This window comes from Arachis ipaensis, chromosome B4, assembly GCF_059453495.1.
Source record: "Arachis ipaensis isolate K30076 ecotype BB chromosome B4, ASM5945349v1, whole genome shotgun sequence".
NCBI classification, from domain to species: Eukaryota; Viridiplantae; Streptophyta; class Magnoliopsida; order Fabales; family Fabaceae; genus Arachis; species Arachis ipaensis.
Window position 1 is genome coordinate 139773047 of NC_142439.1, and position 117063 is coordinate 139890109.

Below are 117063 nucleotides of genomic sequence, written 5' to 3' on the forward strand. Positions count from 1 at the left end.
TTCGGCAACAACACCTCCAAGATACCATGGACCACGACCATTCCACAATGCATGTCAAGGCAATAGTTATGGTGGACCCTTTCGTGACAAACCACCTCCACCAAATTACTATGGTCAAGAACCATTCCGAGGTGCGTACAAAGATGATAGATATGGTGGACTCCCTTGTAGTTACCAACAAGTCCCATGATATGCCTATGAACCACCCCCACAACATACCTTTGAACCACCAAACTCACAAGCCCCTTTACACCATTCACCTCCATATGACCCTATATCCACCCCAACCTCCACTGGATGACAACACCCTTGGTGTTATTCACCAAGGGCAAACAAAGCTTCATACCAATACACTTGCCTCTATCACTAGTCTCACCTCTACTCTTCAAGAACTTATATCCCGCATTGACCAACCCTCTACCTCCAATATTCAACCCTCAAGATCTAGTGCACTTCCTTTTCAACCACATAATAATCTCTCCATCCCATCACCACCCTCCATGAAAGAGCACCCACATCCATCAATCCAAGAGCAAGATGATCCCAATTATGCTATTGATATGAATCATCTTCACAAATCCATACTTCATAAGAAGCTAGAGGAGGACCAAAATATGGAGATAGGAGAGACCCTTGAAGATGAAGAAACAATTGAAAGGAATTGTCATGGAAAGGAAATCATCAAGGATGAGTACGATTTTATACTAAAACAACTGGACAAAGCAGTAATTATTGAAGAGAAAGAAGTGGTTGAAGATTTAGGAGATGCAGAACCTCCATGGGAAAGTCCAGTCATAGAACCTCCTTCCAAGATGTTTGAATTTGATGCCAAAAAGGGTGTACAACCTCCAAGGCATATCATGGTTGAAGACTTTGAAGGGGATGATCAAGAGATGGATTCAATCATTGATGAATTCTTATCTACAGTTGAATCATCTCCCATTGGACTTGACATGGAGATTAAAGAAGAAGAAGTACAACCTCCCAAGCCCTTGGTGAACAATGAAGAAGAGATCAAATTGGAAGAAAGCTACCAAGAGGAAGAGGTTGAAATTGAAGAAGCTTGCAAGGAGGTGGAAGTTGTCAAGGAAGAACTCAAGGGAATGGAGCTGGAAATCACCTTGCCAATGCTGTTGGAGACCTCTCCCCCAAAGCCATCACCATCCATTCCTTCATTCAATTGGGTAAATCTTTCATCTCTAAGCTTAATAAGCTCACTTTAATATGCTTTACTTGAGACAGATGGTCAGCTTAGAGCTCTTTGTGGCTTTAAGAGTAAGAGGGAGATGGCTAGTGGTTGGCAACACAATCCTAGGTTCATTGTGGTAGGAAGCTCACGGCTGAATTATCATGGTTGGAAGAATACTAAATTGAATGGGTCTAGGAAGTTGTTTGGCCAATTTAGTGAGAATTCAGATTGCTTTCCACCTGGTTGGAACAATAATGATCAATAAGAAGACGGGTGTAAAAGCAAAGTTTGGGACCCCGGAATTCATTCTGGCAATCAACACTCTTGGGGCCTTGTCACTTGCTTCAACTTGCTTGAAGACTTTCTACACCTAGTTTGGGATCCCGGAGGATATTGGAATTACAAACATTGGTGGGGATTCCTGGATCAGTACAAGCACAAACCACCATGACAAGGAGCTCATCAAATGTCCAACTTAAGGACTATAACTAAAAGTGCTAGGTGGGAGACAACCCACCATGGTATATTCGTTCCTTTTTATTCTTAATCTTATTTTATTTTATTTTTACTAGTGTTCATTCATAATTTCTGCATATTCACCTGCATTCTGTATTTGCATATGCATATTGCATTAAAAAAAAAAAACACACACACACACACACGCGCACGCGACGCGTAAGCGTCGCTGACGCGTCCGCGTCACAAGTGCGTTGGGAAGAAAAAAAAATTGAACAGAAAGTCACGCGAGAGCGTGGCTGGAGGCGTGCCTTAGACACAAACATGCCCACGCGTCTGCGTCAACCACGCGAACGCGTGCCCCTAAAAATCAACGTAAAAGAGGTGTATGGCAGCAAGTTATGATGGAGTGGGGCTGGAATGATGTTAGAAGCAAGCCCTATCACGTGAATGCGTCACCCACGCGTGTGCGTCATTTTCAAAATATGACCATTCACGCGATCGCGTGAATGACGCCCCCGCGTCACCCTAAATTTTGGCAATATGCGTTTGAAACAGAGAGTTGCGCGAACGCGAGGCTGCCCTCGCGCCACTAGCACAAATCAAGTCACGCGTCCACGTGACCGACGCGACCGCGTCACTTGAAAATATCGCAACTCACGCGAACGCATGACCCACGCGTCCGCGTCGCATGCGACGCACAGCTTATCCAGATCAGCGCCAGATATCTTATCTTTTCTTTCCCAATCCTAATTCTTTCTTCTCCCTTCTTTCTTCTTTATTCCTTCTTACTTTTTTAACTTTCTTCTTTCCTTTTTTTTCTTTCATTATTGCATTAATTTATGTTTCCTTCTACTTTATTTTTCTTTGAGTTTCATTATCCATGGTTTCTTTTTATCTTCTTACTCTTGTATTCTCATATTGGTGTTGGAATTTTATTTGGATATTACCTTACTATACTAAAGCTTGTGGATATTATGAGAAGTGATTTGAAAATTGATATTTTAATTTGGCTCTCATATACATTTGGATTATATTATTTTTATTCCTACTTTAACTTGCTCACCAAGTGTTTGTGAAAAAGCCTATGGCATCTTGAACTCTATTTTGTTTTATTCTTTTACTTGAATGCCTCTTCTTCACAATACTTGTGCTCCACATGTATTTGAGACTATTATTCACAATTGTCATAATTACATATGCTCTTTTAATTGGCACATTTATTACTCGATGCTTGAATTATGCTTCTCATGCCTTTGCTTGCATGCTTTTAAACCTCTTGCATCTAGTTGCTCTAATATGCCTTCATTGACTTCAATTGATGTCCTAGTTGCATGTAGTCGCGACCATGTATTTAAGACATTATCCTTTACCTTGGCATCGATTATCACTTGAACCTTCCTCCTCCCGGTTCTAGCTATTTGAATTACATGTCCCTTTCCTTTCCCCCTCTTTCAGGATGGCCACCAAGAAGGGTAAAGAGAAAGCCTCTACAAAGACACCGGCCAAGAGCAGAACAAAAAGAGCACCAGCTGACAAACCACAACCCCCGCCCACCTACACAGCTTTACATGCATCGAAGACGGTGCAATCTTTAAGTGTGGGGAGGTCGATACCGATCTCCATCGGTTAGTTATTTTCTTCTCAACACCAATATATTACTTTATTTGTTAGTTCATTATTGCATTTGCATGTTTAACTGCATGTTTGTTTGATTTTATACATATTCTACTTGATTGAAAAATAATAAGTTTCTTTTTAAGACCATATTTTTGAAAATTTTCACTAATTTAAATCAAAATTTTTGTGTTAAACTTGTTTGAAGATTGTAAATTGGAACGTGAATTATAGCTAAGAACACACAAACCTGTGAGAATTGAGCCTAATTACATGGTTACATTATTTAACCATAATATTTTATTCTTGTGTGTTTTCTTCCCTATGATTGCAATCTTTACTTTGTTCCATTCTATATGTCCAATATTTAGTGTATTTACATGCTTGCATATGATTGAGGCCATTATTTGATTATTAGCTCACTTATTCCAAATAGCCTACCTTTCAATTACCTTTGTTAGCCACTTTGAGCCTATTAATCCCCATTTGTTCTATATTTTACCACATCACTAGCCTTAAGCGAAAAAATAATTAATTATCCCAATTGAATCTTTGGTTAGCTTAAGTTAGAGATTGTGTATCAATTAAGTATGGGAAACTGTGGAAACTTGGGTTGATGAAATGGTGCTGTGTTACTTTGATAAAATATTCAGAATTTGGGTACCTACTCATGTGAGACCAAAAAAAAAATTTTCATGTGCATTGATAAGTTATGTTTATTTTTCTATTTAAAAAAAAGAGAGAAAATAAAAAAAATAATAAAAAATTCAAAAATATTCAATAAATAAGTAAATAAATAAGGGGATAAAATTACCCCAAATGCAAAGTTAAGTTAATGAAAAGATCAATGCATATGTGATAAAATTAAAGAAAAGTTGATACATGAGTATGATATGAAAAAAATGGAAAATTTTGGTAGCTAGGCATGATTTTAGAAGTACATAGAGTGTGTGTATAGGTGAAGAGCTTAGGTTAATTAAAGATTCATATTATAGCTCACTTGGCCATACATATATCCTCACCCTTACCTTAGCCCCATTACAACCCTGAAAAGACCTCATGATGTTTGCATTGGTACATTAAATATTTGTTGATTGGTTAGATGAAGAACAAAGTTTAGAAAGCATGATTAGAGAAGAGTGGAGTAATTAACCCTAGACACTTGAGAGAATTAGAGTGACATACACTACCAGTGAGGGTTCAATGCTTGATTTTATGTTCCCTGCTTTCATGAGCTATCTTCTTACAAGTTTACTTGTCTTTTATTATATGATTAGAATTATTGGAATTTGATTTATGTCTATCTTAAAGAACTTATTTACTTTTAACCAAGTAGACAAACTCATATAGTTGCATTCATACATAGGTTGTATTGCATTGCATGAGTCTTACCTTTCCCTACTCATTCACTTTATAGCTTCTCTTGAGCTTAGCATGAGGACATGCTAATGTTTAAGTGTGGGGAGGTTTATAAACCACTATTTCATGGTTTATCTTGTACTCAATTGAGTGGTTTTTATCAACTACTCTTTACCCACTTATTCATACTAATTGCATGTTTTACATTTTCTTTCCTGATTTTGTGCTATGATTGAAAACATATTTCCTAGGCCTTAAAATTACTAACTTTAATCCTCTGTTATTACCATTCGATGCCGTGATATGTGTGTTAAGTGATTTCAGAGATTACAAGGCAGGAATGGCTCAGAGGATAGAAAGGAAGCATGCAACAGTGGAAGGAATACAAGAAACTGAAGGAACTGCTAAGCTGTCCAGCCTGACCTCTTCGCACTCAAACGGTCATAACTTGAGCTACAGAGGTCCAAATGACGCAGTTCCAGTTGCGTTGGAAAGTAACATCCGGGGCTTCGAAATGATATATAATTTGCTATAGTGAACGTACAGCTAGATGACGCGAACGCGTGCTCCACGCGGATGCATCGCAGTGACGAAAAACCAGCGTGGCAGATTTCGCAATCAGCGGTTTCTGGGCTGTTTTTGACCCAGTTTTCGGCCCAAAAAATACAGCTTAGAGGCTATAAAGTGGGATAATCCATCCATTCATCAAGCAACAATTCATACAACAAATAATTCATAATTTTAGGATTAGATGTAGTTTTTAGAGAGAGAGGCTCTCTCCTCTCTCTTAGGGTTTAGGATTAGGATTTCTCTTAGTTTATGGTTATTTCTTCAATCACAGGTTCAATGCTCCTTTTATTTATTTTCCCAATTTAATTTATGAATTTCCATGTTAGATTTGATTTCTTTTATTAATGCAATTTGAGGTATTTCAAATCTATGATTTTTACTTAGCTTTTTATATTCTTGGCTTTAATTGATGAATTGATTAATTGGAGACACTTGAGTTATCAAACTCCTTGTGATTGATAATTGTTATCTTTGCTAATTGATTTGGATCTCTCTAAAGCTAGTCTTTCCATAGGAATTGACTAGGACCAGAGGAATCAAATTGATTCATCCACTTAACTTACCTTCATAGTTAGAGGTTAACAAGGTGGGAGCAAAATCTAATTCTCATCACAATTGATAAGGATAACTAGGATAGGACGTCCAGTTTTCATACCTTGCCAAGAGATTTTCTAATTATTAATTTATTAATTTTCTCGTCATTTAAAGTTACTTGTCCCTTATCTCAAAAACCCAAAAATATATTTTTCCATAACCAATAATAAATCATACCTCCCTACAATTCCTTGAGAAGACGACCCGATGTTTCAATACTTCGGTTATTAATTTTATTGGGTTTGCTTTAGTGACAAACAAAACTTTTGTACGAAAGGATTCTCTGTTGGTTTAGAAACTATACTTACAACGTGATTATATTTGTGAATTTCTTTACTAGCAGAAATCCGATCGCCATCGTCCAAAGACCAACATTCTTCATTATGTGTACATAAATTCTGGCCCGACAATTTAACCCAGCTGAAGGATTTGTCTTCAAAGTTGGAGATATCTTTGATTTCCACCTCCCCTCTCTAGAGCATACAATTAGTTGATTCTTAATCTTGTCTCCGTCCCGAGTCATGTTCCTGATTTTGGTAGAAAAACCGGCAAGTTTGGAATAATGTTTGTAGAACTTTGCAGCTTCTTCTAGTGTCTTGAAAATCATTCCCACCTTTGGGACAAATTTTTCATCCACAACACAGCTGGTCTGCACGGTGAACCGAAATCTTAATTACGGTGAAACAATTATATGGTGCTAAGGGATGAAAACAGAACATATTGGTCTAATTTTTGTTAGACTCCTTTCTGCGTACCGAACCGAAAACATGAACGTGATGAACCACTTCTTTAGTACTTACCGAACCGAAAAGTGACTCAAATTTACTCAGAGTTACTCACAGTTACTGAGACTCACAATTACTCACAGTTACATATTATCAATTGAATTGAATTCAATTCAGATGTAGATCACCTCAGTCCATTCATTTCACTTCAAATAAAGTTAGCAATTTCATTCGATTAAATTCAATACAGAATTCAATAATCCAAACCTCATTAAATTGATGCGTTTCAGAAGAATCATCCAAATTGCAGTTATTCAAGTGATTTGAAGTTGATTCATTCATTGTTTCAATTCAAAAGTGCAGATCGAAGAAGAAAACAAAGAAGATGAACGACGAAGCTAATTGCGTTGAATCAATCCAGAAGAAGAAGAAGAAAGAGGTTTATGTTGTATGAGAAGGTTTACATTGAGAAACGTTGATAAAGCAAAATAAGGATTCGTTATATAGGTTATAAGTGGCGCGTGTAAAACAAACAGGGGTGTGAGGGCGTGGAGTGAAAGTTACATGGATACCATGCATCCATGTAACTTTTACATGGATGTAGAGTTTTTTCGAACTAAATTTTGAATCAGTCTAAATTAATTTTTTTTTATAAAAAATTATTACAATAATTTTATTATAGAAAAAGACTAAAATACTCCTATTATATATATAAGAACCCTAAATCCTAATCCTATAATAACAGAAAAAAGAAAAGGTTAGAATTTAAGATTTTTAAAATAATAATAATAATAATAATATTTTAATTATTTTTTATAATAAAAATATTATAATTATTTTTTATTAAAAATATTAATTTAAATCGGTTCAAAGTATAATTTACTAATTTCTTAAATAAATCAATTTATCTAATTTATTTTTAATAAAAATAACACAATTTAATTAATTATATATATTAAATTTTATCTTTATATCTTTATGAGTGACTCCCGTGAAAATTAGGTACGACCACCGAACAATTTGTTTCCTGTAGTTTTCCTTTTTAATATTAGTGAACTCTTGAACTCTGTTACTTTATGTATACATTAAATTTTTTTTTTTTATCTTACTATATGAGTTTTTCCTTTAACAAATTAAAACTGACCCTTTTTAAAATAAACTTAAAACAACCCAAAAGTACTAAAGTAGTAGCTATATAAGGACAGGAGACCCCATATGCTATATATAAGTATACTTGCCAAGTAATTTCCAAAGACTACTTGTGAAAACATGGGCAACTTCAGGTTTATAGTTTCAACATTTCTTCTTTTCGTTCTCTTGCCGGAAGCTGTTCATGGCAGCAAAAAGGCAAGCTGTTTCTTTTATTGCTTAATGCTTAGTAATTTCGAAGAATTCTCATACTTGGAAATTGTGGCCTTGATTTTTTTGCTCGCTGTTTTCCTGAACTTCCCCACATTGCTTTCTAATTTTCTTTGGTCCTGGCTTTATTACTGGATCGCATTTCACAATTGATGATCTTCTCTCGCTCTCTGTTTTACAGTGCTACATTGTATACTTGGGAGCACATACTCATGGTCCAAGCCCCACTTCAGTAGACTTTGAAGCTGCCACATATTCTCATTACGATTTGCTATCTTCAGTTCTCGAAAGGTATAAATAATTTTAGTTTTCAAGTGAATGATATAGTCCTCCTAAAAAAATTATAAAATAAATTACTAAAATAGTACCCAAAAATTTATATTACTAACAAAAGTAACTCTAAAAAATATGAACAAGAAATATGAGCAATACTTACATACAGAACAAATATATACATAGCATACAAAAAGTGTTGGCATCATATTATTGGTGATAAAAGTATATTTTATAAAAAAAAAAAAAGGTGATGAAACGCATAAATTATCATTCATTCTTGCTCTCTCTATATCACTGCACAGTTTCATTGTGTATGAAAGTAGACACCATTAAATATATATGAATAGTGTTATATGGCTGCTAGTAAATATTATTATTAGTTAATACGATAATAATTTAAGGTTTTATATATAAGAAATATATATTTTGTACTTATATTTATTAGAATTTATACACATGTATATGATTAAATACAATTTACATCTATATTTTTTCAAAATTTATACATATGAATTGATAAAATTTATTTATTAAAAATAATTTAATATTTATACTAGTTAAATGATGACAAAAAAATACTAAAAATTGTTACTTCTTAAGAATTTCTCAATATATATTTTTAAAATGATTTTAAAGATGAGATTTGATGCCATTTTTTTGTATAAATTATTAGAAAAATAAGATTTTTTTATTCTTAAAATTTGATAATTTTTTGTTAAATAATATTATTTTTAAAATTATTATAAATGACCACATTTTTTATAAAAAAATTTTAAACATTAAATTTTGTTCTGATTTTTTGTGTACACTTTTTTAATAATTAATTAACACAAATCCAAATAAAATACATAAATTATTTGTTAAATATGTTGCCACTTATAAAAAAATATAGTATTTATTGATTTTTTTTATTAAATTTTTTGGTCCATATAGGTTTTATGTAATTTAAATTGATCCTCATTTAATTGTCTTAATGTTTTAAAATAGGTGGAAACTCAGGTAAAGTCGACTTCAAGTTGCTGTTAGATAATTTGACTGATTTAACTAAATTTTCATCTAACAACTCTCATATATCAACTTCATATGAAGTCGTCTTCACCTAAGTTTTTATCTTCAAAATAACCTCTTTAGTTACTCTCTTATGCATAAATATCGTTGAATTATAATTCCCATCCCACGAACTTTCTTTTCCCATTTCCTTTACTTCATTCTTTTATTTTTTTTGAATTACATAAATTTCAAAATAAAAAAATCTGTTAATAAACTATAAATAAAAAGGAATATTTAAAACACTAACTGGGCGAAAGCTAGTGCACTCCAGACAAAGTAGGGAGTGTAGCATTCTTTAAAAGTTAACCTACTATCAAAAGTGATCAGGTAAATTAAATTTATTTATTATTGTTATTTTTTTTTGTCATGGACTGAACAAACAAACCGACACTAACAAAAAAAACGAATTCGCTCGTTTAACACAAGACTATCTTTACACCAGAAAAGTACTCAGAAAAAATTGATCGAATTCTTCCACTATTGTTCTGCCTAGGCATAGATTTTGACGCTCTTGAACTCACCCCATTTCACTTCTACCATAAATTGACCTTCAAAGCCCAAAGAATTGTTGCCATAGAAAAGAAAGACGCTGGCTAACTCTAAATGTAAAACTGATTCTGTAGAAGAACCTGGTTTCCATGAAGGCGCCATGATTCTCAGATGACGATGCAGTCAGTTACAACAAGTATATTATTTTTTATTTCAAATTATTCTCAACGTGTACGTAATAGAATGAAAAATTAAAATACAATTATATTTAAACAATTATTTGTATTATTTTTTTATTAATTTATTCAAAAAATAATTAAATTTTGAAGCTAATTGGTATAAAATATTACGGATATAAAACTAAAAAAAAATTTATTTGTATAAGAATGAGTCTAATAAATAATTATTCTATTTAATATATAATTAAGAGTATTTCTTTCTTTGTCAACGAGTTATAGTTCAAATGACATAGTCTCTATATTCACCTAAGAGTTGGTAAAAAAAAAGAATACTTCTTTTTTTTATTAACTTTTTTAAACATTAATTATTTATTTTACATACAATATAGAAATAAATGAATATAATATTTATTGAGTAGACGCAATTACGTAAAAAAATTTTATTGTCATAGTATTTGAACCAAAGAAAAGAAAGTATTATTTTAAGAAAAATTAATAATATATTTTTAATAATATTCTTAATACAAAATAATAAATTTTAAATATTTTTTTAAATAATATATATTAACTAAAATGATATAATTATCCCAAATAATATATTATAAATATAGTAAAATGACATATTTCAATAAAAAAATTGTTAATAAAAATTATATGAATTTTTGTTTCACACAAAATAAAATTATTATATGTTTGTTTGCTTTTTACGTTGTATATATCTTTTTTCAATTAAATTAATATAATACAAAATTTTTTATCATTTTATTCATATTTAATGTTTTAATTTTGTTTCTCACAAAAAAAATTATATATATATATATATATATATATATATATATATATATATATAACACAAAATTTTTTATCATTATGTTTATATTTAATATTATAATTTTATTTCACACAAAACAAAATTTAGTTAAATTTTAATATTATATACATAATATATATTTAATATTATTTTTTAAGATTCTAATATATCTTTTTTTTTTAGATTTAGTACATGAATTTTTAACTTATTTTTTATGTATTATTTATTTTAATTATAAAGTCCAATAATTTTTTTTTGTACAGACATATTGTTTTTAATATTTCTATACTATTTTTTTATTTTGAACTTCAGTCCAATATCTGAGACTTACAAAAAAAATCTAAAACTTGTAAAAAAATGTTTAACCTGAATAACAGGTAACCTTCTTAAATCCAAACCATTCAAATAAAATATAATAAATAAAGAGTTCAGATTTAATGAATTCACAAGGTGTGCAGCACTCCATACTTAGCAAGGAGCGTTTAAGGATGAGCCCACTAACTGAGATATTTCTGAATTTTGTATTTAGAATAAATATATGAACTATAATAAGTAACTTTTTGATACATGTACTACAAAAGAAAAATAATGATTTAAGTAAAGTACTTTTGAAGAGTGATAACTATTATTCGAAAAGAAATATTTTTTTATAATATTTGAATTGAACACTTATTCTTACTGAGTTCACATAACGAAATTGATTTAATTTGTCACAGCCATGAGAAAGCCAAAGAAGCCATGGTATACTCGTATAATAAACACATCAATGGCTTTGCCGCGATGCTTGAGAAGGAAGAAGCAGCACATATTGCAAGTGAGAATGATTTCGTCGTTATCCTCATAATATCTGCTAATATAATATCATAGTGTTTTTTTTATTCTTTTTTTTTCGCTAACCCTGCTATGCAATAATTATTTAACCGATAATACAATGTCAAACTAAAATTAGGGTTTGAACATATAAAGAACACATGCTAAGGATATTATTAATAGAAATTTTTAAATTTTTTATTTGAATAAATACACAATAAATATATTAAAAATTAAACGTTGCATTTTTTTAATGATATTAATTTGTGTTTTTTTGACACATATTATCTAAATCTTTAAAATTATAAGTTAACCCAATGTTTCCCGGGCACAGAAAACCCGAGTGTGGTGTCTGTGTTCTTGAGCAAAGAGCACAAATTGCATACGACCCGGTCGTGGGAATTTCTGGGACTAAACAGAAATGGAGGGAACTCAGCATGGCAAAAGGGAAGATTCGGTGAAAATACAATCATTGCTAACATTGACACAGGTAAGTGTGCACAAGTGTAACTAACTAACTAACACACAACATATCCAAATTGTTTCACTGTGATTTCGCCTTGAACAGGAGTTTGGCCGGAATCGAGGAGTTTCAGTGACAAGGGATATGGCCCCGTTCCACCAAAATGGCGTGGAGAAAATGTGTGTGAGATAAGCAAAGTTGGCGGTTCCCGAAAAAATGTTTGCAACAGGAAGCTAATTGGAGCAAGATTCTTTGCCGATGGTTTTGAGGCGTATAACGGCAAGCTTAACTCAAAGCTACGTACAGCACGTGACTTTGTAGGGCACGGTACCCACACACTATCAATTGCAGGTGGGAATTTTGTTTCAGGGGCACATGTATTTGCGGTTGGGAATGGAACTGCAAAGGGTGGATCTCCAAGAGCCAGAGTTGCAGCATACAAAGTGTGTTGGTCTCTAACTGATTCGGCCGATTGCTATGGTGCGGACGTTTTGGCGGCAATAGACCAAGCCATAAGTGATGGTGTTGATATCATCTCCCTCTCTCTTGCTGGCGGCCAGCATGTAGTCCACCCTGACGATATATTCTCCGATGTGGTATCCATAGGGGCCTTCCATGCCACCGCTAGCAACATACTATTAGTTGCCTCAGCAGGAAATGATGGACCCGCACATGGAACTGTTGTCAATGTGGCTCCATGGGTCTTTACAGTTGCTGCTAGCACCATTGATAGGGACTTTAGCAGTACCGTTACTTTCTCTGACAACCGACAAGTCACGGTATATATATTCTACGCATCTAAATTAAAAAATATTTTTTAAAAGCTTATATATGTTTTCCCAATTCTTTCTAGGGAGCCAGTCTTTTCATAGACTTGCCGCCAAACCAGGCCTTCCGTCTGTTACTCTCTACTGATGGTAAAGTTGCCAATGCGTCCGTTAGAGATGCGTAAGTACAAGCTATATCTTAAGGTTTATTTGTTGGAAAAGTCTAGGGTTCAGCAACTTTATTAAATTTTGGTCAACATGTAATTAACAAAAGAAAAGTGAAGTGAGTAATCTCACACTATTAAAATCATCATAGATAACTATTTGATGGCTACAATCACAAAAGTTGTTAACCCCTAGTACTTCTCTTGTTTGTTAATTATTGGTCCGATATATGTCTGCATGCGTGTTGTTTCTTGTGCAGCCAATTTTGTAGACGAGGAACACTTGATCCAGCAAAAGTGAGGGGCAAAATAGTAGAATGCTATAGAGAAAATAGCATAAAATCAGTGTCTGAGGGTGAGGAAGCTCTAAGAGCTGGTGCAAAGGGAATCATCGTGCGCAACCAAAAGAACCAGGGGAATACAGTTCTTGCTGAGCCCCAGGTTTTCTCAGGTGTGAACACCGAAAGTGGAGAAGTAGGTGGAAGTCCAGATTCAAGACATGTCATAACTGCCACGTAAATTATTCACCCTAGTTCCGTCCCTTTATTATCATTATTATCCGCAATATTAGAGTGATAATAATTTAATATTATTTTATTCAATTTAATATTTATTGTATGCAAAATTATTCAGTGATAATAAAAAATATCAAATAAAATAATTTTGAATTATTTATTTAAATTAACTAATTAAGTAATAATTTCCCGTAGCCACAAGCAAGTACGCTAACTATACTTTTTCTATTTTTATTCCAGGGGTCCCGTAACGCCTACTACCAGCACAATAAGACTGTCTCCGGCTAAAACAGTCTATGGAAGAAAGCCAGCTCCAGTTATGGCTGCGTTCTCCTCAAGAGGGCCCAATGAAATTCAGCCATCCATACTTAAGGTTTACTACAAGTAATAATACTTAGTTTTTTTTTTTAATCTAAAATAATGCATATATTGATACTGGTTTTGGTTTTAGCCTGATGTGAGTGCACCTGGAGTGAGCATACTGGCTGCCTATTCTCTATTTGCAAGTGTATCTAACTTATTGACAGACAATCGTCGGGGATTTCCATTCAATGTAATGCAAGGAACTTCTATGTCTTGCCCCCATGTTGCTGGTATTGCTGGACTTCTCAAAACTCGTCATCCAAATTGGAGTCCTGCAGCTATTAAATCAGCAATTATGACTACTGGTAACGTATATCTCCTTAATTATCACCTTAAATAATTTTTTAATTTGACTACAGTATCACGCCTTACATGATCACCATTAGTGGTAAGTACACAGTAAAATTATGCTTGATAGTGTGTTTTCCTAAGGTTTTATACTTGTATTTAGATTTTAGAGCTTAGACAGTATAAGACAGAAATATAACAGACAGAGAAATATAAAATGAGTAAATTAACAAAATGGTACTAAAAAATTTACGTTGCTGATAAAAAAAAAATATATAGGAAGACAACAAGAATATTAAACGATGTGAACAATGAATATATCGGATGTTTAATTTACTAGGTGTGCAAATGATTATCGTAATGTTAAGATTCAGGAGATAATTTGGGGTAAATTATTTTTTTACTTTACTAGGTCAATTCTAGAGTCCATTATTATTCACATTGTTTATAAAAGTTATTGTCTACCTAGCAAAATCGAAAAACAAAAAGATTCTAACAACAAAATAAGTCCCGAAAAGATTTAAAAACGCGACAAAAAATTAAATATTAAATATATATTTTAAAAAATAATTTTAGAGATCAGATTTTGATACAAATTTTTGTAATTATTATTTATTATTAGAAAAATGTGATAATTTTATGTCACGTGATTTTTTGTTAAACTTTTTTTATTGTGAATAACTATATTTTTAGAAAAATAAAAATAAATATCTAGATATCAACTTTTGTTCTAATTTTTGTGTGCACCTTCTAAATATTTATTCAAATGTTACCACAAAAATTTAGATAAAATGGATAAGTTGTTTGCTAAATATAAAAGTTTTTTTTTTGTCACTTATAAAAAATATAATAATTATTAGTTATTTTTGTCTCATTTTCAAATCATTCAAGGTTGTTTTGTCGATAATATCTTTTATGAATTTTTTGTTAGTGACTGTATTTTTCGAGTACCAAATTAATAGTTAACCCAAATAAAATTATTATTTCTAATATTATAATATTTATGAATTAAAATGATATTAGTAAAATTTTAGTCCTTTTTTTAAATTATTTAATTTGTTACTTTTACTCCTTTTTAGGTGAAAATCTCCTTTTTGGTATTACTTAGTCTATATCCTAACCTCCTTTTAAGCTATGAAACTGAAAGTTCATTATCTTGAAAAAGAAAAAGTAGCTCCAAGCTATTTTTTGAAAGTGGTAGATTATTATTACCCACAACACCATTTTTTCATCAACTTGCCAACTTTTTAAAATGTCAAAAAATAATATACTATAAATAAAACAAGTATAATAGCCTATGTCCTGTAAAAATAGGGTGACAATAGAGAGGGTAGGGGAGAATTTTTGCTCTATCCGACTCCATTCTGCCGTACAACAATCTGCATAAAATTCGTCTCACTTCTACCTGCGAATAGTAAAATGTTGAACCCTAACTCACCCCGCCCCTATAATTATTAAACTCCAATAAATAAAATTAAATTTCAAATTTTATATAACCATCATCACATACATAATATAAATTAAAATAAAAATTTAAATATGATACAATATTATTAATAATTTATTAATTATTTTATATATATTATACATATTATATATTAACATTATATATTATATATATATCGGGGCGGGTAGAGACGGGTATTACCTAAATCCGATCCCCTCCTTCCAAAAATTCGTCCCGCTAAAAATCTGATCCGGTGCGAGATGGGTGATTACCTGCTCCAAACGAGTAGGGATGGGATAGATACCCACAAGTTTGGATAGTGTTGCGATCCCTATGTAAAAGTCATTTTAACAGTTGGTTAAACACTTAAACCAATATATATTGTATTCCACTTTTATTAACAATATTGTCTCATGGCATTATTAATATATGCATTACATAGAACATACAATAATATAAAATATATAAGTTAATAAAACAGGAGGGATAGCGCACGGTGGGGGAACAAAGGGCAGGGTAGGTATAGTGCTTCAACCAGATTGGAGAAGGACCCGAGAGTTTGGAATCGTGAGGAGTACGTGTGCCTGGAACGGGATTCGTTGAGTGTGTTTGTGGACAGATTACCATGTGACATTTCGAAACGGGAGTTATTTGATAAGTTTTCTTGGACGGGGAGGATAAACGATATCTATCTTTCTAGGAAGATGAGGAATGGAGTTGTTTACCTGTTCGCGTTCATAAGGTACACCACAAAGGGGGGAGCTCTGAAAGCGATTGCGGAGATGAATCACTTGCGAATAAGGGGATCGGAGATCTTTGTAGGGGAAGCCAAATATAGGAGAGACGAGTCAAAGGGGCGGGGAGCTACTGTTGAGGGGATGGCTGGGAGTCGGATTCAGCCCAAGCAGCAGGGAGTCAATGTTGGCAAAGAGATGCGTGCAGGGGAACTAGTGTCATCTGAGCACAGGAGTCATGGGGTTGGTCGGATGCCTTTAGTCATTTCAGCCCCTACACCTGCAGCGGAGCCACTTTTGGTGGAGAAGAGGGGATTGGAGATATCTGCATCACAGGATAACTTAGAATGGCTGAATCGGAGTGTCGTTGGGAGTGCAACGAGAGCATTCAATGTTCGATCCTTAAGCGAATCCGTCCGGAAGGTTTGGCCGCAAGTTGTCAAAATCTGCGATATGGGGAGATATAAGGCTCTGTTGATCTTCGATAGTGTCCAGAGTGCAGAGGAGGTGCTGAAAAGCTCTGTCGATGGGATCCCGCAGATTTTTCATCAAGTCTGCCGTTGGAAGGAACGGGAACGCTGTGACAAGAGAAGGGTGTGGCTTACGTGTTATGGAGTTCCGCTGCATGTTTAGACGGTAGAGACTTTCTGTGCAATTGGGGGCCAGTGGGGAGAAGTTATTGAGGTAGATGCGGCAACACGCTCAGCCACATCGTTCTGGGCTGGACGTGTGTTAGTTGATACGTGGAGGTTAGAGACTATATCTGACAGCCTCCGGTTAACTGTTGGGTCGGGTGGCTTCGACGTTCATGTAACGGAGTTGGGTGCGGATGCGTGGGAACCGTCGGGAGACTTGGCACAGGATGCTGTGGCCCAACATCAAGCGAATAAAATTGATCGGCCGGACTGTCGACGCACTTCTAGCACGGTGGCGGGACGGGACACGACAGCCGAATTGATGGCCATGCCGTGTAGGATGGAGGAGATCCAGGAGGGTAGAGCGGTAATTCAGCCTGAGATCTTGAATGAATGGGGAAATAATTTTTTGAATTTGAAAGTTGCAACAGAAAGGAGTGCGGATTTTTCTCCTAGAATGGTAATGGCTAATCCTGGTGCAGTAACGGTAGTACATGACCAGATGCAGATTGGGAATGGAAAAACAAGCACGGTGCAGGGAGGGATGATGGCACATGGGTCGGGCAGGGAGTGTTATTGGGATGGGGCCCAAATGGAGTCATCCAAAAAAAGGTAACTAACTGGGAACAAAACACACAAGGCCCAAATGTTGAGGTCAATGAGGGATTAGAAGTGGGCCTAAGTACTGGGCCTCAGATGGAAATGCATGAAGGCAATGGGAAGGGGGCCTTGCGGGCGGGTCGGGTTGGTGAAAACACGCCCGTGGAACGCTGCTGTGTGGAGAGCAGTAGGGTTGATGGCACTAACGGCGCTACCAGGGTGGGACGCAGAAGGCCGACTTGCGACCTTCGGGCCTCAGCGCCTACGACGGCCAAGGGGGGTTTGAGTGACGGGCCGATGGTGGTGACGAATGGTGACGCAGTGGTGGGTTTGGCGGAAGGGGAACCGGTGCCGGGCAGGACTCGGTCTGATGGCGGTGGGGCTAGGATGGACTCGCGGGGTCTGGCAACGGATCCTTTGGCCAGGACGAGTAGAAGGGTGGGGCTCGGGGCCGCCCAGCCTGGAAGTCAAGCAACGTGATCGGAGGTGGACTCAGGGGAGACCGAAGCGGGAAACTTGTTGGTAAAGGACGGTGGCTTGGTGGTGGTGCTATCTCAGGGAGAAACGGCGTCGGGGGTGGCTGCTGGTGGCGCGGGTACAGGCGGCCGGGGGGCCGGGGCTTGCGGTCAGATGGTGGGGGACGGGCTCCGCCTGGGAAACCCACGGGTGGAAATAATTTTGCATGGGGGTGAGCCAGGGAACCCAAACCGGGGGGAGAGGCTTGTGGGAAGGCTGATGCCACAGGGGACTCCAAGGGGGCAGTAGATCCAGCATCGGGGACTGCAGGGAATCACTGGGTGGAATTGACGAATGAAATTTCTGTGGCTGGGAATGAAGCCATACAAGACATGTCTGATAATAATAGAAGGGAAGCTGAAATGATGGAAAACCGGGAAGCTTGGAAGCTTGCTGTGGAATCTGGAGCCGAGCAGTATGATGAGGAAGATGACATCATGGCAATACTCCAGGCTCAGAACGAGGCACTGGCGGAGAAGAAAAGGTTGGCTAAGCAGAAGGAGAAAACACGGCGGAGTAGACCGAAAACTCAGAAAAAGGTGTGTGGAAATGTTTCAAAATGATTTTTAGTTCCTGGAATATTAGGGGGTTGGCGGGAGTGGGTAAATTAAGCATGATAAAGAATTTTCGTAGGAAATTTAAGGTAAATATGTTAGGATTGATAGAGACAAAACAAGAAGTTGTGACAACCTTTGATGTAGTGCAATTGTGGGGTGCTGATGCTGTCAAATGGGAGTATATTGGGTCGACTGGTGCTTCTGGAGGGCTATTATTGATGTGGGATGAGACAGTATTTCAGTTGAATAATTGCTATAAGGGGAGTCGGTGGTTGTGTGTGGAGGGTGTGTTGCTTCGGAATAACTTTCCTTGTGCTTTCTGTCTGGTTTATGGCCCACATGAGAGGGGGGCAAAGCTTGCTACATGGGAAGAATTGAGTTTCCTATTTGGAATGTGTCAGGTTCCGTTTTGCTATCTGGGGGATTTCAATGAGATAACCCAGGTAGAGGATAGGAAGGGCGCTGATTCTTTGACGGTGACTGCCGCGGAGTTTACATCATGGATACATGATATGGAGTTAGTGGACTTGGCAATCACTGACCGGTTGTTCACTTGGTTCAGAGGGCAGTCCTGCAGTCGTATTGATAGGGTTCTGGTGAGTTTGGAGTGGCTAGATATGTTTCCGGAAACTAGGCTGCGGGGTGGACCAAGAGGGTTATCTGACCATTGTCCGTTGATCTTGGAGGTCTATCAGTTGAGAGGGGGGCCAAGGCCGTTTCGAAGTTTAGATTCTTGGTTCACGCATGCTGGATTTCTAAAGATGGTAAAAGAAGAGTGGAGAGCTCTAGGCGACCGGCAGTTCATGGAAAAATTGAAGGCTTTGACAAGTCCATTGAGCAGTTGGCATAAAAAGAACTTTGGGGATGTGGATAAAAGGATTACACAGATTGAGGATGAAATTAAAAAAGTGGATGATATGACAAGCTCTGGAGTGGATGATGGGACTGTTGAAGCTAGGAGAAAGGCGCTTGTGAGCTGTTGTAAAAAATGGTACATACGTCAGGAATTACACTGGAAGCAGATGTCAAGGTCTCGCCATGCAAAGGAGATGGATAAAAACACACGCTACTTCCACACCCTGGCCTCTTCGCGAAGGAGATCCAATCGGATTGATGCTTTAATGGTTAATGGGAGATTGGTTAGGAATCAAGCAAGGATAAAAATTGCTATACGAGATTTCTACAAGGACTTGTACCATCAGGAGCCGTCACCGAATATTGGGTTTAGGGATGGGCTAGTAACGCGGATTATTGAGGAAGAGGCAAGAGAGCTAGAGCTGATGCCAACACCTGCAGAAATAAAGGAGGCAGTTTGGGATTGTGAGTCAACAAAGGCTCCGGGCAGCGATGGATATAATATGAACTTTATAAAGAAGTGCTGGCAAGAATTAGGTGGCGAATTCACTGGAGCGGTGTCAGGTTTCTTCCAGTCCGGTAAACTGCCTAGTGAGTCGAATGTCACTTGGGTGGCGCTGGCACCAAAGTTTACTGGTGCGAGAGAAATAAAGGATCTAAGGCCAATTAGTATGGTGGGGTGTGTCTATAAGGTAATTTCTAAGGTGCTGGTTCAGAGAATGAGGAGGGTAATGCCGGATCTTGTGGGTGAGACTCAAAGCGCGTTCGTGAAGGGCAGGAAAATACATGATGGAGCTTTGATTGCCTGTGAGACTGTGCACTGGTTGAAATCAAGGAAAAGGAGCTCCGCAATAATCAAGCTAGATTTCCAGAAGGCTTATGATAGAGTCAAGTGGGCCTTTGTGGATATTGTGTTACAGAAGATGGGGTTTGGTCAGAGATGGAGGGGCTGGGTCAGGGAATGTGTTTGCTCTGCCTCTATGTCGGTTCTTATCAATGGATCACCGTCGAAGCCATTTAAAATGGAGAGGGGGTTGAGACAAGGAGATCCGCTATCACCCTTCCTGTTTGTTCTAGTCGTGGATGTCCTACATAGGATGATTGGCGAGGCAGTAAGGAACGGACGCATCTCTCCGTTGTTGGTTGGGAAGGATCGTATTGAGTTGTCTCACTTACAGTTTGCAGATGATACTATTCTATTCTGCCCACCTGAAGAGGCGACCATTAGGAATTATCAGCGACTGCTACGATGTTTTGAACTGATGTCTGGCCTGAGCATAAATTTTGAGAAGTCCAACATTATCCCTGTCAACTGTGATAGGCTGTGGGTCAGCAGGATGTGTCGGTTATTGGGATGTATGGAGGCGTCTCTACCGATAAGATATCTGGGCATTCCCTTGGGTGAAAATCCGAAAAGATTGAAGACGTGGAAACCAGTAATTGACAAGGTTGAGGGGAAGCTGAGTTTGTGGAAAGCGAAGACTCTGAACAAGGCAGGCAAGTTGGTCCTAATTAAGTCGGTGCTTAGTAGCCTCCCTATTTACTACCTCAGCTTATACAAGATGCCAAAGGCAGTGGCTGAGAAGCTGATTTCATTACAACGACAGTTCTTGTGGAGTTCAGATGGGGGGAGGCAAGGGTTACCCCTTGTAAAATGGGAAGTTATTATGGCTCCAAAGAAAGCAGGTGGACTGGGAGTTGGGGATGCAGTTATTCGAAATTCTGCGTTGCTATTCAAGTGGTGGTGGAGGTTCTCAAGAGAAGATTGCCCACTTTGGAAGAAGGTGGTTTGCTCATGTACCAATATGGATCCTGCGGTAATGCTGCGTGACCAGCCTGTGCCCATCCGAGGAGGTCCTTGGAAGGATATCTGTCAGCTTCAGGTCTGTGAGCCGAGACTGCGAGAAAAGATGATAAGTGGTTTGTCCAGGGTGCTCGGGAATGGCAGAACAATCCGCTTTTGGGAGGACAGCTGGTTGCCTAACGGGACGTTGAAAGATAAGTTTCCTAGACTTTTCTCGGTTTCAGCCCTTACCGGCGCCTATGTAGGAGATTGTGGGTTTTGGGATGGCTTGGACTGGATTTGGAGCTTTCAGTGGAGAAAAGAGTTGTTTCAGTGGGAGTTGGATCTGGTAGGACAACTTCATGAGACATTACAGTCAGCTAAGCCTACAAATGAAAGAGAGGATACGGTGATTTGGAAATTTGATAACACAGGTGTTTATTCAACGAACTCTTTTACACAGATGATGCAAGCGGAAGCCCTTCCGGCTGAAGTTACAAGTTATAGTTTCACGCGGGCCATTTGGAAAGGGTTTGTCCCTCCAAGGATCGAGCTCTTGTCTTGGTTTGTGCTGATTGGAAGGGTGAATACTAAGGACCGGTTGTGTAGACTACGTGTTATTGATCAGCATGATACGCTGTGTGTGTTGTGCTCTAAGTCTGAGGAAACTGGGTTCCATTTGTTTCTTGGTTGTGATATCACCTGGCAGGTGTGGTGTGCTTGGCTGCATGCGTTTGGTAGGAGTTGGTGCCCTCCCGGTAATCTTAAGGAACACTTCGAAAGCTGGATAAACATGGCAATATGGAAGGTGGAGAGAAAGAGGTGGTTCCTTGGGTTCTTTGCTGTTATCTGGACAATCTGGTTAGAAAGGAATAGCAGGCTGTTTCGAAATCACAGTTCAAGTATGCGGGAAATTATAAACAAGTCATTTGCGGCTGCAGAGGAATGGATTGGCAGTGAACCCTTTGGTTGTTGACACAATGTCGAAGTTAATAAGGCGTTGTGTGTAATTTATGTTTTCATGAACCATGTGGCATTGTACCTGCTCCACTCTATTGTGTTGAGCTCCCTTTAATTCAAAAAAAAAAACAGGTGTAGTTAATACCATGAAAATACTTGGGCAAGTTCAATTCAATAAACAATTCTGTTTTCTCCTCGATATCCTTCATCATACAAACTCTATTACTAACCTTGTATATATGTGTTTTGAAAAATACATACAATGGCAAAACTGAAATCATAAATTGCATCGGGTGACAATTAAATGAGATAATTTCTTTATCTATCGGCATATATAGTAGATAATATAGATAAAAACATAAAAGTATTTGATGCTTTTACATATACAAAGATTTATTAACCAACTTAAGTATGCGTGTGTTTTTCAGCAACCACACGGGACAACACTAACAGGCCGATTCGAGATGCATCTGATGAGAAGCTAGCAACACCCTTTGCTTATGGTTCTGGACATGTTCAACCCAATCTTGCAATAGAGCCAGGACTTGTTTACGATCTACACCTCAATGATTATCTGAACTTCTTATGTGCATCTGGATACGATCAACAACTCATTTCAGCACTAAATTTCGACAGAACATTCACTTGTAAAGGAACTCACAGCATAAATGATTTGAACTACCCTTCAATCACGTTGCCAAATTTAAGGTTGAGTCCAATAACAGTTACTCGTACACTCACCAACGTAGGTCCCCCGGGCACATATAATGCAACTGCCAAACTGGATGGATGCGAAATTACTGTTGTGCCCAATTCCCTCACTTTCATTAAATTAAATGAACAGAAGACATTCCAAGTTACTCTACAGGCATCGAGTGTAATTCATCAATATAACTATCAGTTCGGAGAATTGCTATGGACAGATGGAAAACACACAGTTAGGAGTCCTATTGTAGTCCAACGCCGCAACTGAAGTTAAATATATATCTTCTTTTCAAATAGCTAGCTAGCTAGCATGTGTTGTGTGCTATACTGCTATGTAATAATTTAGTACTGTATGTACCTCATGTATCTGCTGTGCAGCCTTCTTGTACTGTTATCTCTGAGTTTTCAGTCTAAAAGCTCAAATTGATTGTTAGTATATGAGAATTACTCTTTAAAAGTCTGTTGAACTTAGTTAACAAAAAAAATTTAAATGTGTTTTATTATTTAATAGAAAAAGAATATTAAAATTTTTTATAATAATAAAATTTTTAATTAATTAAAAATTATTAAAAACAAAAAATAATTATTTTTTTTTTCATTCTCTTTTTTCTTCTGGTGTTTTATAACATTTTTTTTTTGTTATTATTTTTTAAAGATGGATGGTGATCAAATAAAAAATTATGAGAAAATGGGAAAATAAAAAAATAGGGAAGAGAAATTTGGAAAAATACATTCACTGAAATTTGTTAAGTTATCCGAAAAAAAAAATAGTTAATCTGCTAATGGCTAATGGCTAATGTTTGTTCCTTTCAGAGTAGGGTGAATTGTGAAGCGCATGAGAATAATGATTCGGTGAATATGCTACTATTATCCATTAGACAGACAATTATATTTTAAGAGTGTTGTTAAAATTAATTTTTTTTATTATTTGAAATTATTTTTTTATTATTTTAAAATTAAAAATATTAATAAATAATAAAAAATTAATTTTAATTTTAATAGTATTACCAAAATTACACAATCACTCTAACCATTAAAAAGATAATAATAGTTATTATATATGTGCCTTGTTAAAATATGATATATTGGTGGAAAAACAAGAAATTGACTATTACCTTAACTAAAATTGTTATTTATACACTAAAATTAGTAATTAATATATTTTATATAAATACATGTGTGATTTAATTTATTTTCAATATGTATTTATATTTTATTATATATTTTATACTGTAACTAATTTTGGTGACAAATTTTAGTGTATACGTAGCCTAATTCTACCTTAATTAAAATGACAAGTTATATATATATATATATGCCACGGATTTCTTACTCCTAATTTCATATAGGAGTATGATTCACCATCAGTAAAATATTTACAAAATAAACTCCGTTTCTTTATTTTTGAAAGAATTAATATTTAAACATTTGCCCTCTGCGTTTTTTTGTTTTACACATTCTTCCTGTTTCTTTTAATCTGAGGAGGAGAGTCCAAAGCTCTGCTAGGGCTTTTGCCCTTCTGCATCCCATCAACGTCGCTCGTTCCTTGGTCCTCCCCTCCGCGGTAGCTCGCTCTCTGATCCTCTCTCTGCGTCGTGGTCGTTCTCTAATCCTCTCCATTCGCGGGATTGCTCGTTCTCCCCTGTATCGTGTTTGTTCTCTGATTGTCGACGTCGCAACAAGCTGCCGCCGCCGCCGCTACACTCGGGTCCACCACTTCATTATTTTCTGTCGCCTGCCTCTCTGTTCCTCTTCTTCACCAGCGACTATGATCTCTATCCTTCTCCCTCCACCTTTTCCTCTGCGACCTATTAAGGTTCCATTTTGTTTTTATTTTTATTGTACTTTATTTTCTTTTCTATCAAAAAATTTTATGTGAATTTGAATGTTCTTCGTTTGCCAGAGTATTGAATGTTATTTTGATTTCAAAAGAATTTGATAATAAACCAATAAAAAGTTTCAAATGGATTAGGAGTCTTTGATTATACTTGAATGATTGAATTTGATTGTTGTGAATTGGTTGGTAGTAACTCTTTTGATTTCGAATTGAATAAGGCTCCTACTTTTTTGTGGAAGTAGGACAATGATTTTGAAGAACTAAAATACAATACATGGTGTCTTGTATGATGGGGACATTTGGGTTAGTATGAGTTAACCAAACATTTTCCCTTATCAATTAGTTTCACTTTCTATACTCAAATATTTCAGGCTTCAAAGTTCATGTTCTCTTTTCTTATTCTATAGTTATGTTGCACTGGAGTATGCATGCATTGGAATGCTGACTAAGAAGAGTGATGTTTATAGCTTTGGGATACTTATTATGGAAATAATTACCGGCAGAAGTCCTGTTGATTATAGTAAATCCCAAGGAGAGGTTAGAGGCTATAACCAATAATAGTATACAGTTTTGGTTTTAATCTTCTTACACTGTTCTATGCTGATTAGTTTCTCTCTTTTTCTGTTTTTCTAACTAGAATTTGGTATATTTGCAGGTTAATTTAATTGAGTGGTTGAAAGTTATGGTTGGCAATAGAAAATCAGAGGAACTCATTGATCCGAAACTTCCTGAAAAGCCGTCTTCAAAGGCTCTTAAGCTTTGCTCTGTTGGTTGCTCTTAAATGTGTTGATCCAGATGCCACAAAGAAACCTAAAATCGGACACATAATCCACATGCTTGAGACCGACGAGATCCTATTCGGTGATGTATGTTCTTTCCCTTTCTTGAACTCTGTATTATACATAACTGAAGAGCAAAAGCAAGATGATTCAGCATTGCTATAATCTGATTCTCATTTATCACTATTTTATCATTCTTTCTTGTAGGAACGGAGGACTGGAGGAGAATCGTTGCGATCCGTGGCAATTATCATCATGAGCAAAAAGACTCTAGCAGGGATAGAAAGCGAATAGGTGGAAAGATCAATGATCGAAGTGAAGATAATAATAGCAGTAAAAATCTTGTCCATCCCACTAGGTTGAGATGATAGTTGTTAAATAGTAAATGTAGCTATGTATTTATTATTTTTTGTTTTAGTAGTTTGCCTATATTAATTTCTACCTCAATTTGGACAACATGCAATGAGTGTATTTTTGCTGCATAATTTTCCCTCCCACCACAATTTGGGATTCATTGTATACTCATTCATTATTACTAAAAATCAAAATTTTGATATTGTCCTTCTGATTTATAAGACAAAAGTAGCTCAAGTGTTTTATAAAAAGTAATAATATTTTCAGGTTGCTCAAACTGTAGTATCAAACTACCGTTGTCTCATTCTGGTCCCATCATAACTTATGGCCCCATCATAAATTAAGTGCTTGTCATTTTGTGAGTGTAGTTGTTATGAGCACTAAACCTCCCAATGTGAGAGATAAAAAAAATCTATGGCAAGGTAAAAATTTTTACTATTTTCCAAATCAAAGCTACAAACAAATCTCAAAAGTCAAAACTTACAAGCACTACTAAGCATATATACAGAATTCTTGTACAAGAACATAAACGCATAAAGTAATTGGTGAAATCAATGATACAATAGACAGCCGTTGCTTATGAACTTTTTGGCTAGAGAGCTCGAATTGCAATCACACCTCAAAGTTGAAGGACTATGAGTGAAGAACTCCAGGTAAACCAGAAAAGAATTTAACCATCCGATCATTCATTCGTTCAGGTTAATACACTAATTGTGATGTAGAGGGACTCTACAAAAAGTGTTTGCTTGGACCTCACATAAAGAAAAATGATCATAACCTGCTTGATAAATACACAATGATGTATTCCTTTTTAGCTTCAAAAGCAGAACCGAAAGGGACAAATTTAGCTTGAGAAAAGATTGACACAAAATAATAATACCACAATGCAAAATTTTACAAAAGTACTTACATGCTTACCAAGTTGCAACTGCTACAGACTGCCTAATGCACATTTTAATGGTTGAATCCAGAAAGAAAGTAGATCCTCAACTATAGCAATTATCTATTTTTTGATGCTCCTGGAAAATCTATTTGAGTTGGTATTTATATGAAATGATATGAGATAGAGCAGCTTCAAAGGGGAAAAAACTAAAAATCTATTTATAAGTGATTTGCAAGTTTTGAAAAGGATGATAACTTTCTAAGGGGGAAAAAACTAAAAATATAACTAAACTTATACATCTTCAATCAGAGGCTTCAAAACTCAAGAAAGGGAGCAAATTGAGTTTATAGAACTTCTAAGATCATTCCTACTACCGAGTACCAATGCATATCCTATGGTGCATGGAATATAAGTGATAGTTCGAAGAGTTACTTACAGAATGTTGAATATGGATAATCATGATAGTAAGTACACTTCCTTCCTTCATCTTCTCTATAAGGAGGTGAAAGAATGTCTAGCACAGCACAAGGTGTTATTGCTGTGAAACAGTGCAGATTTCCACCATGCTTTGGATATAAAATTGATGTCTCGCATGGTGCAGTCATGACCTTGTCAACAGCTAGCTTAGCCAGTCTAACTACAACAAAGATAAATTACAACAAAATCATTTTAAAACATGGATGCAGAACAGCAAGTTTTATAAGCCTTGAAATATAATATCATATTGAGGATTATTAAGAGTACATGTTAGAAAGATGTATCATTACTCAGTGCTTTTTATATTTACATGCTCTCATACAAAAGTGTGGGACAAGACGAAAATGTGTTACAGCGACAAATTAGCAAAAAAAAAATTTATTGTTCATAAGATTGAGAGTGCAATTCAACTTTGACATGTTGATTTTACGTTTATTGTATTTTTGCTTTTATGGAAGAATTGTTGATTTTTTTTTAATTGATCTGAATATATTTTATACTAAAGGCTTCTTTTTACTGAGTATATCAAAAAAGAAATTGGAATAAGTATGAATATGGTAGTGTTCTATTACATATAAGTGGCAATTATCTGCCTTTGATTTTGCTACTAATCGAAATTCTTTGTTCCTTTAATTGATTATATCACACAGTAGCAATAAGAAAAAGAGAGGTCAACAGCAGTTGGACCTGATAAAAGTGGCAGAGGGCTCCATCAATTTAGTATGAAAGGTTTTTTATTTGTCCTCTTTGATTGATTTGTTCTTTAACAAATTGATTCCAATTAACAATAACCTAGCAATTAAATCAAAATATTTCTGAAGTTTAAACTAACAAGTTTTACAAAATACATCATGAGGTAAACTCAATCAAATCTCTTTCCTTAGTCATCTTTATTTTATTTTATTTTACCCAGTAAATCAGCATAATTGGAAACATTATTGACTTCCTAATGATACAATCTCTGAAATTTACTCCTAATCCAATGAGTTCCCTCATGCAAGACGCCATGTCTTGTATTTTAGTTTTTTCCAATCATTACCCTACTTTCACAATAGAAGTTAAACTTCAAACAACAAAAAAGTAGGAACCTTATTCAATTAGAAATCAAAAGAGTTACTACCAACCAAATCACAACAATCAAATTCAATCATTCAAGCATAATCAAGGACTCCTAATCCATTTTGAAACTTTTCACTAGTTTATTGTCAAATTCTTTTGAAATCAAAACATCATTCAATATTCTGGCAAACGAAGAACATTCAAATTCACATAAAATTTTCATAGAAAAGAAAATAAAGTACAATAAAAATAAAAACAAAATGGAACCTTAAAGGAGTAGGTCGCAGAGGCAGAGGTGGAGGGAGAAGGACAGAGATCAGAGTCGCTGGTGAAGAAGAGGAACAGAGAGGCGACAGAAAATAATAAAGTGGTGGACTCGAGTGTAGCAGCGGCGGCGGCGGCGCAGCGGCAACGTGTTGCGGCGTCGACGATCAGAGAACAAGCACTATATAGGGGAGAACGAGCAATTCCGTGGATGGAGAGGATCAGAGAACGACCACGGCGCAGGGAGAGGATCAGAAAGCGAGCTACCGTGGAAGGGGAGGAATAAGGAGCGAGCAACGTTGATGGGAAGAAGAGAGAAAGGCAAAAGCCCTAGCAGGACTCTCTAGTCTTTGAAATTCAGATTAAAGAAATTGGAGAAATGTGTAAAACAAAAAAAAAGTAGAGGGCAAATATTTAATTATTAATTCTTTCAAAAATAAAAGAAATAGGGTTTGTTTTGTAAATATTTTAGTGGTGGTGAATCATACTCCTATACAAAATTAGGAGTAAGAAATCTGTGGCCATATATATATATCACCAATACAACATCCATTTACATAAATTAACATTGAAAAGAACTCTACCAATGTATCCAAAGATTGAAGGTAGCACATACAGCAGGGGCATTATGCTCATGTACCTGTGTGTACATCTTGTTGCTGCTGCTTCAAGTGAGAACAGTGAAGCAAGTGCACTCTTAAAGTGGAAGGCCAGCCTTGAGAACACCAGTGTGTTGTCGTCGTGGGCAGGTACGAATCCATGCAAATGGCACGGCATTGCATGCGACAGAGCCAATTCCGTTACGGCAATAAATCTTGAAAATCATAATCTGAAAGGTACACTCCACACTCTCAGCTTCTCATCATTCCCCAACCTCCTCACCTTTAATATCTACAACAACTTCTTCTATGGAACCATACCACCACACATTGGTAACATATCCAAACTCAATACTTTGAACTTGTCTTTGAACGCTTTTGAGGGTACCATCCCTAAGGAGATGTGGACATTGACGAGTTTACACGGGCTTGATCTTTCCCTGTGTATTTATCTTAGTGGAGCGATACCCAGTTCCATAGCAAATTTGACCAACCTATCATACCTAGATGTAGCCCAGAACAATCTTTCTGGCCACATTCCTCCTGAGATTGGAAATTTGAACAGCCTCAAGTATCTTGATCTAGCAGGTAATAAGCTTAGTGGTTCCATTCCCCACGAAATTGGAATGTTGACAAAGCTTGAGGTACTTGTTTTATCAACAAACTTTCTCTTTGGAACTATCCCTTCTACCATTGGTAACCTTAGCAATCTGATTCACTTTTTTGTTTCAAATAACTCCCTCTCTGGCCCAATCCCATCCCTCATATGGAACATGTCTAACTTGTCCTGGCTATACCTTGATGGCAATCGACTATCTGGATCAATCCCTCCTTCCTTAGAAAACTTGGCCAATTTGGAACGCTTTGTACTTCATGGAAACAATCTTTCTGGGTCCATTCCTTCCACTGTTGGAAACATGACTAAGCTCATCTACTTGTTCATGCGCGTCAATAATTTTTCTGGATCAATTCCTGTCTCCATAGGTAATTTGATCAACTTGAAAAGACTTAGTCTCCAAGAAAACAATTTCTTCGGATTTATTCCCAACACAATTGGAAACTTAAAGAAGCTCTCGCTGCTTGAATTGTCTTTCAACAATCTTAAAGGTAGCATTCCGCCACCCATAAGAAACATGACCAACCTCATGATCTTTTTAGTATCTGAAAATAATTTAACTGGAAATTTGCCTCCCCAAATCTGCTCAGGGGGATCACTAGAGTCATTTTGTGCTGATAATAATCACTTTACCGGTCCAGTACCAAGAAGCTTGAAGAATTGCTCTAGTATTCAAAGAATCAGGCTACAAGGTAACCAATTGGAAGGAGATATAGCACAAGATTTTGGCATATATCCAAATTTGGGATTTATTGATATAAGTGACAATAAATTTCATGGCCAAATTTCTCCTAACTGGGGGAGGTGCCCTAATCTTGATACCTTGATCATATCCAACAATAATATTTCCGGTAGTATACCCCCACAAATTGCAGAGGCAACTAAACTGGGTGTGCTTCAACTTTCTTCAAACCAATTGACTGGAAGGATACCAAAAGAACTAGGGAATTTGAAGAGCCTGCTTCATCTCAAGATAGGCAACAATCAACTTGTAGGAAACATTCCAAAACAAGTTGTAGGGTTGCCTAATTTGTTGGAATTGAACTTGAGCAACAACAGACTAGATGGAAGCATCCCCTCTGAGTTTGATCCAATTCAACCTCTTTATTCTCTTGATCTTAGCGGGAATTTGTTGAATGGAACAATACCGTCGGTGCTTGGACAGCTGAAGCAGTTGCAATTGTTGAACCTCTCACACAATAATCTCTCTGGCACAATTCCAAACACTTTTAGTAGCAGTATGTCAAGCTTGATTTATGTCAACATATCATATAACCAGTTAGAAGGGCCACTTCCAGACAACAACCGAGCCTTTCAGAGTGCTACAATTGAATCATTGAAAAATAACAAAGGCTTATGTGGTAATGTCACTGGCTTGATGCCATGCCCAAGCAGCAGTCCTAGGCACAAAAGTCACAAGGTCATGTTATTGGTATTTCTTGTTATATTTGGAGTACTAGTGCTTTCTGTGGTGGCTGTTTCATTGTACTTTCTTTGTAAAAGTGCTAGAAACAAAGACAACTCAGCTAAAGAAGTGCAACAAGTAGAAGAACACTTTTCCATATGGAGCCATGACGGAAAAATGGCATTTGAAACTATCATTGATGCCACCAATAATTTTGATGACAAATATCTCATTGGAATTGGAGGGCAAGGATCCGTTTACAGGGCTGAGTTGCCTTCAGGTATGGTTGTTGCTGTGAAGAAGCTTCATAAGGAATCAGATGCAGGGAACAAGTCCAATTTGAAAGCATTTGAGAATGAAATCGAAGCACTGACAGAATTGAGGCACCGCAACATCATAAAGCTATACGGATATTGCCAGCATTCACGCTTCTCATTTTTGGTTTATGAGTTCTTGGATGGTGGCAGTTTGGATCAAGCACTTGGCAGTGAAAACCAAGCAACTGCATTTGATTGGGAGAGGAGGGTGAATGTGGTTAAAGGAGTTGCAAACGCTTTGTCATATATGCATCATGATTGCAAACCCCCCATAGTTCACCGTGACATATCAAGCAAGAACATTCTGTTGGACTCAGATCATGAAGCTCATGTCTCTGACTTTGGAACTGCTAAGTTTTTGAACCCAGATTCAAATTGGACAACACTTGCAGTCACCTATGGCTATGGAGCTCCAGGTAAGTCCATTACTTTTACCTTTTATTTTTACATGGAAATTATTATCACAGTTTATTAATTATTACAATACATGTGTATCATTTGAATTATTGAATGTAGAACTAGCTCAGACTATGGAAGTGACAGAGAAATGTGATGTATACAGCTTTGGAGTGCTTTGTTTGGAAATTCTTATGGGAAAGCATCCAGCGGACCTAATAAGTTCATTGTTGTCACCATCAACAGCGAGAATAACATACAATTTGTTATTGGTTGATGTCATAGATCAGAGACCTCCCCTTCCTGAAATATCAATTGTTGGGGAAATAACGTGGATCACAAAGTGGGCACTTGAATGCTTGAGCCAAAGTCCACAATCTCGACCAAGCATGCATCAAGTTTCTAAAGAGCTTATGATGGGAAAACCACGTTTCCCGGGTGACCAATTTGCTATGATCAGAATTGGACAACTCAATGAAGAATGGGAGACTCCACTTATGTGATTCATCATTTATGATCAAATCTAACGGTTCATATATACATCTTATGTGTAATCCACCCATATCTGAAGTTTATTTGCTTTGTCAGTGTGTGTAATGTGTATATATGTGAGTTGAAGTCACTTTCTTTCGTTATGTTTTGATCTGGACCATCTACCCCAGTATGGAGATGGCTCATGGATCAGTGGTTTGTACCTCCTCTAGGAGATAAGCTTGTTGAGTCAGAACGCAAGAATAAAAATAGAGCAATGTCAATGTTAAGTTTATTTTTAATAGCAGCAGAATGAACTCAAATATTAATTTGTGCACATCATACATGCTCAAAACGTGTATGCTTATTAAAGACAGACCCTCTACTAAGTACGTATTTAAGATCTTTTAAATTTTAAAATAATGGTTCAATGGAACAACACCTTAGGAATCAGGATGTCGGCCATTAGTTGTGTCATGCTATGATATATGATGATTGTGTATTTGTGTGTGTATAGATATATTCAAGTTATTTAGAGTTTGTGAATTTGTATTCGCTCTTCTGATATACAATTAAAGTCGTCATTTTTGAATGCCAATGTGAAAGATGAAAATTTAGGTAGGTGAAAAACTACGAAGACAACAAGAAATTAAGCCGTGTGTGTATACAATAATACAATAGAATACTTATTTAATTTATTACGTTGTATATTTTGAAGGACAGAAATAGGAGTGATACTAAAATACAAAAGTTAGATGATTAATAATTTTTTTTTGTATTTAAGTCAATACTAACTAACTTTTTATTTGCCAATGAATTATAGCTCAAATGGCATAGTCTTTCCATACTCAATTAAGAGGTTGCGGGTCCAAATCCACTGCGCCACCCCACCCGGAGCTATTGGTCATTACCGATAGCTACATTTGAACACCCTAAATTCTAAATTTTAAATTATAAATTGATTTTATTTATTTCACTTTTAAATATTTCTTTTACTTAAATTTTTTATATTTTTATTTATTTTAGATTTAGATTTTTTTTTCATTCTAATTATTGCTTGACTTTAAAATTAAATGGCTGATGAACTAATGTTAATTTTTTAGACTTTTCCTTTTATTTTTCTATAAAATGTGTTTATCCTTTATATGTTTCTAAACAAAACATTTTTAAATTATTTGATATAATTATGTTATATGTACATAAAAAATCAGTTATCAAATTAAATATTAATATAAAATATGTTAAAATATAAAATATAAATTAAAAATAAATTAAATAATATATATATTTCTACACAAATATATAATAATTAATTCAGTAATTAATGTTTAGTATATACATAGCTGTTTTTTTTTTTTTTTAGTATACACAATATAAAACAAATATAGTAAGTAAACATTATTGGTCATTACCGATAGCTACATTTGAGCACCCTAAATTCTAAATTTTAAATTATAAATTGATTTTATTTATTTCACTTTTAAATATTTCTTTTACTTAAATTTTTTATATTTTTATTTATTTTAGATTTAGATTTTTTTTTCATTCTAATTATTGCTTGACTTTAAAATTAAATGGCTGATGAACTAATGTTAATTTTTTAGACTTTTCCTTTTATTTTTCTATAAAATGTGTTTATCCTTTATATGTTTCTAAACAAAACATTTTTAAATTATTTGATATAATTATGTTATATGTACATAAAAAATCAGTTATCAAATTAAATATTAATATAAAATATGTTAAAATATAAAATATAAATTAAAAATAAATTAAATAATATATATATTTCTACACAAATATATAATAATTAATTCAGTAATTAATGTTTAGTATATACATAGCTGTTTTTTTTTTTTTAGTATACACAATATAAAACAAATATAGTAAGTAAACATTATTTTTTGTCCAACTAAATTCACTCTTTCTGTACTCTTTCTGCTAGGGTTTAGGTATGAGTGACGGAGTGAGCGGGGGGTTCACGAAGAGGGTGACATATAGTGAGGTAACCGGTAATGTCGGCGGTAGAACTAAGGGGGAGAGCGTCGGGGGGTTTGTATCTGGTGAGAAGGAGGAGGGTACTAGGGTTTCTAAGGAAAAACATGGCTTTCAAAAGGTTTCCTTTCGCGACATGGTGACTGGACAGAAGTCTCTGTCTCCTATGCTTTGGAATGAGGCTTTAGATGGAGAGAGGCTAGCCAAGGTGATCAAAGGAAACCACGGGGATTCGCATCCTCCTCGGGTCATCTTCTCAGAAGAAGGGCTGGCAGCGTTATCTGTACCATATAAGGAAGCGATCGTCGTCAAAGTCTTGGGCAAGCATATGAGTTACACAGCGATGGTGCATAAGTTGAGTATGGTGTGGAGATTGAAGGGTGGGTTTCAAGTTCTGGATGTAGGAAATGGTTATTTTCTGGTGAAGTTTGATGCTTTCGAAGATCGGGAGAGGGTATTACTTGGTGGTCCTTGGATGATATCTGGGTTCTATCTTGCTGTAAAGCCATGGTCACCTGAGTTCTATTCAGAGGAGGAGGTTTTTGGATCCACCATGGTATGGGTATGCTTTTACGGCTTAGGGATTCGTTACTACCATGAGAAGGCTATGTTAAGGATTGCCGCTGCGGTGGGAAAGCCAGTGAAAGTCGATGTAGCAACTAAGATGGCAGCAAGAGGGAAGTATGCGAGGGCTTGTGTGGAGATTGATTTAGGCGTTCCCATTACTCGTAGTGTTGAGGTGGATGGGAGGGTTTTGGATGTTGAATATGAAAGCCTTGAGTTGGTCTGCAATACGTGTGGTTGTTATGGGCATGTTGGCGTGGACTGATTAGTTCAATTTCGACGAACATTGATGAAACAGGGGTGAATGAAGACAAGGAACAAGATCATGAGAAGATGGATCAGGTACCATTTTCTTCTAATATTGAGAAGCCTTTTGTTTTTGGTAGTGCTACAATTGGGATAGAGAAGAATAAGGATAAGGAAGTGCATGTAATGGAAGGGGCACATGCAGGGGATACAACGTGGACCAAGGTGGAAAGAAAGGCAAAGGGCAAGAAGGTCTTTTTGGGTAGGCATGACCAGGATAAGTCCAAAAAAGTTTATGTGGATAAATCTTCTAATTATGTTGCTAAAGGAAAACCTGCTATGAAAGGCATCAATGGGGTTGAATCATCTTTACACATAAGTAAGGGCAATCAAGTGCTAAAACAAGCGAGGAACTTTAAATTAGCTTCGTCAGGTTTTACCTCTGCTCAAGGTGTGACGAGTGGCAAGCAAGGACCTGGTTCAGAACAGGTAGGGGCTTATTTGCAAGGCGCGGGGACTTCTAAAATGCCATTCAGAAGCAATTTAAAGAGATTAAGGCCTAATTCTCTTCAGAATTCCCCGGTTGAGAATGGGCACAGTGTGGTTACAGTGGAGACCCCACTCACTACCCTCAAATAATTTGAGGTGTGGGTCTCACTCCAAGTAATATTAATATGGATTGTGCAAACATTATAGCTTGGAATGTGAGAGGAGCTAGTAATAAGCTGGCTCGGGTGCATCTGAAACAATTGGTAAAGAATTTTCATCCGTACGTTTTTATCATTTTAGAGACTCATTGTGCTTTCCAAAATGTGGCTGTCTTTTGGAACAGATTAGGTTATACTCCTATTCATATTGAAGAAGCTCAGGGGCATAGTGGTGGTATTTGGGTGCTCTCTGCATGGCCTGGAGTATCTTGCAATGTCGTGGCAGCGAATTCGTAAGTGGTGTGTGTTGAGTTTTCGAATGGCGGTTTCTCTTGGGTCTGTGCAGCAATTTATGCAAGTCCCGTTCCTAGCATAAGGGAAGAAGCTTGGAGGGTTTTGACAGATTTTTCCAGAAATTATTCAGGTCCTTTATTAGCTATTGGAGATTTTAATGAGATCCTTCTTTCATCTGAGGTTAAAGGTGGGAACTTTGTCTCTCGAAGGGCAGTGCGGTTTGGAGCTCTCCTAGATGAGTGTGGTTTGATTGATTTGGGAGCTCATGGATCCTTGTACACTTGGTTCAGACATATGCAGGGTAATCGGTTCATCTCAAAGAGGCTGGATAGGGCTGTGGCTACTGATGCTTGGTGTTTTCGTTTTCCGGAAAGCTATGTGGAGAATTTGGCGAGGATGCATTCTGACCACTGTCCCATTATGGTGCAATGTCAAGGTAATGATAGAAGAGTCGGGGTAAAACCTTTTCGTTTTCAAGTAGCTTGGTCTTATCACCCAAGTTTTTCGTCGGTGGTCAGGGGTGCTTGGGACAAGGGTAGACCCAATCCTATTCGTTGCCTTTCTCAGGTCAGAGATGATGCTTTGGCCTTTAACCGAGATGTCTTTGGGAATATTTTTAAAAGAAAGAGGGAATTGGAGAGGCGTGTGACCAGTATCCAACATAGAATGGAGAGAGTTTATGCTTTATCCCTTATACAGGAAGAAAGGGAGTTACAGGCTGAATATAGTAATCTGCTTATGCAAGATGAGTTGTTTTGGTATCAAAAATCCTGAGAGCACTGGGTCAGATTTGGAGATAGGAATACTAAGTTCTTTCATATGCAAACCATTATGCGGAGGAAGCGTAACAAAGTTCAGGGGTTGTTTTTGGAGGATGGAAGATGGAGTACTGATCCGCAAGAACTCGAAGAATGTGCAATTGGATTTTATAGAGATCTTTTTTGTAATGTGGAACAGGTAGATCTTGATGTGATGGGGGATCAGGAATTACCTTCTTTATCTCGTGAAGCTATTGAAAGTCTCACAAGAAATGTTTCTAAAGAAGAGGTTAGGAAGGTGGTTATGGGCATGAACTCTTTTAAGGCCCCAGGTGCCGATGGTTTTCAGGCTTTTTTCTTCAAGGAATATTGGGAAGTGGTTGGTACAGAGGTATGGGAACTTGTTAAGAAGGCTTTCGCTGGGTTTGATCTGGATAGTGCTCTGTTTGACACTTTGGTGGTGCTGATTCCTAAAGTTGATAACCCGTCTCGCATGAAAGAGTTTCGTCCTATCAGCCTCTGTAATGTCATATACAAGATTATAACTAAGGTGATTGTGGAGAGGTTACGACCTTTTCTACAAGATATCATTGGCCTTCTACAGGGAGGGTTTATTCCTGGAAGGGGTGCTCCAGACAATATCATTGTAGCCCAGGAAGTTCTCCATTTTATGAAGAAAACCAAATCAAAGAAAGGTATTCTTGCTTTTAAAATTGACCTAGAAAAGGCTTATGACAGGGTGAGCTGGGAGTTTTTGGAGCAATCTCTCCTAATGTTTGGCTTTTCAGGTACTATTGTTTCTCTTATTATGAAATGTGTAAAGTCTTCCTCCCTTTCTCTAATGTGGAATGGTAACCGGTTGGATGGTTTTCAGCCAAAGAGGGGTTTGAGGCAAGGAGACCCGATGTCTCCTTATTTATTTGTTATTTGTATGGAGAGGTTGAGTTGCCTCATTGCTAGGCAAGTGGAGGTTGGTAGATGGAAACCAGTGACCGTGTCTAGGGGAGGTCCTGTAATCTCCCATCTCCTTTTTGCAGACGACCTTATCCTTTTTTGCAAAGCGAAGAAATCTCAAGTGCTTCATGTTTTGGACATTATGGCCACCTTTTGCAGAGCATCTGGTATGAAGGTGAATTTTGACAAATCTCGTGCTATCTGTTCTATGAATGTTTCTAGACAACGCAAGGATCTCTTCACTGGTATTTCTTCTATCCGATTTGCTAATTCTCTGGGAAAATACCTTGGTGTCCCCCTCAAGCATGGCAGAGTTACTAAAGCTAATTTTAATGATGTGGTTAATAAGCTTACTAATAGGCTAGCATCTTGGAAAGGTCGCTTCCTTAATAAAGCTGGTCGGATTTGCCTTGCTAAATCAGTTTTATCTTATATACCTATTTATAGGATGCAAGTAAGCCTTTTTCCATCAGGTGTGTGCTCTAACATTGATAAGATTACTAGAAGTTTCATTTGGTGTGGTAGTCATAATCACCGTGGTCTTCATTTAGCATCTTGGAGAGTTTTGACGACTCCAAAAAAGTTTGGAGGTCTTGCTTTGCGGGAGTCGCGGTTGGTCAATTTTTCTTTATTAGGAAAGCTAGTTTGGAAAATTTTGATGAATCAAGAGAAACTGTGGGTCAAGATTATGCTTCAGAAATACCTCCAGAATAGAAACCTATTTGCAGTTAAAGCAATGGGTTCTTCATCGTATATATGGAAGTCTATTGTGCACTCAGCTTCCGTATTAAAGGAAGGGTTTGTTTGGGAAGTGGGAGCTCTTTCTAAGAATTTCTGGTTTGACTCTTGGTTGCACTCTGGGCCAGTAGGAGCGAGGGTTGAATTTCTTGATATCTGTGAGGCTGCTTTGACCATTGAAGATGTTTACCGTGATGGAGTTTGGCATTTGGAGAGGATTTACTCTTTTATTCCTAGGGACTTAAGGGAAGACATTCTTAATTTAGTACATATTTCGGCTTCTGGTCGTGATTTGGGTTGGAGTTGGGAGCACACTCTTTACTCTGCTAAACAAGGATATTTATGGTTAATTCAGAATAAGTTGAATTGGGATAGGAATATTAATTGGCTTTGGCTTTGGAAGGCGCGGGTCCCTGAAAAGTTGAGGCTCCTAGTGTGGCTTTGCCTTCATGATGCTGTACCAACTCAATATCTGCGTTTTCGGCGACATCTCTCCTCCTCATCCTTATGTACACGTTGCAATCAACTTCCGGAGACAATTCTTCATTGTTTTCGGGATTGTGAAGTGGTGCGATCAGTTTGGGTTTCTCTAGGTTTTTCTGATGTGTGTTTCTTTGGCTCTCACGAGGTGCATGATTGGTTCAAGCATGGCCTCCTCAATGAAGGTTGTTCCAAATTTGCAGCTATAATATGGTCAATTTGGCAAGACAGAAATATGGGTAATTTTCAGGGAGTTTTCGGATCTGCTGGGTCAATTGCATACAAGGCTCGCAGGTGCATGGTGGATTTTGAATATACAACTCAGAATCGAGTGTGTTGCATCCAGGGATTAAAACCTCTATCTTGGTCTCCGCCAGAACCTGGTGCTTGGAAGTTAAATTGTGATGGGAGTGTGAACTTGGGAGATAATTGTGCTGGTTTTGGGTGGGTAATTCGCGATAGCTCCAGTCAATGGGTAATGGGATGCTCAGGAAATTCCTTTGGATCTAGTGTCATCAAGATGGAGTTGTGGAGTATATGGAAAGGTTTGGCTTGGGCTTGGGAGGCGGGTCTTAAGCTTGTTGTCTGTGAGACAGATTGCGCAGCAGCTTTTGAGCTAGTGACTGGTTGGCAAGTTCCACTCTGGCATCTTGAAAAAGAAGTAATACAACTGATCTTTGACTTGAAGTTAAGAAGGGATTGGGATATTCGTTTTGAGCTTATCCCGAGAGAAGCTAATGTCGTGGCAGATCGGTTGGCAAAGATGGGATCTGGAGGTAGCGGAACTGATGAGGTTCACCTTTGGCACCAGCCACCAGAGGTGGTTTGTCTTCTCTTATTGTTAAGAACCTGATTTCTTTTCTTTTTCTTTTCTGCTCTTTTGTTTTTTCTCTTGGTTGTTCACCAAAAAAAAAAACATTATTTTTTGTCCAACATTTGTGGACCGTGGTTGGAAAAATCACTGGGGGAGTCAACGTTGTCAGGTGCAATTGAAAGAATGAAAGTTCAAAAGTATAATCGTCTGGAATCATATAATAAAAAAAAAATTTTGTCAATTGAAAAATAAAAAATCCTCTTATATACTATTGTTCAACTTTCAATGTCTTTTCCATTTTAATCTAAGCTTTATATATTCACAATGAGATAATGATACAATCATTTTCACTGAATACAATGACACAATGGAAGAGGAAACAAAAAGAATACATGATGTCGTACAGATTGTAAAGCTTGTATCAACAGATAATTATTGCAAAAAGCAGATATATATTATTTGGTATGTTCTTATTGTTGAGTTAAATTTTAAAGTGGTCTCTGAGATTCACAAAATGTATCAATTTAGTCTCTGACTTTCCAATTACACTAATTAAGTCCTTCAAATTGAAAAAAATGCATCAACGTGGTCCCCCGCATATTTTTCAGTCATATTCTTTACTAACGGAAGTGACGTGACGAATAAGTGCCACGCTGGAGGATGGAAAACGTCATCGTATTGGGTTTTGGCGCTAAACCCATAACTAGTCGACACCGTTTCAAGTAGAAAACATTAACAAAACGTTCAAACCCCCTCCCCCAATATTCAAAGATCACTTCATTTTCTTCATCTTCTGCAAACTGAAAGCGCCAAACCCTGGCATTCGAGAGCCCTGGCGTAGCTTTTCGGAGTGAAACAATTTAGATTTCAGAGGAACCTGGTCATTGTTGGCTGAAGATCGATGAAGGAAGGTGCAAAGATTCTGCGTGAAATCCCCTGTGACGGAGGTAGGCATGCAGTATATTAGATAGTCTTGTTCTGTTTTACATAGTGGTAAGGTATCCATCATTATGGATTTTACTTGGGAAATATGTGTAGATTGATGGGAAACCATGGATGCTATGTTAGTAGCTAGGGTTTTTGCACTGGGTGGTGCGGATAGGGGTTATCGGAATGCTCTGTTTTCAAACCGAAAATATGGACATTTCTATAATGGCATAGTCACTGAGGTAGTTGTTTAGTTAGCAATTTTGGAATATGATCTGTTGTTGTCTGCTGATTCCAAATTTATGATAAAATGTTGTTTTTTTTTTTTTGATACAGATAGAAAAGTTGCTGGATATAATGTTCCATCATGGTGGAACGTTTAAGAAGAATGCTGATGGAAAGTTGGTTTACTCACCGGACAATAGAGCTTGCTTAGGAGATTTAGATGAGGATACACTTGATGTCTTCTTCGTCAGGAACTATTTCAAGGAGTTGGAATATGACAAGGTAGTTGAGTGCTGGTGGCTGGTCCCGGAGAGGAGCTTGGAGGTTGGATTGAGAGCTCTGACCACTGATGATGAATTAAGGGAGATGTGCTTCCATGCACAGAGGAATGATGGAGTAGTCGATGTTTATTTCGAACATGGAGTTTCGACACTTGAACTGATGGATGAGAAAGAAGTTGTTCTGTGTCTGGATTATGTTCCGGAAGAGGAGCTTGGTGGTGACTTAAACAAGAAGAACACCCCTGAAGATACCTTAAATGAAATGCCACATGACAAATGTGATCTTGACCAAATTCCTCCTACTTCAATCCCCATTCCAAACAGTCCAATTACAATCCCAGTTCCTGCTAACACCCCCACCACAAGACCTATCCATGATGACACCAAGTCCATGGCTGATCATGAGAACCCCAAACGCCATCATATACCCAACCCAAAACCACTACAAAGCCCATAATATATATAGGATTTTGGCATTGGTTGATTTTTTGGGTTTTTTGTTATTTCTCTAAAAGAATAGCTCTTAGCCAGACTGTATGGTTTATTTGATTTTCTAGTAGTAAATACTGAAGGTTGTGGTAGGCTTAGAGAAGGTTGAATCTATGCCTTCCTTTTTAAGTTGATCAGGTTCTGTTTGAACTCAGCAGCGGAAATTTATGAGACAATTTATTTTTGTCTCATGAATATCAGAAAACAGAACTCAGCAGAGAAGAGAAAAGCTAACACCAGCATGTATCCTGGTTCGGTTGCCTTGTGCTATGCAACCTACATCCAGTCTCCTCCACAACTATGGAAGAATTTCACTATAGTTAACAGTATTACATACACCAATTTTACAGGATTGACCCAATCCTTTCACACTCAAGTTCTAACCTAACTTGATATTGGCTATGCTAATACCTAACTATTCCTCTTAGTGCTAACCCAACTAAGAAAGGGATACCTTACAGGCACAAGATACAAGACACTTAGCCAACCCAAAGAAATCAGAAAATAACTCTAGGCTTTTCTCTCAAGTGTATCTCTCAGCCTTTTTCCACTCATGGCTTTTTCTTAAGCTTTCTCACAATGCCTTTTCTCTCAAGAAATTACAGAAAGATAAACTTAGAAAAGTATATTACAATCTGTAAAACATGAAGGAGATTGACTTCATCAGCAGCCTCTTAGCTATGTGCAAAACCAGATTCGCAAACCTCATATGCAGTTCTTCAGTATTGGCCGAATGCTTCTTTGAAAGAAAGCATTATCCAAGTAGAGGAACTTCTTTACAGAACACTGTTCTCACACTCTGGTTTTCTCTCCTTGCCTTCTGAATGAACAGCAAGCTTCTTTTATCTCCTTGCATGTTGCTTAGTTCTTCTTCCAAGGTCAACACCTTGATCCTTGAGCTTCACCAACCCACAGAATCACTTTTTCACTTAATCCTTAGAGAAGAAACTTTCCCTCTGACTTCCTCATCTTGACCGAAAGCCATGAAACAGCAACCATAGAAATCTTCCAAAGGTCAACTTGATCTGAACCCTTGAAAACCAACTTGGTCCCCAAGTCTTGTTTAAGACCGTAGATACACAGCAGGGAAGAACAGAAATCCTCTTTCCCATGTATCCCATTTCGGATAGAGCAGAGAGTTGGGAAGAAGAGATGAAACCAAGTTGCATGTATGAGGAAAAGATTTACCTATAACCTAAGCTTGATTTGGTTTGGATTTGTTGAGATGACTTCTGCCTTTCAAGCTTAGTTTCTCTTTCTTGCTTCTTTGGTGACTATCTTGGTGAAGAAGCTCTCTCTCTCTTTCTCTTTCTTACTTTTCTGAAGCTGATTTGACTTGGTCAGAGAGAGATGAACGTTGCTTTTGGTTAAGCAAAAGAGAGGGATTTGCTTTTCTGAAACTAGATTGGGCTTGGATCGGGTATTGGTATGCTTGGCCTGATTTGATTTCTTTGGCTTCTTTCTTTGCTTTTCCTTGGGCTCTTAATTTTGCTTTTAGTCCAATATCCTTGCTGTTTGCTTTTTATTCCATTTGAGCTATTGAAATTTGGCCTGCAACAATAAATAATTAGTTAATAAGTAGATATAAATAATCAACACTAATTATTTATTTTGCCCAAAAATAATGTTTGTCACTAATTAATTTAGTTAATTTCTTAACTCAACAATCTCCCCCTTGATGACAAACATGGTTTAAGCAATAATCAAAAGGAAATGAGTTTGAGTAAGGTTTAGAAACTCCCTTTGAATGATGTTACTTGCTAATGTGTTGCTCCCCTTTTCCTTTTCAACAGTAGCTCCCCCTGAATTTATGCTCTTTCCTTTTTGTTCCTGTTTACATTAAGCTTAAAAAGAGCTATTCAAGATGTAACTTGACTAAGGGATTCTATATAACCATCAACACAGATTCAGCTCAGTTTTTCTTATCATGACAGCAGCAAAAGCATATTGTAAAACAAGAGCAATTTGCAAAACAAAGTTCAGTTCTAATCAGAAAAATTAGTTGCAGTATAAGTCAATTAAAGTCAGCTAACTCAAAATCAGCTAACTATTAACTATTACTCCCCCTTTTGTCATCAAGGGCGGACAATAAGCATGAACAACAAAAACATCACTATAAACCCTGCAAGAAAGGTTAGTGCACAGTCCAAATTAACTAACTAAACTACCATAAAGGCATCAGTGTCCAAAGTTATTACAGTCATCCAAGACAACAAAAGTAGGCCAATCAGTAGCAAAATAAAACAGAGTTCATGAGACAAAAAGAGAGCAGCTGTAGCAGTTTTTATGAGACAAATCCTAGGCATCAGAACCATTCTCCTCCGAAGCATCTTCCTCTTCAACATCAGTGGCAATGTCTTCATCATTTTGAAGGTTATCAATGAAGGTCATGAGCATAGCCACCCTATCCCTTGATTTCTTCAGGAAGTTCTCATGCTTGCTAGCTAGCTTCCTTTGTTCCTTGCTCATGGCAATCATGTGATTTGATTGGGAAGCAAACTCTTGAGCGACATCCTTGACCACATTCAGCAGAGCAAATTTCTTCCCAGTGGAGATGGAAGTACCTTCGGTGGAAGGAGGAGGAGAGTCATCTGGAATGAATTCTTCATCATCATCATCTAGAACCACTCTCTCAGATCTAGTTGGTCCTTTTTGCTGTTTCACTGAACCACCCCCTTTTAAGTATGAATGTCTGTTTTCATAATCCTCATTTGACAGGTCAACACCAAAATTCTCAAATATGCAAGTTAAAAACATGCCATAAGGTAGTGCTTTATCTTTTATACTTCGAACAGAATCAAACATGTATCTAGCCATCAAATAGGCAAAAGAGATTTCTGTTTTAGTGATTAGGGCATACAAAACAAGTGTGTCAGTGTAGGAAACCCTTTGATATGAACCACTTTAAGGAATCAAGATATGGTTGACAATACGGTGCAACTGAGCACGTTCATATCCTAGGGCTTTATGAGTGGGTGTGATGCCATCAATCAAGGAAACATGTTCACAAATGTGAGCCAAAGCATCATGGTAAGAGATACCAACCCCTTCATCCCACTTCATAGATGTATAAGCACACGGCCCAACATCAGTGTATTTCAAGGAATCACTGATAGTTTCATTATTCAAGATAATGTCTCTGCCCTTAACATAAGAATGCACACTTCCTTCATGGTAAGTCATGTTTGCATAAAATTCTTTGACTAACTGAGGATATACAGGTTTTTTAATTTTGAAAAGGTGATTCCAGTCTAAAAACTCCAAATTTTCAACAAAAGAAAAACCTTTCTTTTTCAAATCAGGTAAGTCAGCAAGAATAGATGGACATAGAGTACGATACTGAATAACTCCCTCATAAAAATTATGGTTCATGACAGATTTGAAATGATGGGGGTTATAGTCTGAGTGAGATGTCATGAAGTAAGATTTGTGAGCAAAAGGATCAATGTCTGGTTCTCTAACAGATTTGAGAGGGCAATGAGGGTTACCTCTTTGTGAGCGCACTGGAACCGACCTGGATTTGGGTTGAGTTGGTTCGGGAATGGGTTCTTCAGTCGCCGGACGTTTGCCTTTGGAGGAGCTAGGCTTTGCAGAACCAGGTTTTGAGGAGCCAGGCTTGGAAGGTGTGGCCTTCGGTGGTGGCGTCGGCTTGGCAGGAGCAGGGTACCTTGGAGTGGTCTTGGTTCATGCCATGGAACAGTCCAAGGAGGAGAGGTAGGAGGAGAAGGAGATGGAGTAAAGGTCCGGTCTTGGGAGCGAGTGGAAGGTTTTGTGGGAAGCTTGTACACTTTTTCACGAGGAGGCCTTTTAGCAATGGTTTTCTTCCTCATTTAGTTAGTTTCAGTCTTTTGAGGGAAGAGAAGCAGTAAGGTGAGTGGGAAGAAACCGAAGAGATTGAGGAAAAGTTATGGAGGGAAGAGAGGGAGTGTTGGTAACTGTACCCAAAAGTATATTTCCAAAACCATGCAACTGCATCACCATTTGAAAAGACTTGAAAAGACATGACCTCATAAAAGAAAGATTTGATTTGATTTTAAAAACAAGAAAATTTTAATTTTAAATTTTCGAAATCCTTAAAAAGAGATTTTAAAAAATTAAATCACATTGAAAATCTTTTTGGACAAAAAAAATTAAAAGAACCTTTTTCAAAAAATAAACACACAGGCCAACCAAAAAAAAATTTTTTTAACAAAAATTGTAACATTCATATTTGGGCCTTGAGGTGATTTGGATTTAATGAAACTCATAGGACTGCCCAGATCCGATTTGAGGTTGGTCCAGATCAATTATTCATTTGAAACAAGCCCAGAACACGCTGACTTAAAGGAAACGTTCATCACCTGCCTAGAATTGTCTCATACCTGTTTATGAGACAAAAAAAAGCTCCAGCAAATATATCAGCATTTTTCAAATAAAGCATCATAACTCAGAATTCCTAGACAAGTCCTAAGCATGCAGAATCTATCCTCAGCTAATGATTTTCTGAAAATATCTGCTAATTGCTCCTCTGATTTAACAAATTGAATACTAATATCTCCCTTTTGGACATGTTCTCTTATTGAGTGAAATTTCACTTCAATATGCTTAGTCCTAGAGTGCAAAACTGAATTTTTAGAAATATTGATGGCACTCATATTATCACACATCAAGGGAATATTTTCAGCATTTAATTTGTAATCAGTAAGCTGTGTTTTTAACCATAAAAGCTGAGAACAATAAGAAGAAGTAGCTATATACTCAGCCTCTGCAGTGGATAAGGCCACTGTTGGTTGCTTCTTACTTGACCATACATTTAAGGACTTCCCAAGGAAGCAGCATAAACCAGAAGTGCTCCTTCTATCAACCCTATCACCAGCAAAATCTGCATCACAATAACCAACTGCAGAAAAATCATCAATCTTAGGATACCAAAGACCAAAATTGGATGTGCCATGAACATATCTTATGATCCTTTTAACTGCAGAAATATGTGACTCTTTAGGTTTGGATTGGAACCTAGAACACAATCCAATACTTTGCACAATATCGGGTCTAGAGGAAGTTAAGTACATAAGAGAACCAATCATTCCTCTATACCTAGTCTCATCAACATCTTTCTCAGTTTCTCCCTTATCTAATTTAGAACTAGGATGCATGGGAGTTCCCATAGGTTTGGCATTTTCCATACCAAATTTCTTAACTAATTCCTTGGCATACTTCTCTTGGTGGATGAAAATACCTTTTTCAGTTTGTTTAATTTGTAACCCAAGGAAAAAATTAAGTTCACCCATCATACTCATGTCAAATTCACTTGTCATGAGTTTTCCAAATTCAGAACAAAGGGATTCATTGGCTGATCCAAAAATAATGTCATCAACATATATTTGGAATAGAATAAAAGAATCATTAGAGTTCTTGATGAATAGAGTTGTGTCAGTAGTGCCTCTTTGAAAACCATTTTTCAAGAGAAAAGAGCTAAGTCTCTCATACCAAGCTCTAGGGGCTTGTCTTAAACCATAGAGAGCTTTAGATAATTTGAAAACATGATCAAAATGCTCTTTATTTTCAAAACCAGGAGGCTGCTCCACATACACTTCTCTATCTATCACTCCATTCAAAAAGGCACATTTCACATCCATTTGATATAACTTAAAACCACAAAATGCAGCATAAGCCAAGAGAAGTCTTATGGCTTCCATTCGGGCAACAGGGGCAAAGGATTCATCAAAGTCTATTCCTTCTTCTTGGTCATATCCTTGTGCCACTAGCCTTGCCTTGTTTCTTGCAATGCTACCATCTTCTCCCAACTTGTTCTGAAAAATCCATTCGGTGCCAGTCACTTTCTTTCCACTTGGCCTTGGAACCAAAGTCCATACTTGGTTCTTTTCAAACTCAAGAAGCTCATCCTCCATAGCTTTAACCCAAGAAGGGTCACTAAGTGCTTCCTTGACGTTTTGAGGCTCTATTTGTGAAAGAAGGACAATGTTTGATCCTTCATTTGCCTTTCTAGTGGAAGACCTTGTTTGCACTCCATGAGATACATTTCCAATGACAAATTCCTCAGGATAATTCTTTAAGAATCTCCATTCACGAGGTCTGGTGGACTTGGAGATAGATTCAGTCACCAAGGGATTCTGAACGCTACTGGCTGCAGAATTTCCTTCAGATTCATGAGACAAAATGGAATTGTCTCTTGAATTTTCAGCATTAGCAGTTTCTGGTTCAGCTTGTCCAGAATTTTCTTTTTCATGATTTTGAGCAACTTCATCTTCCTTTTGAGCTTGATTTCCTACATCACAATTTTCTAAAATGCTTTGTACCAAGTTAGTATCACAAAATGTAACATGTATGGACTCCTCAATAATCCTAGCATCTTGATGATAAACCCTATATGCTTTACTAGTTGTGGAATATCCTACAAACAAACACTCATAAGCCTTTGGATCAAATTTTCCCAAATTTTCTTTGTTATTCAAAACAAAACATTTGCATCCAAAGATGTGCAAGTAGTCTAAGTTTGGTGGGTAGCCTTTCCAAAGTTCATAAGGGGTTTTCTTCAAAAATTTCCTTATGATTGTTCTATTTAAAATGTGGCAAGCTGTGTTAACCGCTTCAGGCCAAAGGAATTTTGGAACATTACTCTCACAAAGCATAGCTCTTGTCATCTCTTGTATGCTTCTATCTCTTCTTTCCACAACACCATTTTGTTGTGGTGTTCTTGGACAAGAGAAGTTGTGAGATATTCCAAATTCCTTACAAAAGGATTCAAACAAATTATTTTCAAATTCAGCTCCATGATCGCTTCTTATAGAAGAGATTTTCAAAACCTTTTCATTTTGAATTTTCTTGCAAAAAGGTTCAAAAACCGAAAATGCTTCATTTTTGTGTGCAAGAAATAAAACCCAACCAAACCTAGTGTAGTCATCCATAATTACTAAACCATAATGTTTACCACCTAGGCTTTGAGTTCTTGTTGGACCAAATAAATCAATGTGTAGCAACTTAAGTGGTCTTTTAGTAGAGATGTCTTCCTTTGGTTTAAAAGAACTTTTTGTTTGTTTTCCCATTTGGCAAGCATCACAAGTGATATCTTTGTCAAACTTTATCAAAGGAAGACCTCTTACTAATTCTTTCTTTACAAGTTTGTTTATTTGAAACATACTTGCATAGCCCAATTTCTTGTGCCATAACCACTTTTCAGATTCTTTAGAGTGAAGACAAGCTACATTTTGATCCTTTAGTTCATCAAGAGTAAGTCCATACATATTATTGAAACGCTTGGCAGCAAACATCACTTCATTTGTCTTTTCATTAACAACACAGCATTCAAGCCTTTTGAAAACAACTAAATATCCTAAATCACACAGCTGACTTATACTCAAAAGATTGTGCTTCAAACCACATACCAAAAGTTCATCATCAATGAAAGTAGATTGCTCATTACCTACTTTTCCCACAGCAATGATTTTACCTTTACCATCATCTCCAAAGGTCACAAAACCTCCATCATACTTATTTAGTTTGATGAAGTAGGTTGACCTTCCAGTCATGTGCCTTGAACATCCACTATCCATGTACCACATGTCCTTTTTGTTCTTGGATGCTAGGCAAATCTCATCAAGATTGTTGTTTCCAGCCATGAAGCAGTCTTTGTCATCTTCTTCAGATTCTTCTTCTTCATTTGAGTCATTCTCAAGATCCTCCCAAGCTGCCATGAGTACTCTCTTCCTTTCCTTCTTTCCTTTGTCCTCCTTTTTGAGCTTTGGACAGTTTAGCTTGAAGTGTCCAGCCTCCTTGCAGTGATGGCACGTCACCTTGCTCAAGTCGATCTTGTGCTCTTTTGAACTTGAAGCCTTGTATTTGCCCTTGTTCTTCATCATCCTTCTAAATCTCCTAGCAAAAAACAAAAGCTCGTCATCTGAAATACCATCACTAGACTCACTCTCTTTCGGTTCTATTTGTGACTTGAGGGCTATTCCCTTTTTCTTTGAGTCTGTGTTTGTGTGTGTGGCTTCATAGGCAAGGAGTTTTCCTCTCAGCTCATCATAGGTTATGGGACTTATGTTGTTGCTCTCGGTTAGGACAGTGGCAGTGTTTTCCCATTCTTTTGTGAGGCTTCTAAGGAGTTTTCTCACAAAGGTTTGTTCTGCATAGTTTGTACCCATAGCATCAAGGTTGTTGATTATGATTGAGAATCTCTCAAACGCTTCATCAATGCTTTCTCCATCCTTCATGCTAAACATCTCGTACTCTTTTCGCAGCATATCAATCCTCGTTTCTTTGACTTGTTTAGTGCCTTCATGTGTAACCTGGAGTTTTTCTCAGATTTGTTTGGCTGTCTTGCATCTAGACACCTTCCGGTACTCTTCAAAGCTGATAGCACAGTGAAGAAGGTTGATTGCTTTAGCATTTAGCTCTATCTTCTTCTTGTCATCTTCATTCCATTCAGCTTCTTCTTTTGAAGTCACCACTCTATCAGCACTTGTTTTTGTTGGGATCTTGGGACTGCTCACAACAATCTTCCATATGTTGTAGTCAATGGATTGGATGAAAATTCTTATCCTTTCTTTCCAGTAGGAGTAATTCTTCCCGTTGAAGAAAGGTGGCCGGTTGTTTGAATGGCCTTCAGTGAGGGTGTAGGCAACTGTGGTTGTGTCCAAGTTGTTTGCCATTGGATCTTTGCTCCAAGCGGTTAAGCTTGATTCTTGAGACCTTAGCTCTTGATACCAATTGAAGGTTGTGGTAGGCTTAGAGAAGGGGAGTTGAATCTATGCCTTCATTTTTAAGTTGCTGTTATTACACTTTTAAAATGAACTTTTAATTCAGGTTCTGTTTGAACTCAGCAGCGAAAATTTATGAGACAATTTATTTTTGTCTCATGAATATCAGAAAACAGAACTCAGCAGAGAAGAGAAAAGCTAACACCAGCATGTATCCTGGTTCGGTTGCCTTGTGCTATGCTACCTACATCCAGTCTCTTCCACAACTATGGAAGAATTTCACTATAGTTAACAGTATTACATACACCAATTTTACAGGATTGACCCAATCCTTTCACACTCAAGTTCTAACCTAACTTGATATTGGCTATGCTAATACCTAACTATTCCTCTTAGTGCTAACCCAACTAAGAAAGGGATAACTTACAGGTACAAGATACAAGACACTTAGCCAACCCAAAGAAATTAGAAAATAACTCTAGGCTTTTCTCTCAAGTGTATCTCTCAGCCTTTTTCCACTCATGGCTTTTTCTTAAGCTTTCTCACAATGCCTTTTCTCTCAAGAAATTACAGAAAGATAAACTTAGAAAAGTACATTATAATCTGTAAAATATGAAGGAGATTGACTTCATCAGCAGCCTCTTAGCTATGTGCAAAACCAGATTCGCAAACCTCAAATGCAGTTCTTCAGTATTGGCCGAATGCTTCTTTGAAAGAAAGCATTATCCAAGTAGAGGAACTTCTTTACAGAACACTATTCTCACACTCTAGTTTTCTCTCCTTGCCTTCTGAATGAACAGCAAGCTTCTTTTATCTCCTTGCATGTTGCTTGGTTCTTCTTCCAAGGTCAACACCTTGATCCTTGAGCTTCACCAACCCACAGAATCACTTTTTCACCTTAATCCTTAGAGAAGAAACTTTCCCTCTGACTTCCTCATCTTGACCGAAAGCCATGAAATAGCAACCATAGAAATCTTCCAAAGGTCAACTTGATCTGAGCCCTTGAAAACCAACTTGGTCCCCAAGTCTTGTTTAAGACCGTAGATACACAGCAGGGAAGAACAGAAATCCTCTTTTCCATGTATCTCATTTCGGATAGAGCAGAGAGTTAGGAAGAAGAGATGAAACCGAGTTGCATGTATGAGGAAAAGATTTACCTATAACCTAAGCTTGATTTGGTTTGGATTTGTTGAGATGACTTCTGCCTTTCAAGCTTAGTTTCTCTTTCTTGCTTCTTTGGTGACTATCTTGGTGAAGAAGCTCTCTCTCTCTTTCTCTTTCTTACTTTTCTGAAGCTGATTTGACTTGGTCAGAGAGATATGAACGTTGCTTTTGGTTAAGCAAAAGAGAGGGATTTGCTTTTCTGAAACCAGATCGGGCTTGGATCGGGTATTGGTATGCTAGGCCCGATTTGATTTCTTTGGCTTCTTTCTTTGCTTTTCCTTGGGCTCTTAATTTTGCTTTCAGTCCAATATCCTTGCTGTTTGCTTTTTATTCCATTTGGGCTATTGAAATTCGGCCTGCAACAATAAATAATTTGTTAATAAGTAGATATAAATAATCAACACTAATTATTTATTTTGCCCAAAAATAATGTTTGTCATCACTAATTAATTTAGTTAATTTCTTAACTCAACAAATACTTTAACAGAGTTTAAACTCGAAGGTCTTCTTGTTTCCAAATTGGTAGCTGTTTCAGTTTGTTTATCCTTATGTGGTCAACTGATACTGTGTTACATTGACAATGTCTTGTTTATAAACTACAACTACTATTATCAATTTACCTCTTCTGTTCATTCAGTTTAGATTTTATTTTTGTAAAATCTATCTACAAATAACACACCAATAAGATAAACAGTTCCCATACATTCATTAACAGATGCTTTCAAACACAGTTCTTACATTTTTACCATCACAACTAAAACAACAACTAAAAGAGAAAAAAACAGCAATCCTAACATTTGTATCATATATTTCTGAGTCCTTAACTCAACCTCCAAATTGTCAATCCTCAAAGCAAGACTGACGCTCACTTCTTCATTGTTGTATGCCGCAGTGTCTTCCAAATTTCTTTTATCATCTTCTACAACGTCTGACCATCGAAAGAACCCACACCATCTTCTTCCACTACTCTGTGAACACGAAATGTAACAGTTACCATCAAAATAGTCAACGACAAATTTTCAGGAAACACTCGCGTTGTAATTCAGGCATCCAAAGAGGGGCTTATTTGGGTGGGTTTTCGTTCCAGACCATCGGAGCACAGGACGTTTTCCACACCCACACCGCTCTGGTACTCGCGTGCCTCTGCTCTGACTTGGCCTCCTTGTGGTTGATCGCATAAAATTTTCCTCTCCTTCATCTGCACGTCCAACCATCATCCAACCAGCAAAGCAATGAGTACGAGAATAAGCAGGGAAGAAGAAGAAGAAGAAAAAGAAAGAAGAAGAAGAAGAAGATGAACATGAAAACGAAGAAGTGCTGCACTACTTCTGAGTTAGGGTTTAAAAAAAGATCAGGGACCAAATTGGGGTTTAAACTTTTATTTGCCACATCAGCCAACCGTTAGACACTCCAACGTGGCACTCATTCGCCATGTCACTACCGCCAGCAAAGAATATGACCGGAAAATATGCGGGGGACCACGTTAATACATTTTTCCAATTTGGAGGACTTAATTAGTGCAATTGATAGGGGTGAGCACGGGTAGTGGGTACCCGATTACCCGTCCGAACCTGAACCGAACCAATTAAATTGGTTTTGAAACCAACGGGTAATCGGGTCCAACCCGAACCAAACCGATGGCTTTTGTTAGCGATTGGTTCGGGTATCGGTTTTGGGAGTGTGGAACCCGAACCAACCCGCGAACCCGATCATATATTAATTAAATAAAAAAATAAAAAATATATATAGTTTTTCCATTAGACAATGATTATTCATTATTAATATGTTTGGATTTTAATGAGTTTAGTTTTTAATGTATTTGGTGTTTAACATGTTTGGATTATTTCTATTGATGTTACATGTTTATTGTACTTGTTGAATTTTTAAGATAAAAATTTGGTTTTTTTTTTTTATGAATTTCAAAGTCATCGGATACCCAATTACCCGAACCGAACCAATCCGTTCTTAATCGGTTTGGTTTGGTTCGAGTACATGTACAAAAAAATGCAAATCCGAACCAAACCGAACCAATTACATTTTAATCGGTTCAGTTCTAATTTTACCATAAACTCGAACCAAACCGATCCGTGCTTACCCCTAGCAATTGGAAAGTCAGGGACTAAATCGGTGCATTTTGTGAATCTCAGAGACCACTTTGAAATTTAAATCTCTTATTGTTGTTTTACTTGATATATTTGCTTACTTATAATTGCTGCCATAATATAACTCAGAATGCAAATTCAGAAGACTTTTTCACCTTCGTTTGAATAACTCTGCGTTTTCCATTTGTATACGAGAATCCCCCAAATTGATATTTGCAAAGCTTAAGCACACTTGAAATTTGTATAGCAAATAGAAATTTCTTCTTTTCATTAATCTTTTAGAAAGTTATTAAGGAGTTGGACACAAAAGTAGTTTTGTATCCATCTAATCTGGCAGTTACATTGGTGAGTATACGAGCTAGTAACTTAAGATTCGGCAACGTGATCGAAGGTTAGTTCAAGGCTTCACGAATGAAAGTTCTGTTAAAATGCGTTGGTGGTTGTATTTAGACTTTAGAGGGACACAGAAGTTGAGGTAATCATTATGCTGTAGATCATAAACAACTAGTCATGGTTCTATTGCAAGGCCTAAACCATAAATATAAAAATGTTTTGTCCCTTCGGGTCATCGGATAAAATTGGAATGATGATAGCTGATTTAATAGATGATGGACCCTAGAAGTCTAACTATACAGCCAGAGCCCAGAGGCATGAGGAATAGACCTAGAAGTTCATTGGAGGATGTTTTTTTTTCTTTTTGGTCATGCTTGGAGGATGTTAAATGAAGTATTGAACCAACCACTCCATTGGCCCAAGAAATATCATATGATATCAGGCCCACACAAAATAAGCAGCATTCTTCCTCCATGTTTTATTTCTTGCCACTTATTTTCATCACATCTTATTTTCCATTCTTCAATAGTTGATGGATAACTCTTGTATATATATTGTAACAAGACAGAATAGTAATAAGAAGAATACACACAATACAATTTTCACTTTCCTGTGTCTCTGCCCAGTATTTGTTATATATGGATGGAGACACACGACGGTTGTTAGTTAGCAGGTCAGAATAATGAATTTGAAGCAAATATGGATATTGAAAATTAATTTAATTAAGCTTAGCTTTTATATTTTAAGAAAAAGCATACATGAGGTATATATAATACAAGCTAAGGACCTTCACAGCTGCCTACACACCATTTAAGAGGGGGGAAAAAGTAAAAGAAAAAAAACACACAAATTAAACAAAGAAAGGTGAAGTAGTAATGATGTGTTCCAACGCAGCCATTATTATTATCATTACAAAAGCACACCCAATTCTAAGAAGATTTGTTCACTTGCGGCGTTGGACTGCAATTGGACTTCTAACTCTATGCTTTCCATCTGTCCAAATCACTTCACCAAATTGATATTTATAAAGTTGACTCACACTTGATGCCTGCACAATCACCTTATATGTCTTCTTTTCATTAATCTTTGTAAAAGTTAAGGAACTGGGAACAACATTAATTTTGTATCCATCCAATTTGGCACTTGCATTGTATGTTCCAGAGGGCCCCACATTGGTGAGTGTACGAGTAACCGTTACCGCACTCAATTTAAGATCTGGCAATGTGATTGAAGGGTAGTTTAAGTCATTTATACTGTGAGTTCCTTTACAAACAAAAGTGTTGTTGAAATTAAGTGCTGAAACAGCTTGTTGGTCGTATCCTGAAGCACATAAGAAGTTCAAATAATCGTTAAGGTGTAGATCATAAACAAGTCCAGGGTCAACTGCAAGGTTAGGTTGCACATGTCCTGAGCCATAAGCAAAAGGAGTTGCTAACTCATTGTCAAACGCATCTTGAATTGGCTTGTTCGTGTTGTCAAGTGTGGTTGCTGAAAGAAGATAAAAAAATCTTGTGAAAATATTACATGCACAAGCCTTTGAGAAAGATAAGTGCAGAATAGATATATTGGGTACCAGTAGTCATGATTGCGGATTTAATGGCTGCGGGACTCCAATTAGGATGAAGAGTTTTGACAAGTGCAGCAATACCAGAAACATGAGGGCAAGACATAGAAGTTCCTTGCAGCACATTAAATTGAAAGCCACGACGAGTATCCACTAAGAGGCCAGAGGCACTTGCGAAGAGTGAATAGGCAGCAAGTATGTTTACTCCAGGTGCAGTCACATCAGGCTAGATGTATAGTAACTGATTTAGTAATTGATTTTTTATGTATATGATATTTTTATATACTTGTATATACCTTGAGTATTGATGGTTGAATCTTATTGGGTCCTCTAGATGAGTAGGAAGCCATAACTGGAGCTGGCTTCCTTCCAATCACTGTTTTGGCTTGGGAGAGCCTTACTGTGGTGGGCGGGGGCAGGGGCGGGCTTAGAGCTCTGCAATGTATATATCCCAACAGATCTTAGCTTCTTTCATGATGTTAATCTTAATTACAGAAATTTAATTAAATGGGATGAGTATAATTTAACAATTACGTAGCAGTTATGAGATCATAATTGGGCTTGCGTAGTGGTTGAGAAGAAGTAGGCGGAGATGGAGGTGGTGGTGCATAGTCCACAGTAGTCAACATATGAGCCTCATTGGTAAGTGTTTTCCCCTGTTTCTTTTGATTTTGCAACAACATTCCCATTGCACCTGCGGAATAAGCTTCCAAACCCTCACCAACGGATTTTATATTCCCTTCTCTTTGGCAATTCACCACTTTGCCTTTAACTTTTGCAGGGTCAAGTGTTCCTGCCTTACAAAGTTGACTGAACAACAAATTAAACATCTTAGAGCAAATTATATTATATTATTGGTGTTATGTACGATGCGGTTCAGGTTCACTTTGTACTTACGCATCTCGAATTGTGGCATTGGCATGTTTAGCATCGGTAGAAGAGATCAAAGAAAAGGCTTGGTTAGATTGTAACGTTACAGAAAGACTCCCTCCCTAAAAAAGAAGAAATGTCTAATAATAGTTAGTTACTTAATATCAGTTTTTAAAAAATTCAAGAAAAACATGTATTAATTAAGATGAAAACGGTTGTCTTCGACTTTTTGTGTAAAGTTGATAATTGAGAATGGTTAAATAATTTGACATATTTATTAAATTATTATCTAATAATTTTTATCTATCAATTATACAGAGATATCTGCACCTCAGATTTTACCATAAATGAATCAATCGTCTTGAGATTGAAACTCAACTGGCCCTAAAAGTTAGTTCAAGGAGTGGAATTTGTAATAACATACCGTGATTTGTTGACCGTTATCAAGGGTAATGGTACTGCTGAAATCTCTATCGAGGGTGCTAGCAGCAACGGTGAATATCCATGGAGCTCCATTGACAACAGTTGCAGGAGTTGGGCCATCATTCCCAGCAGAAGCAACTAACAAAATATTGGCAGAAATCGCATGGAAGGCTCCAAGGGAGACAGCATCAGTGAATATATCTTCTGGGCTGACAACTTGGCGGCCGCCGGCGGAGAGGGAGATGATATCGACGCCGTCGGCTATGGCTTGGTCTATTGCTGCCAGGACATCAGCTTCATGGCAACTGGCAGGATCGGTAATGGACCAACAAACCTTATAAGCTGCAACTCTTGCTCTTGGGGATCCTCCCTTTGCAGTGCCGTTTCCAACCGCAAATATGTGTGCACCGGGCACGAAATTACCACCGGCGGTTGATAGAGTGTGGGTACCGTGGCCTTCGAAATCACGCGCTGTATGCAACTTTGGGTTCAGCTCCCCAACACTCGCTTCATAAGCATTGCTGAAGTATCTTGCTCCAATAAGCTTCCTGTGTATTTGTTATTATTATTCAAAAGGTTTTAAATGGCATATTTTTATTTTAATAATTTTTTATTTTTTGAAATTTTTCTAAAATTATTTTTATTGGATATATTCATCATTCCATCACTTTTAATCAATTTTTTAATATATATATTAGATAAATAAATTTGTTAATAAGTTTTATTACAAGACAATTAGATTTTAAAATTATCACTTTAACCCAAGTTATTTTTTTTTAAATAATAAAAAATTTATTAAAGAAGAAAGATGTATAGATATATGTATTTATTAGTGTTAATTAGCTTAGCTTAACCAAAAATAAGTTAATTGTTAACCTGTTGCAAGGAGTTTTTCTAGAGCCAGGGAGGCTGTCTATTTGACAAACATTACCCCCACGCCATTTTGAGGGGACAGAGCCATATCCTTTGTCACTGAAGCTTCTCGATTCCGGCCATACCCCTACACAGTTAACCCATATTATTAGAATTTTGATATATTAATTATAATGGATACTTCTACGTTCCCGTTTTCACATGAAAATCACATATTCAGGCAAATATGTTAATTTATCTAATCATACATAATATGATCTTCATGTTTTCACATGTCCTTGGAGTATCCACAGTTGATTATTCTTAAATTAAAATCTAAGACGCAATAATACAGAGAGAATCTGGCTATTAGATTTTGGTATTTTGCTGCTCATACATGGGCAGCCTCATGATGATATCTTTTATTTTTGTGCCAATAAAAGGACACTTTTTTCTCGTTTTGTTTCTTTTACATTTGTTAAAGAAAAAATGTTTGTCCACTCAGCTTTCTACATGATTGACCCAATAATATACATTATTCTAAGCGAATCTCGCTTTTTTAATATGATAACATTTATTATAGAAGAATGTTAGATAAACAATAAAATTTATTATTTTTATTTAGATGGTTAATAAAAATTTTTATACTTAATTTTAAATATTAAATTTTAAATTTCAAATTTTAATAGTATAAAAATAAAATATTAACTAAAAATATTGAAAAATATTAATCTCCTAATATATTTTATTATATTAAAAATTACTATAGCTATAAGCGTACCCACGGCTTTTGTGGGTGAGTCATTTTTAAGAATAAATTTAGAATATAATTAATTGATAGTTTTTTATATATTATTTTTATGTATATTTTTTTTTATTAAAAGTGAATGAAGAAAATAAAAAATTATATTTATCTTTGTACCATAAAAAATTTAAAAGAAAGACATATTTACAAAATAACCACATATCATTTTCATTTTGCTTTACTAGCTAATAACAAGGTGAAGATAGCATTAAGTACTTAAAAGTTGAAACAAAGACAAGAAGACGAAAAAGTATAGATAGATAATGAGAATATTAAACCATGTGAATAATGGATATGTCGAATGTTCAATTCAATAGGTATGCAGATGATTATGTTCATTATTTTTAATATGATTATTTCTTTTGATTTGATTTACTTATACACAGTTAACAATGACTGGATGTTTAATTCACTAGGTATACAAATGATTATTTTAATATAAAAATTTAAAAAATAATTTAGAAGTAGAATATCTTTTTATTTTATTAGATCAATTTTAAAATTATTGTTCACATTATTTATAAAAATCACTATGCAAAACCGTAATTTTTATATGTTATCTGACCACATCAATCCACTTTTAAAGTTTCATATATTGGAGAAGTTTAATTTGGTAATTATCATCGGTAAACAATGTTGCTCTGAAAAGCTAATGGAATTTAGATTATTCTCCTTTCGTTTCGTACCTACCTAGTAACGATCTACCCATCATTAAATTACAATAATGTGCATACGTAAATAATGGATAATAGTAGTTAATTATAAGCATGTACCAGTGTCAATGTTGGCGATGATTGTATTTTCACCAAATCTACCCTTTTGCCATGCAGTGTTCTTAGCATTTCTGCGAAGTCCAAGAAATTCCCACGACCTTGTTGTGTGAAGTTTGTGTTCCTTGCTCAAGAACACTGACACTACATTTGGTTTTACTGTATGACAGCAACAAGCAAATATTATTTGTTGACAGTGACCGTGCAATTATATTAATTACTTAATGACAAAAACACTTGATGATCGATCTCACTGGCAATTACTGCTGCTTCTTCCTCTTCAAGCAGCGCGGAGAACCCATTGATGTGCTTATTGTATGAGTATATCATGACTTCTTTCGCTTTCTCATTGCTGTATGTCCAAACAATATTCTTTTTTTATTTAATGCTATATATAGCTTTTAATATATAGAAAATATAAGCCATGCATGCTTTAATTTATTTCGATACCTTCCCAAAACTGAAGCTAGTAAATCAAAGTGAGAATTTGTGGCAGCTTCCATATCAAAAGAGGTAGGGCTTGAGCCATGAGAATGTGCTCCCATGTATACAATGTAACACTGTATGTGAATGTAAACAATAATTTCAAAGTGGAAATCTCATCATCAACATATAAATGATAACAAACAAGCTAAGCATAAGGATTTTACCCTCTTACTTCCATGGACAGCTTCCAGCAAGAAAGAAGAAAGAAGAAATGATGAAACAACAATTCGAAGGTAAAGATTACAATTGTTCATGGTTCAGTTTCCGAAGAATTGATTGCCACGCATATCTAGCTAGCTACCATGCTGCATATATATACAAGGGCTTTGTGGCCGAAACATTTATTCTTTTCTTTTCTTTTTTCTTTCTTATTTATTTATTTATTATTTTTGGATGAGACTAGCATCTTTAACTTCTTCAAGTCAAGAAGCTAATCACACACACTTGAAAACTCTAATTTATCTTCCCTTGGTCACCATGGCAAAAGGTTTTTACACTATACAAGTTTAGCATCTCACATATCTAAAAAATTAAAGTCTATATAACATGTAATGTGAAACTTGAAATTATCCATGACACAATCCTTAAAAAATAACATGAAGAATTATGTGACAGGTTGTCCACTTATCCGTGAGAGTTATGTTACGTAAATTGCTTTCTATAGGATAAATACCCCATGGATGCTTAACAAACACTTTTAACACAAATTTTTTCACTCATCTTGGGGAAGTAGTGCTTAACACAATGCAACGTTGCTTTTGAGATGTGAGGAGCCATATTCTCGACTTTTTCTTTTTTGTTTTTCAATCTTTAAAAAAGTTTACTCTATCGGTCTACCACTTTAATTTACTTTTCCAATCTTTTTATTATATAAATAATATTATATTTTGAATTGAACGTTTCATTAGTTTAATTACTTATTTTGACAAAAGATACCTTTTAAATAAAATACAATAATACTTTGATTTAATTAATGGTTGGTAAGGGAATTCCATAAGTATCCTTTTTTGTTTTTTTCTTGAAAGAATAGTTCCATCATTGTTTGTTGGAACTCTTTTACGACTGTGATAGATTTGGAAAAAAAGTTTTCTCTTTGAATTTTAATTTTGATATATATTATTAATGTTTGAAAATTTACTTTTCTTGTCGCTACATACAAGAAAATTTTTATAAAGCCTAAGATCATAAAGTGATAATCGAACATGAATAAACACTTTATTTAACCCAAATGTGACTAATATAAAAGTTTGATGGTGTGTATTTTATAATGGAGAATATTAAGACTCGTTAGAATTTATTATTTTTTATTATTAATTAATTATTAATATTTAAAAATATAAAATAAAAAATAATAAATTTAATAATTTTATAATATTTTTTTTAGAATTTAAAAAAGGACACTATTTACAAGAAAAAAAAAAGTCTCTTACTGTTATTTAAAATAATGATTTTAGTAAAGTTCAATTGTCAAAAAATGTTGAAAATTATTTTACATAAAAAATAATTATTAGAAATGTTTAAAAATGTCTTTTTCAATAAAGCCTAATATGTCTTTCTTTTTTGCATCATGAAAAATGAACAGCGATATCTGAATGAGAAAAAAAAAAAAGAAAAAAAAAACATTGGTGTCCCTAGCTACTACCAAACCTCAAAAACAACAAAACCTATACCAAAACGAAGAAACGATAAAAACAAAAGAGAAAAGTTGTATATACAGAGACTAAAGCAAAAGGAAAAAAAATTAAAAAACAATGAGAAAAGAAATAAGGAGTTGGCCGTGTCTAGATGGGCCACATACGGCAAAAATTTTCTCATTTTTTCTTTTAAGAAAATTTATTTGACCTTATCTTTATTATAATAACCTTTATGTACTTATACATGTATTGAAGTAGAATAATATTCCAAATTTTCATAGTTTTCAAATAATTTTAATTACTAAATCATTTTTAAATTTTACATTGATTTGTCTGAAAATAAAAATTTAAAAATTAAATTAATAATTAGAATTATTAAAGACTAAAATTATATAACAAGAATTTTTTGAAAACGGTATTATTGAATGAAATATGTGATTTTTTTATTTTTCTATAATAAATTACAATAAACTAGGTATTTTTTAAACTATTCTTTTAGTTAGTCTTTTATTATATTAATTTAAAAAAATAATAAAACAATACATACAAATAGATTTAATATTTTTTAATTTAAAATACAAATTTAAAAAACAGTCTAAGTAAAATAAAAATCAGAAAATTCAATTTTAAATCTTCAAATCAGTTTTAAATCTGATAAATATTAACATATCCTAAAATAAACCTTTAAATATCTCAAAATAAGCTTCACCCCAGTAAAACCTTTTACTTCCCATAAAATTTAGACCTGCAGTGCTTCACACTCCGTCTCCGTTGTCAAACTCCTCCTCTATTGCCGCACCGAGCTCATCCTCTATCGCCGAGCCGCGCTCCTCTGTCTGTGTATTCCTCATCTTCATCACGCTCTTCCGTCAGTTTCATTAATACCGAAAACGAGTCTTAGCAACACGTTCTTTTTTTTTCCCGCCTCCTCTGTGTCTTTTCACCACGGCTCTCTATCTCAGCAACGTACTTTTTTTCTGATATTGTAAAAGATTCTATTTTTTTAATCTATCCATAATTTTGGATGTATCTTTGGTATTTTATTTGAATGTATTTGTGTTAATAATTTTTTTTTGCGCTATTCTGTATGATATGAAATTTGTAATATTTATGTAATTTAGATGTGTTAATACCTAATTTTAAATATGTTTATATTGTTTATTTAATTGTGGATGTATTTATGTTTCTGTACATTTTGGTACAAAATTTGTGTGAACAAAAGATGAATTTTGAATGTGTTTTAAAAGTATTATATTTGTTATTTGTTATTTTAAATGTATCTTGAACACATTTAAGATACTATACATCAAATATCTACAAGACTACAACACATTCAAATTAAAACAGTAAAATTGCACACAAATGAATTATGAACACATCCAAAACGAAACTATATTTCAAAATACATTTTAAACGATTTTAGTGTTTCATTAAAAAAAAAACCTCTTTTTTTCTAACAAAAAAATAAATGAAAAAGAAGTTGTTTTTTCATCTGTGGTTTTTTTTTTTCGGAGGTATTTGTGTTAAAAAAAATTTTCACTATTCTTCTATTAATTTAAATTTTGTAATATTAATATAATTTAGATGTGTTAATATCTAATTTTAAATTTATTCATGTTATTTATTTAATTGTGGATGTATTTGTATTTGTGTACATTTTCTTACAAGATTTATGAGTTTTTGATGTATTTTGAAAGTATTATATTTGTTATTTGTTATTTTAGATGTGTCTTAAACACATTTAAAATACTACATCAAAGATCTACAACATATCCAAAATGGATTTTTTATTTTAATAAATAAAATAAATATAATATTTACCAAAATAAATATTTTTAGAGAATTTACCGATTTAAATTTCCTTGCCATATCTCGTTTACACTGTAAATGAGATTTGACTAGTAAGGCTGACACGTGTATATCTCGTTTACACTGTAAACGAGATATATATATAAGACAAATATTTTGCATCTATAAAAGGATGTGTAACTCTTGGTATTCTTCACACACATTTTATATTCTTTCTCTGTCTTCTCTTTGTCTCAAAAACAAAGCTGAATGGCCAATAACAATCCATTCATAATTGTGCTTCTTTATCCGAATTGTCGTATGAGAAATGACGACAATGGGGTGACATTTGAATGTCAGGATCCGATATTGTTTCGCACTCAGCGTATGCGACTGATGTTCGACATTCATGGGAGGATCATGTGTGAACAGGTAATAGAGCTGTCCGCCGAGGTGGGTCACGGTGGTAGTGGGGGTTCTGCACACGACTCCTATGTGCAGGACGACCGACCTCTCGCATCACAGTCCATTCATGTCGCGATTCCGGAGCATGAGGCAGAGGAGGGTGAGGAGGAGTCGGACGAGGATTACGTGGCAGACAGTGGAGACAGTGAGTCTTCCGATGGTGGCGATGAGGATGAGTTTGTGCCGGAGACATTTGCAGGGGCTGTGCCGCGGCATGTGCTGCCTCCACCTCACCCGATTCCAGCGTAATGTGTCGTCTCGTTCAGTCTGTTTATGTCCTCGTCATTCTCCACTTGGCGCGCCATCACCGTTTGGGTCAAAGGTATAGTCAAAAAGGGTTAAAAGAGGAGAAAAAGATGTTGACAAAGTCAAACTGGGGTCCGGAAGTCAGTTGTAAACGACTTCTATATATAGGCGCAAACGGCCCATATCTCGTTTACACATATCGTTTACACTGTAAACGAGATATGACAAGGGAATTTAAATCGGTAAATTCTCTAAAAAATATTTATTTTCGTAAATATTATATTTATTTTATTTATTAAAATAAAAAATCCTATCCAAAATAATAGTAAAATTGCATATAAAATAAATTATGAACACATCCAAAACGAAATCATATTTCAAACACGTTTTAAATGATTATAGTTTCTCATTAAAAAATAACAAAAAACCTCTTTTTTGAAAGCAAAAAATGGACAAATGAAAAAGAAATTATTTTTTATCAATGGTATTTTTTTCTTTTTTTGGATGTGTTTGTGTTGAGAATTTTTTTTTACTACTCTATTAATGATTTAAAATTTGTAATAATAATAATATAATTTAGATGTGCTAATATCAAATTTTAAATGTGTTTATATTGTTCATATTAATTTTAAGAGTGTTTGTGTTTTTGAGATTTTGGTGCAAATTTTTAGATGCTAATTTTGTTCATGTTAATAAATATCGAAATAAATTTAAACAGACACTAATAAAGCAGAAGAGCCGAGTCTCAAAAATATAAATGTTAAATCGTGGTCGTGATGATGATAAAAAAAGATTTAAGATATTCTAAATTAAAATTTAAAAAGTATCCCCTCTTTCGAATGAGGAGAAAAAAAATATAACAATCTCAATTGGTAAAAAAAAATTACATAATGTGTTTTATTTTTTTTATAAATTTAGAATATAAATTTATTAAAAAATATTATAATTAATAAATTAAATTTTAAAACTGATTAAAGGATGATTATTAAAAAATAATAATAAAGGATGATTATTAAAAAATAATAATATTTTCCATAAACAAATATATTATTCCTCTTTCACATTTTATTCCAGCTCTAAGTCTGCTCTATATAAATTTTCTCTCTCTGCTCTCTCCCATGGCCAATCACTGAATAAATGTGACTTTCTTATGTGAAAGGGACGCTATATCGTCCCATGCTAAAATCTAGGCAGATTTTTCTTCACTAAAAGGTAATGCAACTTGTGAAACATGTGGATTAATTGAAATATAATATATCACAAGGATTGTTAACGACGAGTTAATGATAATTGCTTCAGTTATTTAAACGTTATGTTTTGAGTTCATTTTCATTAAAAGTTATCAGAATATATTTACTAAAACATTAAAATTTAAATTTTTATTTATATATAAATACATACATAATTTATAAAAAAAAAAAGTAAAATAACAAATAAATTTCAAAAAATTTATACTTTAGATAGATTAGTCTCTAAAAAAGATATCAATAAAATTTTTTAAAATAACAGATATGGATATACTATCTTTAAATTAGTCTTTATAATTAGAATAAAAAAATTTAATTTAAACTAATTAATCTATATTTATTATACTAAAAAATTTTATTAGTATTTTTTTTTAAATTAATTTATTAAAAATATAAATTTTTAGAGATTTATTTATCAATTTATTCAAAGAAGACATAATTACGTGTGAATTGCCTTTGTGCAGAACTTTCAAAGTATGAATTGCCTTTGTGCAAAACTTTCAAAAGTATATTCATGTCTCCTACGCTATCCCTAGTACTCGTGCTACTCGACTAACTTTCCTCTAATAATTTGCATCACTCATTCATATCCACACAAGTTTTTTCATATCATGCATCATTATCTATCACTACCACATCATTCATTTATATAATTACTTACAACAACATAGGATGTTCACCAACAACTCTGATTAATTGTCTTGAACCATGCCACCAATAATGTTCCAAAATACTACTATTGTCTTAACATTCCTTTGTGTCCTTATTCTAAAACTCTCTTCAGCTGATCAAAACATTGAAGCAGATGCACTCTTAAAGTGGAAGGCCACACTTGAGAAGCAAAGCCAAGTTATGTTATCATCTTGGAACAACGGCACAAGTCCATGCAGATGGAAAGGAATTCAATGTGACAAATCAAAGTCAATCTCAACCATCAATCTTGAAAACTTTGGACTCAAAGGTACACTTCACAGTCTTAGTTTCTCTTCATTCCCCAACCTCATTTCCATAAACATCTACAACAACTTGTTCAATGGAACCATTCCACCACAAATTGCTAACATGTCCAAAGTTAACAGCTTGAACATGTCTTCAAATCTTTTTGATGGTTCTATCCCTAAAGAGTTGTGGACATTGAGCAGTTTACAGAGTCTTGATCTTTCTTTGTGCCATCTAAGTGGATCAATCCCGGGTTCCATTTCGAATTTGGCCAACTTATCATTTCTAGATTTATCTGACAATCACAATCTGTCAGGCCAGATTCCACCTGAGATTGGTAAACTAAACAAACTTGTGTTTCTTGGGATTGGAAACAATCAAATCTCTGGCTCCATTCCCCAAGAAATTGGAATGTTAACAAAGCTTGAGTATCTTGAATTATCAAGAAACACTCTCTCTGGTACTATCCCTTCAACAATTGCTAACATGAGCAGTTTAAATAGGCTTTACCTTGCTAATAACACCTTGTTTGGGCCAATCCCAGCTTCCATGTGGAACATGTCTACCTTGTCATGGCTAAACCTTTATAATAACCAACTTTCTGGATCAATCCCTGCTTCAATAGAAAACTTGGTCAACCTGGAGTTACTTGAAATTGAGAAGAACCATTTTTCAGGATCCATTCCTTCCACAATTGGAAACATGACAAAGCTCACCTGGATATTTCTTCGCCACAATAATTTTTCTGGCGAAATTCCTAGCTCCATTGGTAATTTGATCAATTTGATCACCCTTGCTCTTCAAGGAAACAATCTATCAGGAGCTATTCCTGACACAGTTGGAAAGTTGAAAAGCCTATTCTCTTTAGAATTGTCTGCCAACAAACTCAGTGGTAGCATTCCACAAGTTATCAATAACCTTACCAACATGGTTTACTTTTTGGTAGAAGAAAATGATCTATCCGGCCACTTGCCACCTCAAATTTGCTTAGGTCGTTCATTAGGATACTTGATGGCTGGTAACAATCATTTTAGTGGTCCAATTCCAAGTAGCTTGAAGAACTGCTCTAATCTTGCTAGAATAAGGTTAGAGTATAACCATTTGGAAGGAGACATAACACAAGACTTTGGCATTTATCCTAATTTGAAATTCATTGACCTGAGTGACAATAAATTATATGGCCAAATTTCGCCAGATTGGGGGAAGTGCCAGAATCTTGAAAACTTGATAATATCCAACAATAACATTTCTGGTGGCATACCATCAGAAATTGGTGAACTTACCAACTTGGGAAGACTTCACCTTTTCTCCAACCAATTAACTGGAAAGATTCCAAGAGAATTGGGAAATATGAAAAGCCTGCTTGAATTCAAGATCAGTGACAACCATTTCTCAGGAAATATTCCAGCAGAAATAGGACTATTGCATGATCTTCAAATCTTGCACCTTGGAGGAAATGAGTTGAGTGGCAATATACCAAGACAAGTTGTGCAGTTACCCAACTTGTTGGAATTAAACTTGAGCAACAACAAACTACAGGGAAGCATCCCCTCTGACTTCCGGTCGTCGCAGCCTCTGTATTCTCTTGATCTTAGTGGGAATATGTTGCATGGACAAATACCAATAGTGCTTGGAGAGTTGAAACAATTGAAATTGTTGAACCTCTCTCACAACAATCTTTCTGGCACCATTCCATCAAGTTTTAATGGTATGTCAAGCTTGATTTCTGTCAACATATCATACAACCAGTTAGAAGGGCCACTTCCAGACAATAACCGAGCCTTTCAGAATGCTACGATTGAATCATTGAAAAATAACAAAGGCTTGTGTGGTAATATCACTGGCTTGGTGCCATGCCCAAGCAGCAGTCCTAGCCGTAAAAGTCACAAGGTCATGTTATTGGTATTACTTGTTATATTTGGAGTACTAGTACTTGTGCTTTGTATGGCGGCTGTTTCATTGTACTTTCTTTGTAGAAGTGCTAGAAACAAAGACAACTCAGCTAAAGAAGTGCAACAAGTAGAAGAACAGTTTTCCATATGGAGCCATGATGGGAAAATGGCGTTTGAAACTATCATTGAAGCTACCAATAATTTTGATGACAAACATCTCATTGGAATTGGAGGGCAAGGATCCGTTTACAGGGCTGAGTTGCCTTCAGGAATGGTTGTTGCTGTGAAGAAACTTCATACTGAATCAGATGCAGAGGATAAGTCCAATTTGAAAGCTTTTGAGAATGAGATTGAAGCATTGACAGAAATGAGGCACCGCAACATCATAAAGCTATATGGATTCTGCCAGCATTCTCGGTTCTCTTTTTTGGTTTATGAATTCTTGGAAGGTGGCAGTTTGGATCAAGTATTTGGCAATGAAGCAAAAGCAAGTGCATTTGATTGGATGAAGAGGGTGAATGTGGTTAAAGGAGTTGCTAATGCTTTGTCATACATGCATCATGATTGCAAACCCCCTATGGTTCATCGCGACATATCAAGCAAGAACATTCTGTTGGACTCAGAATATGAAGCTCATGTCTCTGACTTTGGGACTGCTAAGTTTTTAAAGCCAGATTCAAATTGGACCACACTTGCAGTCACCTATGGTTATGGGGCTCCAGGTAAGTCCATTATTTTTACCTTTTATTTGTACTTTTTAAATTATCTCAGTTTATTACTGCACTTTTGTATTATGACTTTAAACTTGAATTATTAATGTAGAGCTAGCTCAGACTATGGAAGTGACAGAGAAATGTGATGTATATAGCTTTGGAGTTCTTTGTTTGGAGATCCTCATAGGAAAGCATCCAGGAGATTTGATCAACTCATTGTTGTCACCATCAACAGCATCAATAACATACAATTTGTTATTGGTTGATGTCATAGATCATAGACCTCCTTATCCTAAGAACTCAATTGTTGGGGAAATCATGTGGATCACGAAGTGGGCACTTGAGTGCTTGAGTCAAAGTCCACAATTTCGGCCAACCATGCATCAAGTTTCTAAAGAGCTTATGATGGGAAAAGCACCTTTACCTGATGACCAATTTCCTATGATCAGGATTGGACAACTCAATGAAGAATGGGAAACTCCACTTATTTGATTGATCTCAATTTGGGGGAGACTCAGTTCACTGGTTTGTCCCCCACCAAAGGAGATAGGCTTGTTGAGTCAGAACGCATGAATAAAAGTAAAGCAATGTCATTATTAACTTTTCAATAACAATAGAGGAAAGTTATCATTAGCGGTTCAATTAGTCCCCATCAAAGAACATACTTTCTGATAACAGTATACAAAGAAAAGGTGATCTATCAATGAACTCAATTATTAACTTATAAATTACAGTACATGAAATAGATACCATTGTTCAATTCTTGACGCCTTTTTCACCTTATCAAAATTTTTCGAGCATAATGTTTGGATACTGAAACTTAATCTAAGCTTTTAGATTAATAATTAGATAATAGTACGTACAACAATTTTTACTGCATACACCAACACACAATTCTTGAAGCGGAAAAATAAATACATGACAAACAGATAATCAGATATCAAGCTCGCATCTACCAATAATTATTTCACATATTCTAACACCCAAATTCAGAAGAGTTGTCATCACCTTCGGCGTTGGACTGTAATGGGACTCCTAACTCTGTGTTTTCCATCTGTCCACAGCAATTCTCCAAATTGATACTTATAAAGCTTTATCACACTTGAAGCTTGTATAGTAATTCGAAATGTTTTCTTCTCATATATCTTTGTGAAAGTTAATGAGTTGGGCACAATAGTAATTTTGCATCCATCTAATTTGGCAGTTGCAATATATGTGCCTGGGGGACCAACATTGGTGAGTGTACGAGTAACTGTTATCGGACTCAACTTAAGATTTGGCAACGTGATTGAAGGGTAGTTTAAGTCATTAATGCTGTGAGTTCCTTTGCAAGTGAAAGTCCTGTTGAAATTAAGAGCTGAAATGGCTTCTTGATTGTATCCAGAAGCACATAAGAAGTTCAAATAATCGTTAAGGTGCAGATCATAAACAAGTCCCGGCTCTATTGCAAGATTGGGTTGAACATGCCCTGATCCATAATCAAAGGGAGTCGCTAGCTTGTTCTTAAATGCATCTTGAATTGGCTTGTTTGTGTTGTCCTGTGTAGTTGCTGAAGGAGACACATAACAATAGGTAATTTTCTTAAAACAAAAAATACTTATAATATGACATGCATAAATTTTGACACAATTTTTCAGTGCAAAAAATATCATATGATAAGCTAACCACCTTATATTTTTGAAAATGGTATCAATGGCTGTAGGTTGTGAAGACTTGTGAATAGAACAGAGAGAGAACACAGAGATTTAGAAAGATAACTTGATGATCATTATTGTCTTAATTAATTGTAGAGAGTAGAGAGTGATGTACATCATTACATATATGTAAGCTATTGTGACTTGTTCATCAAGTTGTGATCTTTAGTTACTAACAATAACAGCCAGCCACTAATGCTAGCTGCAACTGATTCCAACTACTTCTAACAACCTCTAATTACTTTATCAGTCTTCTTATATATCAGTTGACCTCTTATCACCATATTTCTTTTGAATATTTTGGAGAATTTCTTCCCTGCCTATACAATAATTCAGAATATTGGTGGTATTCATTAATTATTTGTCCTTAATAATTACCATGTGTCTATTAACTCAAATTCTAAAATTATTTGGATTTTTTTATTGATTTCTGAAAAATGTGATTTAGTAGTAGTTAATAATTCAAAAAAAAAAAAATATAAAGAACCAAAGTAACTCCCAATAGTTTATATATAACTCTGGGATAATTATAATAGAGTTTAAAACATTGGGTATGTGTATAAATGTTTTGTATATGTTAATGGCCCTAATGGTTAACAAGGTTTGAATGGCTTGGTTAATTATCGGGGACAGGAAGGATTAATGTGAAATGATATGTTAAAGTTTAATAATTGAAATAAGACACACATAAAAAACGAAAAAGTTGAAAACATATTTAAATTCAAAGATAAGTGTACAAAATAAATTGAATGAAGGATAAGGGAAATTACCAGTAGTCATGATGGCAGATTTGATAGCTGCTGGACTCCAAGTAGGATGAAGGGTTCGGAGAAGTCCAGCTATACCAGCGGCATGAGGACAAGACATTGAAGTTCCTTGAAGCACATTAAACCTAAACCCACGACGATTATCAGATAGAAGGTCTGATGCACTTGCGAATAATGAATATGATGCAAGTATGTTCACTCCAGGCGCAGTCACATCCGGCTGATGAAAACCACCACAATATCAAGGATTCAGGGGACCATACTATATACAGTTAATAACGAATCAAATGAAGTGAGTATCTTAAGACAACCTTGAGTATTGATGGTTGAATCTTATTGGGTCCCCTGGAGGAGAAGGAAGCCATAACTGGAGCTGGCTTTATTCCATAAACTGTTGTCGCTGATGAGAACGTTAGTGTCTCATTAGACGAGCTCGCTGCAGGAGCCCTGCAATATAAGCATAGTTAACATACATGAGGATCTGTGATATGGATATTACTTTGATTGGTATTGACACTTACGTGGCAGTTGTAAAGTAAGTAGGATTTGTAGTTGGTTGAGAAGAGGGAGAGCCGCCTTTATGTACATCATGATCGCCAACTGTTGACAAAACATGAGGCTCGGCAAGAAGAGTATTCCCATTTTGCTGTTGATTGCGCAAGAACATTCCTTTTGCACCTGCATTCTTCGCTTCTTGCCCCTCTGCAACCGATTTTATTTTACCTTCTCTAAAGCATGACACTATCTTCCCCGTTATTTTCGCTGGGTCCAGTGTTCCTGGCCTACAAAATTGACTGCCACAAAGCAACACAACAATGAACAAATTAAAAACGATAAGAATTCGTTCAATAACAAGAAAGTGCTAATTGTACAGTTGTACTTACGCATCTCGGTTTGACGCATTAGCAAATTTACCAGCTGTAGAATCAATCAGAGGAAAAGCCTGGTTTTGTGGCAAGTTTACGAAAAGACTCGCACCCTAGGTAGAAAAAAATTAAACCGTAATTTATTAACTCAAATAATTTATATACAACTCTTGTGTTACTATTATAAATAAGAGTAATTACCCAAATCAGTCCCTAGGATTTTAGAATCGGACATTTTAATCTCCAAGAAAAATTAATACACGGATCAGTCCCAAGGTTTTACTTCGGCAGACAAATCAGTCCCCAAGGTTTTACTCCGGCAGACAAATCAGTCCCCAGTTCATTTTCCGGCAGAGTAATTACCCAGATCAGTCTCTAAAGATTTTAAAAACGGACATTTTAGTCCCCAAGAAAAACTAATGTACAAATCAATTCCCAACATTTCTCTCTGTTAGACATAATAGTCCCCCATCCAAAAATAAATAAAATAAAATAATTATTATTATTAATTGCACAATAATATTGTACTATATTTTTTGTATTTTTTAGACAAAAATAATAATAAATTTATTCATTAAATTTATATATATATATATATATATATATATATATATATATATATATATTAGTCACTCAATAATAATAATAATAATAATAATAATAATAAAATGATTAGAGATTATTTTACAAGAAATTCAAAGTTAAAATCATTTGATATTTTTATATTTAATATAATCAAAAGATGTCCTAGGTAAAAAAAATTATATATATTTATATTAAAAAATATGTATTAAAACAAAATATTTTAATTTGAATTTATATTAAATACATATTTTTTTAATACAAACATATTTTTTAAAATAGTACATCTTTTGATTATATTAAATACAAAAATATCAAATAATTTTAACCTTGATTTTTTTTAAAATAATCTCTAATAATTTTATTTATTATTATTATTATTAATTACATAATAATATTATACCATGATTTTTTGTATTTTCTACATAAAAATAATGATAAATTTATTCATTAGATTCTTTTATATATATATATATATATAGTCACTCAATAATAATAATAATAATAATAATAATCAATAAAATTATTAGAGATTATTTTATAAGAAATTTAAGGTTAAAACCATTTGATATTTTTGTATTTAATATAATCAAAAGATGTACTATTTTAAAAAATATTTGTATTAAAAAATATGTATTTAATATAAATTCAAATTAAAATATTTTGTTTTAATACATATTTTTTAATATAAACATATATAATTTTTTTTATATAAGACATCTTTTGATTATATTAAATACAAAAATATCAAATGATTTTAACTTTGAATTTCTTGTAAAATAATATCTAATAATTTTATTATTATTATTATTATTATTATTATTATTATTATTATTATTATTATTATTGAGTGACTATATATATATATATATTATATAAGAATTTAATGAATAAATTTATCATTATTTTTGTCTAAAAAATACAAAAAATATAGTACAATATTATTGTGCAATTAATAATAATAATTATTTTATTTTATTTTATTTTTGGACGGGGGACTATTATGTCTAACAGAGAGAAACGTTGGGGATTGATTTGTACATTAGTTTTTCTTGGGGACTAAAATGTCCGTTTTTAAAATCTTTGGGGACTGATCTGGGTAATTACTCTACCGAAAAATGAACTGGGGATTGATTTATCTGCCGGAGTAAAACCTTGGAGACTGATCTGTGTATTAATTTTTCTTGGGACTAAAATGTCCGATTCTAAAATCCTTGAGGACTGATTTGGATAATTACTCTATAAATAAATACCTTGATTTGTTGACCGTTAGCGAGAGTGATGGTACTAGTAAAGTCCCTATCAATGGTGCTAGCAGCAATTGTGAATACCCAAGGAGCCACGTTAAGAACGCTTCCTGGTGTGGGTCCATCATTCCCTGCAGAAGCAACGAACACAACGTTTCTAGAAACTGCATGGAAGGCACCAATGGAGACTTCATCAGTGAAGATATCTTCGGGGTGGACTAAGTACTGGCCACCAGCGGAGAGTGAGATGATGTCAACACCGTCGCTTATGGCCTGGTCTATTGCGGCCAGCACATCGGCGCCATAGCAACTGGCTGAGTCAGTTAGCGACCAACAAACCTTGTAGGATGCAACTCTGGCTCTTGGGGAGCCACCTTTGGCGGTTCCATTGCCAACTCCAAAGACGTTGGCACCTGGCACGAAATTGCCGGCAGCCGTTGATAGAGTGTGGGTCCCATGACCCACAAAGTCGCGCGCTGTGCGTAGCAATGGGTTTAACTTGCCGTTGTAGACCTCGAAGGCAGTATTGTAAAATCTTGCTCCTATTAACTTCCTGTTTATACAATCCACGTTTATTTCGTTACATTGAGCATAAATTACATAAGATCTTGGTAATAATTAAGCTAAGCTTCAATTAATTAAGAAAGCACGTAGGGCACTAACCTGTTGCAAGGGTTTCTCTTGTTTTTGGGTATTTGACAAACGTTACCCCCGCGCCATTTTGATGGGACGGGGCCATATCCCCTGTCACTGAAACTCCTCAATTCTGGCCAAACTCCTGCTCAAGGTGAAACAGTTACACTAGAGACACTATTAGTGAATTTCGATATATATTTTTATATTTTGATTCTAAGACTCTAAATTTTATCGTGATGTTCCCATACATGCAATGATAATGCCATAGAATTTAAGAACAATCGTACAATGACACAATGGAAATTAAAATAGTGATTTTTAACTAATAAATAAAACAAATTATTTTAATACTATCTTTTAGTAGTTAATAATAAATTGTTAATTATATAGTTAAGTAGTGATTATTATTGAAATATGTTAATGGTAAAATTCGGTTGATTAATAAATAATTAATTAATAAATTAATTATAAATTAAAGAATTAAAAAATTAAATTTTATAATTTAAAAAAATAAAAATATTTATAATCTAATTTAAAACATTAATTTTAAAGGTTATGGTCCAAAATTAAACTAACAGACTAAAACGAGTAAACTGGATCTAAATGGACCTAAATCTACTATATAAATACTCCACCTTAACACAAAAAACACCATTCACTCTACATTGAGAGAGTGAGGAACGCTCACGAAGAGAGAAGAGAGCAAAAAAAAACTAGTGACACTATTTACTTTCAATTTCATTTGCTCATAACTTTTGATTTGGAATTCTGATTGACGAGTTGTTTATGGCCATGCATTCGTCTCAAAATTCTCTTTGATTCTATCTAAACAAAATGGTAAGAAATTCTGAATTTCGTGCCTAGTTCTCCCTTTTCCTCATTTTCGTGAATTTAGCTTTTGTGTATTGACAGATGTTGTAATTTTGATGATTATTTAGTGGTGCTCTAGTATGAGCTATTACCGAGTTTCATCCCCGTGAGCAATGGATTAAGGTAACGAAACTTTATCCCCTTTTCATTTTCTAATTCTATAAACCCTAGGTTAATGTTTGTGTGTGTGTGTGAAATTGGTAATATTAGAGTTGTTGGGTGATTTGGTGCATTTCAAAAACTTGGATCGATCTTGGAGTTGTTGATTGAGACTCGATTGGTGTTGGACGAGTTTGGTTTGGTCGGAAAGGAAAGAAAATCAAAAGTTTGGAAACCGCCGTCATTAAGGTACGGATTTGAGTTTCGGGTAGGCATTATGTAAAGTTATGTGAATGCGCAGATTAATTGTCCCGAAGATAGGATTGGATTGAAATTGGAATATGTTGTGATTAGTTGAATGAATGTATGCTTGATTCAATTGGTTGCGATATTGTGAATTGAGTGGTGAATGAGTAATATTAATGTTTATATGAATGAATGAGACATGACTTGTGATATTATTAATTATGTTGATAATTGATGTAGATGTTGGGTCTGAGACTATGATAGGGTGAGAAAATTTTCTATAAGGTAAGTGAAGGTAAGCGGTGTGAATTATTGAATAGAATGATTGATGACAATGTGGTTATAAATTATGGATGTTGAGTATGTGCGTGATAAAGGTTGAAGTTGGAATTGTTGATTTGGTGTAACAAATGGTTAGGAAGGATAAGGAATTGATAAATATATGTTGAATTGCTAATTGAATATTTTGCCGAATAATAGTAAATTGGGTTGATTAAGGATTAATCATGGAATTATAAATGGAAATATTTGAATGAATTGAATAACTTAAGTGTTGGAACGATTGAGAGGTAATTGAGGAGTGTTTGACAATGCATAGGAGTGTTTTGTATTGAATTGGTGTGGTTGAATTGAAATTGAGTGGGAGTTTTGAAATTAGTGGACTTGGCAAAATTTTGGGTGAAAATTTGTTTGTTAACCAACTTTGATGGGTTTTAACTTGACTCTTAAACCCTCAAATTTTGTAGAACTTCTCTTAAATGAAACTTGGATCGAGTAGTTTACAACATTCAAAAAACGGACGAAAAATAAATTTTAACGAAAAAGTTATGCGTGTTTGAAGTTTAAGGTTAAAAATTGAATTCTGCAGAAGTTGCAGAAAATTGAATCATGCGTACACATGACCCATGTGTACGTATGATGCGTGTTACAGAGTAAAAGAGCGTTGTGCGAGTATTGTACGCATACCATGCGTATGCACAAAAGTAAAGTCATGCGTATTCATGACCCATGCGTACGCACAACTTGCCTTTTAGAAATATATCTTTTTCGTGCGCGTACTCGCAAAAAGGGATTCATGCGTACGCACGATTACCCTGTTTTTCAACATGTCTATTCATTCTGCTTTTTCACCTCTGTAATTCCTATTTAAGGTTCGATGGCTAATTTTTAGGCTTTAGAATAAGAGCGAACATATAGAGGGAGTAGATTGACATTGAGGGAGATTTGCAAAGTGAGTAATTGGATTAATGAGGCGTTGATAATATTGAATGAGATGATGGTGACGGTGATCAGGTGTATAGTTAAGGACATTTGAAATGGTGAGTGATGGTTTGGAGGATAGATGAGTAATTTCTATCCGAGTTGTGATTTTGAGGATAGATGAGTAATCCCTATCCGAGTTATAATTTTAAGGATAGATGAGTAATTCCTATCTGAATCATGGCCTGAGGATAGATGACTAATCCCTATCCGGGTTATGGTTGAGGCACCTGCCTGAGTGGATAAGTAATGTCTACTCCGGGTTGTGGTGAAACACCAGCATGGGTAGACGAGTAATACATATTCCGTGTTGTGGTGTTCTATATCTGAGTTAGCTACCGAAGGTGTCGGGATTGGCTGTATAACCGACAGATGAGCTCATTGGCCATAGGACAAACATGCATCATTTGCATTTGTATGATTTATTTGGGTGTGCTTTTGGTTTTTGGCTTGCTTAGTTGATCAATTATATTTATATGCTACTTGATCTAATTGCATTATCTGTTATCTCTATCTGTGTATTCTTTGTACTGTCTTGTATGTATTTGCATAATTGAGAGGTCCTTCATGCTGGCAATGGTGACGCTGAGGGCTATTTTTTTTTAATAAAATGTGAATGATTGAGTGATTGAAGGATGTTGAATGAGTATTAATTGATATGTGAGCTTCCCGGGTAGATGCAATGGTAGTGACTCATCCCATTTGCTTTGAGTTGAGATCTGATAAGAATTAATATAGAGAGAGATGGTGATTTGTATCGGGGAGAATTGAAATTTATGAGAGCACTAGTATGACTAGTGATGATAATTGATATCTTTGGGGATTGAATGTTGTTGATAATAATTGTAGAGACTATAGAACCGAAAGGGTTTAATACTGAAATAAATAATAATGATATTGAGAGAATTAATAGCTTAGTGTTAGGGAGAATCGAGATTAGAGACTATTAATAAGGGCTGAGACTTAGTTTGTTTATCCCATTTAGATTAGAAAAGACTCAAGGCTTAACCTTGAATGATCGGAGTTTAGGATTGTCTAGTGTGTTCGTGTAGTCTTTACATCATTTCTATTTGAAAATTTTACCCTACTAAAAATCCTGTAAAGGATGATGTTCTCACTCGTTTCGAGAATTTCTACTTTATAGGTATCGGACGTGACGGACCTCAATGAGCGTACAAGATCTGCTTTTGGGAAGCGAAGATTTCCTTTGAGATTTATTTTCTGCACTTAGATTTTATATGTGTTTTCCACTTTTGTATTTTTCTTGTATTTTTCTCTTAAAGGTTATTTTAGATAAACATGATTTATGTTTATATTTACTTTTGGGGATATATATATATACTCTAGTCAGCCTCTACTTGGCAGGTCGAGACTTGAGACTTGATATGTATCTCCTTTAGAATTCTTATATATATATTTCTTTGTCTCGTTCATTCTTGTTCACCGACCGTTTTTGCTCACCGACACTTGCGATCTTTAACGTTTTTAAGAATGTTGCATTTTTGTTCTGTCGCTTTTTTCACGGACTCTTAGCTAAATCATTTTCTTTTAAATACTATATGTATATATTTTATTTTTAAATATAGTAATATCTTACCACTTTTAATTTATGACCTAAAAATAAAGTTCTGTGTGATAAGGTATTACATCATTTAAATTCTTAATATTCCTAAGTCATATATCATAGAGATTATATTAGAAAAAAAAAGTGTACCACTATTAATTTTCTTATATCCAAGTTTCTAACTCGAAATCAATATATATATAACTTAGCTTCAACTAATCATCTTTTGGCAATACATATATTATGACACATTAACTCTTTCAACAATAACACAGTTTATTATTGTTACTATACTAGTCTATGACGACTACTACTACTACTATGACAGGGCGTCCTTTCTTTTGGCTTTAACCCAGCAAGGAAATAAGCAAGCACATGTATGCTGCCGCTTGAGCTATATATAAATATTAGATGAATTATATAAGTATTAATGTTTTTATATATTTTTTATTTTGGTATCAAAAAATAGGAATGTAAACAAAAATAGAATTTATTATTTTTAGTTAGCAGTTAGTCGATAATATTTAAAAATGTGGATTAAAATTTAAAAATTTATTATTAGATTGTTAGACTAAAAAAATTAGATTAATAACTAAAAATACTAACTAAAAATAATAAATTATGCTTACCCTTAAATTTTTTTCTTAAAAAATATTTGCTAAAGGACATAAAAATTTATCTTTTATATTAAAAAATTATAACAAAAAGAAGTCTAGAAAAATGATAAAACATTAAAAACATCATCATTGTTCTTAAAATTGATTCTATATATCATGGCCCATAGTCACGGGGAATCTTGTTCTCGGAAAATATAATAATGTAAATTAATCCGTACGGATTGGATTATAATAATATGCAGAGGATGCAGTAGATGTAGATAGATTAGAAAAGCTTAATTACCTGTGTCAATGTTAGCAATGATTGTATTTTCACCAAATCTTCCCTTCCTCCATGCCAAGTTGCCATCATTTCTGTTTAGTCCAAGAAATTCCCACGATCGAGTTGTGTGCAATTTGTGCTTTCTTGTCAAGAATACAGACACCACATTTGGTTTTTCTGGCCCGGTATTCCAAACATACAAATTTAGATGACTAGCTTCAGCGAACCAAAATTAAACGACATATGATTGGGAGTATATAGAAGCATTATTCTCACTTGCAATATGTGCTGCTTCTTCCTCTTCAAGCAGGGCAGCAAAGCCATTTATGTGTTTATTATACGAGTATATAATGGCCTCTTTTGCTTTCTCATGGCTGTCACATTTTAAAAAAATATTATATTTCTAATATATTCAAATAAAGAGTTCATTAGTATTGGTTTAAATTAAAAAATATATAAAAAATGGTTAAAGTTACTTAATTTTTTTTTAATTTAGTTAATATATATTCTAAAGGCACATGATAAATTTAGCATTAATAAAATATTTTAATTATTTTTTAATAAATATAAAATAAATGTATTAAAAATTAAATTTTTATATTTTAAAAATTTAATTATAATCTTGACCTGTGTTCTTAGAATATAAAATAGATAAACTCATATTATTTTTTACATAATAATCAATTGTTTGTGTTTTCCGTTTCATGTTTTAGCTTTTCCATAGAATTTAATGGATTATATATATAAATTTTAAACTTAAATTTACTAAACCGCCTGCCGGTACTACTTCCGTTAGTCTCATATAAATGTTCACTTGCATATCAACCTTTAATTTAGATTAAAGGTAGTTAACTCAAAAGATGTGTTTAGTAAAGTTTCATCTTTCTAACGTATATCCAATCATACATGACCAAAGATAAAGCGCATGCTATTATATGAGTATAGTTTTTTTTTTTTTTTAACCAAAGATAGGAAACTCGAATCCGCAACTTCTTAAATGAATATGGGGAGACTATGACATTTGAGTTATAACTCATTGGCTATTATGAGTATAGTTATAAACTTATAATAAATAAGATTATATTATATGTACATCAAAATTAGTTATCAATATAAAATATATATTAAAAATAAATTAAATTATATATATATTTATATATAAATATATTAATAATTAATTTTGATATATTAATAATATTTTTATAATAAATACTTAAAAAATGTATTATTGGAATTAAAATAATATTTTTTAATAATTGAAAACACTTTTTGATATTATTTGGATATAAAATAGAAAAAAAAATAAAAACAAAAAAATAGAAGATATTTATGTACTGGTGTACAACTTAGGTAAACCCAAAATGAATAATTGATCTACTCTTATTTGACCTCATAGAGTTTGGACACAGCGATATGAGTTCAGTCTCATTTATCAATCTTAAAAGTGGAACTATTCTAAAAGTTGATTATCTATTTTACTATAAATATACACTAACACCTTTAGGTATATTCAAAATCCAATCAAATCAAAATCCGCTTAAAGCTCTTACTAGATTTAAGTTTTTTGCTGGTATTACCCCAGCTCCTCATGACGGTACCTCAGTACCAACACGAGTCGAACGTTGACTCAAAAGGAGTTTAGATCTCACGTTCAGGTCCAAATCACCGTTTTAAATAACTCCCAAGACAAAAAAAAAAATAGATTTTTTCTGTATTATTTAGATAAAGAAAAAATTGATGAAAAAAATAGAAAATTTTTTTTTTGTTTAGATAAAAAAAATAAAAAAATTATAATAAAATACAATTATATTAATATCATTATCTATATTATATATAAATTATAATTTATTATTACTTTTTCTATGTTACATAAAGAATAAATTTATAATTTGTTAACTTTTCGTCAGTTTTCTTTACATGATTGAGGAAAAAATTTAAATATAGACTCTACGTCACTTCTTTTTCTCTTTCACCAACTTTCTCTTTTCATCCAATAAAAAAAAATTATTTTTTTATTTATTTTTCTTCTTTACATCTTCTTTTCTCCCAATTTTCTTTGATCTAAACATAGTGTTAATTTAAAAAATAAAATAAAAAATTTATAAAATAATAAAAATATCATCTTAAATAATATTTAAAAAAATTATATAATTATCATAATAATGATAACCACCCCATATTTAAGCTAAATATAAATATAAACCATACCTTCCCAAGACTGAAGCTAATAAATCGAAGTGAGAATTTGTAGCGACATCAAGGTCAACAGATGTAGGGCTGGGACCATGAGAATGTGCTCCCAAGTATACAATATAGCACTGATCAAGCAACATACAGGTTGAAAAAAGTTCAACGCTGGAAGAGGGGGGAGGGATTCAGCAAGAGGAGCAAACCTACCTTTTTGGTGTCGGTGCCGTGAACAACTTCCGGCAAGAATGGCAGAAGAAGAAACCATGTAGCAATGATGAGGGGAAGGTAAAAGCTGGAAGTGGCCATGCGTTTTCTGTTTTGCTTTTCAAATGTAGTATTATGTGGGAATTGAATTGCTTGGCAGGCACCGCATAGAGTACAATTTATAGAGCATCATTGTCCTTTTCTACTTGATTCCATTCTGTTTAACCATTGTTAGATTAGATCCGGTTTATATATTTAATATTTTTAACTAAAACATTAAAATAAATAGTTTATACATAGTCGTCCGATCTATGCTAGGTTTAACCCCCAACTCCCCTTCGTCCTTTGTGCTAATCTCGTCATATGTATACATATATTTTATACTAATAATTAATTTTAGTAGTTAATTTTAATATAAACATAATATAGTTAGTATATATTAGCATCTAATCCCAAATTGCTCCGAGTTAATAATTTAATAGTTCAGGCAAGACTCGATTTTTTATTCATTAATATCAACTAATATTTTTAAGTTATTTTTATTTTACATTTTAAATTTTAAATTTTAACTATAAATTTTAAATTTTTCAAAAATTAAAAGTAAAAAATAATTTTAATTGTAATAAAACATAGACTAATATAAACTAATTAAAAATTATGTTTCCATAGTTATTCACGATGTAAATGTGAAACGTAGCATGATCTAGAAGACAAAACAATTTACAAAAGTTTTTTACCAAAATATAAAGAAGAAAAAGAAGGGAGAATTGAAATTCATGAGTGGAATTTCTTATATTATATAAAAAAATATATGTGTTGTGTACCGTTACAGATAGGCCAATATATTCAGAAATCAAAGATAGAAGAAGTACACATTTTGATTCACAAATCCATAATATGGAATGGACTCTTGAAAGGACCCGTGCGAAAAAGTTACATACAAAACTACCTGAAATGACATCAAGAAACATTGTTAAAGACCTCCCTGAATACCACATTTATTGTACTAGATTGTTAAAACTCACTTTACACGAATTAAAAATTTAGAACTCAAATAAACAACTCCGTTTCCCTGATATTAAAGCACGAATTCTGCCATGCTTTCCAAGAAGTAATGGTAGGGCATATATAACCCCTCGTCATCATTGTTATCTTTAGCTTGTTTCAAGATATTTGAGCAGGCTATGGGGTATAATAATAAGGGCAATTTATCCATTTAAATAAACACATAACCAATATTACCAGATTACACATTATGTAAATTAAATATTGAAATATATTTTTTCTCTAAACTATGTAAATCGTGACAGGGATATTGCAGATTACAATATAAACGTAATCCGCTACAGGGGTGTCGCGCTTTATGTGTGTTTGTGATACGTACATAAACCACTACATTAATGCTTTAGTGTGGATTTAGGTCATTTTTCATGGAGAATGAGTTTTTGGATAAAAGTTTAACTTCTATATAGCGCAACATAGGTTACTGATTTGATTTAATTGAAATTAGCCTGTGTACTCGTAGAATTATCAAGAAAATTTGAACCCAGAGAGAATCATTAGTACATAGAGAATCGATAAACAAATACAACTTCACTTAACAGTAAACACGACTAAAACAAAAGAAGAACACAAACAAGGAGAGAAAAATGCAACTTAATCCTAACGACCTAAAGACAACTATGCCTCGGCACTGGGGGCGGATCCTCGCTGAGGGCAAGTCCTGCGAGTGTGTCCTGTCTGTCTGCATAGCCCACATCTCTTCGGCCGACCAATATCGGCCTCATCCATGGTGTTACGGATTCTTGTTGACCTCGGTCGCCCTTCTCTGGCACGTCCCATGTTAGGATCAGGGATGATAGTAGGACCGACGTATGGTGGCCAGAGACCCTCTGGAATAGGGAAAAAAAAATCCCATCCGGTATACGCTGAACACCTTACTCATGGTATAAACCTCATGGACGTACGTAGCCCAGTCTAACCAGGACTGAGCACAGCATGCAATCGCATGGCAGCAAGGGTAATGGAGAGCTTGAAAGTACCCGCAGTCACAAGTGCGATCTCTGAGAAAAACCCGATACGTCCCGAGCGAGAAGTTCCCGGTAGGAGTCGTCTCAGCCACGGTATACTCAAATTGATGTCTATCGAACAGAGTAAACGTGAAGCACCTCGTATCTTTCAGGTTGCACTCTATCGCCTTGACCAGGGCCTGGCAAAACCATTGGCCTGATCCCAACTGCTCCTCTGCTGTCTGCCCTCGGACGACAAAAAATTCTGCTAATCTCCCATATGTGGATTTCACAAGTGCAGTTACTGGAAGATTATGTGTCCCCTTCAGTACAGAGTTAACACACTCGGATATGTTCGTCGTCATGTGGCCGAACCGTCTGCCTCCATAATATCAAACCAGTAGTCAAACTCGGCCTCAGTCTTCGCATATGCCGCATTCACGAGCATCCGCCTCGCATCCTGACGCTTGAAACTAAGAGCAAAATTAGCTGCAACGTGTCGAATGCAGTACACTCGATATGCATTAGGTGGTTTCCAACTACTATTCGGTGCCTCCAGTGCAGCTTTAATGCCGTTGTGTTTGTCAGAAATCACCAAAATTCGTTCATGTGGGGTCACATGTTGACGCAAGTGGGATAAGAAAAAAGCCCACGACTTAGCATTCTCCCCCTCAACAAGTGCAAACGCAACTGGCAATATGTTCGAGTTCCTATCTTACGCAATAGCCAGAAGCAAAGTTCCGCCATACTTCCCATACAGATGCATTCCATCAATGCTGACTAGTGGCTTGCAATGTTTAAAAGCCTCAACGCATGGAGGGAACATCCAGAAAAGTCGATGAAAGTACTTCGTGGACTCGTCAACCTCACCACCAACACGCACTGGAGAAGTCTTCAACAAAGCCACGCTTCCGTCCATCGTTGCTTGTATCCCAAGGATCCACCGGAGCAACTCCGCATATGACTCTTCCTAATTCCCGTAAATCTGGGCAACTGCCTTCTGCTTTGCCTTCCACACATTTCTCTCCTTGTTTGTGTTCTTCTTTTGTTTTAGTCGTGTTTACTGTTAAGTGAAGTTGTATTTGTTTATCGATTCTCTATGTACTAATGATTCTCTTTGGGTTCAAATTTTCTTGATAATTCTATGAGTACACAGGCTAATTTCAATTAAATCAAATTAGTAACCTATGTTGCGCTATACAGAAGTTAAACTTTCATCCAAAAACGCATTCTCCATGAAAAATGACCTAAGTCCACATTAAAGCATAAACCGCTACACCCCTATAGCGGTTTATGCACGTATCACAAACACATAAACCGCGACACCCCTGTAGCGGTTTATGTGATGGTTCATTGCCAACGTAATCCGTGACACCCCTGTAGCGGATTACGTTCATATTGTAACTGCGATACCCCTGTCGCAGTTTACATAGTTTAGGAAAAAAATGCATTTCGGTATTCAATTTGTATAATGTATAATCTGGTAATATTGGTTATGTATTTATTTAAATGGATAAATTACCCTAATAATAATATATACTACATGTGAGTTCAATATTCATATAAATTATGATTCTATCATTTTTTTTGTATAATTTTATTGTAGACAATATTTTTTTATGGTATAAAAAATTATCATCTTTTTTCACATATATATATATATATATATATATATATATATATATAGCAATTTTACATTGCATTACACACTTGTGAAACACAAAAATACACCCTTTTCTTTTACCTATCTACTAGGACGACAGATCTAAAAATATTATTATAAAAAATTAATAATATATATAATATTAAAATAAGATTTATATAAATAAATTATATAATAAAAAATACATTATAAAAATATACAGATAGAAAATATATTTTGAAATATAAAAAATATGTGTATTTATTCCTAATAAAATAATATACATTAATTCTTTATATCATAAAATTTATCGATAATAGAATTTGTGTCAAATCTTTCAATAATTTTTTTCAATGTAAATCAAAAAACAATTAACAAAAAATTCATTTTTTATTTTGTTTTCGAATTTTTCACAATATTCATAACTGAAAAAATCTCTCAATTGTAGCAATTAAAACAAAAAGAGTTATTACCAAACAAATTAAACAATTAATCAAATGATATATTAAAGACTTTTCTGTCTTAGTTAACCCTTAACAAGGTTGCGAGAACCGGACCGGTCATTGAACCGATCAAGTGACTGGTTTAATGGTTTAATGATTCAACCGGGGTCGAACCGTGGTCGAACCGGTTTAATTATATATACAGTAAAATTATAAAAAAATTCAATATATAATCAAAAATTGAATATAGCATTCAAAAATTAAACAAATTTTCAACTAAATAAAGACACTACTCATTAGTAATCATAATCATCATTAAGTATTCCATTGTTCCCATCATAAAGATAACTCATATTACAAAATTGAATATAACATTCAAAAATCTAGAATTACAGAATCCAGAATCCAAAATATTCTATATGGCATTCAAAATAAAAAATAAAAACTAAAAAGCAGACAAATTGCAAAAGAGCCTTTTGTACTTTCTGTAACAAACAAACCACACACTTATCTTCAATTGAAAACAAGATCATTCATTCATTACAAGATCATCTATTGAAAACTCTTCTTCCAATATCAAATCAGAGATAAATCCAGTTGAAGAGCACAAATATCTCAATTGCATATTGACACATTCATTCCCAGCAAAGTACCACCAACAACTCAAAATTAGAAGAATTAAAAAAATCAGGAACCAACAACTCAAAAATTAGAATCAGTATATTTATTAGAATCCAAAAACTTCTCAGCATCCAAAGCCATTCAAAGCCAAAGAATCCAAAAACCAAAAAAAAAAAAAAAGCAAAGATCATAATCAGCACCAAGTAAACTTACACAAGTGTTCAATATTAGCTAAGATCAATTATTTGGTATTCTTCAACCCAATTAAGACATTCCCATATAAAGCACAATGTTAAGGAAACTAACATTAAGTCATATATGCTACTAAGCAAACTTAACACAGGTTCATATAACATAGAATTCCACATCTCCAAAAGAATAATAGAGTGAAGTTTCAAGGCTTTTCAACAATTTTCTAGTCTGCAGGCTATGGCTGAGGCTATGTATTTCGCAACATTGGCATAGCGAGCAAGCTTATCAGTTTTCTCATCCGGGATTTCAACTGAAAACTCTTCTTCCAGTATCAAATCAGAGCTAGATCCAGTTGAAGAGCACAAGTATCTCAAGTGTGTATTGACACATTCATTCCCAACAAAGTCCCATCAACAACTCAGAATTAGAAAAAAAATCAGCAACCAACAACTCAAAAATCAGAATCAATATAACAAAACTTAACAAAACTCAGAAATCAGAATCAATATAACAAAATTTTTTAAGTTTAACTAATTTTACTCGGAAACAAGCCAACAACGAGTAAATTAAATCAGAATTTAAAGAAAATAGCACAAAAATAACTCAGAAAATTACCAATAATTAATAATAATTAACCCAGAAGACAGAACAAAACAACAACAATCCATCCCTGTTAACAACAATGAACAACGAAGACAATTAACTCAAAAAACAACTAATTAACCCATAAAAAAATCAACAATCAACATAATTAAATCCAGAAAAATAGTAATTAACCCCCAAAAATGAAACTGAAAAAGCAGTAGAGGGATGGAGGCTTACCAACGATGACAGTGACTAAGCTACGAGAAAGAGAGAGAGAACAGAGACGAAGCAGAAAAACGCCGAGGAGAAGCGAACGTGCGTGAGCGACGGCAATGAGAGAAGTCCACGACTGAGTTGAGGCGCGCCGGTGAGAGCCATAAACGAACCAAACTTAACGAAACAGAAAAATCAGCAACTCAGGGCCGACGACGACGACTGGCTTAACATTTGAGAGGGCCGAGCAGACCTTCCAGAGGGCTGTCACTGTCAGCGGCGAGAGTGGCGGGGGCCGGCACGCGTTCTGGAACTTGAAGGTGGCTGCAGCTCTGCTAGGGTTTCCTAAGTTCGTTTGTGAATTGTGAGAGAGAACTGAGAAGAGGGTGCTCTTTGGTTTCGTTTGCTTTTTTTTTTTTTTAAATATATATAGTAGCGAACCGGGAAGCCCAAAAACCCGGCCGGTTCATACGGTTCGCCGGTTAATCGCCGGTTTAACCGGTTTTTTCTCCGGTTTTTTGCAGGTTGGTTTTCAACATCAACCGGACCGGCCAAATGACCGGTTCCCGGTTAATCCGGTCGAACCGGCCGGTCCGGTCCGGTTTTCAGAACCAAGCCCTTAACAGTTAACATAACTTAAAAATTGTGCACAAATTATTTAATTTAATACGATTAGAAACATCAAATTTATAATATTAAATTTATATTCTAATATAAAATTTTTCTTAGTCACTAAATTTATTTAAATAAAATTATTATACTATTTCACTTATTTTTAGATATTAAAAATTATTAATATTTAGACTGAATTTTTATTTATATTAAATTAAATATTAAATATATTTTTTAAATAAAAAATAAAATTATATAATATATAATAATTTTATATACTTAATATTTCATTATTATTATTATTTTAAAATTTGAGAGGCGAGTGCCTCCGATCTCCCTCCCCTGTCCCTCGCTGACCATCATAAAAAAATAATTTGCACCCACTCCGCTGCTGTATTTTTGTTGATACATTGATGTCAATTTTTGGATTTTAAGCATATTATCCAGTTTTCATTGAAACTTTTTTAGTGGTTTTTGTTGTTATATGTTACTATTTCTAATTTTTTTTCTTTCAAAAATATGATTAAATTCTATTTAAATTGTTGAACGACTTCTCCCGCCAACTTTTCATTGAAAATTTGTTATTACTATAATCTTCTTGATGTGACTATACTTCTCTATATAATATCTCTTTTGATAGCCTTTTGACTAGCTCCACAGACATGTCCCAAAGGTTTTCACTTTGCAACCCAAACCGTCCAAACGTAGCTAGTTTTAACTTTTAAGCCAGCATTGTCTCCATAATTTTTTTATTCATTTTTAAAGCTCTGTTTATTTTAATGTTGAAACTTGCAAATGTAGAAAGGCCAAGATAGAAAATTCCCCATTGGCCTTACTTTTTTAAAGTTTACTTTTAATTAGTATCTATATACACAAATATGTAAATAAATACAAAAGACTTAATATTTATATTGGTATTTTAAATAGTTATTTGAATTTTCAATTTATTCAATTTAGTTTCTAAAATTAATATCTACGACTCACATTAGTTTATCGAATATTTTTTATAAATGACGTGCTAATTGATACTATGCGTTAAAATAAAATTTAACCACATGTAATGAAGTGATAATATATCGGTTAGTGACATGTAGTATATCAATGTAAACGATGATGCCATGATTATGAATTCTTGTTTGCTGATGCGATTTGGTGAATCTGAATGGATAGAAATAATGATATTTTCTATTAAGGTGATTTTTGGAGTATTGATAAGATGTGTATGCTTATCCGCCATCTAATTTGTTTCACTCGATTTTTGTAATTGTTTCACAGGATATCGAATCGAGCTTGTATCAAGCTCTCAAATATCAAGGAACAGATACGATTTCTATAAAAAAGAGTAGACTTGACTTGAGAATCACTTAGCAAATGTCGAAATGACTTGCGTTGAAATTAATAATGACAAATTTATGTTGAGTAAAGTAAATGAATAAACATATGGAGAAAAATTTAAATTACTGAACATAAAATTAAAATGTAAAAAAAATCAACGAAATAAAAAAAACTGAAAAAATGAATGGAACACTAACAAATTGAAATAAAGTAATTGACTTTTTAACACTCACATGCATTTGCACTTTATGTCCTTCTGTTACGTCACCGAAACTGAAAATTTTTACAAAATTTTGTGTGACTATAAAGTGTTTTTAATTGAAGTCCCAAAACTTTTCTGAATTTCTACTATTTATAAAATATGGAGAGAGACTTACTATGGAGCATGTTGTCCACTATCTTCTTCTTTTTTTCGGCCATGACCTTGTCTTGATCATGAAAAATCTTGACCCTCAAGTTTTGACACTCATGTCTCTCTTAATATTTAAGTCCCACGTTTTTTTAGTTTGCTCCTCAAAATTTGCACCCATGTTCTCCACTCATGTTGAAGGTCAAGTAGCAAGTTTTGATGCTCAAAGAAAGACAATAACTACATTTCGACTTTGACGCTATTTATACCATCTTTCTTCAACTTCAGTTTGTCCGTTTTTGCTTCTGTAGTTAAAACACTACTATCATAATCGAAACAATTGATAGTCAAAACGTGCTCGAAAAAAAATCTATTCTTTTGTACTAACCCAACCTATAAATTTACCCAAAATTTGAGTGTTCAAAATAAATTGATGTCTCCCTTATTTTTAGTATTTGGGACCTATCGAATACTATTAAGGTTAATTTTGATACTAATATTCTTCAAAGGGTCATCTTATTATATTAGTTTGTTGTTTTACTTGATTTTTGATAATTTTGACAAGGTGTCGAATCAAACTTATGTCAAGATTTTAATTCACAGTGCAGATACGACTCCTTTTAAAAGAAGAAACTAATTGACCCAAAATTTACTAAGTGTATGTGTCGAATGATGATTATTCATGTATGAAATATTTGATATAAATTGGATCAAATAATGTAAATAATAATAAATAAAAATATAAGAAAATAAATGAAGCTTTAAATAAATAAGAAAGTAAATTTGGGATTAAAAGAAATTAAAATGTTTGAAAAAAGAAAACAAATTAAAAATGAATTAAAAGTTAACTTCAGACACTCACATGTATTTGCACTCCACGGTTCTTCTTGACATTAGTGGTTTAGAATAAAAAATGTTATTTATTTGTACAATAAAATTAACTACCAAAATTAGCCACTATATATTTATGTATAAATACATGTATTATTTAGTTTATTTTCAATGTATATTTTGTATTAATAACTAATTTTAGTAATTTTAGTGTACGTATAATATAATTGCTTAAAATTTTGCAAAACTTTAGTGTAATTATGAAATTTTAGATTGAAGTTTTCATTTCTTTTAAATTTCTTCTATTTATATATTACAATAATAAATTATTAAATACTTTTTTTTCACGATCTATTTTTTTTTTTTTTTTTTGAGTTCTCACAACTCAGAATCTTGCCTTGATTAAGAAGGACTTTATTCTTCAAACTAAACACTTTACTTTTTTTTTTTATTTTACTTTGGTCATAAGTATTTACCCATGTTTTTTATTTTTTCATGTGTTAATGCATTGATTCACATGTTTGATAAAGGTCCGACATACCATTCCTCGACTCATATCACATATAATGTGATCGACATTTTCAATCATGGTCAAAGTGTATTTATTTGTCGAATTTTTTGTATCAACAGTTGTATTGGGTGAAATTCTAGTGGGAGTTGGCTGACTGGATGCACTAATAAATTTCTCATTAATGGTATACTAAAGACTGAATTGTTTACTTTTCAAAGGGATCTTATTCTTGCTTGCGAGCACGTGAAGTTTGGTGTGAAACTAATTGTATGAAAGCTTTCTTTTTTGTTAGGAATAATTGGGAAGTATTTGGGAGTGGATCATCTCCGCTAAAAAAAATTGGATGGTATCAATTATTTAATTTTATTTTTAACTTTTTTATATTTATTTTTAATTTTATTTATAAAATTAATGGTGAGAGATCACACTTTATTTTTTTAAGTATTAAAAAAATTGAAAGAATCTATTTCTAAAATAGTTTATAACAGAAATATTTGGTAACAAAATAATTAACTACAAATAGTCATAATTTATCTATTTAGCATCCAGTAATTGTTGCAATAATTAATAAATATTAAATAAGACAAATTCTAATTATTTTTTGTCTCTTTAATATTAACGAGTGTTAGGATTTTGTTGAATTAGTCCCACATTGCTTAGGATAGCAAATGGAGTGGGTGGCCTAGGCTATAAACATGAGGCTAAGTTCTCCATACTTTTTGCACTAGTCGGAAACACTTAAAGCTTGTATCTGACTTTTCTTTTCCTCTATATTCTTTGATTAGAGAGTGTTGTGAAGTGTAGTTAAATATTTGCTTTGAGAGTGTGGGTGTACTGGGGTGCCGGTGTTAGAGAGAAAGAAGTCTATGTGTTGTAACAATTTTCACATAGTGATATTCTCTGGTTGTCATTTGACAACGGCCGTGGTTTTTTCTACAGTAATTGGAGTTTCCACGTTAAATTCTTGTGTTGTGATTGTGTCTATTTTATTTCTCTATGAAAGATATTTTCTCAAGGAAAAATGGTGTATTATTCCCAACAACGAGTTCATAATAAACATGGAGATTTAATCGGTAAAATCAGAAAGGTCCTCCATTGAGATTGTATTAAGAAAATAATTAGTCATTATTGTGACGCTGTAAAGTGGATCCAACCTTGGGTTTAATTAGATGCTCTTATTAAACAAAAATCTTTAGGTCTTGTTTAGTACTTGGTTGTGTTTTTTTTTTTGTTTGACAATGACCAAAAAATAAAATAAAATAAGTCATCAATCATTTTTAATGATCTAAAAGATTATGTACAGAAATTTTATAACATTAATTTGTTGCACATTATGCGTAGGGGTGGCAATGGATAGGGTAAGGTAGGGTTTGGAGCCAACCCTAACTCTATTAGCGGGTTGAGATTTTTATATAAACTCACACCTACTTTACCCGCGGGTTGAGAATATCTTAACCCTAATTCTACCCGCTCTTAACCCGCGGGTACCCGATCTTATCTGCGAGTTACAAAAAAAGATGCAACATTATTATATAATTTGATGATAATTTAAAATAGAACTGACTTTTATGTAAAAAAAAAAAAAGATAAATTATTAATTAATGATCTTCTTCCAATGACTAAAGATCTTTTGCATTTAGTGATAGGTCTTTGGTTCAACATCCACTTAAAACATATTTTTATATAAGTATATAACATATACATATATAGGGTGCGAGTTGGTCGAGTAGGGTTGAGGCACAACCCGCACCCTATCCGACCTGCACGAGAACTTTACCCGCACCCTATCCTATCCGCTGCAGATTGAGTTGACAATCCTACCCGATTGAGTGGGGTCGGGTTGAATACCTGAGAGTAGGGTACATGTTGCCACCCCTAATTACGCGGATATAAATTTAATTTTTGAAAATTTCAAAAAATTTAGCTTGAAAGTTACATTATGTCAAGTTAATGAAGAATAATATTGCAACAATAACTAACTAAACTAAGTATATAGAAATAGAATGAGAGACATAGTAGCTAGTACCAAAAGATATGGATCACACTTTATTTTTTAAAGTGAAATTCAAAACTTTAGAAGATCCAAATCCGGTTAAATTAAATGTCAAGAGAATGAAACAGCAAAAGTGAAATTAATAAGTCACGCAGTTGGTAGTTCACACTTCCCAGTTTACACTTGATTGAGAATGAAACACTGCCCATGTGGGTCCTACATTCATATACCCGTGGCCTGTTGGTCAGAGAAGTTCATCCAAAACCCCACGCAAAACAACCTAAAAAATATAAAAAAAAAACGTGAATATTGAAATAAGGGAAAATACTACAGCAATGAATGCTTCTTTGGCCGTCATTTTTGAAAATTTTTGTTTTTAATAATATTTTTTTAAAAGATTTTCAGTAAAAATAATTTTATATTTAAATATTTTATATAAAAAATTTTTTATTTATCAATTATATTTGAATAAAATAAAATAAAATTATTTTTTATTTATTTATTATGTAAAAAATATTTTTTTTAAAAAAATTAAAAAAAATTTAAATTATAACTTATAAAAAAATGTGTTTTTTTTTATTTTTTTAGTACTTTTACAGTTTTACTTTTACTATTAAAAATTTGACAAACATACTAAAAAAATTAAAAAAAAAATCTTTTTTTTATTTAAATTTTTTTTTTTATCAATTTAATGACCTCCAAATAAACATATCAAAAATAATGTTTACTTACAAAAAAATTAAAAATTAATATTTAATTTAAAAATATAAAAATAAATAATTTTTAAAAAATCAAAATTTATTATAAAAATAAATTAAATAAAATTTAGACAATAATTCATACACACTATAAAATTGACCTTGAAATAATTTTCCGTTTCTCAAAAGTCCACATGTGACACACCTGCTCTGGTTACTGTTGTTATTTTAAGCAACTAGAACATTCTTCTCGTACTCTTATGATGGAATTTTAATTTAAATGCTTAAAATAATAGAAAAATTGCTCATCTAAAAATGTCTTTACAGGTGTGAAACCATATTAAATCATACCATAAATAAAAAGAATCTTGTACTTATATCTGTTTTATTTTTATAATACAATAATGCACATGTCAAAAATAATGTATATAAAATAAATAAGTGCACGACCCGCATTTATATATGTATTGATATCATTTTCTAAAGTGCCCAGAACTGATCAATCACCACCAGCCACAACATACCATCCAATAATTCAATCCATACACAAAAGGTTGAACTATGTCGAGAAAAATTCTCTTAATATTCCTCTTCTATGTTCTTGTGAAACGCTCTTGTGTGGCTTTAGCTGCAAGTGATGAGAAAAGTGAAGAAGCAAATGCACTCTTGAAGTGGAAGGCCACTCTTGATAACAAAAGCCAACTTATCTTGTCATCTTGGAACAACGGCACAAGTCCATGCAGATGGAAAGGAATTCAGTGTGACAAATCAAAGTCAATCACAACCGTGAACATTGAAAATTTTGGACTCAAAGGTACACTCCACAGTCTCAGCTTCTCTTCATTCCCAAACCTCCTCAGCATAAACATATACAACAACTTGTTCCATGGAACCATTCCCCCACAGATTGGTAACTTGTCAAGAGTTAATCAATTGAACTTGTCCAAAAATTTCTTTGAAGGTTCCATTCCTAAAGAGATCTTCACCTTGACAAGTCTCCACGGGCTTGATCTTTTCGAATGCCATCTAAGTGGCCAAATTGCTGAGTCCATAGGAAATTTGGCCAACTTAACATATCTAGATTTTGGAAACAACAATCTTTCTGGCCACATTCCTACTGGGATTGGCAAATTGGTCAACCTTGAGTATCTTTCTTTCATAGATAATTATCATCTTTCTGGTTCCATTCCAGTGGAAATAGGAATGATGACAAACCTTCATACGATTGATTTCTCAAGCAACACTCTCTCTGGGGCTATCCCTCCTACCATTGGTAACTTGAGCAATTTGCAACAATTATACCTTTCTAATAACACACTCTCTGGGTCAACTCCACCCTCCATCTGGAACATGTCTAACTTAACCTTGTTATATCTTAATAGCAATAACCTTTCTGGATCCATCCCTGCTTCCATAGAAAACTTAGCTAACTTAGATTCCCTTGCACTTGATAAGAATCACTTTTCTGGATCCATTCCTTCCACATTGGGAAACTTGACAAAGCTCTTCCAATTATACCTCAGCTTTAATAATTTTTCTGGACCAATTCCTGCCTCTATAGGTAATCTGGTCAATTTGAATTACTTGAGCTTCCATACAAACAACCTCTCTGGAACTGTCCCTGAAACAATTGGAAACCTGAAAGGCCTCAAGATGCTAGAATTGGCCACCAACAAGTTTAATGGCACCCTTCCACAGGGCATTAATAACTTGACAAGTTTGAACACCCTTTCCGTGTCCAATAACAATTTCATTGGCCATTTGCCAACTCAAATCTGCTCAGGTGGATTACTTTCATACTTCAATGCTGAGAACAACCATTTTACTGGATCAGTGCCAAGAAGCTTGAAGACTTGCTCTAACATTGCTAGACTCACATTACAGGGAAACCAGTTGGAAGGTGACATTGCAGAAATTTTCGGCATATATCCGAATTCAGTACATATTGATCTGAGTGATAACAAGTTTTATGGTCAGATTTCACCAAACTGGGGAAAGAGCCATAACCTTCAGAACTTGTACATGTCCAACAACAATATTTCTGGTGCTATACCACCACAAATTGTTGAGGCTACTAATCTGGGTAGGCTTCGCCTTTCTTCAAACCAACTGAATGGAAAGATTCCAAAGGAACTAGGGAATATGAAAAACTTGTTTGAACTCAGTATCAATAACAATCATCTCTCAGGAAGCATTCCACCAGAAATAGGATCATTGAAGAATCTGACATTCTTGCGCCTAGCAGGAAATGAGTTGAGTGGCAACATACCAAGAGAAGTTATGCAGTTACCCAAATTGGTTGAATTGAACTTGAGCATCAACAGACTAGAGGGAAGCATCCCCTCTGGCATTGCCTCATTTAAACCTCTCTCTTCTCTTGATCTTAGCAACAATTTGTTGAATGGAACAATACCAAGGTGGCTTGGAGATCTGACGCAATTGAACTTCTTGAACCTCTCACACAATGATCTCTCTGGCAATATTCCCTCCAGTTTTGATGGCATGTCAGTCTTGATTTCTGTCAACATATCACACAACCAGTTAGAAGGGCCTCTTCCAAACAATCAAGCTTTTCTTAATGCTTCAATTTGGTCCTTGGAAAGTAACAGAGGCTTGTGTGCTAACAATGTCACCGGCTTGGAGCGATGCACAAAGAAGCATAGCCCGAAGATGGTATTGTCTCTCATCTTTGGAGCACTTGCTCTAGCACTTTGTGTGGTAGGTGTTTCAATGTATATTCTTTACAGAAGAGGCAGAAAGGGAGAAGATGATGTTAAAGAAGTGCAATCAGAAGAGCACTTTTCCATATGGAGCCATGATGGGAAAATGGCATTTGAAACAATCATTCAAGCTACCAATAATTTTGATGACAAATATCTCATTGGAATTGGAGGGCAAGGATCTATTTACAAGGCTGAGTTGCCTTCAGGTATGGTTGTTGCAGTGAAGAAGCTTCATGAGAAGACTGCTATTGGGGAGGAGACATACAATTTGAAAGCATTTGAGAATGAAATCAAAGCATTGACAGAAATGAAGCACCGCAACATCATAAAGCTATATGGGTTTTGCCAACATTCACGGTTCTCATTTTTGGTTTATAAGTACTTGGAAGGTGGAAGCTTGGATCAAGTGCTAAGAGATGAAGCGAAAGCAAGTAAATTTGATTGGGGAAAGAGGGTGAATGTGATTAAAGGAGTTGCTAATGCTCTATCATATATGCATCATGATTGCTTACCTCCTATAGTTCATCGCGACATATCGAGCAAGAATGTCCTTTTGGATTCAGAATATGAAGCTCATGTCTCTGATTTTGGGACAGCTAAGTTTCTTAAGCCAGGTTCAAGTTGGACAACACTTGTAGTCACCTATGGATATGGAGCTCCTGGTAAGTTCATTTTCCCTTGATTTCTATACCAAGAATGATCCATATATTTCTTTATGCATAACTTGAAATTTCCAATTTTGTTATAGAGCTAGCTCAGACTATGGAAGTGACAGAGAAAAGTGATGTATATAGCTTTGGAGTGCTTTGTTTGGAGATCCTCATGGGAAAGCATCCAGGAGATTTGATCAACTCATTGTTGTCGCCAACAACAGCATCAATAACATACAATTTGTTATTGGTTGATGTCATGGATCAGAGGCCACCCCATCCTAAGAATTCAATTGTTGGGGAAATCATGTGGATCACAAAGTGGGCACTTGAGTGCTTGAGACAAAGTCCACAATCTCGACCAACCATGCATCAGATTTCTAAAGAGCTTATGATGGGAAAGTCACCTTTAGCTAATCACCAGTTTCCTATGATCAGAATTGGGCAACTCATTGAAGAAGGATCGGGGAGTGCACTTACGTGATTGCTTCATTATGATCTAATGATTCATACTTCATATATATAGTCCACCTGTGTCTTAATTCTTAAGCTTGTTTACTTTGACACCGTGTGTACCATTTATATATATGTCCGAGTAAAAAGTTAATTTCTTTGGTTATGTTTTGTGCCAATCTATTACAAAAGGAGATAAGCTTGTTGAGTCAGAATGCATGAATAGAAGTAGAGTAATCTCATTGTTAATGTTTCAACAAAGAGCAGAGAATAAAGAAGAAAAAATGATCTATTGATGAACTCGATTCTTGTTGATTTAGAACTTCGAAGTTTTTCTTTTTTTTGTTGCACAAGGGGAGGATTAAACCCGTGACATTTGATTAAAGAAAAGTGAGACATTTCCGTCCAACCACACCCTCTGAATTCTTTGCGATGAGCCACTAGCTTGCTTCTTTCTTTTTCTTTTTCCTATTCTTATTACTGTTCATTTTTCTAGCTCTATGACTTTTCTTCCATGCTCTCTATTTGTTATTTTTTAAAGTGTATTTCAAAAGAATTCCATACTTCCATTGGTCCCGTTAGACCTGGAATTTCATTTTATTCCCCTTAAATAATGCATTCAATAATCATTTTATTTCTAAAGGATGTGCTTGTTTTAATATTGAAGGTGAAAAGTACGTTTAAATTGCTTGAATGTTTTAATTTTTGGTTTGGATATTTTTTTTATTGTGGATTCGTTATTTCTATTTTTAGTGAGAGTAACATTAACCAACATAAAAATATTACAAATAAAATCCTGTTCTTTTATTTTTAAAAAATTAATAATTAAAAGTTTGCCCCTTTGTTTTTGCTATTTACACATTCTCTATTTTCTTTTAATCATAATGTCGAAGAGATGAAATTTTTGTCTCTATTAAGATTCTTGTCATGTTCTCGTTCCATTCCCGTAGTTACTACTATGGTTGTCACTACCGCTTCCTGCATTCAGTACTGTCACCACACTTTTTACTGCTGTCATATCACATTTTTTGATCTTTCTGCGTTGTTATGCTTAGTCTCTATCTCTGCGAACTACCTAAGTTCCATTTCACTTTATTTTATTTTATTTTATTATTTTTCTTAGAGAATTTTTTATGAATTTAGATATTTTTCTGCTGTCTTTGCACCACACTTTTTATTATATTTTATACTTAGACCCCCTCCTTTTTTGGTTTTTCATAAAAAAATTGCTATATGTCCTTAAAGTAATCTTAATACATTTTATGAGACATGAGTCTGAGGGATACATCATGCAAAGTTAGTCTTTCTTTATCAATTGAAAGTTAAATCTTGTTTTCTATTAAATTGATTATTTTGCCATGTGAAGAATTCATTCACTGAATATGTTCCATGAGAATTGAAAATCTTAATCTCTTCTAACAAAAACTTATCTTAATTAATTTTGGATTCTTTTCATAGCATTTTTCTTTTAATTTTATACAATAATATACTTCATTTGTCCTAATGTGTAGAGTTGTATTCACTCTTAAAAGGAAAAAAGACAGACTGTAGGTATGAGCTCAGGAAACATACATTATTCAGTCTCTGTATTGCTATTTTATCTTTTTTTTTTTAATTAAAAATTGACTATTTTGTTAGAATTACTTATATCTGAGGTATACTTTGAATTTTGTTAGTCATATTCCTGCATTTCTAATTTTTCACCCCATTTCTTTGGTTCATTTATTAATTACAATCCATTAATATTTGTCTGTGACAGGGAAATGATTTGAAATGACATCTTCTCTATCTATACGACTTTTTTGTGTTTCTCAAGTTTATATCGACTAGGTTTTTAATACAACTACATGTATTTTTCTTGTTGGAAATGGTGGTCTGATGCAGATTTTATGGTCTTAGACTTTAATTTTCTATAAATATCCACCATCAAACTCATTTGATTTGGTAATCTATCCAACTGTATGTTACACGTGTACTGCTTATTTAAACTACCTATTTAAGTGGATGCCTCGTACCTAAAGGATCACGTTTATGATATTTATTATTAATATGTTATTTAACTATCAAGAGGTATCATGTTTTGTTGGGTTATAAATTGTGTTATGAATGGTGAAAAATATAATTTAGGGTTTCGTTTATGATTGATCTTTTTCCAAATGGAGTTGAATTTTTATCTCTCTTCTCTATATAAGTTGAAGGAAGTAAACTCGTTAATTTTTTACCTAGTCCTTGTAGCATTATTCTTGGAAAAAGGACTACATATATATGCAAAATTCATTCATGTATATTTTTTAAAGTTGTTATTATAACAACTCGAATTTTTAGAAAATTAAATTTATTATATTTGTTCAGAATTTTATTCAAAAAAATTATTTTACTAAAAGTAATTAAATAAAAATTTATAATACTTTGAGTTAAAAAAATTATTAAGAGTCATATATAATTTTCATAATAATTGGAGTTTAAATTAATTAAAATTTTTATATAATCTTTATTATAATTAGTTATTTAGTATGATTAAAATTAAAATTCTAGTAATAAAAAAAATTATATGATTTAATTTAAATAATTGACATTTTGCATTTAAACGGTACTTAATAAATCATAATTAATATGTTTATTTTATAATTTAAATTAAAAATAATTATTTTATTCAGCAATATATTAATGAATAGTATTTTTAAATGTTTTTAAATAGAATATATTTAATTTTAAAATTATTATTCTACTCACCTATTTTATCAAAATATCTATTTTATCCATATTCCTTTATAAAAATCTAACCCTAACCCTAAATTCCCAAATCAGAAACCCTAGCTTCCAATTCCTAGCCCTAATCCCCCTCATCCCAGCAGCCGCACCCCCACCCCGTTTCCCTTTCACCCTCTCAAACGTGACACAACAGTAGAGAAGAGCTGCGAACCAGAATGGAGAAGAAGGGAGGGAGTCACACCGCCACCGCACCTCATCGCGCCCAGCTCGTTGCCGTATCCTGATGCTGCCACCGTCCAGCTCATCGTCGCGACGTGCACGCCGAGTCTGTTCTGCCACCGTTAATGTTGCCACAGAGAAGAGAAGAAGAGCACGATGTGACGCGAGCAAAGGCCAAGAGGAAGGGGACATCACCGTGCCTCCATCGCGATCAATCCACCACCGCCACTGCTAGGGTTCATCGTTGCCACTTCTGCCACTGCCGATGAGCACGAAGAGAGAGGGAGATAGGAGTTCGCGGAGCAGTGAGAACGCGACAGGAGAGCTCCGTCGAAGCTAGTCACCGTCGCTGAAGCCTCCATGGTCATCGCTGCCCTCGGAGCCGCCGCCAGAGGAAGTCGTTGCCACCGATGAGCTGTCGCCGATGTTGGGTCTGCTGTGGGAAGAAACGCAATGGTGGTGAAAGAACCTTTCACTGCCGCTAAGCTCACCGAAAGCCATCGTAGCTACTGTTCCACTTTGTCTTGCTCTATCTCGGTATTCTCTGTTAGCTTGGAACTGCTGCAAGTTGTTGTTGTTGTTGCTGGGAACCGTTATGTGGCGGCCGGAACCACCATCGGAGATGCCGTTCGGTTGATGCCGCTGCCGCTGTCGTGATTGCGTTGTTAATGCGACTTTGAGGTAGGGAATTTATTTTTAAAGTGTAATGGTTTTAGATTTAGAATGCCTACAAATTTAATTGGATAATTGCAAATGATTTTGTTTGTTTTTTTTTTTTTTGGTGAAGAGAGGGGTGTCAACGACCCCAACAAGAGAAGAAAACAACACACAGAAAGGAAAAACACAACAAAATACAAGAAAAAACACCACCTAAAGAGTCCCTTTCAATCTAAGAAAACCCATACAATCAGAGGAAAGAACATTGAATATGTCAGGGATAGAATCTTCGAGGATGTGGAGACCCAGCGGCATTGATTGCCCCTTCTTTGCTAGAATGTCCGCTATTGAATTTGCTTCACGAAGAGAATGTGGTTCCAATGCACCTGCTGGATGCGACTTGATAAGATTTGGATTTCTTCTACAAGCGATGCACAAGAGTGAAAGGCAGGGCATCCATGTTTAGTGAAGTTGATAGCAGCAAGAGAATTTGATTCCATGATAGCATGGTTCCAACTGTGAGTGATGGCCAGTTGGAGTCCTTTAATGACCTCCCCATAATTCTACATGCATAATTGATGAGCGGATAATTTATACGCTTTTTGGCATTATTTTTAGTATGTTTTTAGTAGAATCTAGTTACTTTTAGGGATGTTTTCATTAGTTTTTATGCTAAATTCATATTTCTGGACTTTACTATGAGTTTGTGTGTTTTTCTGTGATTTCAGGTATTTTCTGGCTGAAATTGAGGGACTTGAGCAAAAATCAGATTTAGAGGTTGAAGAAGGACTGCTGATACTGTTGGATTCTGACCTCCCTGCACTCAAAATGGATTTTCTGGAGCTACAGAACTCAAAATGGAACGCTTCCAATTGCGTTGGAAAGTAGACATCCAGGACTTTCCAACAATATATAATAGTCCATACTTTGCCCAAGTTTTGATGATGCAAACTGGCGTTCAACGCCAGCTCTCTGCCCAATTCTGGCGTCCAGCGCCAGAAACAAGTTGCAAAGTGGAGTTTAACGCCCAAAATGGCACAAAAGCTGGCGTTCAACTCCAAGAATGACCTCTCCACGTGTAGACTTCAAGCTCAGCCCAAGAACACACCAAGTGGGCCCCGAAAGTGGATTTATGCATCAATTACTTACTTCTGTAAACCCTAGTAGCTAGTTTATTATAAATAGGACTTTTTACTATTGTATTAGACATCTTTTGATCATTTTTAGATCTCTAGACCTCCATGGGAGGCTGGCCACTCGGCCATGCTTACCCTTTATTCACTTATGTATTTTTCAACGGTAGAGTTTCTGCACTCCATAGATTAAGGTGTGGAGCTCTGCTGTTCCTCAAAGATTAATGCAAAGTACTACTGTTTTTCTATTCAATTCATCTTATTTCGCTTCTAAGATATTCATTCGCACTTCAACCTGAATGTGATGAACGTGACAATCATCATCATTCCCTGTGAACGCGTGCCTGACAACCACTTCCGTTCTACCTTCGATTGGATGAGTATCTCTTGGATCTCTTAATCAGAATCTTCGTGGTATAAGCTAGATTGATGGCGGCATTCATGAGAGTCTGGAAAGTCTAAACCTTGTCTGCGGTATTCCGAGTAGGACTCTGGGATTGAATGACTGTGACGAGCTTCAAACTCGCGAGTGCTGGGCGTAGTGACAGACGCAAAAGGATAGTAAATCCTATTCCAGTATGATCGAGAACCTCCAGATGATTAGCCATGCAGTGACAGCGAATCGGACCATTTTCACAGAGAGGAATAGGACGCAACCATCGACAAGGGTGATGCCTCCAGACGATTAGCCGTGCTGTGACAGAGCATTTGGACCATTTTCCCGAGAGGATTGAAAGTAGCCATTGGCACCGGTGACATCCTTACAAAAAGCCAGCCATAGAAAGGAGTAAGACTGATTGGATGAAGACAGCAGAAAAGCAGAGGTTCAGAGGAACGAAAGCATCTCTATGCGCTTATCTAAAATTGTCACCAATAATTTACATAAGTATTTCTATCCTTCTTTTATTATTTAATTTCGAAAACTCCATAATTATTTTATATCCGCTTGACTGAGATTTACAAGGTGACCATAGCTTGCTTCATACCAACAATCTCCGTGGGATCGACCCTTACTCACGTAAGGTTTATTACTTGGACGACCCAGTGCACTTGCTGGTTAGTTGTATCGAAGTTGTGACAAATTATGAATTGATATTAGAGCACCAAGCTTTTGGAGCCATTACCAGAGATCACAATTTCGTGCACCAAGTTTTTGGCACCGTTGCCGGGGATTGTTCGAGTTTGGACAACTGACGGTTCATCTTGTTGCTCAGATTGGGTAACTTTCTTTTCGTTTTCTTTTCAAAATTTTTTCAAAAATCTTTCAAAAAAAAAAATTATCATCTGTTTTCGAAAAAAATAAAAATGTTTTCAAAAATATATTTTTCTTCAAAATTTTTAAGAATGAATTCTAGTGTTTCATGAAGTATGTTGAAGCCTGGCTGGCTGTAAAGCCATGTTTAAATTCTTTTGGACTGAGGTTTCACTTATACTCAAGAGAAGAGCTTCTTTGTCTTCTTAGCAAATTAGCTGATGCATGTAATTACATACTAAAGCTTGGCTGGCTATTAAGCCATGCCTAACCCTCAGATTGGAGCTTTAGACTAAAGAGCATAAGATTCCTGGAATTCATATTAAAAATTTTGGAATCCTTATTTTTCTTTTTCAAATTAATTTTCGAAAAAAATCCAAAAAAAAAAAAAAATAGAAAATCATAAAAATAAAAAATATTTCATGTTTCTTGTTTGAGTCTTGAGTCATGTTTTAAGTTTGGTGTCAGTTGCATATTCATCTTGCATTTTTCGAAAAATCATGCATTCATAGTATTCTTCATGATCTTCAAGTTGTTCTCGGTAAGTCTTCTTGTTTGATCTTTGCATTTGCATGTTTTGTGTCTTTTCTTGTTTTTTCATATGCATTCTTGAATTCTTAATGTCTAAGCATTAAAGAATTCTAAGCTTGGTGTCTTGCATGTTTTATTTGCATTAAAAATTTTTCAAAAATAAGTTCTTGATGTTTATCATGATCTTCATAGTGTTCTTGGTGTTCATCTTGACATTCATAGCATTCTTGCATTCATCACATGTTTTGATCTAAAATCTCCATGCATTGAGCATTTTCATTGTTTCTCTCTCTCATCATTAAAAATTCAAAAAAAAAAAAAAAATATCTTCCCCTTTTTTCTCTCATCAAATTCGAAAATTTGAGTTGACTTTTTCAAAAAATTTTAAAATCAAGTTGTTTCTTATGAGTCAAACCAAATTTTCAATTTGAAAATCTTATCTTTTTCAAAATTTTTTTCAAAAAAAATTAAAATCTTTTTCATTTTTCTTAGTTATTTTCGAAAATTCCAAAAATATTTTTCAAAAATCTTTTTCTTAATTTTATATCATAATTTTCGAAAATAACATCATCAATTAATGTTTTGATTCAAATATTTCAAGTTTGTTACTTGTTTGTTAAGAAAGATTCAAACTTTAAGTTCTAGAATCATATCTTGTGAATTCTTGTGAATCAAGTCATTAATTGTGATTTTAAAAATCAAATCTTTTTCAAAACTAATTTCAATCATATCTTTTCAAAAATATCTTCTTATCTTATCCTTTTAAAAAATTTGACTTCAAAATATCTTTTCTAACTTCCTATCTTCTTAGCTTTTCAAAATTGATTTTCAAAATTTGTTTCAACTAACTAACTAACTTTTTGTTTGTCTCTTATCTTTTTCAAAACCACCTAACTAACTCTCTCTCTCTAATTTTTGAAAATATCTTCCCTCTTTTTCAAAATTTCTTTTTTATTATTTTAATTTTCTATTTTCAAAAAACTACTAACCTTTTTCAAAAACTATTTTCGAAAATCACTAACTCTTTTTCAAAAAATTATTTTCGAAATTTTCCCTCTCTCATATTATTCTATTTATTTATTCATCCACTAACATCTCTTTCTCACATCACTCACCAAAAAAATCCGAACTCCCTCTCTCTATCTGAGTTCAGATTTTCTTCTTCTTTTCTTCTACTCACACAGGGACCTCTATACTGTGGTATAAAGGATCCCTATTATTATTATTATTATTATTTCTGTGCCCTCTTCTTTGTCATATGAGCAGGAGCAAGGACAAGAATATTCTTGTTGAAGCAGATCCAGAACCTGAAAGGACTCTAAAGAGGAAACTAAGAGAAGCTAAATTACAACAATCCAGAGATAACCTTTCAGAAATTTTCGAACAGGAAGAAGAGATGGTAGCCAAAAATAATAATAATGCAAGGAGGATGCTTGGTGACTTTACTGCACCAAATTCCAATTTACATGGAAGAAGCATCTCCATCCCTACCATTGGAGCAAACAATTTTGAGCTGAAACCTCAGCTAGTTTCTCTGATGTAGCAGAACTGCAAGTTTCATGGACTTCCATCTGAAGATCCTTTTCAGTTCTTAACTGAATTCTTGCAGATCTGTGATACTGTTAAGACTAATGGAGTAGATCCTGAAGTCTACAGGCTCATCCTTTTCCCTTTTGCTGTAAGAGACAGAGCTAGAGTGTGGTTGGACTCTCAACCCAAAGATAGCCTGAACTCTTGGGATAAGCTGGTCACGGCTTTCTTAGCCAAGTTCTTTCCTCCTCAAAAGCTGAGCAAGCTTAGAGCTAATGTTCAAACCTTCAGACAGAAAGAAGGTGAATCCCTCTATGAAGCTTGGGAAAGATACAAGCAACTGACCAAAAAGTGTCCTTCTGACATGCTTTCAGAATGGACCATCCTGGATATATTCTATGATGGTTTATCTGAGCTATCAAAGATGTCATTGGATACTTCTGCAGGTGGATCCATTCACCTAAAGAAAACGCCTGCAGAAGCTCAAGAACTCCTTGACATGGTTGCTAATAACCAGTTCATGTACACTTCTGAGAGGAATCCTGTGAGTAATGGGACGCCTATGAAGAAGGGAGTTCTTGAAATTGATACTCTGAATGCCATATTGGCTCAGAACAAAATATTGACTCAGCAAGTCAATATAATTTCTCAGAGTCTGAATGGAATGCAAGCAGCATCCAACAGTACTCAAGAGGCATCTTCTGAAGAAGAAGCTTATGATCCTGAGAACCCTGCAATAGCAGAGTTAAATTACATGGGTGAACCATATGGAAACACCTACAATCCATCATGGAGAAATCACCCAAATCTCTCATGGAAGGATCAAAAGCCTCAACAAGGCTTTAATAATGGTGGAAGAAACAGGTTTAGCAATAGCAAGCCTTTTCCATCATCCACTCAGTAACAGACAGAGAATTCTGAGCAGAATCCATCTAGCTTAGCAAATTTAGTCTCTGATCTATCTAAGGCCACTGTGAGTTTCATGAATGAAACAAGGTCTTCCATTAGAAATTTGGAAGCACAAGTGGGTCAGCTGAGTAAAAGGATCACTGAAATCCCTCCTAGTACTCTCCCAAGCAATACAGAAGAGAATCCAAAAGGAGAGTGCAAGGCCATTGAATTAATCACCATGGCCGAACCTGTAAGGGAAGGAGAGGACATGAATCCCAAGGAAGACGACCTCCTGGGACGTCCAGTGATCAATAAGGAGCTTCCCTATGAGGAACTAAAGGACTCTGAGGCTCATCTAGAGACCATAGAGATTCCATTAAACCTCCTTATGCCATTCATGAGCTCTGATGAGTATTCCTCTTCTGAAGAAAATGAGGATATTACTGAAGAGCAAGCTGCCAAGTTTCTTGGTGCAATCATGAAGCTGAATGCCAAATTATTTGGTATTGAGACTTGGGAAGATGAACCTCCCTTGTTCACCAATGAACTAAGTGATCTGGATCAACTGACATTGCCTCAGAAGAAATAGGATCCTGGAAAGTTCTTACTACCTTGTACCATAGGCAACATGCTCTTTGAAAAGGCTCTGTGTGACCTTGGTTCAGGGATAAACCTCATGCCCCTCTTTGTAATAGAGAAACTAGGAATCTATGGGGTGCAAGCTGCTAAAATCTCATTAGAGATGGCAGACAATTCAAGAAAACAGGCTTATGGACAAGTAGAGGACGTGTTAGTAAAGGTTGAAGGCCTTTACATCCCTGTTGATTTCATAGTCCTGGATACTGGAAAGGAAGAGGATGAATCCATCATCCTAGGAAGACCTTTCCTGGCCACAGCAAGAGCTGTGATTGATGTGGACAGAGGAGAATTGATACTTCAATTAAATAAGGACAACCTTGTGTTTACAACTCAAGGATCTCTCTCTGCATCCATGGAGAGGAAGCAGAAAAAGCTTCTCTCAAAGCAGAGTCAACCAAAGCCCCCACAGTCAAACTCTAAGTTTGGTGTTGGGAGGCCACAACCAAACTCTAATTTTGGTGTCAAACCCCCATATCCAAACTCTAAGTTTGGTGTTGGGAGGTCTCAACAAAGCTCTGCACATCTGTGAGGCTCCATGAGAGCCCACTGTCAAGCTATTGAGTTGGGAGGCAACCCAATATTTATTTATCTAATTTTATTTTTGTTTTTCATGTTTTCTTAGGTTCATGATCATGTAGAGTCACAAAATAAACGAAAAATTTAGAAACAGAATCAAAAACAGCGGAAGAAAAATCACACCCTGGAGGAAGCACCTGTCTGGCGTTCAACGCTAGAACAGAGCATGGTTCTGGCGCTGAACGCCCAAAATGGGCAGTATCTGGGCGCTAAACGCCCAAAATGGGCAGTATCTGGGCGCTGAACGCCAGAATTGCACCCTGGAGAAGAGCTGGCGCTGAACGCCCAGAACAAGCATGGTTCTGGCGTTCAACGCCAGAAATGGGCAACAAATGGGCGTTGAACGCCCAAAATGGGCACCAACCTGGCGCTGAACGCCCAGAGTTGTGTGCAAGGGTATTTTACATGCCTAATTTGGTGCAAGGTTGTAAATCCTTGAACACCTCAGGATCTGTGGACCCCACAGAATCACCTCAGGATCTGTGGACCCCACAGGATCCCCACCTACCTCCACTCACTCTCTTCTCTCTTCTCAATCATCCTTTATTCCCAATAAACACTCTTCCCTATTAACCCTTCACCACTCACATCCACCCACTCTTCCCCATAAACCTACCCAATAAATTCCACCTACCTTCAAAATTCAAAATCAATTTCCCACCCAAACCCACCCTATATGGCCGAACCTTACCCCCCTCCCTCCCCTATATAAAGCCTTCCATTCTTCTTCATTTTCACACAACACAACCCTCTCTTTCCCTTCTTGGCCGAAACACACCTCCCCCCTCTTCTCCATATTTTCTTCTTCTTCTTCTTCATCTAATTCTTTCTTTTCTTGCTCGAGGGTGAGCAATATTCTAAGTTTGGTGTGGTAAAAGCATAAGCTTTTTGTTTTTCCATTACCATTGATGGCACCTAAGACCGGAGAATCCTCTAGAAAAGGGAAAGGGAAGACAAAAGCTTCCACCTCTGAGTCATGGGAGATGGAAAGGTTCATCTCCAAAGCCCATCAAGACCACTTCTATGATGTTGTGGCCAAGAAGAAGGTGATCCCCGAGGTCCCTTTCAAACTCAAAAGAAATGAGTATCCGGAGATCCGACATGAAATTCAAAGAAGAGGTTGGGAAGTTCTAACAAATCCCATCCAACAAGTCGGCATCCTAATGGTTCAAGAGTTCTATGCCAATGCATGGATCACCAAGAACCATGATCAAAGTAAGAACCCGGATCCAAAGAACTACGTTACAATGGTTCGGGGGAAATACTTAGATTTTAGTCCGGAAAATGTGAGGTTGGCGTTTAACTTGCCTATGATGCAAGGAGATGAACGCCCCTACACTAGAAAGGTCAACTTTAATCAAAGGTTGGACCAAGTCCTCATGGACATATGTGTGGAAGGAGCTCAATGGAAGATTGACTCCAAAGGCAAGCCGGTTCAACTAAGAAGACTGGACCTCAAGCCTGTAGCTAGAGGATGGTTGGAGTTCATCCAACGCTCCATCATCCCCACTAGCAACCGATCTGAAGTTACTGTGGATCGGGCCATCATGATCCATAGCATCATGATTGGAGAGGAAGTAGAAGTTTATGAAGTCATCTCCCTTGAACTCTACAAAATAGCCGAAAAGCCCTCTCCTGGGGCAAGGCTAGCTTTTCCTCATCTTATTTGCCATCTATGTTACTCAGCTGGAGCTTTCATAGAAGGAGACATTCACATTGAGGAAGAGAAGCCCATCACTAAGAAAAATATGGAGCAAGCAAGAGAGCCCATTCATGGAGCTCAAGAGGCGCATGAAACTCATCACCATGAGATCCCGGAGATGCCTCAAATGTATTTTCCTCCACAAAACTATTGGGAGCAAATCAACACCTCCCTAGGAGAATTAAGTTCCAACATGGGACAACTAAGGGTGAAACATCAAGAGCACTCCATCATCCTTCATGAAATAAGAGAAGATCAAAAAGCAATGAGGGAGGAGCAACAAAGACAAGGAAGAGACATAGAAGAGCTCAAGGGCATCATTGGTTCCTCAAGAAGGAAACGCCACCATCACTAAGGTGGACTCATTCCTTGTTCTTACCTTCTCTATTTTTCGTTTTCTCTATGTTAAGTGCTTATCTATGTTTGTGTCTTCATTACATGATCATTAGTAGTTAGTAACTTTGTCTTAAAGTTATGAATGTCCTATGAATCCATCACCTCTCTTAAATGAAAAATGTTTTAATTCAAAAGAACAAGAAGTACATGAGTTTCGAATTTATCCTTGAACTTAGTTTAATTATATTGATGTGGTGACAATGCTTCTTGTTTTCTGAATGAATGCCTGAACAGTGCATATGTCTTTTGAAGTTGTTGTTTAAGAATGTTAAATATGTTGGCTCTTGAAAGAATGATGACAAGGAGACATGTTATTTGACAATCTGAAAAATCATAAAAATGATTCTTGAAGCAAGAAAAAGAAGCAAAGAACAAAGCTTGCAGAAAAAAAAGAAGGCAAAAAAAAAAATAGAAAGAAAAAGAAAAAGCAAGCAGAAAAAGCCAGAAGCTCTTAAAACCAAGAGGCAAGAGCAAAAAGCCAATAACCCTTAAAACCAAAAGGCAAGGGCAAATAAAAAGGATCCCAAGGCTTTGAGCATCAGTGGATAGGAGGGCCTAAAGGAATAAAATCCTGGCGTAAGCGGCTAAACCAAGCTGTCCCTAACCATGTGCTTGTGGCGTGAAGGTGTCAAGTGAAATCTTGAGACTAAGCGGTTAAAGTCAAGGTCCAAAGCAAAAGAAGAGTGTGCTTAAGAACCCTGGACACCTCTAATTGGGGACTTTAGCAAAGCTGAGTCACAATCTGAAAAGGTTCACCCAATTATGTGTCTGTGGCATTTATGTATCCGGTGGTAATACTGGAAAACAAAGTGCTTAGGGCCACAGCCAAGACTCATAAAATAGCTGTGTTCAAGAATCATCATACTGAACTAGGAGAGTCAATAACACTATCTGAACTCTGAGTTCCTATAGAAGCCAATCATTCTGAACTTCAATGGATAAAGTGAGATGCCAAAACTATTCAAGAGGCAAAAAGCTACAAGTCCTGCTCATCTGATTGGAGCTATGTTTCATTGATAGTTTAGAATTTATAGTATATTCTCTTCTTTTTATCCTACTTGATTTTCAGTTGCTTGGGGACTGACAAACCTCAATTTGACGGTTTGTTTTGTATTGAATTTAGAGCATCTTGATAACCTTTTGTCACATTTAGCCTAGGAATTAGCATGGTTTTGTATACTCTCCTTTAATTGTGCTTGAATGTGAAAACATGCTTTTTAGGACTCAAAATAGCTAAATTTAATTCACCTTGATTCTATTAGATGCCTTGATATGTTTGTTAAGTGATTTAAGGTTTAGGAGGCAAAGATTGGATCAAGGGAATGAAGAAAGAAAGCATGAAAAGTTGGAGAACTCATGAAGAAATGAAAGAACCGGAAAGCTGTCAAGCCGACCTCTTTGCACTTAAACGACCATAACTTGAGCTACAGAGGTCCAATTGATGTGGTTCCAGTTGGGTTGGAAAGCTAACATCCGGGGCTTCGAAACGATATAAGATTTGCCATAGTTGCATCGCGCATAGGGGCGCGCACGCGCACGGTACGCGGACGCGCCGATGGTGGCACATGACCCACTTAATGCAAACGTGGCTAGCGATTTTAGAAGCCTTGTGGGCCCAATCCAACTCATTTCTGATGCTATTTAAGCCAAGGATTGAAGGGGAATCAACATACTTTTCATACTTTACTTTTACTTTTAATCATTAGTCATAGTTTAGTTTTAGAAATAGTTAGAGTTAGAGAGAGAAGCTCTCTCTTCTCTCTAGAATTAGGATTAGGAATTAGGGTTAGATTAGGATCTCATAGTTCTAGGTTTAATTCAAGTCTCCTTCTACTTCTACCTTCAATTGATGATTGCTACACTTTGGTTCTTCTCTCTATCCCTATTCTCTTGTTGTAATTTCTCTTATTTTGTTTCTAGGTTTTGTAATTGAGATACTCTTGTTCTCTCTATTTTCTTTCAATAATGCAATTTGAGGTAATTCATGATAATTATGATTTCCTTGATTGTTGTTGTTAATTCTTTACATTCAATTGTAGTTAGAATTCATTCTTGTTGTGATTGACTATACTTTTCTTTTGTGCCTTCCAAGTGTTTGATTAAATGCTTGGAAGAATTTTAGACTAGGATTTTATGTTCTTGGCTTGAGAAGGTAACTTAGGGTTTATTGAGTCACTAGTGTCCAATTGATTGATAGTTGATAGCCATTAACTCTAGCCTTCATTAATCCAATTAGTGGAAAGCTAGGACTTACGGACTAGGATTGATATAACTCACTTGACTTTCCTTTGTTAATCAATTTAAGGATGACTAAGTGGGATTAATCCTTGCAACTACCATACTTGTGGCTAGTGATAATGATGAAGACCCTTGACAACCAAACCTTGCCAAGACCATTTTGTGAATAAAGTTTTCCTACCATTTACTATTCACATTCCTCATCCAAAACCCCAAAATAAACAAGTCCATAACCAATAACAAGAACACTACCTTGCAAGTCCTTTGAGAGACGACCCGAGGTTTAAATACTTCGGTTTATAGATTTTAGGGGTTTGCACTTGTGACAAACAAATTTTTGCATGAAAGGATTATTGTTGGTTTAGAGACTATACTTCAACGAGATTTCATTTGTGAAATTCTAAACCGTCAAAAATCCGTTCATCAAAATGGCGCCGTTGCCGGGGATTTGCAATGGTGTTATGTTATTGGTTATTGTACATATGTGAATAGTGTAAATAGTTTGTCTTTTGCTTGTTTACTAGATTTTGTTAGTTTTATTTTGTTTTTCCATAATGAATTCTCACTTTGGCTATGAGTTTGGCTCTAATTGTGTTGTAGGGAATGTGAACTTCAATGCTAACATGTACCAAGGATGGAACACTCCAAGATGGGAGGAGCCTCAAGGAATTGATCACTCCTATTGGCATCAAACTCCGGACACTTATAGGTATAATTCTCATCCTAATGCATGTCAATTCAATGGCTATGGTGACTCCTTTTATGACAATCAACCACCACCATATGCCTATGAATCTTATCCTCAACATGATGCTCAACCATACTCACAAGCCCCTTTCTACCAAGTACCTTTATGTGACCCTTATCCATCATATAACCAATCACCCATACCACATCCTTGTGATCATTATGAGCAAGAACCTTTAGAACCACCACAACCTTATCAAGATTACTACCATGAACCACCTCAACCCTCACCATCTCCATACCCTTACCAAGAAGAACCACCTTCCTACTATGAACCATCTCTCCAAAATAATGAACCTTTCTATTCACCCCGAGCCCCAATAGACGATCCTCTCACTTTGTTACTCCAAGGACAAGAAGCCATGAAGCGGGATACACTTGAGTTTGTGACCAATTTGACCAAGGTGGTGCACACTTTAGCCCACCAATGCTTGAATACTCAAGGTACTTCCGTGACCACATGGGAAAAGTCAAAAGAAGAGCAAAGCATGAAGGAGAAATTAGAAAATTCGGTGGAGAAGGAGGAGTCAAATTTTGTGTTGGAACAATTGGAGGAGCCTATGATCATTGAAGAAAAGGAAGAGGTGGTTGAAGATTTAGGAGATGTTGAAAGTCCAAGGGAATGTAGTCTCATGGAGCACTCTTCCAAGGAGCTTGATATTGAAGTTGAAGAAGGTGCGCAATCTCCAAGACATATCATCGTTGGAGACTTGGAAGAGGCTTATCAAGAGATGGATTCAATCATGGATGAATTTCTCTCTACAATGGAATCCTCTCCCATTGGACATGGAGTTGAAAGTATAAAAGAGTGTGCACAACCTCCCATACCCTTGGTGAGCAATGAGAAAGAGAGCTACCAAGAGGAAAATGTGGCATGGTGTATATCGAAATTGAAGAATATGAAGAGGTTGATCAAGAGATGACATCGTTCATCAATGAATTTCTATCCAAAATTGAATCGCCTCTCATTAAACAAGATGAAGTGCTTGAAGATAACACCAAGCCACGTAACAAAGAGGATGAGGTTGAAAGTGAAGAGAATTGTGAAGAGGTGGAAACAACTAAAGAGGAGCACAAGGAAGTGGACCTTGCATGGTCTAAGTGTGGGGAAGCCTCTCTCCCCAAATTACCATCCAATACAATATTTAAGTGGGTAAAATCTCTATCCCTGAGCTTTAATCTCTCACTTGAATATGGTTTGCTTGAAAATGATGGTCAACTTAGAACTCTTTGTGGAATTAAAAGTAAAAACGAGTTGTGTAGTGGTTGGAAAATAGGTGTTAAGCTTATCAAGGCCAAGGCCTCAAGGTATAGGGATGATGTTGGGACAAGGATTACTTTATACGGATCTAGGAGGAAGCATTGGTGGAGTAAAGAGAATTCTATGTGTCAATCACCTTTATGTCAACCGCTCATCCGACAAAACCATGAAACTCAACTAACGGATGGGTGTGAAGACAAGATATGGGATCCCGGTTCGCTATGTGAAAACCAACTATGGGGACTCATATCTTGGGTTGAACTTTGCCCAAGCTTGGTGAAGACGGTTGGATATTCTGTCAACCAATTGAGAGGCAAAGATCCTTGGAGATTCAAGGATGAGTACAAACATAAGCCACCATGACAATGAGCCCCTCAAAATGTCCAACTTAAGGACTTAAACTAAAAGTGCTAGGTGGGAGACACCCCACCATGGTAACCTCTTTCCATTCTCTTTTGGTTTTGTATAATAAGTGATTTGAGTTGCCATTGTAGGTAGATTTTCATTTCATATTGATTTGTTGTAAAGATTGGTTGTTAGTATGTTGTATTCATTAGTAGTAGATGAATAAATCCTAAAATCAAATTTCATTTTTGTGAATTGTTTGATATTTGATTGAATAAAGAAGAGTTTTGGACATTATAGGGAGCTCTTGGGCATTTTTTTCTGCTTTTTGGGCAAAAAAAAAAAAACGGCCATCGGCGCGCTAGCACGCTGTGCGCGCGCGCGCACATTGCACTTCCGCAACTTCTGGTACAAAAACCAGAGAGTTGTGCGCGCGTTGTGCCAGCATTGTGCTTGGAGCACAAGCTCATCCACGCGTAAGCGCGCTGTGCGCACGCGCGCGGATCGTCCCTGCTGCATCCACGCGTGAGCGCGCTGTGCGCGCCCGCGCGGATTTGCACCCTGCTTTTCTCCTTCCTCCTTTCTCCTTCTTTCCTCTTCTCTTCTTCTTTCTTTCTCATTTTTTTTCTTCTTTCTTCTTCCTCTCTTGGAGATTTTTTTTTTCTTTTCTCTTTTAATATAAATAAAAAAAAAATTTAATAATAAAAAAAAATATAATAATAAATAAATAAATAATTAAATATAATACGAAAAATATAAAAAATATAAAAAATAAAAAAAAATTTTTTTCTCTTCTTCCATTTTCTTTTGTCTGTTACATTTGCATACTTTTATTCTTTGCATTTTAATTCTATTTGTTCTCATTTTATTTTCTAAATTTCTCATTTTAATAATGGTGTTGAATTCTCTCACTCAATTGTTGAGAATTTCTTGCATTTGTTTTGGTGCTTCATGACTTGTTACATTAATTGTAATATTTGTCAACACACAAGATTAGTGCTTTAGTCCTTCCTAATTCATTACCCTTTGTTTTTTTCTTGTACCGCTTCATCATTGAGTTAGGATAGAATCAAATGCTTTCATGCGTATCACTAATCTTGTTTGTATCAATTCTTATTTGATCTTGATGCTCAATATACTCTCCATGCTTTAACTTTACTCTTGCATCAAGTATCAGTTGATATGCCTTTTGCTTATATTGATTTCTCACTCACATGTTGTAGCTACCATGTAGTAGAGAATCATACTCTTATTTGGCATTAGCCCCCGCCTATGTTCTATTTACTTTGATATCTTTGTTGTAGGCTTAATTTTCTTTCTTTTTCTCTCCTTTTAGGTTGGCCACCAAGAAAGGAGGAAACGGAAAAGCTTTTAAATGGGGCAACAAACAAGTCATCCGCACAACCGTTTGAGGAACTCATCAATTGTAGCAACCCATCCACCTTGCTCTCCTTTGCATGCACCGAGGACAGTGCAATCTTCAAGTGTGGGGAGGTCGTCGACCGATCTCCATGGGTAACAATTTTCTTTTTCAACACCAATATTAGTTAGTTATTGCATTTGCATGATAGGTTGCATGTTAGTTAGAATTTGTACATATTTTACTACCTTCTTCTTATTAGGACTACTTGGTTAGAGTGATGATTTCTTTCCCAAGAAACCGTTTTAGGGCACCCTACCAATTTGAAAATTTTTGTTGAACTTGCTTGAAAGAAATTATTTTGGAACATGGTTTTGAGCTAAGAACGCAAGCTTGTGAGATTTGAGCCTAATGGTGTGGTTACATCTTAAAACCACTTATTTTCCTTCTTGCGTGTAGTTGTTCTCTTTCTATGACTGTAATCTTTGATTTGTTTGAATCTATATGTCCCATTATTCCTTGTATTCATGCATTTATATGATTGAGGCCATCATTTCATTAGCTCACTTATCCAAATAACCTTACCTTTTACTCTCCTTTGTTAGCCGATTTTGAGCCTACGCTTAACCCACTTGTTCTTATTTTAGCACATTACAAGCCTTAAAGCGGAAAACAATGAATGTCCTTTATTTGGATCTTTGATTGGCTTAGGCTAGTGAGTGTGAGTGTCATCCAAGAGTGGGAAAACTTTGGGACATTGGTTGGGATAAAAGGGTGTTTGTGTTTTGTATTTTTATATTGGTGAATTGGTACATACTCATGTATTGATTAAATGTATAAACCTTATGCATTGATGTTCTTGTGTATAGTTTGAAAGAAAAAAGAAAAAAAATGAAAAAAAAAAAGAAATAAAAGTGAAAAAGAAAAAAAGAAAAGAAAAGAAAAAAATGTATATAGAAAAAGAAAGAAAAAAAAAGAAGAGCAATAAAGGGGACAAAATGTCCCAAAGTGAAGCTCAATAAGAATCAATGCATAAGTGTTGTGAAATGAAAAGAAAATGCATGAGTATGTGAAAAAGTGAGGAATGGGTAGTTAGATTAGTACTTAATTGTATAGGTCATTATATAGGTTAGGTGGGAAAGTTTAAGTTAATCAAAGATTCAAATCCTTAAGTCCACTAGCCATATATGATCCTACCTTGACCCTAACCCCA

General features: G+C 35.1%; 8 protein-coding genes, 1 long non-coding RNA gene and 1 other non-coding gene across 12 annotated transcripts; 5 read left to right on the forward strand and 5 right to left on the reverse strand.

Annotated features, from left to right (window-relative positions):
* The first annotated feature begins 7745 nt into the window (after nt 1-7745).
* On the forward strand, nt 7746-23293 carry LOC107637208 (subtilisin-like protease Glyma18g48580). The gene is made up of 10 exons (XM_021121953.2): nt 7746-7857; nt 8051-8160; nt 11391-11488; nt 11819-11974; nt 12053-12726; nt 12801-12895; nt 13139-13393; nt 13634-13766; nt 13845-14061; nt 22560-23293. Exons 1-10 carry the CDS (start codon nt 7780-7782, stop codon nt 23102-23104), a joined length of 2361 nt encoding a protein of 786 aa, XP_020977612.2. The 5' UTR covers nt 7746-7779; the 3' UTR covers nt 23105-23293.
* Nucleotides 23294-29042: 5749 nt separating this feature from the next.
* Nucleotides 29043-32595, forward strand: LOC107635237 (uncharacterized). Of its 3 annotated transcripts, XM_088485967.1 has the most exons (3): nt 29043-30195; nt 30295-31842; nt 31943-32595. In XM_088485967.1, exons 1-3 carry the CDS (start codon nt 29076-29078, stop codon nt 32323-32325), a joined length of 3051 nt encoding a protein of 1016 aa, XP_088342093.1. In that variant the 5' UTR covers nt 29043-29075; the 3' UTR covers nt 32326-32595. The 3 variants fall into 3 exon arrangements, with proteins under 3 accessions (XP_088342093.1, XP_016194128.1, XP_088342094.1); XM_016338642.3 differs by having other exon boundaries at nt 29043-31842; XM_088485968.1 differs by having other exon boundaries at nt 29043-31842; nt 31989-32188.
* A 3177-nt stretch (nt 32596-35772) lies between these two features.
* LOC148569451 (uncharacterized) lies at nt 35773-36813 on the forward strand. The gene is made up of 2 exons (XM_088485053.1): nt 35773-35980; nt 36092-36813. Exons 1-2 carry the CDS (start codon nt 35773-35775, stop codon nt 36811-36813), a joined length of 930 nt encoding a protein of 309 aa, XP_088341179.1.
* A 17907-nt stretch (nt 36814-54720) lies between these two features.
* Nucleotides 54721-60086, reverse strand: LOC107635238 (subtilisin-like protease Glyma18g48580). The gene is made up of 11 exons (XM_016338645.3): nt 59938-60086; nt 59738-59847; nt 59542-59639; nt 59291-59446; nt 57737-57860; nt 56862-57408; nt 56465-56559; nt 56102-56377; nt 55864-56002; nt 55577-55793; nt 54721-55491 (listed from the first exon to the last, which is right to left on the reverse strand). Exons 1-11 carry the CDS (start codon nt 60025-60027, stop codon nt 54947-54949), a joined length of 2397 nt encoding a protein of 798 aa, XP_016194131.1. The 5' UTR covers nt 60028-60086; the 3' UTR covers nt 54721-54946.
* Nucleotides 60087-65740: 5654 nt separating this feature from the next.
* On the forward strand, nt 65741-69339 carry LOC107635236 (uncharacterized). The gene is made up of 2 exons (XM_016338641.3): nt 65741-68706; nt 68807-69339. The coding sequence occupies exons 1-2, from the start codon at nt 65862-65864 to the stop codon at nt 69187-69189; spliced, it is 3228 nt and encodes a 1075-aa protein (XP_016194127.1). The 5' UTR covers nt 65741-65861; the 3' UTR covers nt 69190-69339.
* A 163-nt stretch (nt 69340-69502) lies between these two features.
* Nucleotides 69503-81962, reverse strand: LOC107635239 (subtilisin-like protease Glyma18g48580). Its single transcript, XM_016338646.3, has 11 exons — nt 81805-81962; nt 81616-81725; nt 79684-79781; nt 79429-79584; nt 74517-74631; nt 73860-74406; nt 72043-72137; nt 71680-71952; nt 71470-71605; nt 71162-71378; nt 69503-70246 (listed from the first exon to the last, which is right to left on the reverse strand). The coding sequence occupies exons 1-11, from the start codon at nt 81901-81903 to the stop codon at nt 69702-69704; spliced, it is 2391 nt and encodes a 796-aa protein (XP_016194132.1). The 5' UTR covers nt 81904-81962; the 3' UTR covers nt 69503-69701.
* Nucleotides 81963-83481: 1519 nt separating this feature from the next.
* On the reverse strand, nt 83482-84175 carry LOC148569452 (uncharacterized). The gene is made up of 2 exons (XM_088485054.1): nt 83743-84175; nt 83482-83693 (listed from the first exon to the last, which is right to left on the reverse strand). Exons 1-2 carry the CDS (start codon nt 84173-84175, stop codon nt 83482-83484), a joined length of 645 nt encoding a protein of 214 aa, XP_088341180.1.
* Nucleotides 84176-86601: 2426 nt separating this feature from the next.
* LOC148569453 (uncharacterized) lies at nt 86602-87898 on the reverse strand. Its single transcript, XR_015880617.1, has 2 exons — nt 87531-87898; nt 86602-87378 (listed from the first exon to the last, which is right to left on the reverse strand). It is a non-coding gene; the product is annotated as an uncharacterized LOC148569453 (long non-coding RNA).
* A 6394-nt stretch (nt 87899-94292) lies between these two features.
* On the forward strand, nt 94293-97873 carry LOC107635240 (uncharacterized). The gene is made up of 2 exons (XM_016338647.3): nt 94293-97220; nt 97307-97873. Exons 1-2 carry the CDS (start codon nt 94397-94399, stop codon nt 97690-97692), a joined length of 3210 nt encoding a protein of 1069 aa, XP_016194133.2. The 5' UTR covers nt 94293-94396; the 3' UTR covers nt 97693-97873.
* Nucleotides 97874-105957: 8084 nt separating this feature from the next.
* LOC148569454 (small nucleolar RNA R71) lies at nt 105958-106065 on the reverse strand. The gene has a single exon (XR_015882226.1). It is a non-coding gene; the product is annotated as a small nucleolar RNA R71 (small nucleolar RNA).
* Nucleotides 106066-117063: the final 10998 nt, after the last annotated feature.

Bases quoted from the DNA above. Each gene is read 5' to 3' on its own strand.
- LOC107637208 (XM_021121953.2), top strand. From the start codon at position 7,780: ATGGGCAACTTCAGGTTTATAGTTTCAACATTTCTTCTTTTCGTTCTC. The intron at 11,489-11,818 runs GTGAGAATGATT...TCCCGGGCACAG, and splicing joins AGAAGCAGCACATATTGCAA to AAAACCCGAGTGTGGTGTCT. The intron at 12,727-12,800 runs GTATATATATTC...AATTCTTTCTAG, and splicing joins CTGACAACCGACAAGTCACG to GGAGCCAGTCTTTTCATAGA.
- LOC107635237 (XM_016338642.3), top strand. From the start codon at position 29,076: ATGTATCCAAAGATTGAAGGTAGCACATACAGCAGGGGCATTATGCTC. The intron at 31,843-31,942 runs GTAAGTCCATTA...TATTGAATGTAG, and splicing joins CTATGGCTATGGAGCTCCAG to AACTAGCTCAGACTATGGAA.
- LOC148569451 (XM_088485053.1), top strand. From the start codon at position 35,773: ATGGATTGTGCAAACATTATAGCTTGGAATGTGAGAGGAGCTAGTAAT. The intron at 35,981-36,091 runs GTATTTGGGTGC...GGGTCTGTGCAG, and splicing joins AGCTCAGGGGCATAGTGGTG to CAATTTATGCAAGTCCCGTT.
- LOC107635238 (XM_016338645.3), bottom strand. From the start codon at position 60,027: ATGAACAATTGTAATCTTTACCTTCGAATTGTTGTTTCATCATTTCTT. The intron at 56,560-56,861 runs GTATGTTATTAC...CTTCTTTTTTAG, and splicing joins ATAACGGTCAACAAATCACG to GGAGGGAGTCTTTCTGTAAC. The intron at 55,794-55,863 runs GTATATACAAGT...CTATACATCTAG, and splicing joins TTCAACCATCAATACTCAAG to CCTGATGTGACTGCACCTGG.
- LOC107635236 (XM_016338641.3), top strand. From the start codon at position 65,862: ATGCCACCAATAATGTTCCAAAATACTACTATTGTCTTAACATTCCTT. The intron at 68,707-68,806 runs GTAAGTCCATTA...TTATTAATGTAG, and splicing joins CTATGGTTATGGGGCTCCAG to AGCTAGCTCAGACTATGGAA.
- LOC107635239 (XM_016338646.3), bottom strand. From the start codon at position 81,903: ATGGCCACTTCCAGCTTTTACCTTCCCCTCATCATTGCTACATGGTTT. The intron at 74,632-79,428 runs GTAATTAAGCTT...CACCTTGAGCAG, and splicing joins CATTGCTAACATTGACACAG to GAGTTTGGCCAGAATTGAGG. The intron at 71,953-72,042 runs GTAAGTACAACT...GCTTTGTGGCAG, and splicing joins AATGCGTCAAACCGAGATGC to TCAATTTTGTAGGCCAGGAA.
- LOC148569452 (XM_088485054.1), bottom strand. From the start codon at position 84,175: ATGACGACGAACATATCCGAGTGTGTTAACTCTGTACTGAAGGGGACA. The intron at 83,694-83,742 runs GTAAGGTGTTCA...TCCCTATTCCAG, and splicing joins CCATGAGGTTTATACCATGA to AGGGTCTCTGGCCACCATAC.
- LOC107635240 (XM_016338647.3), top strand. From the start codon at position 94,397: ATGTCGAGAAAAATTCTCTTAATATTCCTCTTCTATGTTCTTGTGAAA. The intron at 97,221-97,306 runs GTAAGTTCATTT...ATTTTGTTATAG, and splicing joins CTATGGATATGGAGCTCCTG to AGCTAGCTCAGACTATGGAA.